Genomic DNA, 144,179 nt, shown 5'->3' with positions numbered 1-144,179 from the left:
ATTAAGGTAAAAATAAAAGTTTAATAAATAGTTGTGATGTATAAGAAAGAGAGATATCTCACATGAGAGGGGGATGAATCTAAGATGACACATAAGATACTTGTAAGAGGGAGCTATACTTGTTAACGAATTTACAATGCATGTTATGGAAAATCATAGAGCATCTTTAAAAGAAAATAAAGAGTATGACAAGTGGAAGGAACATGTTGTTTTGTAGACTCGTATTCAAATTTGGGTGTCAATTTTTTAATGAAGGATTCAAGCACTGAAATTTGGTAGTTTTGGCTCATGTTATCCTTGTATCTCACTCTATCTTGTATCTCACTCTCTCTTATTCCCCCCTCTTTATATTTCTATTTTTTCCATATCTATGTAGCCATCTATCCTCTTCATCTCCCCCTCACTAATGTAGAGATGTTGATCAAGAAGTGAGGTTTAAGCACTTTCTTCTTCCTAATCTACCAAACTAAACTTATGGCCTTCCTAATATCTTACTCCTTTAGGATATCATTTTTGTGGCCTATCCAAAGTGATAGGTTCATTTGTGAACTCCTCCAAGGTGAGTACTTCTCCAATCAAGATCTTGCACCTTTTTGTTTTAGGGATACTAGCCCTATTCCAAGCCAATAACTGTAACTCTTCACCAATGGCTTCACCAACATACAGTACAAAATGTTGACTATCATAGAATTCCTTGTAGGTCTTCTACTTTTATTTTTTGGACTTAAATTCCTCTTAGGTTGAAATAAAACTATTCTATGGGTATATTTAGACACCCTTTTGAAATTTATTTAAGACTCCAAAGCCTAGATTCCCAATTCCATTCCTGTAGCACCTAACCCATGTAAAGTACATAGACCTAATAAGGTCACACTAGGTTTGGTTTTCAAAGTAATTACTAGATAATGGGTGCATGAATTGGTGCATGGCCTAAAACCTCCTCTACTCACCAATAATTATCATCTTCAAATTATGATGAAACACAATAATGTTTCCATTTTTTTCTATTATATATTCCCCCTTATGAAAATACTCATAAAACTAATAAACCCTTAATCTTCTTCTTGCAACACTTCTCTACTTCATGTCTCTGCTTGACTCATATCTTAACTATAACACTTCTCTCCCTAAGTAGCATTCACCAATAGCTCTTTTCTCCCCCTTTGACTCATATCTTCTATTTTTGCATCACTACCTTTGATATAAGTCCATTCATTATTTTATCTTCATTAACAATTTATCAATGTTTTAAACTAAATTTCCCCTTTTTCTTAACATCTTTAGAGTTAGTCAATATTGATTATCCATTGTCACATAGGAATATATTTATATTTTGTAGAAAATATTTTATATCTACTCATACTCTTATCATCCCTAGTCATGAAAAGCAACACAAAACAATGAGTTGCCTCTAGCAATTTGATGTTTTTAGTGGAGGATAGAGAGTTATAGAGTTGGTGACAATTTGGATGTGTAATGAATATAAAAATAATGAGTAAAAAAGAAGCCATTAGACACATGACCTACAATGTGGTATTTTCATGCATTCATTGGGTTTCAATATTATGGCTTTTGTGAGAGCAATGTTATCATTACAAAGAGATTCACACCTTGAAGGTGAGTGCAATGTACCCTTCTCAAACATAATCAATTTGAGAATGATTAGGCTTTTTTGAGTTTTTTTGTAGACTAATTTGGTAGACAAGGGAGAAATCCAAATTGGAGAGGACAAGGTTGATTGAGCAATGATTTGGTCATGGACAATGTCAATCTTGAATTTGCATAAGGTTACTATTTAAATTAAGTTTACATTTCAGCACAAATTATTCCTAGATCCTTCTTGAAACTTTGGATGGGTTTAAATAAGAATGATAATAACTCTTTGTTGAAAGATGATGCCTAGATTTAATGTAATAAAATTTCTTGTTTTTGAAGTTGGCATAAAAAGTTACAAGTCAATTTTGAAGGTCTTAAAGACTCCTAAACAACTCGAAAGTGTTTGTAATTAGTGTAGTGGAGAATGTTCAAGAATGCCTGAGAATGTTTGAGCACTGAAGGGGATAGGACAAGGTTGGGGATAGGGTTTACTTGACCACCCAGAGCTAATGGAGCAGACAGTTTGATCCCATGATGAAAGGTGAGAGAGATTTGGCAGTTGGTAACTTTGTACTAGCCAATACTGCAAGTTTCAGTATCACCCGAGATGGCGTCATAAAATGAAAATAGAGTGTGATCTCCAAAAAGTGAGAGAGGTTATTTTAGGTCTCCAAAAAACCATCCTATAGGAACTAGAATTGCATCCATACCTTGCATGAGCTCCAAGATATGCCCTGTCAAAGATTGCAGCCCTATGGCATTTAGTGACCCTTAGGGACATTCTGGTTCGATGTGCTCGAGAATGTTTGAGCACTGAAGGGGATAGGACAAGGTTAGGGATAGGGTTTACCTAGCCACCTAAAGCTAACAGAGTATACAATTTGATCCCATGACATAAGGTGAGAGAGATTTGGTAGTTGGCAACTTTGTACTGGCCAATATTGCAAGTTTCAACATCACTTGAGATGACATTGTAAAATAAAAATGGACTGTGATCTCCAAAAAGTGAGAGAGGTTATTGTAGGTCTTTGCAACATGGTCTTGTAGGAACTATAATTTTATCCATACCTTGCACTAGCTCCAGGATATGCCCTGTCAAAGATCGCAACCTTATGGCATTTAGTGACCCTTAGGCACATTCTGGTTTAGCATACTCGAGAATGTTCAATTGCTAAAGGGGATAGGAAGAGGTTGAGGATAAGGTTTACCTAGCCATCCAGAGCTAATGGAGTAGACAGTTTGATCCCATGATGAAAGGTGATAGAGATTTGGCAGTTGGCAACTTTGTACTGGCTAATACTGCAAGTTTTAGCATCACCCGAGATGGTGTCATAAAATGGAAATAGAGTGTGATCTCCAAAAAGTGAGAGAGTTTATTGTAGGTCTCCACAACATGGTCTTGTAGGAACTATAATCGAATTCATACCTCACACGAGCTCCGAGATATGCCCCATCAAAGATCACAACCCTATGGCATTTAGTGACAACCCTTAGGGACATTTTGGTTCGGCGTGCCTAAGAATGTTTGTTCACTGAAGGGGACACGACAAGGTTGGGGGTAGGGCTTACCTAGCCACTTAGAGCTAATGGAGTAGATAGTTTGATCCCATGATGAAAGGTGAGAGAGATTTGGCAATTACCAACTTTGTATTGGCCAATACTGCAAGTTTTAGCATCACCCGAGATGGCATTGTAAAAAAAAAAAAAAAGTGATCTCCAAAAAGTGAGAGAGGTTATTTTAGGTCTCTACAACATGGTCTTGTAGGAACTAGAATTGCATCCATACCTTACACAAGCTCCGAGATATGCCTTGTCAAAGATCACAACCCTATGGCATTTAGTGACCCTTAAGGACATTTTGGTTCGGCATGCCCGAGAACATTTGAGTGATAAAGGAGATAGGGTGTGGTTGAGGATAGGGTTTACCTAGCCACCCAGAGCTAATGGAGTAGAAAATTCAATCCCACGATGAAAGGTGAGAGAGATTTGGCAGTTGGCAACTTTGTACTGGCCAATACTGCAAGTTTCAGCATCACCTGAGATGGCATCATAAAATAAAAATAGAGTGTGATCTCCAAAAAGTGAGAGAAGTTATTGTAGGTCTCCACAACATGGTCCTATAAGAACTTGAATCACATCCATACCTCACATGAGCTCCGAGATATGCCCCGTCAAAGATCATAGCCCTATGGCATTTAGTTACCCTTAGGGACATTTTGATTTGGCGTGCCTGAGAATGTCTGATTACTGAAGGGAATAGGAAAAGGTTGGGGATAGGGTTTACCCAACCACCTAGAGCTAATGGAGTAGATAGTTTGATCCCACGATGAAAGGTGAGAGAGATTTGGCAGTTGGCAACTTTGTACTAGCCAATACTGCAAGTTTTAGCATCACCCAAAATGGCATTGTAAAATGAAAATAGAGTGTGATCTCCAAAAAGTGAGAGAGGTTATTTTAGGTCTTTGCAACACTATCCTGTAGGAACTAGAATTGCATCCATACCTCATATGAGCTCTAAGATATGCCCCATCAAAGATCGTAGCCATATGGCATTTAGTGACCCTTAGGGACATTCTGGTTCGGCATGCCCGAGAACTTTCCAGCACTGAAGGGGATAGAACAAGGTTAGGGATAGGGTTTACTCAGCTACTCAAAGCTAACAGAGCACATAGTTTGATCCCACGATGAAAGGTGAGAGATATTTGGTAGTTGGTAACTTTGTACTAGCCAATACTGCAAGTTTTAGCATCACCCGAGATGGCATTGTAAAATAAAAATAGAGTGTGATCTCCAAAAAGTGAGAGAGGTTATTGTGGGTCTCTGCAACATGGTCATATAGGACCTTTAATTGCATCCATACCTCATGTGAGCTTTGAGATATGCCCTATCAAAGATTGCAGCCCTATGGCATTTAGTGACCCTTAGGGATATTCTGGTTTAGCATGCTTGAGAATGTTCTAGCACTGAAGGGGATAGAATGAGGTTACGGATAGAGTTTACCCAGCCACCCAAAGCTAATGGAGTAGATAGTTTGATCCCACGACAAAAGGTGAGAGAGATTTGGTAGTTGGCAACTTTGTACTAGCCAATACTGCAAGTTTTAGCATCACCTGAGATGGCATTGTAAAATAAAAATGGAGTGTGATCTCCAAAAAGTGAGAGACTTTATTGTAGTTCTCCACAACATAGTCTTATAGGAACTAGAATTGCATCCATACCTCACATGAGCTCCGAGATATGCCCCATCAAAGATCGCAGCCCTATGGCATTTAGTAACCCTTAGGGACATTTCGATTTGATGTACTCAAGAATGTTCGAGTGCTGAAGGGGAAAAGAAGAGGTTAGGGATAGGGTTTGCCCAGCCACCTAGAGCTAATGGAGTAGATAGTTTGATCCCACAACCCCATTTCCACTAAGTTGCAAATTTGAGCAACTTTTACAACTTTCAACAATGCAACTTTGCACAAAAAGTGCAATTTTACATTTTTCACTTGATTCCAATTCTATGACTTAGAAAAGTTTTGGCAACAATAAAACCTCAAAGGAATATAGGAATATAGATAGTTTTATGGTTATTTCTTAAAAGTTGCTAAATTGTTGCAAAAGTTGCTAATGCAACTTTGCAATTTTTGTACTTTTTGTAATTTCAACTAACCACCAACCTAAATGAATCCTAATCATTCCAAATGATTATTATAGACTCAAAACCACTAAACCAACCTATAAAAGTGCAAAAAATTGCAAAAAAGTGCAAAAAATTGCAAAATGCAAAAAGTTGCTAAGAGCAATTTTTGCAAATAATAGTTGTCAAACTGAACATGAGGTTGTATGGTGTTCCAACCATCCAAATGGAAGTTATAACTACTCAAAGGCATGTAATTAAGATCTCTGCACATGGAAAATTTCATTATACAGATGGTGGAAAATATTGGTCAATAAAAAACTTAGATTTTATGCATTTTTTACTTTTGTTTCAATTGGATCCTAAGTGTTGATCCAAGTTGTTTAAGTACCCTAAGTTTGAGGGTTGGGCTCGTGAAGTGGAGTCCACTTTTAGGGTAGAGTCTCCCTATATTAGAAGTCCATTGGATCCTTAGTCCTTGGTGTCTTCAATGAATTTATCTTCAAGAATGACCTTGGTGCCCCTACACCATTAAGCGATGATGATGAACATGAGTAAAATTATGAGATTTGTGCCTAGATGTTACAATGAAAAAGTCATATCTATTTTGAAATTAAGAACTATAAAAAAAGTTTCAAGAGAAGCTTAGGCTATGATGCAAGAGCATCATATGCTTATCAGAGGCACATAGGAGGTCCAAGTCATCACAAAGGTCTTGGAGAATCTCCTAGAGTCAATTGGGCAATCCTTCAACCAATCATGGCATTTGAAAGCTTAAAAAATTCATAATGTTGTATGATGTCTTGATGGATTTCAATGTTGGAAAAATTGTAATTGAGCCATTTAAAAGGATCTAGGGATTTCATAGGGTAGGAGAGTCCTTTGATAGGGTCCTATAGGTTATCATAACCTTAGCATGTCATTTGATAAGTTAAAAGATTCAAAAAGGTCTTAAAAAACATAGTTTAATAGTTAAAAAAATTAAACCTTGAATGTAATGGCTACATGGGCATTTTGGAGGGAAACTCCATAGTTTAAATTTTATGAAGGAATAAGAAGTGAAACTGGTTGGAGTTGGTTAAGGGGGTTAGTTTCTATCTCCCAAGTCTATAAATATTTGTTTGTATGGACTGTAAACACAGATTGTACGGAGTGTCTCAGAAGAATAGAAGGAAAGTGCTTGGTTTCAAGAGTAATTTGAAGATCTCTTTGCTTTGTGAGTGCTTCCATGTGTTTGAATGATTGGTAACATCTTAGCAAACATGTTTTAAGATTCTTTACTGTTAGAAGTTGTAATCTTTCCTTGGTGTATTTATAAACCAAGGTTAGACCTTCTTCCTTTATTGTTGTAATATATTAAGATATAAGCCAAGGTATCCTAATATATTTCTTTTTTGTCCTTTTTCCACTACATCTTATTTTGTCCTCTAGTGGAATATGTGAGGAAAAATATATATTGTAATTTCTAATTTTAGATTATTCCTCCTTAAGAGGAATCTCACACTTGGCCTCACACACTTATGAATGGTGGAATTCATAGACATGGGAGTTACATTCTAACTCCTCTCTATCATCTCTATTTAAGAGATGACCCTCCTCTCTCATTTCTTAACAATGAGGTTTCTTCCTCTCCTCAATTATTGTATGAGCAATTGCTCTCTTTCTCTCTCTCTCTCTCTCTCTTCCTTCTTAGGCTTTTCATACCTCATTCATAATGTCACAAGGGGTTTTCTTTGCTTTCCCCTTTCCAAATATCTTGTCTCATGGTGTTGGAGCTTGAAGCTTTCTCTCTCCTATTTTATGGTAATATCTTTTCATGCATTTACTCACTTAGATTCTTTCCTGGTATTGCTTATTTACATATTTCTTTTTCCATTTCTAACATGGTATCAGAGCAGTTTAATCTTTCTTTTGAGTGTTTGCATGAAGGTACGATTCGAAGGAGACTCTTGAGAGAGATTTCACTAATTTCTTTTTTAATCTTCTTAAGATGGAAGAAATTGAATTTTTTTTGGATTTGGCTGGTTTACCGCCAAACCTGATTAACTTCTGTTTGCTCTAATTTGTGTAGGTTACCTCTTATTTTCTATTAGTTTTCATCTAACCCTCTTTCGAAGGCTTGTTCTGTGTTTTTTTTTGCAGTATCATTTTGTTACATTAATTTTTGTTTGAAATGTTACATAACTAAACCATGTTCAGATTTTTTTTTGCATTTTGCTGCTGCCCAGAACTAAACAAACAGGCATTTATTTGTTTGCTTTGAAGATTTGAATTGCTGGTAATATGCCAACACCATCCAATGATAAATTTTGTGAGATTCAGGTTTACCGTAGTGTTTGTGAGTTCCAAATTCGTGGAACCTCTAAGTGTCGGGACGCTAGTCCCAAAATCTCCAAAAGTAGCTGGAGTGCTGGGAGTCATACAAGTAATTCTCTCTCGGTCGCCCCTTCCATGAGCTCTAATTTATTATGCGCCCCTCACCATTTTTGACCAGTCTGTTGGTGGCTTCTCTCGAGAAGAGTAACGCTCCTTTGTAGTTGTCATTGTAGGTTGACTCCCATGATTCTTCGGGGGTTTCCACAGTTTATGGGTAGTTTTCAAACAAAATGAATTCGCTACAAAAACATGTAAATGAAAGTGTAAGCTAAGTGTCTATCATTAAATTAGGATAGTTTCTAATTCATAAGAGCTTCATCTACCGTAAAAGACAGACAAATCCTGTAAAAATATCACGAAAGTCTTTCATTCCAGTACTTTTGCCTTCTATTCCTCATGCTCATCTATTCCCACTTAGTCTAGCCATTCAGGATGTTTAGTCACTCTTATGTTTCACAGTTTATGGTAGGGGAAGCGGGCACCGGCTACGATTTATTTGCACCCTCTTTTTGCACCGGCTACATATCTATCTTCAATTAATCATCAAAAACAGAGCTCATCAGAGTATTCCCTTTTCGAAATGGACGGTGGTAGGTTTTGAGCCCCCGACCCTCTGCCGCTAAATCTGGGCATGTAAGCCAAATCATTCAGCTTACCGTCAACTACATCCATGGCCTCCCGCAGGAAGCTCTCCTTTGATCTCCTGCATTACGTAGACGTTCCCGCTCTCAACGAGGACTGTCTTGCCATTAAATCGCAGATTCCTCCAGTCTAAGGAAATGTGCCACTGTTGACATCGGGTGCTTGGCAGATCTCTCTATGGGTGAAGATCAACAATTGGGCATTTTAGATGCCTTTGAAACGGCTATTTGCCACTCTATTTTGGGTTCACAATGAAACCCTTGTCTTTCCTTCTCCTCAACTTAAGATGCATTTCTCTGTTTCTTTTCAGGTTTCTTTTTTTTAGATGATTGCTTGTTATGGTGAAAATTTTAAAAATAGAATCAGACTGATTGCTGCTCTCTCACCCTTTGTCAGTCTGCTATAACATATTTCTACTATTCCTAGTAACATTTTCTTGTCTTTTCATGCAAGATTCTTTTTCTTTTTTTAGCTCTTGACAGAAGCATCATTTATTTTTATTATTTCCTCTTGTCAACCTATTTTTGGCATGAAATCATTCATTGTCAAACAAGTGCAATATTTTATTTTAAATCTCTCTTACTCCTTTACGTGATTTTAAGTAAAAAGGAGAAGTTATGGATTTTTTTTAGAATTTTTCTTAGAATTAAAAATTAAAACTCATCAAAGTTTTTTTTTTAAATCGTCATTTATAATTCCTTTTTTGAGGATTCTTGTCTTTGATGGTGGGCCCATGCTTTATACCTTCACAAATGAATTGAATACCCATGTTTACCCTTAATGGAGTTTTATACCTGATATCTATATTTAGTTGATCTTCCTTAAATCATTTTACTTAATTGGATTATGAGTAATCTTACACATTTGCCTTCATTGTGATATTTTGATGTGCCCATAGTTGCACTTTTATGCTTTTACAACATTGTTCTATGCCCATGTTTTCACTTTATGGTTTTATACCATTGATCTACATGATTTAAATGATATTTTTTTTGAGTTGCATAGGGAGCTTAATATTTTTTTCAAGGTTAACTATGTAGGTCCCCTCAGTATAATTGATACATAGTTTCCTTATCTGGCCCATGGAGTATCCCTCCATCCTATATTGGTATGCACTCATTTTATATGGAGTTTTCCTCCATTTGATCCTATCTGTTCCATTTTGATAGGATAATATTTTTATGGAGTTTCCCTCCATGTTGTTCCATTTTTTTTGTTCCTCAATGCAGAGGAAGTTATTATTGGAGTTTTCACCTCCAAATTTAGATAATTTGATCCAATTTGAAGGCAATATGTTGTTATATCCTCATAATCCATTCTTTTGATTATCCTAACAAAAATCATGATAATTCTACTTTGATCAGCATGTCTCTCTTTTTACTTTATTTTCATATATTAATGTGATAATGATCTGCATACTTTATTGCTTAGATCATGAGTCATGCATGTTATGGATTGATCACCCATTAACTTGCAGTGGGATGATTCATTAAGTGGACTGTCTATATCCACATGATTGATGCAATGTTGATGCACGTATCATTAGTTGGCCTTGTCTGTGGTCATTTGTGCATTAGTATAATATTCTTTTCATGAGAGCATTGATCAAGCTTTTTACTCAATTTGTCCTTGTTGACAATTTTTTGAGCATATAATTTATCTTGATATCAAGTTATCTCCATTGTTTTGTGGTAACATGTTTTACTCATTGTTTCTCTATGAGAGTTTTATTATTTGCATATATGATGGCATTCTACTTGTGGATATTTGTCTTGTTGTTCTCTTTTTTTCAGGTGATCCATCAAGGAACCTTCTCAATTTTTCACATATGAAGATGTGTCTATGCTCCCACATTCAAAGGACTCATGTACTTCTCTTGGATCTGCAAATGTACCATATGGCTTGAAGACAATCAAATTACTTCATATTGAAGATTAAGTTGCAGATTTTTGTAAAAATTATGGGTTTAATACCCTTTGATGTAATTACCCCAAGTAAATATTAAAGGGAGGTGTTAGAAGTTGTAATATTTCCTTGGTGTATTTATAAACCAAGGTTAGATCTTCTTCCTTTATTGTTGTAATATATTAGTATATAAGCCAAGGTATCCTAATATATTTCTTTTTTGTCCTTTTTCCACTACATCTTATTTTGTCCTCTAGTGGAATATGTGAGGACAAATATATATTGTAATTTCTAATTTTAGATTATTCCTCCTTAAGAGAAATCTCACACTTGGCCTCACACACTTATGAATGGTGGCATTCATAGACATGGGAGTTACATTCTAACTACTCTCTATCATCTCTATTTAAGAGATGACCCTCCTCTCTCATTTCTTAACAATGAGGTTTCTTCCTCTCCTCAATTATTGTATGAGCGATTGCTCTCTCTCTCTCTCTCTCTCTCTCTCTCTCTCTCTCTTCCTTCTTAGGCTTTTCATGCCTCATTCATAATGTCACAAGAGGTTTTCTTTGCTTTCCCCTTTCCAAATATCTTGTCTCATGGTGTTGGAGCTTGAAGCTTTCTCTCTCCTATTTTATGGTAATATCTTTTCATGCATTTAATCACTTAGATTCTTTCCTGGTATTCCTTATTTACATATTTCTTTTTCCATTTCTAACATTTACTCAGTTTAGTATTCAAACTTGAAGTTTTGTTCATCAAATTTCTATACTAATGGCTGAAGTAGTCTTATTTCTAAGCATTTTGATAGTTTTTTTGCATCTAATCATGGTTGTTCCATGAAATGCTCATTTTTTCTTCATGGAATGCCATTTACTATTTCTAACCTTTAAATGAAGATCTAACTTGAGATTGGTGGCCACCAAATCAAATGAAGTTTTGAAAACAAGGGTTATTTGGAGGGGGCAGTCAATTAGGAAGAGATTTTCCTTAAGGAGGGTAGTGTTTGTGAGTTGATTCATGTTTATGGTGATAAAACATAGATGTATGAATTTTGAATTAGTCCAAGAAGGCTTGGCATGTGTGAGATTGGTGATGCCCTAGGAACAAGGGTTTTGAGAAGGTGAACTAGCGCTTTTGGGGTTAGGGAACTCATAGATTGAAATTGAGAGTGGATTTGTCTAATTGAAATAATTTGAATTCCATACATTGAGTATTTCTATATGTTGCTTTGTAAATGCACTATTGCTTCATTGATGAAAATAGGGGCAGTGTGTAGAATCTCAGATATTTTCTAAAGGAGATGCATCTAAGTCTTACATATGTTTTAGACAAGGATAAAGGGTATCTGGAAAGGTCATTTATTCAAGGATTCATTTGAAAAAATCAAAAGTTATCCATCATTTTGTCTTGCTACTATCACAGACTTGTGAAAATGCATTGACAACATTTGGGTGAATTATGCATTTTGGCTTGCACGGTATGGAAACTGAAAGTTGTTGATGGGAACATGCTAGATAGGCTAGAATAAACCTATTAAAGCTTAAAAACATCCTAGAGTTGACTGTTTGTGGGATTTTTCAATCAGGACCTAGAAGGGTCACTTGGCACATTGTTACAAATTTTCTCATTTTGGGTTGTTACTTGGGTCCATCACCCTATCCTCTGCATTAGGCTGGAAGAATTTTTTATTTCTGACATGACTACTCTTGGTAATCAGCTACCAAATATTGAAACTACACTCAAATCCAATATTTGTAAGGATAAGGAAGAACTTTTGAAAGATAGTAGCTATGCTAAGTGTATGAATTTTCTCAAGGAAAAAAGTAAAAATGACAAGATCTAGTAGCTTAATCGATAACACAAATTTTCCAATTGTTGGCCAACACTGGTGTAGGAGCACCAAGGTCACAAGAAGGAGGCAAGATGAGCAATCCTTAGGTGGATTGGAAGAAAAATGGCCTTCTAAGGTCATTAAAACTTGTAATGATTTTAATCATGGACATGTGATCTTTTTTTGATCATAGATTGATCATATTATAATCAAAGCATTAATGTAAGCCTTAATGGCATTATTGAGCCTACAAGGTACCTAGGGGTCACTAGGAATGGATTTGGATTGATCCTAGGTTAGGGGTGGATAGAAAAGACCTATAAAGGTATTGAATAATGTAATAAGGCTATCAAAGCCTCTAAAAGATGTAAAAGGCACTAAAAGTGCAATATTTTGTAAAATTGCCAACATTGGGAATATAAGCCAAAATGGGCTTAATTGAGTCATGTAAGGGGTCCAAAGGGAGGTTTCATTTGGTTTTGAGAGTATAAATAAGTTTAAAACCTCATTCCCACATGTGGGATACAAGTTTGGATGGTTGAAATTGATTGATAATGTAAGAGTTTTGAAATTTGAGCAATGAATGTATAGTTTTCCCTACAATTTGAGTGCATAAAAAGGGGTATGTGATTGCTCCAAAGGTGGATTTAGTGTTTTCTCAAAACAAGAGTTTCATTTTATGTTGGAATTAATCTAATATAACCAAAGTGAAGGTGTTTGAACCATTTTGGGTTTCTAGAGACATTGCAAAGTAAGATTTCTAGAAAGCCCTAGAGTAAAGGGGCTAGATAGGAGGGTTTTGTAAAAACCATTGTAAAGTTGATCAAGAGACCAAAAATAGAAGAATCCTTGCATTTGAGTTGTCTCTTAAGAATTTTTTGGGTCATGGGAGTTCCAAAAGTTAAGGGATTGTGATTTTCTTTGTAAATGGCCTTAAGTTAGGCCTAGTTGGTAGATTGAAATAGCTAGTTTTGAGTGATATTTTACAAAACAAGTGTAGTTGGTTTTTGGATTATATTTTAGAGTGAGGAAAAGGGTATTTTAACCACCCAATATTTTATGAATTTTTGTGGGAAATTTTGGAGAAAACAACAAATTAGTGACTGGCAAGGGCTAGTTGGAACAAGCCTAGAAGAGGCAAAATTGAGAAAGTGTAAGAGATGAGTTGTTGAGAGTGTGCAAGGAGTTGGAACATGTTAGATGGGATGTTTTGAGATGATCTAAGGTGTTGGGGTCATGGTATGAAGCAAAGGATGAGTTTTGGTATGTTGGAGGCACCAGGGTACACTAGGTGCATGGTGAACAATGTGAGTGTTTAGAAGACAAACAGAAGATTTGGGTTATAACCTCTTAGACATGGTTGTAGGAAGATGTTACCAAGTCAGAGACCTCCTCTTGAACCACAGTAGAGTCTAATTCCTTGGGTAGATTCCAAGAATACAAGAGAATCCTAGAGTTGAGTTGTGGTTCCTAGGGGAATATAGGAGGGCTTTGCATCAAACACACACAGTTGTTGTATAGTCATAGATATTGTGATCATTCATGAACTTGAACAAAACCATGTTATAAATAGTGTTGTGAAAAGGGAATACAAAATAGAGTGAAATGGCCATAAAATATGCATGATTTAAATAGCTACATTAAATAGCCCTTTACTTCATAAATCACTTCAACTCAATCATTACGTTGTACAGACAACCTCATCATATGTCACTTGAACAAATTGATCATGTACAAAATGAGGAAAAAATTCACAAAATTAAATCTTAAAATGTTACAATCGTATTAACCTCATGGAACACACATGGGATGAATATACATAATCAAGTATTAACCCTTTCCAACATTCCAACTTTATGATAATAATGAGTCAAAGTCCAACAAATTGGAATGCAATGATTGCAAATATTATTGGGTATCTATTACAAGCAACCATGGTTTGGAAGAAAATTAAGAGTAAATTAGTCTTGTAGCTAGGAAAATGAGTTCAATAAACACTTTTGTGATGGTCATCTCATGATGATCATGGATAAATCATTCAAAGCATGCGCTGAACCTACCCAATATATACCCGCATCACTTAAATCACATTAAATGCTAGAACAAAATCAATAGATACAGTAAAAGTTGTTAATATAAGAACCATTTTATGGAAGACTAAATTGATTGTCTTTAGGATTTTAATTCTTGTCAAATCCATCAATATACATTTTGTATCCTAAAATATCAAAAGTTTGATTTCTTTTCAGTAGACCTAAATAGTCTTTTTGGTTCTCTCAACCTATACATCAGTTGATCAACATTATCCTTAGAGAGAACTATATCTGTCACTGCCCCATTATCATTAGATCGAGACCTATTTTCCTTCTTACTCTGATGATTGTGATCCTTTACAATTCTAGGCATAAGATGATTAAAATACAATGGTACTTGAACAAAGAACACCAATAAATATTGAGGATGTGAATTGATAATACCATTTCCCAAATGATTTTGGCATCTCACACTTTATCACTTGTGCGTCAACTTTATTAGCCCTCTTCTTTGGTGACCTACAAAACATAAGATTAATCCACTAAAATTAGGGAATGAAAAAAATTGAATTTTTCTTGTCATTAAGAATTATCCATTTGTAAAAATCCTTTCTTTTTTAGTTATATGATAACCCTTGTTTGATGAGTATTGAAAACTTCTCTCATTGTATTGTTTCTTTTGCCAGTTTGAAGTTTCTAGTTACATGCACACAATCATGACTTTACATCACAAAGCATTCACATTCTAACAATATTTATGTTCTTTCATTACATTTTGATCTAAAAAAAAAATTCTAAACTTTAACTTATTCAAATGACTAATCTAAAAATGGGTCCTATTAAAGAATCTAATATAAATTCAAATAATGTATCTAGATTCTAAACAAATCAAAACTAAAACTCATCACTTACACATCATAACAATACGATCCACCTTAGTCATGTGGATAGTCTTGGGGAAGAGGTTGTAACATTGTATTTGGATCCAACTGATCATTCTTCCTCTCTCTTCTTCTCTCCCTATTCAATCTAATGAGCCAACTGGATCTGCTCGACATTTTAATGTCTCAAGTATTGCCTCATGGTCTAACTTGCAAACTTTCAAAGAATCTTATTATGTGGTTTTCCACCATATTTTATAAAGTGGACATTTGATGTGACAACAAGGTTTGAATAATGAATAATCTTCCTCTTTGTTTTCCAATCCTCGAATAACCACAAGCTAGGGTTCTTCATAGAATATCGTCTAAGCCATGTGCCTGTTACAACCACCACACCGACATGGTACTCTAAACCTTCACCATCTATAACTGAGTGATCCAATTTTTTTTTGGCTTCAACACAATGACAAAAATAATAATTTGTCCCTTCTTCATTGTCTTCAAGTGTAACAATAGAAAAAACATGGCTTGTAGTGATAAATGTACAAAATGCAATCATTAATTCAAAATATACTTAGCTAAAAGTTATAAAGTTACATATTGAAATTACAAAGATATATAAATATATATATTACCAGGTTGCACTAGATCTGACAAGTGGCCAAAGTCAATAGACGAATCCATCTCTACCATTTCCAGTGCTTGTGGGGGATGATAGGTGTCAATTGGGTCCAAAACTTGTATATCCCATTTGTCCACCCATTCAGTTGACTCATAGTCATCCTAATTTTCCTCTACACATGATGGACAATAGCATGCCATTTTTTGTGTGTGGATACTCCATGAACCTGCATCAAAGCTTCTAAAAGAGTGTAACTCACTAGATCCTATCAGTGTGCAACAATCCTGATATGGTGCAATGTTAGTATTATCGATCAACCAAAAAAATCTACCAACTGTAGGCTCACCTTCCTTACCTAGACCCATTGTAGCGTTACACCATTAGATGATGGATTTTACATCTATCAATATTGCTCCATCTTTGTACTTTAGTTCTTCATGAGCCAACACTCTTTTAATGCATGTGCCTGCACCATCGTGCTCTCCCTTACCATGACCAGCCTCTGTGAAATTCCACATATATTAAATTCTACACAAATTGTGCATCCTACTCAACCAATAGAACATCCATGCATTCTTGAATTGAGATGCACAATTGTCTGACCAAATAATGTGTTGATGATATGTTATGCCCCTATTAGCCAAATCTCCATAAAATAGTTGAAAACAACCATGTACAAACTCTGTAGAATGTGATCAATCATTGCTGATGTAAAAATGGTACTCCCTCAAAATCTTCCTGTCATCTTTTGTACTTGTAGGTGAATGAATGAATATTATGTGAACAAATATGGAAACCTGTTGAGAAGTATAATACTTTTCTTGCACCTCATTTTGTGGTTGTAGTGTGTAGTTCTCTATGAAATCTACAACCAAAACAATGGTATCCAGTGGAAGTGGATCCTTGCACAACTTGAATTGCAAATCTAGCTATCGAGCTCTATGGGTATGCTTTGCATACTTGTAAATAATCTTTTCACAAAAAATCTTCATAAACTCATACACTGAAACCTTTTCAATGACTAAATCACATGTTTTACCATATTTTCCATCTTTTAGAGCATATGTCACTATCTTAAATTTTTTGTTATCTATTATTTCATTTTCAATTGCATGTGTACTATCTATATGTTGACAAGTTGATAAAAGTAGCAAAGAACCACAAAATAAGCACGTACCATCCAAGCATGATGTCTTGTAAAATTTTTGGCCATCCCCTATTTCACATAAAATTTTGGATATGAATTCCCTTGAAGACCTTGGTGGGTGATTTATGTCACAATCCTGCAAAACAAACTAAGAATGCAAAACTACACATATATGCCTAAAAACATCAAAATGGTTAGAAAATTCAATATGTGTCCTACAATAAAAAGTTGTGCATGTGTGATTTATCTTCACATAAAAAGGTTTACCCATCTCAAAAAATCTTTGACTTATTCAAATTTGAGGATACATACCAATAAATTTTGCAAAAAATTGTGTCTGAGTTGAGACCAAAAAATGTTTCACATGTGGGTCGCAATTTTGGCTACCAATCCTCCTTCTTACAACATCTCTTTGATTAGGAGAAACATGTGTGTTATTTTTCAAAAAAATTTGATCAATGATTTCAAGGCTTCAATAATTTGTTTATCCTTTTGTGGAAGTCTACTGCTAAATGTCCATAACTCATTTTTTGTTGGATCTTCCAATCTCTCATGCCTTAGCATGGCTCTCCTTAGAGTACCTCTACCAATTTTTAATATTTTTATTGTCTTTCTCATGAGTCGAGCTTTCTTAATTTGGCTACTTACTATTGTTGATGTAAGTACTCATCTTGTGATATTACTATCTTTGCTGCATGATTTAGAACCCACTTTGTCATAAGCACTCATTAGATTCTTTACAATATTTTTTTCATTTGAATCATCCATCGTTCTTAGCTCAAGAATCTTCATGATAGGCCTAAATTTAAAATTTATCATCATTTCAACAAATAATTGGCATTGAACTATAATATTTAATTCTTCAAAAAATAATCTCCACATACGATTAACTTTTCTTGGACAAGTACACTTGCTAATCTTGTTAGGCATTGATTTCAAAATATTAGTATCAATATCAATCAAATATTTTGGTCTTCTAAAATGAATTCTAGAAGGTGTTATAATCTTTTCCATTCCCTCAATATTTGTAACATCAACATAAGGTTGAGTGTATTGTGTACCTTGAACCAAAGATGATGTGCCTTGACAATAAGATGCAAAAGATGGAATATCACCTACTTGATGTGTTGATGTTGTGCCTTCAACATGACATGATGGAGTGCATATATCGTCAGATCTACAAATTAGCGTCTCTTCAACATGAGAGGATGATATGACTTCAACATTGGAAGATGGTGTAGCAAACAATATGACTCCAACATGGAAGATGGTGTAGCAGACAATATGACTCCAACAGTGGAAGATGGTGTAACGGGCGATATGAATCCAACATTGGAAGATGGTGTAGCTTCACAATTCAATTATCTTCTTGAGCGTAACAATCTCATTCATTCTCTTTGTCTTTTCAATTCTTTCGCTTTGTTTCTTTGTACTGGTGGTTCTTGATCCTCTTTGAAAGTCAATTCTTCATTATTGCTTTGCAATTTTCTTTGCTCACATAGTAATTTCATTTTATCTCTTTTAATTGCCAAATCTCTCTCCCTATCTTCATTTGTTTGATTTTTTAGTTTCTTCCTTGACATGATGATGATTTCTACATGTCAAATTATTCAAACATATGAATTACTTAAAATGTGTAAATTACAAATTATTCAAATATATATAAAAATTATAATTATTTTAATGAATACACAATATATATCAAAAAACTTGTCAAATTTCTAACCATTTTGAAATAACATTTCATTCAAACATACAAATTTCAATGAATTCACTATATATTAAACAATATGTCAAATTATAATCAAATTTGTATCTATATATCAACAAACAATATTTAAAATAGATTTCACTAACCTTTTCTATACAAGGAATATTCAAAAAGTCTTCAAATCACATCTCCAATGATTGAATTTGGTGTTTGCTAGCTTCCAAAAGTGTTGAAATAGTGTTTTCTATGTTGGAACCTGTGATTTCTATTAGAATAACAGAGTGCATAACAAACCAAAAGCAAAAAATGGATGAAATGAGCCCCAAAGTTTCCTTTTGCCCATTTTTAGGTGATTTCACATAGTGCGTACACACTATGTGAAAATGCATCACTCTCCATCCTCCCTACTCTCTCTCCTCCCTACTCTCTCCCATCCCCTACCCTCTCTCTCTTCCTACTCTCTCTCTCTCCTCTCCCATCCCTTACACACTATCTCTCTCCTCTCCCATCCTTTACTCTCTCTCTCACTCTCCCTCTCCCACTGCCTACTCTCTCTACCTCTCTCACCCTCTCTCCTCTCCCATCCCCTACTCTTTAGATCTCTCACACACAGTCTTATCCCCCCACTCTCTTCTCTCCCATCCCCTACTCTCTACATCTATCACACACACTCCCATCCCCACTATCTCTCTCCCTCTCCCTCTCCTATTGCCTATTATCTCTCTCTCTCTCAAGCTCTCTCTCTCCCATCCTATACGAGCTCTCTCTATCACCACCTACTCACTCTCACACTCTCTCCCATCCCCTACTCTATCTCTCTTACACACACACTCCTATCCACCCTCTCTCTCTCCCTCTCCCACTCCCTACTTTCTCTCCCCCATCCCCTACTCTCTCTCTCTCCTCTCTCATCCCCTACTCTCACACTCACACTCTATCCCATCCCCTACTCTATCTCTCTTACACAAACACACACACACACACACTCCCATCCCCCTCCCTCTTTCCCTCTCCCACCACCAACTTTCTCTCCCCCATCGTCATACTATCTCTCTGCCACCCCCTACTCTCACAATCTGACACTCTCTCCTACCGCCTACTATCTCTTTCTCTCCCCCCCCCCATCCCTTACTCTCACTCTCTCTCCCATCCCCTACTCTCTCTCACACTCTCCTATCCCCTAATCTCACTCTCTCTCTCTCCCATCCCATACAAGCTCTCTCTGCTACCACTTAATCACTCTCACACTCTCTCCCATCCCCTACTCTGTCTCTCTTACACACACACTCCCATTCCCCCTCTCTCTCCCTCTCCCACTCCCTCCCACTGCCTACTTTCTCTCCCCCATCCCCTACTCTTTCTCTCCTCTCCCATCCCCTACTCTCTCCCATCCCCTACTTTGTCTCTCTTACACACATTCCCATTCCCACTCTCTCTCTCCCTCTCCCACTCCCTCTCCCACCACCTACTTTCTCTCCCATCACCGTACTCTCTCTCTATACCACCCCCTACTCTCTCTCACACTCTCACACTCTCTCCCATCCCCTACTCTCTCTCTCTTTCATAGACACACACACTCTTATCCCCCCACTCTCTTCTCTCCCATCCCCTACTATCTACATCTATCACACACACTCCTATCCCCCTATCTCTCTCCCTCTCCCTCTCCCACTCCCTCTCCTACTGCCTACTATCTCTCTCTCTCTCTACTCTCTCTCTACTCTCACACTCTCTCCCATCCCCTACTCTGTCTCTCTTACACACACACACACACACACTCCCATCCCCCCCTTCTCTCTCCCTCTCCCACTCCCTCTCCCACTGCCTACTTTCTCTCCCCCATCCCCTACTCTCTCACACTCTCACACTCTCTCCCATCCCCTACTTTGTCTCTCTTACACACAAAATCCCATCCCCCCTCTCTATTTCCCTCTCCCACCACCTACTTTCTCTCCCCCATCATCATAATCTCTCTCTGCCACCCCCTACTCTCAAACTCTCTCCCATCCCCTACTCTCTCTCTCTCTTTCATAGACACACACTGTTATCCCCCCACTCTTCTTCTCTCCCATCCCTTACTCTCTACATCTATCACACACACTCCCACCCCCCCCATCTCTCTCCCTCTCCCTCTCCCTCTCCCACTCCCTCTCCTACCACCTACTATCTCTCTCTCTCAAGTTCTCTCTCTTCCTCTCTACTCTCTCTCTCTCTCATCCCTTACTCTCACTCTCTCTCCCCCATCCCTTACTCTCTCTCATGCTCTCCCATCTCATAATCTCACTCTCCCATCCCATACGAGCTCTCTCTTCCACCACCTACTTTCTTTCTCTCTCACTCACACTCTCTCCCATCCCCTACTCTCTAGATTTGTCACACACACTCCCATCCCCCCTCTCTCTCCCTCTCCCACTCCCTCTTGCACCACCTACTATCTCTCTCTCTCAAGTACTCTCTCTCCCTCTCTATTTTCTCTCTCCCATCCCCTACTCTCACTCTCTCTCTTCCATCCCCTACTCTCTCACACACTCACCCATCCCCTACTCTCTCTCTCTCTCTCTCGCCCCCATCCTATACGAGATCTCTCTACCACCTCCTACTCTCTCTCAAACTCTCACACTCTCTCCCATCCCCTACTCTATCTCTCTTATAAATAAATACACATTCCCATTCCCCCCTCTCTCTCATAGTCCCTCTCCCACTACCTACTCTCTCCCATCCCCTACTCTATCTCTCTTACACACTTCCATTCCACCTCTCTCTCCCTCCCACTTCCTCTCCCACTGCCTACTATCTCTCTCTCTCTCTCTCTCTCTCTCTCTCTCTCTCTCTCTCCCTCTCTCTCCCATCCCTCTCCCATTGCCTACTCTCTCTATCTCTCTCTCCCCTCTCTCATTCCCTTCTCTTTCTCTTTCACACACACACACCCATCCCCCCTCTCTCCTCTCCCATCCCCTACTTTTTCTCTCACTTGCTCTCCCTCTCCCACTCTCTCTCCCACTTCCTACTCACTCTCACTCTCTCTCTTCCCCTCTCTACTCTCTTTCTCTCTCTTTTTCTCTCGTACACACATTTCTGTCCCCCCCCTCTCTCTCCCTCTCCCACTCCCTCTCCCATCACCTACTCTCTCTTCCATCCCCTACTCTCTCTCGAGCTACTCTATCTTCCCCCTCCCCCATTCCATAATCTCTCTCTTTCATACACATGCACTCCCCTCCTCCTCTCTCTCGCTCTTCATCTCCCACTCTTTCTACCACTGCTTACTCTCTCTCTCCCCCATCCCCTACTCTTAATCTCTCTCTCCCAACCTATACTCTCTCTCACACTTCCTCTCTCTCCCATCCCCTACTGTTAATCTCTCTCCCCCATCCTGCACTCTCTCTTTGCCACCTCTACTCTCTCGCATCCTATACTCTCTCTACCACCCCTACTCTCTCACACTTCCTCTCTCTCCCATCCTATACTCTCTTTGCCACCTCTACTCTTTCTCACTTTTTCTCTCCCATCTTGTACTCTCTCCCCTCTATCATCCCCTACTTTCTCTCTATCTCTCTCACGCACACACATAGCCATTCCATTGCCCCCCCACCTAGTTCTCTTTTTCAATTTAGGTATTGATAGTGTGTGCACACTATAGCATGCATGCACTACTGGGAATGAAAAGTTCAATAATGCATGTGCACTATAGTGTGTGTGCACTATAGGGTGCACGCGCTATTGAAAGCTTTGAATTAAACCCAAGCCTAAGGCTTGGTTTTTCCTTGGAGATCCAAACCAAAGGTTTGGAGTTTATAAATAGGTTTGAGACATGTTTTCTAGCAAACATACCAAAAATGATTTCTTTTTCTTGTGTGCTCCCCTTCAAGATTCCTCGTGGTTGGGTATCGATAAGATCAGGTTACATAGCACTATAGGTCTCTGTGTTAGCTATCTAACCATATAATTTATTTTTAATTTGAACTATTTCAAACCTTTCATCTATAATTTCTTTTGAATGTATGTTATTTTTTTGTCAAAAACCACCATGTACTAATTGGGCTATAGATTTTAGCTCATTCATCGAATTTTGCAACAACTTAGTTTTTTAGAAACTAGACTCCATTCTACACACTTTGAATTTTTTTTTTTTGATTTTAGATTAGTTTTTAATTATTTCTAGGGGGAGCACATAGATATTTCATGTTTTTGGGATGTGTCTAGTTAAAAAATTCATTAAAAAAAAATACACATTATTAAATTACCCAAAAAATTTGGGATAAACTACATAGTGTTAAGTAACTTTTGACGAGAGCAATTAAAGAATTTCAAAAAAAAAAGTTAAAATTTTAAGGGGGCCACACTTTGTACTATGTTATTTTTTTTGGAATAAATAGTACCACTTTTTGTGGCCCCCTTTTTTGAGGACCTAAAACTAAACCATTTTGAAAAAAATTTAGTAGTTTAGAAACTAGATTCAAAGGACTATGACTTTTGTTTTTGTCATATCTTAAAATTTTGAGTGTAACTATCTTCAAATTCTTGTTGAAGTTCAAAATTTGCAGATTTTAGGAAAAATGTGTCCACTTATACCCCCCTTTTGGCACCACAACTTGGTGCACTTACCTCTCAAGCAATGGTGTAGACTTACATGTTGACATTTTTTGGCATGCTTAGTGGGACAAGATATTGAAGTATTTTTTAAGTCTATTGGTTGACTAGTGCCAAAGAAAAGAACTTCAAATTAATGTTGAGGAGATAGTGCTACTCTTAGAATTTTAGCCTTTAGGAGGCTCTCATTCAATTACTTGGTGACTCCATCTCTATATCTTAGTTTTGGACCAAAATTGTTGTGATTCATGCCCTAGGTTCAAACAAGGGCATCTTCTAGAGGTATTTTTTAGTATACCAAAATTTCATTTTCAAATCCTGGAAGGAAAATAAATAGACTCTCTCGATCACTAGTTAGGAGTTCAGAAGTAACACATACACCTATTGGATCTCTTTCTACTCTTCTAGTTGATAGGTCATAGCCTAGGGTACCATCTATTCATTTAAATAAATCACTATTTCACATGGCCCTCCCTAGAAAATAGGTTTTTTCCACATTTAATGGTGGAAATCCTCCTATTTTAGCCTTAATACATGATATCCCAATAGCTTCTCTTAAGAGTCTACCATATTTTACTGGTGAAACTTCAATCTCCCCAATAGAACACATTCAAGAGGTTTCAAATATCTGTAATATAAATGGTATTAGAGAAGATGATATTGCTATTAGAATTTTAACTTCATCTCTAAATTGAAAAGCCTTATGATGGTATATGAGATTACCACATAATTTTATCACTAATTGGGATCAATTAGGAGAAGGGTTGTGCAAATATTTTAAAAATAAAGTTGATCACCTATCACTTTTAGAGCAACTAACTACCATGAAAAGGGAACTTCATGAGTTTATGACATATTTCAAGTATAGATTCCAAAAAACATGGGATAGAATCCCTACTATAGTGAAGCCTACTCCTGGTAATGCTTTCTTGCATTACCTCTAAGCCTTTAATAGTGATATTGCTACCACATTGAAAACCATGGGAGGGGACACTTTTCCAAATTCTTATGATATTTCTATAAAAGTAGAAAACACTCTGATTCAAGGAGGAAAGATAACTCCAAGGCCCCTGATGCCTCTGTTTCCTGACATGACTACACACTAACCTGCAATGTCCCCCATTCCAACTACAACTACATGTCAACCTCTTGTTGTTTTCCCTTCAACTTCCACATCTTCAAATTTGATGGATGAAATTAAGACTATGATGAAAAATATGGATAAAATCAAGGATCATAACTTTCATATAGATAAAATATTTTAGGATGCAAATGCAATAATGCAAAAAATGAACAAAAAATTGGTGACTCTAAAAAGACAAAAAGCTCAAGGTAGCAAGCCTTTTCAGACCAACTATCAAAATACTCCATTCAATGGGTAACCAAACTATGGTCAAGGCCCATTTGACCAAAATAGACATATGGTAATGCTACCCCTACAAATGCAAGTGCAAATCGAGTAAGGACGGTAGTTGCTCAAAATAACTTGGCAAAAGAACAAGAATATTGTTCAATTTGTAACTTTTCATATGAGCAATGTATCTTCCATAGAGTGGAACCTTCTCAAGCCTTGACTACCCAATAGCAAGAAACAAGGCATCAATATGATACTAATCAACCCACTATTAGTTTTTAATCCCTACACAAAGGGGACTGTACTTTTATGAATTACTAGCCTCAAGATTACTGCCATGTAAATTATGATGGTAATGATGGGATAGCTCATAATACTAGAAGAAAAAGGAGAGCTATAGAGGAAACTCTATCATCTTCATCAAGTTAGGCAAAAACTTTGAAGACTATTTCACAAACCACAAGTACAAATGTATAATTGAACATTGTTGCTCCCTTACAAAATCAGAACAACAAAAAGACCAAAGAGCCACATGTTGCTCCCATTCATATACCAAACCTTGTAGTCACCAAGGTTCCATCCAAGTCAACATATACTCCTCTTAACATTTTAGATCAAATGAAGAGGACCAATATCAATGTTCCCATGTGGGATGTTCTTAAAATGCCATCTCAATTGGAATTGTTCAAGATTTAAAGACTGCCAAAGTACAAGATAAACTAGCCACCATGGAAGGAGCAACAAGCTTTATGTAGCCTACAAGAGAGAAAGAAACAAGTAAGAAGAATAAAATATTCCCATCTTATCTTTCTTTTATTATAGGAGATAAGCTAGTTCACAATTGCATGATAGATTCTAGAGCTAGCAACTCAGTTATACCAAAGTGTGTGGATGATGGTCTTGGTATTTAGTATGAGCCAATGGCTAAAGTTCTCTAGTTGAATGCTATGAAGATGTAATTACATGTATGTCCTAGTTTTACTATCACACAAGACATATCAATTGCTAAGCTCCTTCCACATTTTTCTATTTGCCTATCTAGGGACTTTACTACACAAATTGGTGGTTATATTGCATCTGATTGGTCCTACATGTTCTTCAAGACAAGATATGAACAAAGGATTGCATAAAGTCTAAAATATTGGCTCTTAATCATATAGAGACTTATACCCCCAACCCCATAAATATGAATTGCACAATCTAGGAAGAGGATAAGGAATGTATAACCCATGAATATGCTAAACTCTTGACAAGGGTCCTTGACTATATTTTAGATGAATGGTGTAATGCATTTGAACTTGACCCAATACAAGAAGCTATGGAGATAGGTCTTGGGACTTTTATATTTGAAGAGGATGCTCCTATTCCCAATCTTATGAAAGCAAAATAAGATAAAAATGGATTGTGGAATATGTTCTTTGATGGTTCAAGGAACAAGAATGGTTCAAGTACTAGTGTAATTCTTATTTCCCCTAATTTGGAGAAGTATTAATTTTCATATAGACTTTAGTTTAGGTGCACTAATAATGTGGAAGAGTATGAAGCCCTGATACAAGGTCTCCAACTTGCACAAAGGAGAGACATTAAGATTTTGTAAGTATTTGGGGACAACAAGTTGGTAGCAAATAGAATAAAAAATTAGAATTTCATAAAGAACAAACTTCTCAAGTCATATAGACATAGAGTTTGGGATCCACTTGAGGGTTTCCAAGCTTTCAATATTTAGAGTGTTCTTAGGAATGAAAACAAGCATGTTGATAGGCATGCATCGATTGGTGCTCATTATGACATACTAGAACATGTTGATGAAAAGGAACAATAGGTTAGACTTTTTGTAAGGCTTATTGTCCTAAATAATTGCACAAATTGGAAAGTTTTTTTATTCTAATTCACAAATTGTTAATTTCCTACAAAATGAGGTAGAATTATTTGCTAAAAATTAGTCTAAGCTACAAATTCAATATGGGGATCATATTGTAAATCTTAATTCCAATAAATTTCCTAAAGGACTAGTCACTTTAGAAGGCATATTCAACTTTGATGATCAAGAAAAAGGAAAAGGTTCAAACCTGACTGCAAGGAAGGATGACTACATACTTGTCACCATTTCCAATGCAAAGACTCTTAACCTGGGAAAGGTATGCACCAAGACTAAACAAGAAGTTTTCATTAATTTATTGATGTTTTTTCTTGGATAGATGAATACTTAAAGGGTTTTGACCTAAGCCTATTCCAACATATTATAGATTTAGGCCATGATGCAAAGCTAGTTAGACAAAAATAAAGGCCAGTTAACCCTAAGATTGAACCATTAATGAGAAAAGAACTTTCTAAGCTCATAGAGGCTAATATAATTTTCCCTATCAAATACTCCTCATGGGTAGCTAATCTTATTCCCGTTAGGAAGGAGAATGGAGAAATTAGGTTATGTGTAGATTTTAGGGACCTTAATAAGGCTTCTCTTAAAGATCACCATCCCCTTCTTTCTGTGGAACAAATCCTATCCAAGGTTAGTGGTTCAAAGAGTTTTTCTTTCTTAGATGATTTTTTAGGCTATAACCAAGCGTTAGTCCAAGAGTCATATTGATACAAGAAAACCTTCACTACCAAATGGGGTACCTAATCTTATTGTAAAATGCCATTTGGACTAACCAATGTAGATGCTACATTTCAAAAGGCAATGGAGATGGCCTTCAAGGGTGTGTTGAATTTTTTTGTGCTAGTATATCTTGTTGATATAACTATCTTTTTAGAACATGTAGTAGACCACTTTCATCATTTGAGGTAGGTATTCATCAGATGCAGAGAGCATGGTGTATCTCTAAACCCAAAAAAGTGTGTGTTTGTCACTGATCAAGGAAAGCTCTTGGGACACATTATATCAAGAGGTGGGATAGCAATAGATCAAGAGTGGGTAGAAGCAATTCTCTCTCTCCCACTTCCTAGCCACAAGAAAGGATTATAGAGTTTTCTTGGTAGGATCAACTTCATGAGAAGGTTCATCCTTGATCTAGCTTCCATGGTGAAACCTCTCATAGCCATGTTGAAGAAGAATGGCATTTTAACTTGAACCAAGGAAGGGAATCCCATTTTTTAGGAGATCAAGAAATCAATTGCATCAGATCCCACTCTTTTCAATCCTAGGTTTGAAAGAAATTTCATCCTTTACTTTCTTGGAGGAGATTTGAGTATATCAGTTGTTCTAACATAGTTAAATGAGGAGAACTTGGAGCAGCACATTGCTTTCTTTAGTGAAGGGATTAAATAATATGAGGAAAGATATAGCTATGTAGAGAAGCAAGTCCTTACTATTGCAAGGGCCCTCAAAAAGGTCATACATCTTCTATCTCATAACAATCTCTAGCTCTTGGTCCCACATGTAAGTCAAAAGGAGTTTCTTTTGCACAAGGATATCAATGAAAATAGACCTAGATGGATTACCAAAGTCATGGAATATGACATTGATATTAAGATCACCAAGCTTGTGAGAGGCAAAGGATTGTGTGAGAAAATGGCCTCATATTTTGAGACACACAAAGAGGCTTCCCTCATAATACAAGAGGAGGAACCGGTAGAGAATGAAAAGAAGAATGATTAGTTTCACAATATGACTATCTTCTCGATAGAAGGAAGAAATTTCCAAGGCCTAGATAGAGCCAAGAGAAGACAATTTAGGTTATAGTCTATTCATTATGTCTTGGTGGATGGAATATTATTCAAGAAGGATTTCGATAGAGTCCTATTAAGGTGTATCCAAACTAATCAGATCACCAAATTATTAAAAGAGTTCCATGATGGCATACTAGTGGTCAATTCTCAGCTAGGATTACATCAATGAAGATAATGAGGGCTGGTTATTATTGGCTGACCTTGTTCAATGGTTCTCATAACTAGGTGAGAAAATATGAAAAATGTGCATTCTTCTTAGGAAAATAAAGATTTTCTGCCCTTCCTCTTCATCCTATTCAAGTAGATCAACCCTTTTCTTAGTAAGGTTTAGATTTTATTGGCCCAATAAATCTACCTTCTAGCTTTGGTCACAAGTGGATATTGACAACTATAGATTACTTCATAAGATGGATAGAAGTAGTAGCTCTAAGAGATGCAACATAAGATTTAGTAGTAGAATTCCTTGATGGAATTGTTACTTGCTTTAGTGTTCCTTCAACTATCATATCAGATGCCAAGTCTTTTGTTGGAACTCATATATGATTTTGGGATCTTGAATATGGAATATATTTAAGCACTTCCTCAAATTATTATCCCCAAGGGAATGGTTTGGATAAATATTCCAACAAGAACCTCATCAGAATAATAAAGAGAACAATTAAAGATAATTAGAGGTGTTGGCATGCTAAATTGAAGACTGCCCTTTGGGCTGATACAATTACATCCAAGAGAGAAATTGGGAACTCACCTTTTATGCTAGTATATGGACATGAAGCATGACCTTCTATTTCACTTGAGCCCCCATCTCTTGAATTGGCTCATCAATTGGAGGCAACTGAGAGTGATGCTATGATAGTCAAGTTGGCAAAACTAATTGAATTAGAAGAGAAGAAGCAAAAAACTATGCATACACTTGAGGCATGTCAACAATAGGTCAAAACAAGTTTTGACAAGAAGTCTACAACCAAAGTTTTCAACATTGTGAGTGGTCAATGCCAATGCATAGTCAAGGTGGTAAAGTAGTGAATTCTTTGAACACAAGGTTAGAAGATGGGTTAACATTTCAAGTGGCAAAGTTGTGAAAAGGTTTTGTTTGCACTATTGCACATAGTTTAGAATAAACCAGGGTTATAGGTGTGAAGTTGCATAGGCCTTTGTTTACAATATCACAAGGTTTATCACTGAGTTAATGATTTAAGTTGTGAAGGTATGATGGTAGTTAGTTTGAGGGCTAATTATAGAGTCACAATAGTTGGTGGAAAAGAAAAACATGTAGTCATGATGGAGAAATCGATGGTTTAGGGTTATTTTCATAGCTTTGCAAGTCAGCACAGTCATTAAAGGAACAAAGTCGTGAAGTTATGATCAAAGGGGATAGTTAGCTATAGAAGGTTATTGCAATGCCATTGTCTAAAGTTTATTAAGAGTTTTTCACATCATGAAGTTGCGAGCATCAAACATTCAAGTATGCAGTCTTCACATTGTCATGAGTGTCTGATTTGTAGTCAAGTTCCAAGTCATGAAGCTACAAACACATGATGGTGGTTATCCTAGCCATGTTCACAATGTCACAAGGATAAAACATGTTTAACATCTAGCAATCACAAAGGGGTGACAAGGGTAAAATGAATGGTTTTGCATCATCGCATAGTTAGATGATTGTTAAGTCCAAATTGTGGCAAGAGTGCAAAAGGGTCAATTTCATGTTTTTCACAAGGTCACTATAGTTAAGGGGTTAAAGTGATAAAGAGCTACGAAGAGCAATAAATCATAAAATAGGAAGATCAAAGATTTGTAGGGTCAAATAGTTAATAGAGAAGATAGGCTGTGAAGCTACAAATAGTTGTGCACACAGATCAACAAGATAGTTAGAACACTAGGTGAGGTGGTGGAATATTTCAAGGGTATAGAGCCACATGGAAAAAGGAATTGTTGAATGCAGTTAACTTGTTGATGTGGCTGATCTGACATGATGTGAATATAATCCATGCAATAGTTGGAAAGATTAAGGAGAAATGAATTGTTTTTCTGCAACAATGTTTGATGTCCTCAATGCCACTGCTCTCTATGCTTCTTGAATGCATATCATGATAGATTCTACTTTGATTTGATCTCTTGTGGCTGAGTGCACTCTTTCCCTTATTCTTTCTATCATTTCTTGTGGGCAATTGCACTTCATGATCATATTTTCTTCTAATGCTCAGTTATTTCTCTCACCTATAATCTAATCTTATGGTCGTTTGAGTTTAAACTCAAGGTTTTATCTAGGTTATGCCAACACCCTATAAAATAAAGTTTTGTTATTTTCTAAAAGATCTCTCTTTTTCTAGTCTTCTATAGATATTATTTTGTAAATGTTCTTGCCTCTTATTTAATAGAAATCACTGCTATCATATCCATTCTCAAATAGTTAAGTTTGTATAATCTGTTATGCCTCATTTTCTTGGATGTATTTTAGTAGTTACAACATCATATGATTATGTGCATATCAATTAACTAATTTTTCAAGTGAATTCATTGTATTGTTTGCATGGTTATGTTTTTTTTGTCTTGTCTGTGATGTTAAGACTGAAGGAATGAAGATACTAGTATATCTTGTGAAGTCTATTGGATTTTAGTGTAGTTATTAGAAATAAGTAGATCAAAATAATATTTAATGTATCACCTCCTCTAAGTTAGGATGGCTATTTTTATTTTCATGCATTTCCTTCTCCCTTTTCTTCTCAAGAAGTAGTTAGGTGCATCCTAATAGTAAGGAATCCAACATTCTTTGGAGACTCAATCTTTGATTGAAAAGTCCCACACTTTTGAGATTGTTTCCATGTTACAAAAAGTTGCTTGAGTGTAATACCCGAAGAAAGGGTGAAAACTTATGTCTTAGTAGGAATGTATGTCTAAAATGTAATCCATCATGTTGGTAGGTAATTTCATGTATATTATTAATTATCTATTATTGAAAATATAAGACTTGGTATGTTCCCTATTGTAAGAATTTGGCTTAGGACGGAATTCACCCAAGAACTAAAGAACTCAACACAAGCACACAATAGACCAAAATAGATAGAGTATGATCAGAATGATGATATTCATTCAATAACTAATTAAGAGTACACTAGGAGTACCTAAATATAAAGGCCTTAGGAGAGCTTCTAGAATGCATAGAAGTTAGCATCATGATATGTCATACAACCAAACACATCCACCAGATATGGGTTATCCTCCATTAAGCACGAGATTAAGTGCAATGATGTGAGGATAAGTCTACAATGGTGTAGCATGAAAATCAGTGGTGTAGACAACATGTGCTAAATTAGGAGTGCAGATAATTGTGTTGTCATCATGACAACTCAATGAATGATGCATACTCCTATGTTGTAGACACCATGTACATAATTAGAGTTGCATAACTCAATGAGAGTACACAAACTCCTAAGTGTCTCACCTAAAATAATAATTAAATAAATCATTAACCTAAGTAAACTTAAGTAAGTGTAATAAGTAAATACTTATTTACACCAACACCCCCCCTTAAGTGCAACTTAGGGGAATGCCCTTAATCTTATGAAATCTAGGATGAAATGCAGAATGGGTCTCGGCTACTAGGCCATGTTAGGTACCCATGTACATAATGATATGCAATCTCCCATAAAGCGGGGAAAGAGGGAAAACCTCATGGAAAAAAACCTCCCCCAAAAAGAGAGATAAAGGGGATGCATGGATGGATGGAGTAATTAGGACCCCCCCATTATTACATACATCTAGTATATACATAAGTGAATGGTGAGAAGAGGAAGAAAGACAAGATGGGCTCCCCCCCCTAAGGAAGAATGCCAACCAGTGACTGCTCCGATGAAGAAGCTGATCCAAGACAAAAGAATGGTGTTCCTCTCCTTAGGAAGAAACAATGCCAAGGGTACAAATGAGATGATTCCATTGTGTGTGGAAAGAATCCCATAGATAAGTGATGTCTCTAAAACCTTCTCAACTAGCTAAAAAACTTGTCCCAAAGAACTATCTGTCTCTACAACTGATGAAGAACCCTGCTACAACTGCTGATCATAAGTATCCACAATCACTTCAACCTGTGACAATTGATCATGTAGAGAATGAACAAGAGAATCTGGAACCCTCGTGACAACTGAAGAAGGTAATTTTGCATCAAGAAGAAGAGGCAGATCATGAATACTATCCCTCAAATCTATCACTGAACCTGTATCTAGAAGACTAAATGTACCAAGTTGTTCTAGACCTATCACTATGGCAATGTATGCATGTGGACTAAATTGATGTAGTGACCTCTCACTGTAACTATTGATAGAACTCCATGTGTTTGAATCTATTGAAGCACTATCATTGGAATCACTATCAGTTTCCACACTATATGAGGTGCGAAGAGGAGTAGAGGACAAGCTTGGAGAACTTTCCTCAAAGCATACATCCTTCTCAAAAAATATCTGACGTGTCTCAGGATCTAGAAGTATATATGACTTCACACTATCTTCATAACCAATGAAGGTACAAGGCCTTGATGTCTATGCCTTGCATCCCCTGGAAGATCTTTTTACCCATGTAGGACAATCAAAGACTCTGAAGTGTGTCACAATAGGTTTTCTACTACACCATGCCTCAAAAGAAGTTTTTCCATCTAAGGCTGGATGAGGAGAATGATTAAGAATGTGAGTGGCATTGGAGATTGCTTCAACTTCTAATGATGGATTGAGAGACTTGGCATGAATCACGCAACTTGCCATAGACTTAACAGTTTGGATCCTCAAAGCTACAACATCTATCTTATGTGGACTGAATTCTAGTGGAGTCTGAAGATCAATGCCTTCATGTCTACAAAAGTCCTTAAGTCTTCTATTCACATCCATGTTTCCATTATCCATTCGAAGTATTTTGATGGCCTTCTTGGATTTCCATTCTACATGAGCCTTGAAGTCTAGAAACTTGTCCAACACTTCATTCTTACTATGCAGAAAGTAGACCCAAGTGAACCTTGAAAAGTCATCAACTAAGGTGAGTATGTAGTGACCCTGTCTAAATGCAAAAGGACCTGTTAATACCATGTGAACCATCTGTAGAACACTTGTTGCTCTAGAAGACTTCCCTCTCTATAACTTCCCTTCTAGATGCATATCCACTGAATTTGTTGAACATTCACCTTTGGAAAAGTTTATTTGAGGTAGACCTTTAACCATGTGGTATGTGCAAAGTTGCTGAAGATAGCGGAAGTCAAGATGACCATACCACTCATGCCATAATTGCATGTTTGAATTGGATTGAGATAACAAGGCCTTTGAAGGAGACTTGGGCACAAAATGAGAGAAATCTCGTACAACCATTTTTTGTGATTCACTTTCCCTACTGCAACCAAGGAATTATCTTTAAGACTGTGCAATTTTATTGTGTTGGGAAGGAACTCAACTCTATGTCCATCTCCAAGGTGAGTGATTTGATAGATTGATAGGAGATTTGAACTTAGGTTTGGAACATAGAGAACCTCTTGAAACTCTCCATTTTCCATCTCCACATTTCCTTTCCCTTCAACTCCCATTTGCTATCATTCCCCATGAAGATGTGTGGTAGCTTGGACTGCTTCATTGAAGAAAAAACCTCCTTTGAAGAACCCATATGATATGAGACACTTGAGTCAAATATCCATTCCTTTGAAGAGTTTGAATTAGCCATGAGTGCTTGCCCTTTTCCCTTTGAATCTAAAGATGATCCTTTCTCCTTGTAAGCATTAGGCAATGGAACATTATGTTTCTTCATGATGTTGGTCAATTCACCAATCTTCTTGAGATAACACTCATGCTCTTCATGACCCATTTTCTTGCAATAAGTACACTTCTTCTTCTCCTTATTGTTGTTTTCCCCTTTCTTTTTCTTATTTGAAGACTTGACTTGTTGATTGGATTGAGGTTTTGTCTTTTCTGCATCCTCAGATTTATCCTTCTTCCATTTTTTCTTACCCTTTCCTTTATTTGAAGACTATCTAGCTGAATGTTGAGAAACCTCATTGTTGGCCACCAATGCTATAGATTGAGGTAATTTGAGAATCCTCATTAATTTCAACTTCTTTTCTTCATCATCCAAAAATTTTGCATATTCATCAAAAGTGACTTTCTTTTAGGCAGACCCTAAGGTTGTCTTTGAGGTGTTAAAAGAAGATACAAATGTGGAATATTCTAATGGTAGCTTGTTATGTATGAGATAGATCAGTCTGTCATCTTTGATAGAACTCCCACAATCAGTAAGCTTTGCCCTTAATTCATTCACCTTGATGATGAAGTCATGTATTCAATCATATGACTTAGGATCTAATGATACAAGCTCATCTTCAATTTTGAACACATCCTCTTCAGACACTTTACCATAAAGGCTTTCGAGGGCATCCCAAGCTTCCTTGGATGTAGTACATATCTCGATTTGATACATGATTTTATCATCTACCCCCAAACATATATCACCTAGGGCTTTCCTATCCATTGCTACCCAATTTGAAATATCACTTGCAAAAACATTATCACCTGTTGGTTTAGGAAGAGTACCATCTACATATTGTGAAACTTCATTATGCATTAAGTGATACAACATTTTGATTGACCATGAAGCATAGTTATGAGGAGTTAATTAGGAAACTTAAAGTTTTCCATAATGCAAAAAATGAAAGAAAAGTGCAGAAAAGAGAGAACACAACACCAAGAACACTGCCCCTTTTCACTAAATCAAGAAACCCCCCCAAAATAGATGCTTTGGGCACTTTATCAGTAGTGCAATTATAATGGGCCACTTGCCAATTTTGGCCTTCATGGACTTCTAATTTTTATTGTTAAAATCTCTTAATGGAGTGCAAATTTGAAACTTTACAATGTGCTACAATGCTGAAGCATTACAAAGCAAAGAAAGGCCCTATTGCTAAAAATGACACTTTTGTCCACACAACACTACAATTTGATACCAGATCTAAAAAGTAGACAAAAAAATGCACTTTCAAAAAAAATGGAACTTATTTTTGACTCCAAATGTGCCCGTATAGAGCATTTGAAGTTGCAAAATGTAGGATTATGCAGGTACAATTGCCAAAAAATGAAAATTTTGAACAATCCGTGCACCAAAACCAAAAAATAGATGCACCACTAAAAAATTTAGAAAATTTTACCCAATTTCAAAAGAAATTGCACTTGATTTGGAGTTTGAATTTCCAAGTTATGGCCTCTTGAAGTCAGACTACAAAATCAAAAATGAATCTGGAGAGGGGTTGCATCAGCGAATGATGGGGTTAAATTTGATGGTCATACGAACATCGCAGCAGTTGTAATTTGGCCTTGAATGATGTCCAAATGAGCATCAATTTTAAGACAACAAAAATGATAACATGAGCAAAAACTTTATCCTGAGATGACGTTTGATGCCTACATGGCAATGTTGTACCATACAAAATGTATAGAATTGTATGGGCTATGACATGTCTGGTACATCCACTAAGATGGCATGTGGTCTATTGATGTGTGGATGATTATACTACACATTTGGTTTGCTGAGTCAACTGTCGGGACAGATGGCAGTTATGCCATGTGGAGAGGGTTGGGCAATCATTGGGTGTCAAGTGTCCTAATGGAAATTTAGTGGCACAGGATATCTCTGTTGGATTCTACAAACATCACTGGGATGTTTAGCATTTGCTAGAATCCATTTTTCAAGTACCAGAATAGTGGGAATTGTCCCACATTCAGTGGGAGTGCATGTTAAGTGCGCTTGAAATACAGAGTGCAGTGAATTACAATCAAATAGCAATAGAATAATGGCTTGGCGATTGGATTGTGGGCTTTTTGGTTGGTGGGTTCTGGTCACTAGAGTTATTAAAAGCTGATGCTGATGCCAGAATTTGCAGAGTTACGACCCCCTCAAATTGGCTGGATTTAATATGAAGCCCGCAAATTGTTAAATAATTAGCTCCTATGAAATAATTAATTCTACCAAAAATACAAAGCCGAGCGAGGGTGTCACTGCCCAATTTGGCTAATTTTTGTCTCTGATACTAAATTTTGAAAATAAAAGATCTAAAAATTATAGAGAATTGCAAAGATAATTAAATTTAGATCCAAAAAATAAATTATTCAGATCAATAAAACGATCATACCCAATTGCAAATTAGGGCCTCCAGGTTCCGATTTGCAAAAAAGTTTTGCCTCACAATCAACTTTCACCCAATATAGACAAATTTATAGTCAATCTTCACTGAATTAACACTTTGGATGCAACAGTGAGGTTAGATCTAGCTCTAGATGCTCCCAATTTTTGTGGATCCTCCGAATTCATGTCAAGGTACTGAAGCATGAATGGTCTCAAATGACTACGTGTAGAGAATCTCCCTCAACTCTAATACCATGTGAGAATTTGGGTTAGACTAGAATTCACCCAAGAACTAAATAACTCAACACAAGCCCATAGTAGACCAAAATAGATAGAGTATGATCAGAATGATGATATTCATTCAATAACTGATTGAGAGTACACTAGGAGTGCCTGAATATAAAGGCCTCGAAAGAGCTTCTAGAATGCATTGAAGTCAGCATCATGATATGTCATACAACCAGGCACATGTCCACTAGATATGGATTATCCTCCATTAAGCATGAGATTAAGTGTGATGATGTGAGGATAAGCCTACAATGGTGTAGCACACAAATAAGTGGTGTAGACAACATGTGCTAAATGAGGAGTATGGATAACTGTGTTGTCATCATGACAACTCAATGAATGATGCATACTCCTGTGTTGTAAACACCATGTACATAATTAGAGTTGTGTAACTCAATGAGAGTACACAAAATCCTAAGTGTCTCACCTAAAATAATAATTAAATAATGCATTAACCTAAGCAAACTTAAGTAAGTGTAATAAGTAAATACTTATTTACACCAACACCTATTTATTGTGGTTCTATGTGTTGGTTGTTTATTCAGTATGAATTAGGGTACACATTTGGAACCATCTCCTTTGGGGAACCTCCTACCATGCCATTAGTAGATGATATCAGAGTATGGTTGATGTTCTTGTGTTATCAAATATTTATTCATGGAAAACCTTTTCTCACCTGGGGTGTCTAATGCAGGAGGATCCTCGATTCTATGAAATCTTACATCAACCAAAAATATTTCCTTTAAATCTTCTTATTAGTAAATTTCTATATTTTAGTGGCATTCCTTCATGTTTTCTTGTTGACTCATATAAATATTATGGCATGATCTAGATATCATGGTGAATCTATTTCTTGGTTTAGATTGTGATCTTTATTTGTGTGGTTGAGATCCATTAGATTCTTTCTCAGACCTATTTTTTATTCACATGTTTAGCCAATTGGAATTTTCTATACTTGTAATCCTTATCCTAGATATGCAAACCCATGTGCCTCATCATGTGATGCAGAAGCATCCCTAGTTGGCTTGCAATCCTACATGTTGGAGGAATTTTAGCTTGAAGATATGGACTTGGTCACCAAAGAAGTGGTGCTCAATCATTATTGGGCATGGTTTTTGCCTGGGAACTTGGCATACTCTTTGGAGCTCGACAGACACTAGGAGCTTGACATACTCTATAGAGCTTAGCAGATACTGGGAGCTCAACATACTCTTTAGAGCTCAACATGCTTTGGGAGCTCAACATGCTCTAGGAGCTCAATATTGCTTATGGTTTGGATGATGCTAGGCTTGTTTTTTTCTTTGGAACTCAGCTTGGTCTTGGTTTATGTTGGTGTTGAGTTGTCTGTGAGTTGAATTTTGGCATTTAATTTATGTATGTATATTTAATTTTTGTTTTAGTTGACATGTGGCTCAACATATATTTAATGTAATGGATTTTATTTAATTTGTATTGAACTAGGCTGACTTGTGGCTTAGTTGGTTATAAGAAGGGAGTCTTGTAGAGTCTTGAAGCATTAGGAGGATTCGTCTTGGAGAAGAGGATGCAAGCTTTGAAGGGCTACTAGTTGCAACTTGAGAACTAGAGGATTGTTTGGTGGACCTAAGGGTACACGTGTGGATTCTTCTTGGTGTTCTTATCCAGTTGTGGATTTGGACTAGCTGAGATTGGGATTGTAAGTTGGATCTTGTTGGACATTGTTGAACTGATATAGTAATTTTTGTTTGCATTTGGCCCTAACTTGGAAAGCCTTGTAGTTGGATATATTGCATGTAATTAGTTATCTTATGAATAAAGAGTTATTGTTTGGTGTTTGATCTTGCATTATTGTTGCATTGTTGTTGTATTTCCATTGTGTGGTTATTTGTTGGGGGCTAGGACATCTCCTATGGGGATTCTCCTACCTTGTACTACATCATCATGATATGTTCTTGAGCTCATGTATGAACTACCAATGGGAGTACTCTTAATTTTATTCCTTTATAATGAAGTTATTTTAGATTTGGGTCTTGAACTATTTTATCTAACACAGTTTATTCATTGTAGAATGTGATATTTCTTGGCTAACATGTTTCTTGTGAATGATCTATATATATTTTCTTAGAAAATATGTCCTTAGTATCTCTGGCAATAATACCTCTTGAAGTTTAGGAATGTAGGATTCATTAGATTAGGATCTAATAATTGGTATGTGTTCCTCTAGTGCAAGTCTACATGTTGTTCTCTAAATTCACATAAATTCTTGATTATATATTAAGAACATTAGTTTTGGTATGATCCTTTTTATTGTGGCTCTATCAATTTATTATATTTACTGTGTGACTTAGGATTCATTATTAGGACCATCTCTTTTGGGGATCCTCCTATCATGATTGCATCATAATGTTAGCTTAATTTTTTTAACAAAGCTTATCTACCATCTTAAATTGCAAGCACCTATAAATAGAAACTTATCTAGACATGAGTTTAGTGTTCTTTTAATTGAATATTCATTATGATTGATTCAAACCTGATCCCACTTTTCATTTTGGCATCCTATTTATATTCCCAAGTCCCAAAACAAATTTCTTAACTTTTGGAGGGAATAGATAAACCATGTTGGTCTATTCCTTATGTTCCCCCCCAAATTAAATTGGAGATCCAAAATGTAATTCCCTGCTTGGAGATCCTTGGAACAATGATTCAATACAAGCTAAGATTTTTTTTTTTACAAGTATGAATGCAAATGACAATATCATATAGGATCAAAAATATTACAATAGAAGACTTGACTACAATCTTGACCACCAATGAATTTGCAAACATAACTACCAAAGTTGACACACTCAAACAGATAAAAGAAGACCAAAGATGATAATGAAACAAAGAATCTTAGATTTTTCAAAGTGTGGAAAATTAAGAAAACCCAAGGGGTACTTAAAACACCAAATTATGTTCTCTAAAAACTAGTGGGTATGCCCCCTATTTTTTGTGAAAGGACACCCAACTGAAAAAATCTAGCATCAAGAAGTACAACATGCCACCTAAGATTTTCCTTTTTCATGAGGAAATGTACCAAATGATGTGAGGAAATGCTTGTCCCAATAGCCAAAACACCCATAACTAGTGTGGAGTTTCATGTGAGGGAGCACTATAAACTATGCAAGGAAACTCAACACACCAAATGAAATTTTACACTCTCGCACGAGAAAGCACAATTTTGCATGAGAAAACAAATTAGCAAGCTAGAAAACATTAAGGTAAAAAGATAGGAAATGAATTTCCTCCACACTAAGGAGTACCAAATCCACAAATCAAGGCTTAGACACTTGAATACCATAAGTGCAAGATGGAAACTACACCCTACCATCTAAAACATAGTAGTAAAAGAATATACTAAAAGCAACATCACATTAAACGTAAATAACAACTCTCATGCATAGTTCCTCCCAACCATAATAGCATCATGAGACCTCAAAGTTCCTAGCCATCCCCCATGCATAACATCCCAAACTAATGATTAGACTATTGGAGCTATCTTATGAGGACATTACTACTAAAATGTACTACAACATAAGAATAAGGAAATCTAACATGCTAAAAAGTAAAGTATTAGATATTTCAACTAATCAACTCATCATCTAACCATATGTTAAACATCATAATAAGGGAATGCGTCAATAAAACTAACATCATCTAAAAATGATATCCAACCATTCCAATGAAAGCATAAATCACAAGAAATTAGACTCCGTAACCAAAAGTACCAAGTGAAACATCCAATAATGGTCACACTAGGACAATAGATCATCTTTTTACATTAGTCTCTAGTAGTGATATAGGTAGCTATGCCTCCCAACCATGTGAAACCTTTAGGTCCACTCCTACTATGCTGATGGAGATAATGATCCAACCACAAATACACATAAAGAAAACATCCATCGCTAACACTCACTTAAGACAATAATGATGACTGAAACCAAGATCATGAGGCAATGCAAGTAAAATAGGTCCTAGTCAGACACTCAATGGAATACTATGTAGGGGATGACATCATGGAGAGTTTCTTGGCATTAGAAAGCCCATGCTAGACTGCTCTCCCCAATAGAAGGGGCACGATCTAGGCAACAACTCACCCCAATGGAAGGTGCACAATCTACTTTAATTATCTTAAATTTATTGCCACCTAGTATTTTATTTAGTTGTCACTTGATTAATGCTTCTACACGTAAATGAACTGGGCATGGACATCAAGCAATGGAGATAAAAGTTGCCTCCATATGCTACCCTACCCTACCCATTCTCATCCAACAATGAGTGCCCATAGGTATGCATATTCCCAACCCAACCCCAAATGATCATAACTTTTGACAAGTCCATGGAAGATTGGGCCTTGCAAGTCACCCAATAAATGCATGTGTATGTGCTTATGTGTGGTGCACCACCATCACAAAGATCATAACATAAGGACTAGATGAGTACACAAGTAAAATATCACTCAACCAAAAATAGCTCAAGAGGACAGATTCTACATGAATCCCAAGAACAATAAAACCATACATCATGAACTCACTCAATCAGCCTCAATCTAGGAGGATAGATTCTACAAAAATCCCAATTATGCAACAAGACCCAACATCATGGACTCACTCAACCGACCTCAACCCAAGAGTATAGATTCTTTATAAATCCTAGTGCCTACAAAATGATAACAAGGGTCCAAAAGAAACAATAACACTAAATATACAATCACTCAACCAAACACAAAGTTGGGAGTATGAATGTGAAACACATACCAATGCAACATAAAAGTGCAAAAATGGTTTGACTATCATCCTACAAATAATCCAAGTCCACAGAAAACATCATGCCAAGAAAATCTTAGAAAATTGGGCAACACACAAATTGAGATAAAAACCCCAAAACTTAAAAACTTTAAAAATAAAACCCATTTGGTCTTAGGGTAAAAAATTCATGAAAATCCAATAAAATTTGGGTTTGGAGTTTGTATGCAAAAATGACTAGCATAAAAATGTAAAACCCCGAACCCTCATCCCAAAAAATAGAGAAATGATCATACTCACCCAACTAGGTAGAGCTAGCATATAGAAATGGAGAGGAACACTAGTTCTCAGCCTCCTAACAAATGAATACCAAAAAAAGAAGTAGAAATGAAGCCAAAAGAATAAAATGAGAGAGCCCTACCTCACTACCAAAAGGGAAAAACAAGAATTTGAACCACAAAAAAAAAATCCTATAGAAGTAGCCAAAAATCGTGTCAACTCAACGTCTCTCAAAGCCAAATCCAACAAGACCAATCTCATGACAATCCCATGCCTATAGCTCCCACAACGAACAAAATAGTAATTCCTCATGAAGAGGATTTTGGGTTTTACTCTCAAACTGTCTAATTCAAAAGTGAGAAGTGAGGAATTAAATTCCTTTCTAGATACTTATTCACTTTTTGAGTGAATAATCAATTAGGGTAAATAACTAGCCAACCTATTTAAACCTTGAATCAACCCAAAAAAAAATAGGCTATTTTAGGTAACTAGAATTTATCTATGGAAAAGCTCCCAAAAATTAAAATTGATTAAAATAAAGCCCAAAAACCCTAAAAGTCGTAGAATTTCCTTAACAACCTTTGCGACAATGTAAACCTCTAAATGCACAGACACGATCATAAGTCTAGTCACATAATGAAAATTAGTTCAAATTTATCAAATAACTAGAAGGTTTAATTTAAACATTTAAATAAGATATTTCGACCATATAGGGATGACATTGGTAAATTTGAATAGCGAAATCACTAGTCTCCATGTGCCACTACCAGGGATATAAATCCTACACACTAAAATACATGATCATGTACAATTGCATATAATAACTTAGCTAGAGCAATAAATGCATTAAATCACCTAATTTAACCATTTATTCAATTATACTAAAATAATCTATTTGCATCAATCATTCTTCCATATAGCATAATGAAACAAGAATGAACTAAATAACCATAGCATAAAATCCATCTCATAACATAATCAAAGATATGTCCAAATACTGAATAACCAGATCATCATAAAACATATTGTCATCTCAAAATGGCATCATCATGAAAATATGATCAAATAAACAACATAGTAGTCTAACATCTATGATGTTGAAATCAAAGTATAACATCTAACCCTTAGGTCATCTCAAATATAATACATAACATGAGTAACAAGTATCTCTCAGATCAAAATATAACAAGGTAAACATTTGCAACACATAACCAATGAATCCAACATGGACAATCCATTTTTAATTATTTAAGAATTTAATAATGGTTGTATAAAAAAATATTAAAAAGACACTTAAAATACATAAGAGAACACAATCGTATACATGACTAAGCACTGCTACAGGAACCTAGCATAGTGTAGTAGGATAATAATACATAGTGCAATATCTGTACACCTCTCAGGGTAATCATGAAACAACATCATGATACCAAATAGATCCTAGTAACCACTAGCACAAACCTTAGTGAACCATATAACACATCATAATCTAAATATCATCCATAAGTAAATCAAAGCAACTGTATAGTAACCTAAATCCAATCACCTCAAGGGTGTAGACCACTCATGGTCCCTATCATGATCTCTTCAAAATGAAAGATAAAAAAGGTTGCATCCTTTGGGATGACTTATAGAATTCAAATGGGAGAGGCACTACATCATCCCCCCAAAGACTAGGCTTACTCTTGGAAGCCTACAATCCAAGAATAGAAACCAAACATACCAAGAAAAATCAAAATTGAACAATAGGAATGACTCATTGACTTCTTCACAATTCCAACCAAATCACTCCAACATTCTCAAACCATCTTGTCAAACCACAGATAGGTTAACCATAAGAGAATAGATGTCACACTAACACAAGGCCCTCTAAAAAGGAACTTCCTATGTGCTAGGAAAACCCATCTAGCCATAAATTCAACACTAAAAGGTAAGGAAAAAGCCACTCTACCTTGTTAACAAGTGTTCAACTACAATAGGCACCAATCAAGTGACCACAAAAAAAGCTCAAAATACTAAGCATTTCCAACAAGGGTTGGAATTATAGGGAATAACCATCCCAAGATCCCAAGAATACTATCATGTCACAACTAAACATCCCTAAATCCATGTAAACTCACCTTTAGAACATAGAGGATGATAACTTAGAACAAATTCACACACTCTAAAAAGTATACTCACCACTACTAACCACCAAGCATAGGAGTACTTAGTCTTTAGGATACAAAAAGTTCAACTATCACCAAGAACTCAAGTTACATAACCCAACCCAACATGATATCACCTTTCCACAAGATTGCAAATATTTTCATTAATGGATAGAATCATGTAATATCTTCATACCAACTCATAAGATGGTAACATGTGTCCAATGATAGCATGTCTCTCCAAAACCATGTTGGGAAAACCACACCCAACCTATTTCTAAGCTCAATCTCCAACCACAAGTCAACTATCAATGAGCAACTTGACTGAGATAATCCTCTTGAAGATATAAGATTAGAGAGAAAGCAACTAAAAAGTAATAGGACTAGGAGGGAGCCTCACTCAACCTCTACACTAAATCATCCCAAGACATGTTAGGGAAACTCATAATTCCACCAACCATCAAACTACTCATCCAACACTAACTAAGCTAGTGGCATAACCATGCTAGCCTACTTCCTCAAGAAAGGAAAGGATATGGTGATGCACCATAGTCAACATCCAAAGGGAGGATCTAGACTCATCAAAAGACTAAGTCACTCTAAAACAAAAAGGCAGCATCAAACTCAAGTAAGGAATTCTCACAGTACACACTTCTTCTCACAAAGTTGGGACAGTGTTATAGGGAACACACAAACCCAAGCATGAATACTCACAAGTACCTAGTAGATTATGAAGGCTTGTTAACTCCTCCCTTAAGAATAAAATGAAGGGTTAAACTTCTCCCACAACTATAAATTTAATATGTCATGATTGAATTGGCCTCTACTCAATAAAGGGTACTCAGAACATTGATCTGCACCTTCTAAAGTGTAAAAGAGTGCTCCTAGTTCCCCTAGTGACATTCTGAATTAACAAACTCTCATGTGAGGTCACTAAACTAGGCCAGATAATGCAAGGAACCAAGTAAGAAAAGGCATGACCACTTGTTTCTCATGTGAAATTTCAAAATAACACAAAATTGCCTTCACTCTAGAGGCCATAACTCTTACGTATAGACTCTAATTGACTCTATTTGAAAAGATATCAAAAAGATCCAAAACATGATGGAGCTTAGAGAGTCCTAATACCTAATATTTTTAATCACCACTCAAGATAAAATATCATAGGCAACCCAAATCATCTTCATTACGAAGACAAGCAACAAAAAAAATGTCCAAAACAACCCAACAACACACATGCCAAAAATGCCATAAGACATAAAATGGAAGGTAATTCACACACTAAAACCATCATTACTTCTCTTTCATAGTTTCATCCATTAATCATAATAGCAACATTAATGCACAATGAAACTGAAAGGTTCTCAAGCAAGGGTTCAAGAGTCACCATAAAACAAGTACATATCTTTTCAAATTTTCTTTCAAGAGTAACATTACATTTAATCATCATTTAAAACTATCCAATTATATTAATAACTTTACATCTATCCCAAACACACTATTATGTTCTCTATGGTATTATCCCTTATACATACTACTAGAGGTTCAAGATGAACATGGTGGAGTCACAACACACAACTGGGTAGTAGTTAAAACATATAGAATAGTCACCATGAAACATAATCAAAAGGCCCAAATGGGGGAATTGTTAGCTCCAACAATAAGTATTAAAAAGTGTACATTTCAACAATAAGTCAAATGTGACAACTATCACAAAGAGAGAGATAGAGAAATTTGATGACTATTCCAAGAAAGGAAAATATTGAAAACCAATGCTAGCCCAACAACATAAGGAAAGTACCTCCATCCAAATAAAATAAGGAACCAATCAAATCATGTTACATGTGATGACTAAGAATAGTCACACAAGAGGGATAAACCATCACACAATGCAAATGAATGCATCATCCTAGCAGTGTTAGAGAACACATTCACACACATCAAGCAGTATACCATCAATAACCTCATGCATATGCAGACTACAATAATTTCCTTATTTATTTTTCCACACAATGAAACATTTAGATATCCATCAATTTAATACAATTTCCATAAGCTTATGAAGCAATCACATAGGGGACTTAAGTTAATAACCCAAAGGATCTAATTCAAAAATATTCCTTTGTAGTGATTCATAATAAACACTCATTTCTCAATGAAAGGAACCATTTAATTACTATATTGACATAACATGAAATCACAAATAAGATTCATTTATTTACTTAAAAATAGGAGACAATAGGGAAACAATGCACCTTACTGCACAAGGAGAAATGAAAGGAGGCACTCAAAGCCAACACATGGACACCAATCAGTGGCTCCATCCAATAGGGTCACACATGCAACCAACCAAATAAGGAACATTGATTCTGTCTAAAAAATAAAGAAAGACTCACTTCCTTCTCCTCACACTGGTCTAATTGCATCTACTAGAAAAGCAAGTCCATCACAATAGATACCAAAGCAAAAAAACTCATGAGCTCTCACCAAGACACTTGCACTCACACAATACAAAATCAACCATATGGGTAACATATACATAGAGATCCCAATGTTTGAACATGGGCTTTGATACTAGATGTAATGCCCTGGCCAAAGATCCTTGGAATACGGATTCAATACAAGCCATGATAAGTTATTTTTTTATAAGTATGAATGCACATGACAACATCATATAGGGATCACTAAGATCACAATGGAAGACTTAACCACAATCCTAGCCACCAATGAATATCCAAATGCCACTACCAAAATAACACACTCAAATAGAGAAAAGAAGACCAAAGATGAAAAAAAAACAAAGAATCTCAGATCTATTGAAGCATGGAGAATTAAGAAAACCCAAAGGGTACTTAAAAACACAAAACTGTGTTCCCTAAAAACTAGTAGAGATGCCCCCTTTTTTTGTGCAAGGATACACAATTGACAAAATCTCGCATGAGGAAGTATAATATTCCATGCAAGGATCTAACTTTCACACAAGGAAATGCACCAAATGACATGAGGAAATTCTTAGCCTAGTAGCTAAAACACCCATAACTGGTGTGGAGTTTCATGCAAGGAAGAACTCTGAACCATACACGGAAACACAACACATCACTCAAACTTTTACAATCTCATGTGAGGAAACAAATCAACAAGCCATAAAACATTAAGGTAAAAAGAAAGGAAATGAATTTCCTCCATACTATATCCACAAATCAAAGCTTAAACACTTGAATAGCATAACTACAAGATGAAAACTACATCCTACCATCTGGAATACAGCAATAAAAGAATGTATTGAAAAAATCATCAAAATTTACATAAAAAACATCACAATAAATATAAATAACAACTATCATGCGTAGTTCCTCTCAACCATAATAACATCATGAGACCTTGAAGGTCCTAGCCATACCCTATGTATAACGTCCCAAACTACTGAATAGATCATCAGAGCTGCTAAATATCATAATAAGGGAATGTGTCAATAAAACTAACATCATCTAAATATGATATCCAACCATTCCAATGAAAGCATAAATCATAACAAAGCATACTCCAAAACCCCAAGTACCAAGTGAAAACATCTAGCAATAGTTGCACTAGGATAATAGACCATCTCTATACACTAGTGCCCAATAGTGGTATAGGTAGCTATGCCTCCCAACTATGTGAAACCTATAGGTTCACTCTCATCATGCTTATGGAGATAATGATCTAACCAAAAATACACATAACATCGATAGCTAACACTCACACCAGACAGTAATGATGACAAAAACCAAGATCATGAGATAATGCAAGTACAATAGGTCCTGGTCAGACACTCAATGGGATACTATGTAGGGGCTAACATCATGGAGAGTCACTTGGCATTAGAAAACCCAAGCTAGTATTGGAAGGTGCTCTCCCCAATGAAAGGTGCACAATCTAGGCAGCAACTCTCCCTAATGGAAGATGCACAATCCACTTTAATTATCTTAAATTTATTACCACCTAGTATTTTATTTAGTTATCACTTGATTAAAGCTTTTTCATGAAAACACACTAGGAAAGGACACCAGGATATAGAGATAGAATCTCCCTCCATATGATATGCTACCCTACCCATGCTCATCCAATGATAAGTGCCCCTAGGCATGAATATTCCCAACCCAACCCCAAATGATCATAAGTTCTGACAAGTCCATGGAAGATCAATCCTCACAAGTCACCTAACAAATGCATGTGTGCATGCTCATATGTCACATACCACCATCACGTAGATCATAACACAAGGACTAGGTGAGAACACAAGTAAAATATCACTCAACCAAAAACAACTTGAGAGGAGAGATTTTGCATGAATCCCAAGAACAATAAAACCATACATCATGAACTCAGTCAACCAGCCTCAATCTAGGAGGATGGATTCTACAAAAATTGTAATGCCCCACCTGGAGATCCTTGGAAACAAGGATGAAAAACAAGCCAGAACAATTTTTTTTTTAAACAAGTGTAAGTGTACATGATACAACCTACACAAACCAAAAGATCGCAATGGAAGATTGAAAGACAACCAAGCACCAACAGATCTCCAAACGCCACTACCAACCAGAACACAACCAAAAAAACCAAAAAGACCTACCAAGATGAAAGACATAAGCTGAATCTTGGAAACTGGCTAAGTCTGAAATCCTAAAGCCCTGAAATTTGGCTAAGTCTGAATTTCTGAAGCCCTAATTTTTCCTAGAATCTACACCTTAGCTCACAGAGGTCTGAAACCCATCTCAAATGAATCGTTGCATATATTAAAATATATCTTAAGTAAGTATAAGAAATTAAATATACGTCAACTTATACTTAAACGATATATTTTAAGCCCCTAACAACATCTGAGAAGCACTAGGAAGGTAACAAAACCAAATGGGTATCTAAAACCAACTTCCAAACTTTATTTCGACAAGCCTAACTAGCCCCTATTTTTTGTGCGAAGACAAAGCACCAAGCACAAAGATTCTCAACGGCTCACGTGAGGACTTTTCATCCTCACGTGAAGACTTGAATTCTCGCACAAAGAAATCCATGACTTGCGCAAAGATTCTCATCCTCGCACGAAAGAGAAGCACCCTCCCGCGAAGATTTGAATCAGCACGCACCCAAAAAACACAAAAACAAGGCTACAAAAAAATGAAACAAAGTTCCTCCACACTGGGGAGTACCGGATCTAATTTTTGAGGCAAGGACACTCGAATCTAAGCTAAAAGATGGACAACTAGAAGCAAAGTCTAACCATCTAAAACAATAGCAAGGGAAGAATAGAAGGAAACATTGCAATAAACTAAAGTAACATCGCAGTGAACATAAAAATAACCTCTTACATTTAAGCATAAATATCAAAGCAATAAACCAAATAACCAAACTAGGTACGCGGTTCCTCCCAACTGTCAATGGCATCATAAGACCATCGTGGGCCCTAGCCATCCCCTACGCATAACATCCCAAGCAACTGATCAAATCATTGGTGCTGTCGTAATAGGGATGTCACTACTAAACATGCTACAATGTAAGTAAATAAAATCTAACATGCTAGTAGTAAGCATAAGATAAAACTATAATTAGATTACATCATCTACTACATGCTAATCATCATAATGAGGAATGCATTAAAACTAACATCATCTAAACATGATAACATCATAATGAGAGCATAAATCACAAAAAGCATACTCCGTATACCAAAGTACCAAGTGACACATCCAGCTACAGTCGTACTAGGACAATAGATCATCTCTGTACACTGGTCCCTAGCAGCAGTGAAGGTAGCTATGCCTCCCAACCACGTGGCACCCATAGATCCACACCCACCGTGCTGATGGAGATAATGATCCAACCACACACACACAAAACAACAACCATGGCTAACACACATGCCAAGCAGTATGATGACTGAATCCAAGACAAAGATAATGCATAAACTATAGGTCCTAGTCAGACACCTCAATGGGCTACTACGTAGGGATTGACATCATGGAGAGTCGCTTGGCATCGACAAGCCCAAGCTCGGATCATGTGTTTCAACTCCTCACCGGAGGGCCCCGCATATACTTTTTATTATCTTAAATTTTATTACCACCAAATGTTTTATTTAATTATCACTTACTTAAAACTTCCTCTGCCAACCCTATGGGACTAAGGCCACCAGGCTGCGAGATAGAAACCCCCTGCATATGCTGCCCTACCCTACCCATGCTCATCCAATGATGAGTTCTTGTAGGCATGCAAACTCCCAACCTAATCCCAGTGATCATAACTTTTGGAAGTACCACAAAAGATCAGGCCCCGCAGGTCACCCGACAATATACATGTGTGTGGTGCACCACCATCACAGAGATCATACACAAGGATAGGATGAGAATGCAAACAAAAGTCAATCGACTATAAACATAATCGGGATGGTGGATGCTACATGCATCCCAATGCAACAAAAGATGCAAAAGTGTTCTGACTGGTATCCAAATGGATCATCCAAGTCCACGAACCACAATGTGCCGAGAAAACTTGATAAAATAGGGTGACACACAAAACAAGGTAAAAATCTCAAATTTTGGAAAAATTCCAAAATTAAAACCCATTTGGCCTTTGGGTTCAAAAACCCCCCAAAAATACAAAAATAATTGAGAATGGACACCGTATGCAAAAATGGCCAACATAACGGCCCAAAAACCCAAAACCCCCATTTCAAAAATAGGTTATACGTTCATACCTGACCAATCGGGCAAAACTAGCACATAGAAACGGAGGGGAACACTAGTTCGCAGCCTCTTAACATAATGCTACAAGAAACAGAAGTAAAAAAAGAGCAAAAACATTAAAACGGGAAGGCCCTACCTGACAGAAAAAAGGGCCAAAATTGAAACCCATAGAATAAAATAAATACTTTGCTAAAATTGCTAAAACTGACGGCAAAGAAAGAACTCCTCGAGCTAAATCCAACGAGACCAACCTCACAAAGATCCCACATTCACAACTCCCACAACAAGAAAAACAATAATCCTTTAGAAGAGGATTTCCAAATTTTCTCTCCAAATTCAATTTTCCAAAAGTGAGAAGTGAATAATGAATTCACTTTTCTAATATTTATTCATTTTGAGTGAAAAGTTGATTATGGAAAATAGCTAGCTGGAGTAGTTAAACTCCGAATTGAACCAAACGAAGACAGGTTATTATCCGCAATGGGATTTCACCTAAGGCAAAGCTGCCAAAAATTAAATCTGAAAAGATTAAAAACTCGAAAACCCAAAATAACAGAAAATCACTTAACACTTTCGCGAAGAATGTGAACTTCTAAAATGCACAGACATGCTCACCGATCTAATCACATAATGCAATGAGTTTGGATTTACTAATCACTGAAAGGTTTTTAATATAAAACAACTAAATAAGGATACGTTGACCATATAGGAGTGACATTGGCAAAATATGAACAACTGGATCACTAACTCCATAGGCCACTGCCAGGGATATAATTCCTGCACACTAAAACACATGATCAAGTGAAATGGAAAATAATATCATAGCCAAAGCAACATGTATTAAAATAACTATTTAATCCATTTACATCACTCACATTCATAGAAAGTGTAAAGATACAAGAATGAAGTAAATAACCATAGCATAGAGTCCATCTCATAACATAGTCAACAAATAGGTCCAATACATCACATAACTAGATAATCAGTTATCATAGATCTACTGCCATCTCAAAATAGCATCAACATGCAAATATGATAAACTGAACAACATAGCAACAAAGCATCTATGGTACGGAAATCAAAATATAACATTCGACCCTCAGGTCGTCTCAAAGTACAAATATCAAAAAGAGTAACAAATATCTCTCGAATAAAAAATAGACAAGGTACAGACTACAAACACGAGAGGCACTACACAAATCCTAATGATGCAACATGATCCAACATCATGAACTTTCTCAACTAGACTCACTCCAATATTATGGATTCTACATGAATCCCAATGTCCACGAAATGATAACAAGGGTCCAAAATAAATAATAACACTAGGTATACAATAACTCAACCAAACACGAATTTGGGAGTATGGATGTGACACACATCCCAATGCAACATAAAAGTGAAACAATGGTCTGATTATCATCCCATGGATAATCCAAGTCCATGACCAACATGATGCCAAGAAAAATTGAGAAAACTAGGTGACACACAAATCGAAGTAAAAACCCCAAAACTCAAAAGCATAAAAAATAAAACCCATTTGGTCTTAGGGTAAAAAAGCCATGAAAGTCCAATAAAAATTGTGTTTTGATTCTATATGTAAAAATGGCTAGCATAATGGTGTAAAACCCCAAACGCTCATCCTAAAAAATATGGAAATACTCATACCTGCCCAACCAGGTAGAGCTAGCATATAGAAATAGAGGGAAACACTAGTTCTTAGCCTCCTAACAAATGGATACTAAAAAATATATATGTAGAAATGGAGCTGGAACAATAAAATGAGAGAGCCCTACCTCACTACCAAAAGGGAAAAATAGAAATTTGAATCATAAAATAAAAATCCCACAGAAGTAACTGAAAATCATGGCAATCAAAGGTCTCCCTGAGCTAGATCCAATGCCTCCCTAAGCTAGATCCATTGAGACCAATCTCATGACGATCCCATGCTCATAGCTCCCACAATGAACAAAAAAGTAATTCCTTATGAAGAGGATTTTGGGTTTTACTCTCAAACTTTCTAATTCAAAAGTGAGAAGTGATGAATTAAATTCCTTTTTGGATACTTATTCACTTTTTGAGTGAATAATCAATTAGGGTAAATAACTAGGTAGCCTAGTTAAACCTCAAATCAACCCAAAAAAAAAAGAGGCTATTCCAGGTAACTAGAATTCATCTATGACAAAGCTGCTAGAAATTAAAATTAATTAAAATAAAGCCCAAAAACCTCAAAAATCATAGAATTTCCTTCACAACCTTCACAATAATGTGTACCTCTAAATGCACAAACATGATCATAGGTATAGTTACATAATGTAAATGAGTCCAAATTTATCAAATCACTAGAAGGTTTAATTTAAATATTTAAATAATATACGTTGACCACACATAGACAAAATTGGTAAATATGAACAATTGAATCACTAATCTCCATGTGCCACTGCTAGCGATATAAATCGTACACACTAAAATACATGATCAAGTGCAATTGCATATAATAACATAGCTAAAGAAATAAATGCATTAAATCACCTAATTTAACCATTTATTCAATTATACTAAAATAATATATTTACATCACACATGCTCACATATAACATAATGAAGCAAGAATAAAGTAAATAACCATAGCATTAAATCCATCTCATAACATAATTAGAGATATATCTAAATATTGGATAACTAGATATCACCATAAAAAATATTGTCATCTTAAAATGGCATCATCATGCAAATATGATCAAATGAATAACATAGTATTCTAACATCTATGATGCTAACATCAAAGTATAACATCTAACCCTCAGGTCATCTCAAATGGAAAACATAACATGAGTAATAAGTGTCTCTCAAATCAAAATATAACTAGGTAAATATCTGCAACACATAACCAATGAATCCAACATGGTCAATCCATTTCTAATTATTTAAGAATTTAATAATGGTTGTATAATAAACATTAAAAAGACACTTAAAACACATAAGAAAACATAGTCATATACATGACTAACCCCTACTACAGGAACCTAGTCCAATGTACTAGGATAATAATACACAATGCAATCTCTAGAAATCTCTTAGGGTAATCATGGAACGCCATCATGATACCACATCAATCCTGGTAACTACTACCACAAACTTTAGTGAACCATCTAACACATCATAATCTCAATATTAGCCATAAGTAAAATCAAAGAAATTGATACAATAACCTTAATCCAATCACCTCAAGGGTGTAGACCACTCATGGTCCCAATCACGATTTCTTCACAATGAAAGATCAACAAGGTTGCATCCTTCAAGATGACTTACTAAAATCAAATGGGAGAGTCACTAAAAAAAAGGTTGTAAGGGGTATATAAATAGTGTATCTCTCCTCATTTTGGTAATCATTCTCAAGAATTCATGTCCACATTCAAGATTTTAAGAGCTATATGGGTAAGAATTCTCATGTATATTACAAGCATCGAAGATATTCTTTGAAGGAAATATTCTCTATTTTAGAAAGCTTCTCCCACCCCATGAAGTTTTAGTAGAGGAGATATTAATCAAGAAAGAAGATCATTTTTCTAAATACACAAATATCAACATAAAATTTCTTACTTCCCAAAAAAAATATCAATCAAGTATATGAAGATTAGAGACTTGGAATGTATTTTCATATGTATGCATTTTTAAAGTATTCTATTATTATCATCTATATTTTAAGGTCCAACAACAAAAATAAAGAAATTTTTTTTTTTTGAAATGCATTCTCTTTTGTGTGTTAGGGTTTTCGTTGTAGGTGCATTGTATTCTATGAGCGATGGTGGTATTTTTACTATGTTTTCGATGGCCTATCTAGATGATTCTTGCTTAAAGTCATCTATTTTGGTTGGTGTGATGAAAAAGAATGGTTCTATTCGTGTGCCCTCTATGATCAGGGGTGGTAATGCCTACTCTTTTGTAGATTTTTATTTTGCAACATTTACTAGGATGAGGAAAGTGATGTAGGAGCATCTTAGGTATAAGAGTAATCTTGCATCACCTAAAAATATTTCCTTTTGTTTCTTGAATAAGGTTTTCTTAGTGTAGATTTGATCTTTCTTGAAGATTTGTACTTAGTAATTTGATTATACGGGCTCATAATATCCTAATTTTAGAGGCTGATGTTCTTCATAGATATATCATCTTGATAGTTGAGGCTTAGTGCTATATCATGAGTATTCATGAAGTTATTACAATTTTTTGGTGTGTAATTTTGGTAGAAAAACTCTAGGCTCATTTTTGAAGGCTTAAGAGGCCCCAGATGGGCTCTAAAATGGGGTCAATTAAGGCTTGCATGAGTTAGGCCCTATAGATCAAAAGATGAGGATTTTGGAATGGGGTTATAATAGCCAATCAGAGCAACAATTCACATGATATGGTCTTCCAAAGTTGGACCAACCAAAATTTACAAAATAAATGTCAAAAGTGTATTCGAATGACTCTATATGTATTTCTAGGGTTGGTTAGCCTCAAGAGTTAAGGTTTGATATCTAGAAACTTCCTAAGTGATATAAAATTTAATATATAAGAAAGACCCATAGATTTTCTAGGATAACTTTGGGTGATAGTTTATAGCTCTATATTGCAAATAATTGTAATGAAGGCACCCATGTCAATTTTCATATTGTATTTTAAAATTCTATTATTTCTCATTTGTGGCAATACCATATTTTGTTCTCACAAATTTCTTTTAGTTCTTTGTTTCTATTATGTGTTTGTGTTATTAAGGGGAGCACTCTTGATTAAGTGGTATCAGAGTAGGATTTTCTAAGTGTTTACAAACAAATCACCAATTATGAGGTAATTGCACCAAGACCATGGTTTGGGTTGAGCGTATAGACATATCTCTAATTGTGAGGCAATTTATACTAGAGTTTAGATGGAAGCATCAAATTGCCTCCACAAAGAAAGTATGGTGGAAGAGTCACAAGTGTTACATTTGAGGGTTTTAGATCCCTCTAGAGACAAATGCATAGAGGGATTAATATTTTTGTAAGAAATGAAGGTGAGGATGAAGGAAAAGAAGAAGAAAATGCCTAAATTCATTCCTATTGATAATGAGCTTGATTTGTTGAATAAAATGCAAGGGTTGAAGTAAGTGAGAAGATTTTTTCAAGAGTATACATAAGAGTTCTACTGATTTCTCATTAGAACCAACCATGTAGAAGTTTCTAAGGAGGAATTTTCTCATTATCTTAATGGGTTAAGGCCAAGCATTTAGGAGGAATTGAGTCCAATCCAATTGAATCATATTGAATAGGCATACCAATTTTCCCTAAGAGTTGAAGAAAAGATTAACAAATATTTTGACTACAAGAATAGTGGTAGAGTTCATGGTGTAAGATTTGGAGGATAGTCTTATGGAGGCCAAAATAATGATAAGAAGAAGAAGGATGAGGCTAGAAATAGTAGTAAAAATTAGAGAGGAAACAATTCTAATCATTTTTATGATTAGAATAATAGAGATCATAGAGGAAGAGGAAGAGGGAAAGGATATGGTAGAGGAGGTTTTTGTGGAACTTGTTTTCACTATGGAGAACAAGGGCATAGAGTATTAAGTGTCCTCAACACCAAGGAAAGACAACATAGAACCGAAGGTGAAGCCAAAATTATGCATGTTCATGAAGATGCCAAATCATCGCATTCTAGAGATGCTAAAAGAGGAGAAGCCCTAGTTAATAGAAGAGTCCTACTGAGTGGTGAGAATGAACCTAATCAAAGGAGGAACCTATTTTGCACAAGGTGAAAATGTGAAGATAAGTGTTGTGATGTGATAATTGATGATGGAAGTACTGGCAATCTGGTGCTAGAAAACATGATAAAAAGGTTAAAGCTGAAGAGGAATAAATACTTGTGTCTATACTAGATTGCTTGGGTGCATGATAACCACATGGTCATGTTCAATGAGCAGTGCCTAGTGAATTCAAGATTAGAAGCTGCTAGGATATGGTGATTTTTGATATCATACCTATGGACATATGTCATAATTTTTTGGGTAGGTCATGTCAGTTTGATAGACATGTTGTACATGATGGTGTGCAAATACTTACACTCTAACAAAGGATGGAGTGAAACATAAGATGAAATCACTAAAAAATATAGATAAAAAGTTATGTATTTTTTCTAGAGTATGATTTTTTGATGAAATAAGTTCCTAGAGGGTATGGGTCATGAGCATAAGTGTTGTTCTATAATTCCAAAAGATGGTAAAGAAGAAGTAGAAGAGGTACTTGTAGAAGTTGTAGATTTGTTGGAAGCATTTCAAAATATTATTTCTAATAATATACTTGATGGATTACCACCAGTAAGGAATATCAATCACCAAATGGAATTGATTCTAGGAGCTAGTTTTCCAAACAAGAAATTACATAGAATGACACTAGTAGAAAGTGAAGAGTTGAACATACAAGTGCATGAGTTGTTGCATAAAGTGTTGATTTGAGAGAGTTTGATTCCATGTGTTGTATTGGTAATATTAGAACCAAATAAGAATGGAGAATGGAGGATATGTACATATTCTTGAGCTATCAAAAATATCACAATCAAGTACATATTTCCATTTCCACAAATGGATGATATTATGGACTATTTAAACATAGTTGTGTATTTCACAAAGATAAATATGAAGAGTGGGTACCATTAGATTTACATCAAAGAAGGATATGAATGGAAGAATTCCTTTAAGACAAGGGGAGGATTGTACAAGTGGTTAGTAATGCCTTTTGGTCTAACCAATGTACTAAGCACTTCATACGACTCATGAATGAGGTACTAAAGGATTTTTTGGGTAAATTTGTCATTATTTACCTAGATGGTATATTGATCCTTAGTAATAAATTGGAGGAACATTTGATGCACATTCATAAGGTGTTTGATAAGTTGAGGGAAGAAAAGTTGTTGATAAATTTAAAGAAGTGTAGTTTTGTGATGGAGTTGGTGTACCTAGATTTTTTAGTTTCAACAAATGGTCTAAAAATGGACCTTGAGAAAGTGAATTCTATTCTTAAATGTCCTACTCCAAGGAGTGGTTGAGGTAAAATATTTTCATGGACTAGATAGTTTCTACACAAATTTTATCAAAGGTTTTAACAGTATTTATAGACCCTTGACTAAAACAATGAGAGGGGATATGAAATAATTTAAGTGGACTGTAGGAGAAAATAAGAGTTTTAATCTATTAAATAAGAAAGTTATAGAACAAATTATTTTACCACTTTCAAATTTTAATAAAGTGTTACTAGTAGACTATGATACTAGTGGTACTACAATAGGAGCCATCTTGATCCAAGAAGATATAACTATTTCTTGTTTTAATGTGAAAATGAATGATGCCAAAAGAAAATATTCTATTTATGATCAATAATTTTATGCTATAGTTCAAGCATTGAAGAAGTGGATACACTATCTTCTTCCTAAGGAGTTTGTTTTGTATACTGGTCATCAAGATTTGCAATAATTGAATAGTCAAGAAAAGTTGAACCAAATGCATTTGAAAAGGGTTTAGTTTTTGTAGAGTTATACACTTGCTTTGAAACATAGGAGTGTGAAGTCTAATAGAGTTGCAAATGATCTTAGTACAATACAAATTTTTCTGACATAGATATAGATTAAGGTGGTTGGGTTCAAGGAACTCAAGAATTTGTATCTAGAGGATCCTAATTTTAGAGAAGCTTGGAAATCTTGTACAAAAACTATTACACTTGATAGGAAAAAGTAATTTGATTTCATAATCTAAGATGGTATAATATTCAAAGGAATCCAATTGTGCATTATGATAAGTTCTATAATAGAGAACCTCATCAAGGAGAAGCACAATGGAGGATTGGTTGGACATTTTGGTGGAGATAAAGCAATTACTTTAGTTGTTGAGAATCATTTTTGGCCACAGTTACAACAAGATGTTAAGAAGTTTGTACAAAGTTGGAGATTATGTTAGATGGAACAAGGAGTGAAGAAAAATATGGGGTTGTATGATCCATTACCTATACCAAAGAAGCTATGAGAGGATGTCACCATGGATTTTTTCCTTTTTTTATGAAGAACTCTACAAGGACATGATTCAATATTTGTGATGGATGATAGGTTTTTAAAAATGGCATATATCGTTTCCTATAAGAAGACTAGTGATGTTGTTCATGTCAAAGAGCACACTTTCAAATCAAGATACCAAGTTTGTTGGGTATTTCTAGTTTACATGATGGAAGAAGTTGAAGACAAAATTAAAGTTCAATTCATCACATCATCTACAAACTAATGGGAAAACATAATTTGTGAATTAGAGTTTTGGGAACTTACTGAGGTGTTTGGTTGGAGATAAGCCAAAAAGATGGGATTTAATTTTACCACAAGCATAATTTGCAAATAATAATTCTATCAATTAGAGTATTGATAAATCACTATTCCAGATTGCATATGGAAATAGTCTTAGAAATTCTTTTGAATTAAGGCAGTTGGATAATAGAGAGATAAGTAGTGCTAAAGTGGAGGATTTTTTTGAATAGTTGAAGAACATCCATGGGGAGGTGAGGCAACACATTATAAAGATGAATACACAATACAAGGCTAAGGAATATATGAAAAGGATGTATAAGGAATTTATGGTTGGGGATGAAGTCATGATTTATTTGAGGAAGGAGCATTCTCTAGTGGATACATATAATAAGTTAAAAATGAAGAAGTTTGTGTTGACATTACAGTCATGTTTGTTATTAGTGATACACACTAATTCATATTATAATTATCTACCAAGCTTATTGTATAGTTAACAGAGTTAACCAAGCATTTTAGACTCTAATGAGTTCTATAGTTGCTACCAAATTCAAGGGACAATATTCAATTTGTGCCAAGTAGTTTCTACCGTGATGATGATTAGTAGTGTAAACTGAGCATCTCAGTGTATCCTAAGTTTCTCAATGCAAACCAAGTTGTGCAGTGCTTACCAATTTTGTAGTTGCAGTAATGTGAATCAAGTATTAACTAAGCCACTCAATGTTAACCAAGTGATTCTATTTATACCGAGATCATGATGATAGCATTGATCAAGCTATGTAGTTTGAATCCAATCATTTAGCTTATATGTCGAGTTTCATAGTATTCATTGAGTCACCAATGTAGAATGAGTTCAAAACTACTTAGAAGTGATCAGTATGGATTGAGCTTCTATGTCTATCAAGTGCATGACAATGTTGAGCATTGATAGTGAATGTCAAGTATTAGAACCTCACTAAGCTAGTATTTAGAACCCAAGTTTCTATAGTTTGGCTGACTTTGTGCATTTTGTGTAAACTTGTATTGTATCCAACTTTGTTGATTTGTAAATTAGATTGGTATATATGTAATTTACTGTATCACATCCAATACATATAAGAATAAAATTTAATTTAGTAGAGAAGAGCATAAGAGTGAATCACAAAGGCTAAGATAGTATAAGGAGCAGCAAAGATTCATCTATCATAGCAAGGTGATAATTACACTCAAAGGAATCTCACTTAGCAAACCAAGTTGTAGATCAGAGATCAACTAATGTTTCATCCTAATAGGTGGATTAGTTAAATCCTTTCACAAGGTAGACTTAACAATCTTTTGTAAATCTCTTTACTGAGTGCATACTTCATTGTATGTTTGTAAATCCTTTTGCAAGGTGGACCTAGCAAGTCATTATTGCTCCTAACATGGCAGATTATCAAAAGTGATAATTCTAAGCCTTAACATACCAAATTTATACTACAATACTAAAGCTTGTGGGCATCATCCCCACCCTAGTTCTACTTTCTATTTAGAAGGTTTCTAGGTCACCAAATTGTGTGTCAAAAGTGTTATGAATAATTTAATAATTTTAGTTTTTCATGCATGCAATTAGATCAAAATGAACATGAAGGGTTAATTGCTAATAAAGGATTAAAGTTTTATTGGTTATTGATTCATCCCTTCCCTCTAAATGACTTAGCCTATCACATATATTTCCAACCATTTATATTAGATCTTTGTGGTTCTTAGAAAAGAATTTTAACAGCTTGAGCAAAGATCAGAGGCTATTGACAATGACAATCTAGATTTGGAATTGGCTATTGGACAACTCAAGAAAGAAAAGGAGAAACTCTCTCAATCCATGAAAAGAAGAAAAGATCTTACAATCCAAATGAATGACCAACTCTACATTAAAGAAATAATTTAAGACATCCATTCAAGAAATTCAGATGAAGCTAATGAGACAATCCAAGAACTATTGAAAAATAATGGTACACTTCAAGAAGGAGTAAGAAAACTGAGAAGAGAACAAGAAATTCAATCAGTAAGATTGTGTGAAGTTGTGGAAGATAAAAACAAGATAAAAGAAGAGATAGAAGGAAAGAAAAATGAAATTCAACATCTATCCCTTCAATAGATAGACTTCATTGATCAACTCACCTATGCAAATGAAGAAATCTTGAATCTAAGATTAGAGAATGAAAGATTGCAGAATGATCTAAATAGTGAAAAACAAACCAATGAAATAATGATGAAATATCAAGAAAACATGAATCAACAAAATGAGAAAATCCAAAATAGACAAAAAGGAAAAGAAAGAATTGGATATACAAAAGAAGGTGAATCATCTAAGTAAGGAGGTCAAAAGAATCAAAGATCTACTTGCAGTCATTGTGGTAAGATAGGTCATACATCAAACAAATGTTGGAGCAATAGAAAAGCTAAATTCAATAGAAAATGCTACAATTGCAATAAACATGGTCATAGGGAAAATAAATGCAAAGATAAACCTAAATTTGAAAGAAAATGTCATGGGCACAAATCTTTAAAATGCAAAACTAAGATATTGAACCCAACAGAATAGATTGTAAAAGTTATATTTGGTTGGGACTATAACACTTGGTGCAAATGTCATTACTATGGAGAATTTGGACACACTAGAATGAATTGTGTAAAATATCACATGAGGACAAGAGACACTACTAGAAGATGTTTCATTTGTAAAAAACTTGGTCATCTTTCCAAGAACTGTATGAATACTAGAAGAATTGAAGATGAAAATAATGCCAAGGCTAATAACATTTGAAATTAGATGAAATAGCTATGGATTCTAAAGTATTTTGAGAATGCAAGTTTGAGCATTAATGAACATGTCACTCAAGAATTGGGCCACTCAAGTATTTCTACTTGATCTCTCACAAGAAGTAATAGAACTAGGATTCTAAAGAAGACATCTCACATCTATTTTAGTTATTAGAATGAAAGATCCATATCAACATTCAAGATACAAAGGGATCATTGAGTATTCAAAAGATGATAATCATTACCAAATGAGGTTAGGTTACAATCCTTATTGAGTGAGGTTGGGTTGTAAGTCCCTGCAAAGCAAGGTCAAGAGTAACTAAGTTTTATGAGGATACCGAGTCATGGATGACTCTATCAAGCACTTAATGCAAGCAAAGTGGATGACAGTCTGTCATTTGAGAAAACAATCATACCAAGTATTTATGACAATTGAAAAGTGAATTTTGATGAAAAATAAAAAATCAAAGTCATTTCTCAACATGAATTTTTGAGAGCTATTTGTATAGAGTGATTTTTAGGGCATTCAAGCAAATCAAGCGAATTACTATTGGAGATTTTTTTCTCTCAAACCCTACTAAGTAAAAATGGCATCCAATAGCATCAAATCAAAGAAAGGATCTGATGTTTTAGTTTGAGTTATGGAATGGAAGGCATCATACTTTAAGTTGAGTGCTGCTATCATGGAAACCCTAGATCCAAGCAGACCTCAATCACAAATTCCATCAAAGGTACTGTTAATAAAAAATATTCATTTGCATTTTAAGTGTGATATTAAAAAGATTGGAACTTTTTAAGTGGATGAATTATTGAAAGAATTGTGTGTGAATGGTGTGTTGAAATTGGAGCATTAACATCTTGAAGCAAAGGTTTTGACTCACATTCTACACATGTCATGGGATTTTCAGATCAAATGGGTAAGATATATTCTTAGTCATGTGCATAATCATCAATTGTGGTTGGAACAACCTATTTTGATAAAAAAGAAGATGATCCATAAGATCACTAGTCTTCCTATGTTGGCAAAAGAAAAAATGATGAAAACCCTAAGTCAGGTTAAGCTTGAAAAGAAAACCCTTGCTGAGTGGGATGGAAGGGGAATGAAGATCAGTTGTGTCAAAAATATGGCATTAGAGCTTGGGATACATGTCATTGTGCAAAAAATATATAGCTTGGGCAAAATTAATAATGTATCATGAGAAGTAGTGGATCTCGCATTCAAAGTGGTCAAAAATAACTTAACACTAGACCTTGTTGAGTTAATGTTGAACTAGTTCAACAAGAATATGGAGAGTATAAAAACTTCAAAGAATAATCCTTGTAAGTTTGGTTCACTCCTAACTTTTCTATTTTTCTATATGAAAAAAAATATAATTCATCTAAAGGTATAGTCATATGGAGGAAGGATGTACCTATTCTTTATTAGATTAATGAATACATAGCTGAAATGGGAGAAAATTATGTGAGTATTATGGATAATTATTTTGATGCATTTAAGGACAAGATGAATAAAAGATTCATGATACCTATAAAACTTATTGATGATTACAAATATGATATTTTTTTCATGGTTGGTAGTGATAAAGTATATATTCAAGCAATTAGACCAAGAATTGTATGGCTTAAGCCTCTAGGTTATGAGGTTAACATTGATGAAACTAAGGACATTATTGAAGCAATAATTAATGAGCCTATTGACCCAAAAACTACACACTTTGGCACCTATGATGAAGCAAAAGAAAGAATTAAACTTGAAATAAAACTCACCCAGGTAGTCAACAAAGGGAAGAAGAGAATTGAAAAATTGAAAACCATCTCCACTCTTCTATTAACCAAAGGAAAAGGTGATGACATGGAGGATGATGAAGTAGAAGGTGAAGAGAAATTAGAGGAAGAAGAGCCAGTAAAGAAGAAAGGTAAGGTTATTATAACCAAGCCTGCCAAACCATCTACTACTATGTTCACAAGGAGATTATCTAGGAAGAAACTAGACAAAGAAGGAGGAGATGTGATCTTTAAAAAGCCTCCACCCACCTTTCTGGAAAGGCTAAAAGAAATAGAGTCAGGATTAGGCATACCAAACATTAGATCACTAAAGTATTAAACTAGGACTGTAGAGGAGCAGAACCAAATAGAAGATGTGATAATGTCTAAAATGGCTAAGTGGAAATATTCCCTAGACCAGCTTGCTTAGTAGATTCTGAGTGATTTAATGGAGAAGGTCAATCCAAGATGGGAGAATAGCATGAAAATGATTAAAGACATATATGAGTAGACCCTAAGGCAACTCATGCCAAGCTTAAGTGACAAGGAAGTAATAGAATCCTTAAAGAAGAATGAAGAAAAACTTACCTTAAGATTCAACACTTGTCTTATATTGATAAATGACATTGAACATGTGGTAAGGAATGCCACCAACACATGGAAGAAAATTTATGTCCTTCACAAGCAGAGTGATTTTTTGGTTCATGTTAGTGAGAAGGATGAAGATTGTATTGCATAAAAATGTAATAATGGAATAAACACTAAGAAAATAATGCATACTCCTACATGATCATGCAAACCTCAAAATATGCAAGATAAACGTGTAAATAAACATAACATGAAACCAAAAGAGTATAAACTAATCAAAATAGCACCAATGAAAACCTCATGAAATCATCAAGTGTAGATTATTTCATTTTTGTGGGATGTGGTTGCTCACAAATCCAACAACATAACGATGAGGTAGATAGTGCTTCTAAAAATGAGGAGAGGGCTCTCCTTTTATAGGAAGTAAGATGAAATGGACGGTTGAGATTCAATGCAAGATGAAGGGCAAGGATCTCTCAAGATCAATGAGGTGTCCATGAGGTGGAGGCCAAGTAGACTCCAAGTGGATTAGGGTTTTTGACCATTCAAAGGAGGCAATATGCTCACACATGTGTGAGAAACCTTTGATGTGACATGTCTATGATAGGTGTAAGAGGGTTGGAGGCTCAAGGTTTCTCACACATGTGTGAGACACCTTTGAAAGTGATGGATCAATGACATGGGTAAGAGGTGTGGACGATCATGTTTCCTCACACATGTGTGAGACACATTTGGTTCACATGTGAAGGGGGACAAGGTGTACGAGATGTAAGAGTCACATGTCACATGTGACTAGGGTTTGCTAATCCTTTTATTAGGATTGTGCAATGATTAAGGATGTGATGAGATGAGGAACTAGGATTAATTAGTGGGTAAGTAGATTGACCTAGGTTAGAAGGATGGGTTAGGTTAGGAAAGTGAGGTTAGGTGAGGGTTAAAGTTAGGAGCCATGTACTCAAATAGGATTAAATGTAATATTTAATTCCAAGTGGGATTAGGAAAGCGATTAATTAAGTAGACAAAGTACTTAATTAAAGTGAATGGGTTAGCATGCAAGGGGAATAGGGTAGGATTTAATTAAACCTTAGTTTATTTAAATCAAGAAAGGGCGAATATAATTAAACAAATGCAAATTTATTTAATTAAAGGTAGAGGAATTAAATAAATAATAAATATTTATTTAATTGGTCAAGATAAGGGATTTGGACAATTTTAGGTGTCTATAAAGATAATGATGAAGATGAAAAAGATGAGGAAATTGATGATGAAGAGGTAACACATTATGATAAAATTGATGATGAGGAACAAGAACGGGCAAAGGAAGCTATCGAGGAAGACTTATCTGAAGTTTAGAACACTAAGGAGACTAACCCAGAGAAAATTACTATAGCAATCATAGCCTCACTTCCTCATTCTCCAAGCAAAGCATTGAAAACATCAAGCCTAGAGAAAGCTACTGCAAGATTAATTGTGTCAAACATCATAAGAATAAACACTCAATCAATTTTTACACCTGTCTAGCTTGGTACTTCATTGATAGAAATTACAAGCACTTCACCTATCGATCATAAAACACTTCCTCCTACATTAGTTTTGGTTACACTAGGTATTTCAATAATAAGTGCAGTATCTATTTTTTTAGGTAGTCCTACTATTTCTACATTGTTTCCATTCCTAGCATGCAAATAATAAGTGAAAGGATAGTTGAGACCAAGCCTCAACTGAGTACAAAATTTTTGAGCAAAGGCAAAGAGAAGGAAGAAGACATTGATCTTGATGAGAAGATTGTTATTCCAAATTGGGATATCTCCAATCTTAATCTTGATCAAATGCATATATTTGGAGAACTTCTTTAGAAGAAAGCTAACTAGCAGAGGCTTAGAGAAGAAAGAAATAAGGAATTTCAAGTAATTGAATATGCAAAGAATATCCTAGTAGAGGCACTAAAGATAGAGGTTGACACTTCTCAACCAATTTTGATTCAATTAGTAGAGGTAGTCCAAAAATTCAATGAAGATTTGAATAGATAGAAGAAATTATTATAGAGAGCTGATAAGAAGTTTGAGAATAAATTTTTGGAACTAGTAGCTCAATAGATTGCTATTCATAAAGTAGATCTATCTACTATTCTAGGCTCATTGGAGACCTCTTTCAACAATGTGTCTACATTATTTGGTAAACTCTATGATAATTCAATTTTCACCAAAGAAATTAAAGTAAAAATTTCTAAAATTGATGAGGATCTAAAGGAAAGTGTACAATAGTTACAAATTGACTCGAGTTATAGCTATATCCACTACATAAAGATTTGATTCTTAATTGATATGTAGGAAAAATTTCTAAGAGAAGAAGCTAGAATAAGAGCTACACTGATAAATATACAGGGCATGATTCTCCAAAACATGGATGCATTGTAGAAACACATTGCACATGCTAAAATTTTCATCCATGATATCAACTTCTCAGTTGCAGATCACATGATAGTGTTGGAAATATAAGAAGAGTAATTGAGAGGGGAGGGGTGAATCAGTTACTACAAAATTAAATCCCATATCCCTTAGATGTCAGCACAAAATGCAAATAGATAATTGAATACTGCTAGAACTTGGTAAACACAGAAAATGTTGTAACTTAGTAATAATTGGATTAGCTTGATAAAAGATTAACATATAAACCATTAGATGTTATCTATGATTAGCATTACTTTAACTTAGTTGCAAACACATAAATAAAATAGCATGAACACATTTGACACTAGGATTTAACGTGGAAACCCAATTTGGGAAAAAGCAACTAGTTACTGATTTTCACTCTTCTGAAGTGAGCCCTGTTAAGAGCCAACCTTATAAAAGGTTAAAAAGTACACAGTTAGGTGTGACCCTATTAAAGGATTTAATCACCCTGTTAGCAGTGGCCTAGTCAAAGTTCTTGAGAATAATTCAATGTAATTGTCACCTTGTTAGAGGATTTACAAATAGTTGTTAAGCTAGCTCTGTTAGGAGATTTAGATCACTGCTACAATGGTTAGAGAGAAACAATGAGATGACCTAACTTGACTACAATGAATTTGTTGATTTTAGATCTCTATTTTGGCTTGTACTTGATCCTTCCTGATTGAATATGACTTTGCTGCACCACAATGATATTTTGCTTATCCTTCCAATTCGCTTCCTCTACTCATCAATAGATCTTCAATCATATCACCATTAGTGCAGACCAAGTTCAAGACTACTTGGAAGTGATTAGTATGGACTAAGCTTCTACATCTACCAAGTGCATGACAATGTCGAGCATTGATAGTGGATGTTGAGTATTAGATCCTCATCGAGCTAGTCTTAAGAAATCGAGTTTCTATAGTTTGGCCAACTTTGTGCATTTTGTGTAAACTTGTATGGTAGCTGACTTTATTAATTTATATATTGGATTGGTATATATGTAATGTATTGTATCACATCCAATATATATAAGAATAAAATGTAATTTAGTAGAGAAGAGTAGAAGAGCGAATTACAAAAGCTACAACAGTATAAGGAGCAACAAAGATTCATCTATCACAACAAAGTGATAATTATACTCAAAGGAATCTCACTCAGCAGACCAAGTTGTAGATCAGAGATCAACTACTAATTCATTCTAATAGGTGGATCAGTTAAATTCTTTCACAAGGTAAACTTAATAGTCTTTTGTAAATCTCTTTATCGAGTGCATACTTCATCATACATTTGTAAATCCTTTTGCAAGTTGGACTTAGCAAGTCCTTGTTGCTCCTAAAAGGGAAGATCATCAAAAGTTATCATTGTAAGCCTTAATAGGACAACTTTATACTATAGAACTAAAGCTTGTGGGTGTCATCCCCACTCCAATTTTACTTTCTATTTGGAAGGATTCTGGGTCACCAAATTATTTGTCAAAAGTGTTATGAATACTTTAATGATTTTAGTTTTTCATGCATGCAATTAGATTAGAATTGTATATGTGAAATTGGGGGCCTCTGATCCTCACATACACTTCAACATAGTCCTTACCTGTAAGATCATCCTAGAATAAACATTGGATTGTTTATCTAAAAGATCCAACAGAACGACCTGTTGCCTTCTAACTAGAAGGATTTTTCCTATTTGCTCTCAGACTGAGAAGTGGGAAACCAAACCTTTTAGTACGAAGGATTTTATAAATTTTTATGATAATGAAATTAATCTAGAATAAAGATGCAGGTATTAATCTAGAAATAAGAAAAAGCATGTAATTTATATGTATGCATTGTATTAAACTAAATGATACTGATGCTAAGCAATGAAAAGCTATGATAACATAAAACAAGTGAGTATGCGATTCGACAAAAATTTGATGCAATTCAAATTCCAACCTCTGTAATGAGGGATTAGAAGCCTCTTAAATAGAATTCCCAAATTCCATCAATGGTCAAGATTAATTGGAATGAACGATCAAGATTAGAAATGAGATTTAGTTAGAATGGAAAGTTTCCTTATGAAAAGGAAGTTAACTTATTTCTTTTGAATGGAATAAGGAATTAACTAATTTAATTCCATTTTTTATTTTAGTCAACTAACAATTTCCATTTTTGTATTGAAGAGAGAATATTGGAGAAGTTATTTGATTTAAGGAAATTAAATATGACCTCATAATTGAGTATTCTAAATTGAATAATTAAATTCAACAATTAGAATGAGAATATTTCATTAAATCAAATTTATTTAATTCATTTGTACATTAGCTAAAGAAGTAATTTAATTTAATTAAAGTATAAACACTTGTAATTAAATTAAATTTAATCAATAGGTCTAATGTAGCTAATCTAAGTGAATACTTTAGGAATTAAATGAGTAATATGACTAATGCGGATTAGAGTTTCCTGCATTTGACAATTAAGTCAAGTAGCAAAAATCAAAATAAGAATTGCCTATTAAATTACGACTTTAGGGTTGATCAAAATAAGCCAAAATTGGTTGTCATGGCAATGAGAGAATTTTGGGGTATTACATTTTTCTCTTCTTTGAATGAATGTGCAAGTTACACATTCAATTCAAAGAAAATTAGAAAGCATGATGCACAGATCAAGAAATGAGATTGATTCTACAATTTGATGATGTAGAAACCCATCAATAAGCTTTTAAATATTATATCTAGAATCTAGCTTAACCTTAAAGGATCTAGATAGAACACCTAGATACCTAGAGTTAATAAGATTGGTTCTGAAATTGATGACACAAAGACCAATTGATAAGCTTTTAAAGATTATCTCTAGAACACAGCTTAACCTTAAGGGATCTAGATAGAAGATCTAGATAACTAAATTGATAAGCTTTTAAAGATTATCTCTAGAATGGAGCTTTATCTTAAGGAATCTAGATAGAACACCTAGATACCTATATTGATAAGCTTTTAAAGATTATCTCCAAAATGAAGCTTAATCTTAAGGAATCCAAATAGAACACCTAGATACCTAGATTGATAAGCTTTTAAGATTATCTCCAGAATGGAGCTTAACCTTAAGGGATATAGATAGAAGACCTAGATACCTAAACATAAAAGATAACAAGATCCAATGATGAGCCATAGAACCATCTGTAGAGCGAGGCTTGATCCTCAAGAGTCAAGGTTTAGACTATCCTGATACCAATCCATCAAACTCTGGTAAAGAATGTTATAAGGAGTGATCGACAGATGAAAAGATAGGATAGATGACAAAGATGCTAGATAAAAGGGAACAAGATGCCTCGAGCGATGAAGATTTAGATCAAGTTGAAATTCAAATTGAATGATGTAATCATCCTGTCCCCTCAGGAGTGAAATTGAAAGATGACACACCAAAAATATGATATAAAGTATTGTAGCCAGAGATACAAAAGAACTTTGTAAGTGAAAAGATCATAGAAGAGATCAGAACAAGCTTTCACCAATAGTGGCATGTTCTTATGGTAAAGTTGTTGCATTGTTATCCTTGCCATCAAGGTTCAAATCTCATGGGGATGAGGTCCCCTGTTTGTGGCCTCACTGTTTCATAGCTCCAGGTCAAAGTGTTTACCACTTTTTTTTTTTAAAAGAGAGATCAAAACAATCAGAAGAAAATTTGGATTCAATTTGAAGTGATTTCAAGGTCTAGAAGACCAAGTTTGACCAAAGGTTTGATCAAATTTGACCATAGTTGACTTTTCCCAAGAAAATTTAAGATTTTTGAGGAAAATGTGATGTGAAAAGATGCCAAAATTCAGAAAGTATCAAAATAATTGGACTGCACAAGTGCTCGATTGCATCGGTCCGAAATTTGTAAAATGCAATTTTGAGCTATTTAAGTGTGTTAGATTTCAAATTCAATCCCAATAATGGATTCAAAGTGGTCAAATTAGCCAAGGGTGATTTTTACGTAAATCAAAGAACTTTAAAAAATTAGGTCAAAACCTATATAAGGGCTCAAAGGGTCATTTTCAAATCATTTGCACTTTTGTCTTTAGTGAATAGGAGAACTCTATGGCAAAAATGGTGGTCCCCATATCTTCTTATTGTTTTGAGCACTCCCATCAACACAACTGGCTAGAAGACTATGGACCTCTAGTGAGTAGTCGATAACCTTGCCTCACATTTAATTTTCATGCATTTCGAGGTGTTTTAGTACATTTTTAGGGTTTTTGAAGTTTTGCTCCATCAATTCTTGTGCGAGGATCTCATTTTTCACATGAAGCCAGTCTTTCCTCATGTAAAGATTCAGCATGATATTCATTTCTTCACACAAGGTAATGAAGTTTCTCACGAGAGAAACACCCACCTTTTGCATGGAAAGTGTTAATTTTTGGGTGCATTTGGCTGAATGGCTAATTATTCCTTGTGCAACAATTTTCTTTCTCACGTAAAGATGTGAAATCTCACATGAGAAAGTGCATTTTTGCACAAAAATATGGTGTCATTTCCAAAATTTAAAGTTAAATTTTTTATGTTTCATTGCAAATTTGCATTTTTTCATGTTTACTTTTTGAGTGGATACTGACGGATTGCATGTTGTTTTTTCTCATGTGTGCAAGTTAGCTTTGATGATATTAGATTCCAATCTCGTTACCTGCCATATGGAGCTCTATTGTAGAGCCTTGATGCCACCGATATGATGCATATAGACAAACTAGGGTTATCACATTTGTGTTGGATCCCAACATTGTTGGTGAATCACAAATTATTGACTACATTGGTGGAGCATTTCCATTCAGAGATGAACACATTTCACCTACCACAAGGAGAGATGACAATGACTCCCAAGGATATATACAGGATACTGTGGATCCCATTTCATGGGCTGATGGTAGTCTATGAAATAGTATCAAGAGTAGGTATAGAGGCACTTCAAGCCATCTTCTAGTAGGATTTGATTATAGGACATGCTATCACATTGGATGAGCTTGTTCATACTTACGGTCTCACCCATAGGTTGGCCTTAGTTTTGGCAATTTTCATTAGTTGTTTCTTGGTGCTTGATAGAGGGTACCAAAAATTAGAGTGTGGTTGGGGTTAGATGCTTCAGAGGATGTTGGATGCCCCATAGAGATTTGGATGGGGTCAGTGCATGCTTGCGCATATGTTTCATGTGATGCACAAGATTGTTTATCGTGAGAGGAAGAGCACAACTGTTGTGGTATATGTTCTATAGATCTAGGCATGGGAGCATCTACTAGTGATGTGGCCCATTTTTGAGGATGAGAGGTAGCTTTTAGATCCATATATTTGTAGGTACAAAGGCCAGCTTACCTAGAAAACTCTAGGGAAGATTGAGAAGTGGAGGGCTCATCTTGATGACCTAGTATCTATCATATGGAAGCCCTAGAAGGAGACCAAGAATTGGGATGATGCACCCGAAGAGTTGAGCTACATGTTTGTATCATGGCCACTAATGGGCCAATTGACATAGATTGTAGAGAGATTCCCTCTTACTCAGGTGTGGCATCAATATGGATGGCCACAAGATATCTCCCAAGAGTACTGCTACTATGTGCAACTTGTGAGAGATATGAGCTACAGATGGTCTTAGAGATTAGATCTAGGGAGGTATATGATTGATGTGTGAAACTTGGTTGTGAAAAAGTGGGATTACCTATTGGCTATAGTAGATGCAGGGATAAAACCAACCTACCAGGCATATTTTTTAAGTCATCCCTTCCCTCATTTTATAGATCCAATGGGGATGGGAGTTCTTGGGCCATAGGGACCACCATAGCAGGTACCACCATAGGTACCCCAACAAGCACCTCAATAGGTGAGGTGCAACATCTAGTAGGTATAGATACTAGCTCAATAGATGGGATCTAATCCAAGTTCTAGAGGTAGTGGGATTGGTGAGAGATGATGACAGAGACCTCACACAGAGGAGGAGGAGTTAGTGAAGCAGGCTGATGAGGATGTGTTGGACCAGCTTTCTGTGGGAGCTAATATCCTAATGTAGACAAAGAAGGTGTTGAGGAGGGTGAGAGAGAGGATACACATGGCACAACTATAGCTCAAAGAGCTACAAATCTAGGTAGATGTCAGGGATGCACTGTTAGCAAAGCAAGATCAAGAGATTCATGACTTGTAAGGATAGCTAGATCTAGTATACCAGAGGATGCAACAAAGAGCAAAGAAATAGTAGAATGAGATCCAATTGTAGATGGCAAGAGCTGCATATTACTTTGTTTCTTACTCAGTAGTTGTCCCAGATGAGGGAGAGCAGGTGCCTTGATTTTTACAGTATGCATGAGATTCAGGAGGTGCACAACCAACTATGAGACCAGATATGCCTCTATTGCCACCTCCTCCTCCTCCACCACCTCTAGGAGGTGAGGGAGCATGAGAGAGCTAGATTTATATTTCTCTAAGTTTTGACTTGGCTATGTATCCATTGGTGTGCTAGCACCATTTTCTATCATTTTTTATCAAAAACACTCGAGTAGTGTCTATTTTTGCACTGATGTATTCTTTTGATACTATTACACACACACACACACACACACACACACACACACACACACACACACACACACCCCCGCGCATGAGATTTTGAGTTGAGTATCATGTGTATGTGTCATTGACTATCTTGTAAGTTGATGTACATGAGATGTTTATGCTATGATTATGAAATGCAAATATGATATGATGTATAGATGCATATTTGATTTTATGTATGAATGTAGTGTAGATGAGATGGATTATGAAATTATATATGAAATGCAAATGTGAATAGACTGACATCTCATGTAGTGATCCATGTTTTTTTTTTGACAATGATAGGTATTTCATTGAGGAGTGAGAGGTCAAACCAAAGAACCAAACAATTATGCAGTTGTGAAGAATCATGGTATGTTGAAGATACTAAAAATTCCTCATCACGAAGGATAGAAGTATATTTGGCATTGAACCATGTACTTATGTAGTTCAAACCTATGCTAGATGCAACCCTATGTCTGGTTACCAAGCTTCTTCAATTTTCATCACTGGGCATATAGTTAATCCCAAACATCATTCAATCTCCACTAACATTGCAATCATAGAAATATGAATAGAACATCTATTCTAGTTTTGTTGGGATTACATGTAAGGATTCAAGGCACAAGAAGCTAGAATGACCAGAACATTTGTCCCTTTTAATTTACCAAGTTAACATAAGCATCAAAGCATAAATGCTAGGATGACCATAATGTTTCTTGTGTGCAGACACACCAAACACACAAGAGATCCTTCTTATTCTAAGTAATTAGTAAGTATTCTATCCACAATGACCCTTGCATTCATAACTTGAGATAGAAGTGTACTATATATCCTCACAGTGACCTATACATTCACTTAGCAGGACAAGTATCAGTATTTACTGTAGCATAAAGAATTCACTCCAAAAAGCAAGGAAAAGAACCAACCTTACTAATTTATCCATATAAAAGGAGTTGAGGTGCACACAGCCATCCAATACAAGATGGAGGCTTTTTTAGTAGACCCCCCTCTTAAATGGGTGCTTCAAATTATTTGGAAATAAACCACAAATAGAAAGAAATTACTTCTCTAGTTGAAAAGTGACATCATTGAGTTACTCGAAGAGACATAAGAAAGAAAAAAAAGAAAAGAAAGCAAAGAAAAGCTCAATACATCCAAACAAATTCATCATTTTTAGTGCAATTTAGTTTCGATGGATTGATGTCAAGAACATGTTTGAAAGAAATCTCTTCAGGAGGGGGACAATAGTAGGTAGACACAGTCAAAACAACTGGTGACTGAAGCCAAAGAGAAATCTTTAGTAAGAAGAACTTGAGTAGGACTAAGTGATAGTAGATAGACATAGCCAGGATGACTGGTGACTAATGCAAGGGAGATCTTCCATGAGGGGAATCTCAACCATGATGTGAGTGACAATAGGCATACATAGTTAGAAAAACTAGTGACTGTCACAAAAGAGATTTTATAAGGAGAATCTAGAAAAATAGTGACACTAGCAATAGTAGGAAGATACAATTAGAACAACTAATGATTTTCTTGAAAGAGATTCCATGAGGAGAATCTCAAAAAAGAGTGACACTAGAAACAGTAGCCAGATGTAGTTAGAACAAGATTCAATCCATGGATACATGAGCAAAGTAGGAAAGTAATTGTATGTGAGCTACAAGATGCACCGCAAGATGTAGTATTGGGAACAAGATGTGCCTATTTACCAGGTTTTCATCTTCTTGGTAGAAATTTTATTTTTCCTACACAATGCATGTTTGCTAGGTTTTCATCAATGACACTTTTTCCTTTTTTAATTTTTTTCTATTTTTCTCTATTTTTCTCTTTTTGAGTTTTTTCAAATGTTTTTGGTATTAACAAGGCACCTATTTCTAGGTTTTCACTAAGATAATGATTTTTTTAGGACTCTTTTGCAATTTTTAGATTTTCTCAAGACATATAAGCATATATAGAGAGCCTCTAAGATCAAATCAGCTATAGAATTGCTCTAGGTGGAGAGTGTTGATGGGCTCCTTGAGCACCTCTCCCTCAGCTGTAGAAAGTTGGTAAGCATTAGATCCATACACTGCAGTGACTATGTAAGGACTAAGCTAGTTGGGTTCAAACTTCCCTTGTTAGACACTTTGTTGCTTATTCTTAGGGTTTTCTCTTAGAATGAGATCACCTAGCTGGAAGCCACATGGCTTAAATTTCTTATTGTAGTTTCTAAATATACATTATTGATAAGCTCGAAGATGATCACACACCACTTGCTAATGTTCATCTAATAATACTAGCTCTTGAAGCTGAGATATTCTACAATATTCATTAGTAATGAGGCCCTTCATGGAGATTCTTAGAGTGTGGATCTCAACCTCAATTGGAAGCACAACACCTACTCCAGAGACCAAAGCAAAGGGTGTTGTACTTATCAGAGTTCTGATACTTGTTCTATATGCCCATAAAGTAGGATTGATCTGAAGGTCCCAATCGCTTCCAAATTTACTAACTACACGATGCAAGATTTTAAGGATTGCCTTATTGGATGCCTTTTCTTGACCATTATCCTAGGGGTAATAAATAGAAGACCAAAGCTACATGATTTTGAACTTTTTGCATAATTCCTTAAGGTCCTTGTTTTAAAATTGTTCTCCATTGTCAGTAATAATGGAGGAAGGTACACCATACTTGCATATGATATAATTCATGATGAAAAGAGCTATAGTTTTTCTATTTTCTATTGAGAGAGGGATCACCTCGACCCACTTTGTGAAGTAGTCTATAGCTGTAATAATGAACTTATGTCCATTAAAAGAAGATGGGTGAATCTATCCCACAAGATCAAAGGCCCATTGTTGGAATGGCCATAGTGTAGTAGATGGAATGAGCTCCCTAGCTAGAGCATGGATCAGATTCCCATGGAGCTGAAATTATTTGTAGGACTTGGCATATTTGATTACCTCTTACTCCATATTCAGCCAATAGTAACCAGCTCTAATAAGTTTACGAGCTAGTGTTAGGTCATTTGAGTGAGATCTAAAAATACCCTCATGGATGTTGATTAATGTGTGTTTGGACTCTTTGGATTCTAGAGACCTAAGGAGTGTTCCATCAAGACCTCTCCTAAACAAGTCATCAGTAATAATGACATACTGTGAAACATTACAAATAAGGTGATGTTTTCATTTTGGGTTAGACCATATAGAATGGTGTGGTCATGTAGATAGGAGTATATGTGGTGGTAGTGAGATTCATCTTGTCCTACACTAGAATAGATCATCTAAGATTCAGGGGTATTATAGGTACAGTAGAGTAGCAATTCCACTAGGAACTTGTGTCAAATATCATTTTTTGGCATCCGTAGCAAAGAGGCTAGAGTAGCCATGGCATCAACTACTTTGTTGTCTGCTCAATGAATTTTCTAAAAAGTGATATGAACAAAGTATTTCTTCATGTCATCAACCATACATTTGTAAGGGATAAATTTATCATCCTTTGTTTGATATATATTTTTAACTTAGTTGATTATGAGTTGAGATTCCCCAAAGATATTTAGTTGATCTACTCTTCATTCAGCTACAATTTTCATGTCATTAATCAAAGCCTCATATTTTGCAATGTTGTTAGTACAAGGAAACAAAATCTTGTATGCCTTAGGTAGAAAATATATTTGTGGTGTAATAAATAGTAATCTGGTAGTGGATTCCTACTATGTGAAGGAACCTTCAAAGAACATCACCCAAGTTTTGTGTGTGAGTGTCAAAATTGATTAATCAAGAAAATCAATATTTAGTGGGAGAAGACTCTACATCAGTGTATCCACTAGCTGATTGCAATCGCTTATCCCTTGATAACCTTTCATTCAACATACTGGATTTCAAACTCACTTAGTATCATGACCCACTTAGCCAATCTTGCTTTTAGAGCTACCTTACTGAGTAAGTACTTTAGTGGATCAATCTTAGCTACCAGTCGTGTAGTGTGAGCAAGCATGTAGTGTCTCAACTTTTGGGAAGCAAAGACAACTGCTAAGCAATATTTCTCAAAGATACTATAATTCATCTCATAAGAGATCAACATACAACATAGATAGTAAATAGCCCTTTCCTTGTTATTGTGATCTTCTTAAGCTAATAAAATACCCATAGATGTCTCTATTGTTGAGATGTACAAAATCAAAGGCTCCCATAGATAGGAGGTATCAACATCAGTGGATTAGCAAGATATTGTTTTATTTGTGTCAAGCTTTGTACGTAATCCTAACTCTAGTTATATTTCACACCTTTATGTAGAGTCTTGGTAAAAGGTTGTGATCTATCTACCAGCTATGAGATGAATCTGCAAATAGATTGGAGACTTCCTTCTAAGCCTCTCATCTAACTGATATTATGGGGTGGTAGCATATCCATAATTTCTTGGACTTTCTTTAGATCCACCTCGATTCCTTTTGCAGACACAATGTATCCCAATAGTTTCCTTGATGTGATGCTAAATGCGCATTTCTAAGGATTAAGCCTTAGGATGAATTTTTCCATGTGATCTAGGATAGGTCCCAAATCTTGAAGATGAGTATTATGTTTTGTGTTGTTGACCAAGGTATCATCCATGTAGTCCTCCATGGTCTTATGCATCATATCTTGGAAAATTGTAGTGAGTGCTCTCTGATATGTAGCACTGACATTTTTCAAGCCAAATGGCATCACGTTCCAACAGAAGGTTCCCCATGCACAAGTAAAAGTAATCTTTTCCCAATCTTCTTGTACAATTTTGATCTAATTATAACTCAAAAATCCATCCATGAGTGAGTACATCTCATATCTTACTATCATGTCCACTATTATATCAATATTGTTAAGTGGAAAATCATCCATAGGACATGCTAAGTGGAGATCACAAAAGTTAGTACAAACTTTGATAGATTTCTCATGTCTGGATACTAGAACAATGTTTGATATCCATTCAACATAATCAATAGTGTAGATGAAACCAACTTTTAGAAGTTTCTCCAATTCAACTTTGACAAGAATGCAACATGAGGATGTATTTACCTAAGTTTTTGTTTAACTGATTAAACACCTAGTGTGATGGATAAGTGATGCATAATGAGGTTAGGATCTAACCCTGGCATGTCTGAATATGTCTATGCAAAGTTTATCTTCTTCTCTTGGAAGAAAGTAATGAAATCCTCTTTTTCCTCTAGTTACAGTGATTATGCAAGATGTATCATGTGAGGATGTTCTTCTATCCCCAAGTTAATCACATATGTTGGCTCTATCAATACTAATGATCTTTCCTAAAAATGATTGGGAAGCACATCAAATATCTCATCTATAGGTGCCTCAGAGAGGTTTTCACCCTTGGATATGTCTTTTATTTTTACTTTTTAAGGTTCTGACACTACCATGATGTGGTTTTCACCATTGAACCTTCTATTTTTTCTTTTTTATTGTATGATTGAGATAATTGATGTTAGCTTCAGTCATATTGACACTTTTTTTGCTAGTGGAAGATGTTACTAGTTTGACAACATTTAAGTAGTAGGCAAGAGCATAATCATTTTAGAATATAGGGACTTCACTAAATAAATTGGAATTCTAGTCTATAAGCTTGGGATATGTGAGTGAAGGAGTAGTGGAAGGTTCAATTGCATTCACAGTATAATCATTAAATGCTTGGACAAGAAATTTGAGACCTAGAGTAGCTTCACCCATAGGTGTGTTCGAATGCCTTTGAATACTAACATCATCAACCAAAGACATGAGGACACAAGTTGGATCGGACTCATTCAACCTAACCCTAGATGTTACACCTACTTTGAGTTGGTTTTCATAGACATGAATTTGATTGATGTCTTTATCTATAGTTTCTTCTAAAAGGGAGTCAAATTCATAGTCCTTAGAATCAATGCTACATGGTGATAGATTGTAGAATTCCCCAATAGTGATAGGGACATGCTCTTCTTCATCATTTGGATTTTTTCATAGGTACTTAATGCATAATGCCTAACTAGACTCTCCCTATTCTAAATGAACATGATGCAAATTAGTAGTATCCTCAAAAGAATCACTAGTACGATCCATAGTGCTGACATGTGGCACATAGTCATCAAGTTTAGTAAATAATTTAGCAAGATCATGAGGAATAGGATAAGGATAGGGATCCTCATCATCAACATTATCTTCTTGATCATCAAACTTAGCTTGTGACTCATTTTCGAATGAACTCTCAAGTTTTGGTATGAATTTATTAATCCCTAAATGAAAGGGAACCTTCTTAAAGCCTAGACCAAATGTATCTCAATTTCTTTGAGCTATTTCTTTAACAAGATTGATTAGACTATTGTTATTGCATCCAATAGGACCAGTTCCCTTATAGCCAAAGCATTTCATGAGTCTAAGACAAGGGCAATATTTATCAAGAGTGATCTCACAAGTTTGTTCTGTGAGGTCAACCAGAGTCTCCTCTTTGTAAATCCACACAATAATGGCTCTATTTTCACTTTCATCCTCTAGGGGAATTGTAGCCTTGAAAATAGTACCATTGTACTTGGCTTGAGGTGTCAACATAAATGGCTTCTTCACTTAAGATGGTCTCTCATAATGATGGGGAGACTTGGGAAGAGATGTCAATGATAGCACTGGTGCTATGTGATATTCACCCATTCTATTTTCTTTCAGTTGGAGTGACTATTTGATTTGCTTTAGCTTGTCATCATGATAGCTAGAAGATTCCCTATTAGTAAGTACAAATTTTTCAGTAGCTTTCAACATGTTATAGGTATAGCTAGTACTTGCAGAGATAGTAACTTTGGAGCTGTGAAATGGGAATTTGACATGTGATGATAAGTGGATGGTAAATCATGCATCTCATGTATCCACAGTCTTCCTAGAAGAATATTATAAGCCAAGGGAATATCAAGGACCTAACAAGTGACATCCCTTTCTATAGGACCAACACAGAGAGGCAACACCACAAGACCTAAAGACTTTTTCTCAACTTTTTCATATAGTTTGATAGTGATCTTGTGACGAGGATCAATAGACTCCTACTAATAGTCTAATTGCCTAAGTAGAGTAGTAAAAATAATGTACAACCCAGCTCCATTATCGATGAGTACTCAATGGGCATGTTTCTAACATGTATCATGACCTTAATGTGTAGAGGTTGATTGTGTGGTGACTCAATGAATTATCATTCTCCTCAAAGAATGAAATATGGTAAGGCAGGGTCAGATGACCTACCATAGATTAGAATTGCTCAAGATCAAGATCTTGAGGGACATTTGCCTTGGTGAGGGCTTTGTCAAAAATATGCCTATGAGTAGGCGAGATTTTAAGCAGCTCAAAGCTCGTGATTTGAGCATTAGTTCATTTTAACTGATCAAGAACATTGTATCTGGTGGCTACTAAATTTTTTGCAAGTTTTGCATCCTTTCTAGATGGACTAGCAAGGGTTTTATCTTTGTGTTGTTTAAGATTAGGAGTAGAAGGTTCAAAGCCTTTGAGTATCAACTTGGCATGAGAACATGTGATAGCATTGGCACAATATTGCAAAGATTCATTATCAAATGTGTGGGAAGTAGGACCCTTCAAGATGAATGGTGTCCTAGGTTTATTTTTATCTTGCTTGCCCTTGATGGTAATAACATCATAGTACTCAAAATCCATAGGTTCAACCATGTTTATCACATTTTCATTATTAGAGTACATATAGTTGACCTTATTATTAGGTTTTGGTTTTGAGCTCTCTCCTTTTTCATAAGATAGGAAGCACTTCTTTAAAGCCTTGTGATCTGAGTTCTTGTTATGTTCATCCACCACAATGTCACCATCATCAATCAAGTCCTGGATTTTGTGATGTAAGTTTATGTAGTTGCTAGTTTTGTGACCCTTGTTTTGGTGGTATTTGTAGAATGTGGTTTTGATCCACCATGATGGCCATGGTTATAGATCATAAGGACAAGAGTTGTCCAATGTTGAAATGAGCTTTTTTTGTAGCAAGGTCTTATAGACCACGTCCAAAGGTTCACCAAAAGGTGTATACTCTCATTTAGGGCATGTAGCCCATGCATTCCTCGATTTATTTTTGGATGTCTTGTTGTTAGGGGGAGGTTTCTCAACATTCTTGGCTACATTGAGATTAAAGGTTGCCTTAGTAGGTTTAGGAGTGATGTTGTCAACAACCCCATCATTGTTGACGTACATGGGTTTGTCCTTGTTAGAGGTGGATCCTTGCTTTGTGTCCTTTTGAAGGGTAAGTTCACCCTTCTTGACAATGAATTCCTCTATGTGGATAGCTTGTGTGACCATGTCCTCAAAGGTGCGTGGACCTTGGAGTTCAACTCTATACCTAAAATTAGGTAGGAGATTATTAGTGAAGATGTTAATTTTCTCCATTTTATGAATCTTGCATGAATATTTAGTATAAAGTTATCTCCATCTCTAAAGGAATGTAAGTAAAGGTTCCTCAACCCTTTGTTTAAGATTACACAAATCTCAAATGTTAACAAGGTGTTGAATGTTGTGAGAATACTACTAGAAAAACAAGTTGGCAATTTCATCAAACCTTTTGATACCAAGAGGCAAGTGTGGAAACTACTCCATAGCCTAACCACCTAGACTTCTTGGGAATAGATGCATGAGATATGTTTGATTATGCATAAATTCCATAGACAAGGCCCCAAATTCCTGCAAATGATCTTGGGGATCAATAGTTCCAAATTATTTTTCATACTTAGGTAGCTCTACTCCTCTTGGAAAAGGAGGCATGTCTATACTCTTATCAAATGGGAATGGAAAAAGAGCCTCTAAGGTGTATGTTTTTCCAGGTGTGTATTTATCATGCATCATATAAGCTAGTTGATCTTACAAGATATTCAATTATTTTTGGAGTTTGGAAGTTTTAGTTTCCTCTTCAGGCATGATGATAGTTTCCACATTAAAATGATTAGGTAGCTTAGCTCCCTCTTGGGCCAGTTTGAGAAAGTATTTTTCTTTCTCTTCGTTAAGTAGGATTTCCATGACCTTTTGGAATTTTTTTGTCTTTACAACACTTTTCTCTGTGTTCAGGAAGTATTTCCATCTCTTCCTCATTTTCATCAGTGTAAGGGTCTTTCTATTTCTCATTCCTAGGTTGGTCTTGGTTTCTATTGTGTTCATCATGTTTAGGTTCATGACCAGCCATTGTAGGAATGTGTTCAATTTCATTATGTTGTGATTGGAAAGGTCCTTCAAAAAAGAATTTAGATGTATTGTTTGGAGATGTGGGACCTTTTCTAGTTTCAAGATCCTCTTGGTACAAGGGGTTTCTAGTTTCTTGTAAGATTATAGAGAACATTCTTTGGACTCGAGGTGATTTGATAGGTGAAGGAAATTGTAAAGATTCCTCACTAGACAAATTGGACACAGACTATGTACCAATTTAAAGGTAACCTCTGCTATGATTACGAACCCTAGCTCAACCTTGTCTAAGTCTAAGGGGATAAAACACCTTTCCACTTCTTTTTGCCATAGTCATAGGCAAGGACAAGAAGCAAAGACCTAAACAAGAATCACACTAGAATGTAGTCTCAAAAAAGCCAAAAAAGAATGTTGTATACTAAGGTCCAAGTACTCTGAGTAAGAGCTAGAATAGTCAAAGATTATGACTATCATGACATATACTATAACAAGTAGTAAAGGACAACAACAAGATAACTAAAGAATGAGACTAGTTTAAGTGTAGATCACAAGTCATCAGCCAAGTAGGATGCCACTATTTGGGACTATTTGCAGACAAAAAAGAGGTAACAATTTGTAGGAACAAACAATAATTAGAGTGCAAACAGTTTTGACAGACCATATTATTAGTTTTAACTCAAGATAAAATAACCATTAGAATGACACCTAGTTAAAGGATTTACATATAATTATTAGGTCAACCTTAATCTGAAGGATTTTATCCACACTGGTATAGTTATTAGAAAGTAATAGTAGGACTTGATCTAATAAAAACTTACAACTCACTTGCAGATTATAGATATCTATTTTAGTCCTCCATTCTTCTTGGCATTCATACACTTTAGCTCTGATATCTTGTTCACCCTTCAAGCATTCATTCCCTATAGCCTTCTTGATTTATATGCCAACTGTAGTCTTTTTTGTTTGACCACTAGATGAAGCAATACATTAGAATCCTTGCCTTCCTTAGGTTCCCACACATGATAACCTTTTCTTTTGACTAGCCATCTCTATAAATAAATAATTTAGATCTTTTACCACTTAACCACAATCGTCCATTTTAGGGTTAGGTAGGATTCAATGTATCTACCCACTTTTCCATTTGGTTCCTATAGAAAATTCCTCTTCAATCTTCCTTGAATTTTCCTCAAAATAGTTTACCTTGAATTTTTTGCCACTAGCTCATCATAGTTATCTTTTGCACACTTCACATAATTCAAGAAATCAAATTAGTCAGCTCAAATTTGTCAAATCTTTGATTTAAGATTGTTTTTTGTCACTGAGCATATATACTATTTTGTCACTCAGCCAACACTAGTTCACTCGACAAAAACTAAATTTTACTAATTCTTGACACCAACTAAAATTTTCTTGGAATATAATAACATTCATTTGGCTTGCACTATTTATCTTCTTTTTGTGGCACCTATTGATTTTTACTCAACTTCTATTGATTTATGCTTGGCTTGCACAGACTGCTTGGTAAGGCTTGGCATACACTTTTCTTACTTGATCTTCTTCTATTCTTTGATTAAGTAATCTTTCATTTTAGACTTTAAGTTGATAAAAAAAAAATATTATAGTATCAATGTCTTACTTGGTCTTAGTGCTCCTTTTATACACCAAATAACTCAACCTTTCTCTAGGTTCTCTTGTTATCTCCTCTTTTCAAATCCTCTTCATCAATCAAACACATGATAGAATTTAGACCAAAAAGAAATTTTCTCACCAACAAGTAGTAGGTTTGACATCATTGATAAAATAATTATTGTTACACTACAGGTTCTTCACTTGAAAAGAATCTCTTTTCAACACCAAGTAGTATTGAAAACTCCCGATGTTATCCAACAGGTAAGGAATAAGAACCCAATAAACAAGAAGACCCTAAAAGGGCCTTTGTAAGGGAACAAAAAGCAATTTGATATCATTTCAAGGGTAATTATCAATGAGAATGACATGGATAGAGGTTAGAAATTAAGTCACCACCTAATGGCATATGTAATAGGAAGGTCTTGTGCACACATAGTATTAAAAGAGAGGAGAGCTATATTGCTAGAAAAGACCAAAATTATATATCATGATTGATCAAGTAAGAGGTGAGGACATGGAAAAGAATTAATGTCAATGAAGTTTGATTACCATGCATCATGATAAAAATAAATCCGTTAAGCATCTTTCCTAATGATATGTTGTGAGGAAGACAAAAGTATGGATAGATCAATGCCTGCATGAAGGAAAGCATAGCCGATACTTGAGTAAGGAAATTTGAACTAAGTAACATCAAATTTATAATAAGTATTAAGGCATTGAGCATTTTTGAGATAATATGAGGTACACACCTCTTACTTTTACCAAGCAATAAATTAGAATATGTTATCATATATTCTATATATCAAAGAGTTATGTGATTGAAACATGTTAGAGGGTAATAATATTTTCTTGCATATATGACATGAATAAATTATATTTTATATATAATTAGAGCATTATGAATTCTCATTTTATAAATATGAAATCACTTTCTCACAATTTTATATTATTGAATATAAATATATATAAAGTATAAATATACGAATTTATACAATTGAGGATCATAATGTAGAGCATGGTAATATTAATGAGAAATATATTTATGTTGTTATTATTAAGCATGATTTAAAACTACTAACATTCTTATTTGTATTATAAGTATTTTTTACCTTGATCTTTTCCTTTAAGATATTTATTACAAGAAAAGGGAGACTAATATCATGTTCAGAGGGAGTCTGACACTTCTTCAAAAGCATAGGGGTCAAGAATATTTATTTTTAGAAGAAGTCTGGCACATCTGTTTGAAGGAACAAATAGAAGATATGATTCAGATGATCTTTGAAGATCTTGATGATATTAGAATCAGAGAGAATTTTGAATTCATGTAAATTCTTGGTATCATGCATATGATTGCATGATTTAATGGGCCTAACCCCTGTTTATATCATGAGGAAGTGGTGACCTCCAAATGATCATTACTTGTTTCATAAGTTATTAAAAGCTAATGATTTTACAATAAGTTAATTTTTGGTTATAATGGATATCTTATGATGTCTATGTAGATCATGATAGATTATAATTTGCATGATGGATTTTTATATGGTAAGCATTATGATAATGCATGTACTTGGTGAATATCATGCAACTTGATGTTCTAGAAGACCATTCCTCGCAATACTAGGTGAATATCTTGCATCTCAACATTTTGGAAGGTCGTTACTCATAGTATTTGGTGAATATCAAATGTAAATATTTTGGGAGATCAATACTCATGATATCATATGTGATATCAAAACCTTTTTCTAGTACTTGGTGAATATGAAATGTCGATATTCTGGGAGACCAATACTAATGGTATCTAATGTGATATCAAAACCTTTTTTGAGTACTTAGTAGATATCAAATGTCAATATTCGAGGAGACCAATACTCATGATATTAGATGTGATATGAAAACTATTTGGCTACTAGGTGATATCATGTGTTGATATTTGGAAGATCAAATAGTCATGATATTAAATATGATTTCAAAATGGTGGATATCTTTTGATCAAAGATATCCTTAAAAATTTTCATTCCTTATATTACCAATGGTGTAATATCTATCTTGTGTTTTCCTCCCTAGCTAAGAGGGCATCTTAAATTTTGATAGCTTCAATTGGATAAACTAATGAGATTGAATTGAAGTTATATATGTGATGTGTGTATGTGTGTAGTTAAATAATATAATGTAAATTAAGATATTATTTGTTAATATCTAATTATTGAATAGACATGTCTCATGAAGGGACATGTCTCTTCATAGAATATTCTCATTATAAGTTAAAGGTTTCTTCCATTTGGAATACAAATACCAATTTGGTGGTGCTTGATACATTTGCAGTGATCCATAAAAATCAACATGGTGAAATATTTTGGCCCACTGAAACAATCCATAATGTCATCCATCCTAGGCAATGAATATATATATTGTATAGTGATTTTGTTTATAGATTTGGAATTAGTACACATTCTCCATTCTCCATTCTTCTTTGATGCAAACTCTACAAGGACTCAAATTTTCTCCAATCAAACCTTTTTGTAATAACTCTTGGACTTATCTATTCAAGTTTCCATTCTATAGCTATCATCTACATGGTACTTGTTATAATGATTTAGAATTTGTGGCGGGGGTAGGGGTGGTGTGTGAATCAGTTATGCTCAAGTCTAGATGTACCAATTCAACTTTTAAACACTTCAAATAGCTTAATCAAACTTAGATACCCACTTGGTCTCTATAGAACATTATCAATAATTTAACATTTCATGCAATATCTTAACTCTTTTTCTCTATATGTGTTGACTACTAGTAAATAAACTATTATAAATATAGCATGCAAAATGATAACATCCGCACTTGAAAATAACACTTTTAACACCAAAATTTAATGTGGAACCCCAATTTGGGAAAAACCACAAAGTAAAATGCTACCAATTTTTCACTCTTCTGAAGTGAGCTCAGTTTGTTGGTGTAAATAAGTATTCACTATTTACACTTTACTTAAGTTTACTTAGCTCAATGCATTATTTTATTATTTCTTAGGTGAGACACTTAGGAGTTTGTGTTGACAACACAAAAGTAAGGAACTAGAATTCAACACAAGGTGTCTATAACACAGGAGTTTCCATAATTAACTAATTTGTCATATAGACAACATAGTTATTCACACTCCTATTTTAGCACATAGTGTCTACAACATTATTTTTCATGGTACACATTTGTAGGCTTATCCTCTCATCATCACACTTACTCCTGTGCTTAATGGAGGATAATCCACTCCTAGTGGACATGTGCCTTGTTGTAAGACTTATTAGTATGTTGATTTCTAGGCATTCTAAAAGCATTCCGAAGGCCTTTATATACAAGAACTCCTAGTGTAATTTCACATGAATTGAATACTATATTGTTATTCTGATCATACTCTTTTGGTCTATTCTTGTGCTTGTGCTTGAGTTCCTTGATCTTGGGTGAATTTCACCCTAAGACAAATTCTTACATGGTATTAAAGCTGAGGGAAATTCTCTTCACATAGCTATTCAAGACCATTTTTTGGCTTCACCTCTAAGGACACCTCGACCCAAATCTAGAGTATTACAGTCATTAGAAGAATCTAGAGCCAAAATGGACCTCACCATTACATCCAGAATATTGATTTAGTGAAAATTGACTATAAATTTGCATACCCTAGGCCATAGTTGAATTTGAGGCAATTTATTTTGCAAACTGACACCTGAAGGCCCGATTTGCAAGTATGGTATGATCATTTATTAGATCTGCAATTTTATTTTTAGATCAAATTTATTTCTTCTTTGCAATTTCTGTTTGCTTTTTCATGGAAATTTTTAGAAAATTTTTTTGCCCGTCAGGCCTATAGAGAATTTTTTTTTGTAGGAACTGGGCACTTTAACCCTAGCTTCCATAGGGAATATTCTCTAAGAATATTCCTTTTTTGGTAGGTTATCTCAATTTAATTAGTGAGTAGATTGCACCAAATTCTGGCTAGCACATTCAAAAATTGATGACTAGCCCATAATCTGGCAAGCAACAATCACCCACGACTTTCCAAACAACCAAGGTAACTTTGTTATTTTCCCTCTGTGACTTTCACTTTTTATTCATTACCTAAGTCCCTTATTCTATGCATGTGGGATAGATCTATAATCACAACACTAGTCATGTTTTGTGTCTGGCACTGCAAAATCCCATTTTCTGGCTCAACTTCACAATGACCTTTAAAATTTTTGATAGTAGACAATCCTTCTCCAAAGTTCTATCTTCCTCTAACCCATGACTGTCACTAGTAGTGAAAACTTTTATTTCTAGCAAACCTTATCTCTGACAACTTTTCACCAAAATTTGGCACTGTGTTTTGATTCCACTTGTGGTTGTTTGAAACCCACAATTTTTTATAACCTACCACATGTCATAAGAAGCACCCACTACGTGACACTCTGGCCACCCACACAATAGGACATATGGCATCTACCAAAAGTGTCCACATGTTAGCAATAGATAACAAGGACCATCCCAGTCACCTCCATGTAGGTGCCAACTCGACATCCTCTAGCTAAATACATGGCTCAATCAATCATTTATACTTATACATCAGCAACATGTCAAGTGCCACATTGGATAGCCATATTATCCATGTGTGTAGGATATACCATTTGATGTTAATGCTACTTTGGAGCCCTGTCGTACATCTGTACATAATGACATCATCTTGATGTACATACAATCAATAATCTTTACTGCCATGTCAACAAAGGGGACTTTTTCTGTTGATGTCATCATTTAATGGTCAACATTAAATTTGATAGACATTTGACCATTATTTCTAGGAAAATTTGAACTATTGTGATAGTCATTTGATCATCAAATTTAACCTCATAGTTTTTTGCCCAGACCCCTCTCCAGATTTAGTTTTGATTTGACAATCTAACTTTGGGATGTCATAACTCAGTCATCCAAACTTTAAATCAGGTGTGGTTTTTTTGATTTTGGGTAAAATTTCCTAAACTTTTTAGTGGTGTAGTTCTTTACTATTTTTGGTGCACGGATTTGTTATAAATTGCATTTTTTGGTGATTGTACCTATCCAATCCTACATTTTGCAAATTGAAATGCTTCATCTAGACAGATTTTTAGGTTCCATTTTTTTTTTAAAGTGCTTAATTTTTTGTCTAATCTCTAGATCTACAATCAGATTATGGGGTTATATGGATAGAAATATCACTTTCAAACTTAGGGCCTTTTCTACATTGTATTGCTTTGATTACTTTTCAAAATTGTTATACATCTAAGCTACAGTGCTTAGTGACAGATTTGAGTCTCACAAGGTAGTTGTAAATAGCAAAATTAGAAGTCCACTTTGTACATTTTGACAAGTGTCCTATTGTACGTGCACTACATATAAAGTGCCAAAAGCATCTTTTTTGGGGGATCTTTTGATTGAGTGAATAGGGGGGATGTCTCTCTTTTGTGCTCTTTTACTTTTCTACATCATGGGTTCACCTAAAAATCCACTTCTAACTTCACATAATTACACTACATGGAAAGATATTGTATGGAGTAGATTAATGCAAAAAGGTTTAAATATGTATGTTGATGGTATAATTACCAAACCCACTAATGCTACAACACTAGTTGATTGGAAAATTAAAGACAACTAGGCTTTAGGAATTATTAGGAGTTGTGTTCATAGAGATCTCTTCTTCCACATTTCTATCTTTAAGAAAGCCAAGCTTGCTTGGGACAAACTTGAAGGGTTGTATGGTAAGGTGGATGAGGAAAATGGATACCAAATTGAGGATGACCTACTTCTCTTAGATCCAAAGAATTTTGACACAATTCAAGATTATATCAACAAAGCCAATGAATTAAGAGCACTACTTAAAGATTATGGTAATCCCATTAAGGATGATTGATTGATTCATCACATCTTGAAGAGGCTACCTTCAAAGTATGCTTCCTTTCTTTCAAGTTACAACACTCACATGTTGACCATGGGAAGTGCCTTCACTAAGCCTACATTTGATGCATTTGTAGAAATGTTGATGATGGAACAATCCAAGTTGATAGATATGGGACTTCTTACATCATCAAAGACCAAAGCATTGGTGGCTAGCAATGAGAATCAATCAAATCAACAAGGAAAAAGTTATAGCATTAACAAGAAGAAGTAGTGGAAGCAAAAATCACAATATGAGACATAATAAACTTCCTATTCATAGCAAGGATATTCTTCTTCCAACAAAAAAAGAAATAATGACAAGAAGGACAAATTGTTTTGTGCATAGTGCAAGAAACCGAATCATGATGAGCATCATTGCAAGACTAAGAGCATCAATGAGTTGGTAAACTTACTTAGAAAGAACAAAATCAATGTGCCAAATGCTTCTAAGGATTCAATTCCACCCACTTCAAAGGGAAAAGGGCAAGTAGTTATGGCTAGTTCGAATTCTTCAACAGAATGAATTCTTTACTCAGGTGCCTCGTATCATATGGGTTCTTCAAAAGGAGACTTTTCTTCATTGAAGTAGTCTACAGTACTGCACATCTTTGTAGGAGATGATAAAAAAATGGAAGTTAAAGGGAAATGACTAGTTGAGATGGAAAATGGGGAGTTCAAAGAAGTTATCTATGTTCCCAACCTTAGCTTGAATCTCCTCTCAATCTACCAAATCAATCAATATGGAGATGGTGACAAATTTGAGTTCCTTCCTGATTCAATAATGGTGTGAATCTTAAAGATGATTCAGTGGTTGTAGTGGGTAAATTCAATCATCACAAAAGGCTTTATTATTTCTTCCACTTTGTGCCTAAGTCTCCTTCACATGCCTTTTTGACTCAATCTCATTCACAAAGTACATTATGGCATGAGTGGTATGGTCATCTTGCCTTCCGCTATCTTCATCAACTTTTCTCAAACAACATGGTCAAAGGTCTACCTAAAATAAAATTTTCTAAAGGTGAATGTTCAACATGTTTAATGGATATGCATCTAGAAGAGAGTTTTGGAGAGCATCAGTCGCTCTTGACTTAGTTCACATAGTTCTAACAGGTCCTTTTGTAGTAACATCAGTTAGCAAGGGTCACTACATCCTCACTTTCATTGATGACTTTTCACACTACACATGGGTCTACTTTCTTGATCACAAGAATGAAGTGTTTGACAAGTTTTTAGCCTTCAAGAGTCATGTTGAAAAGCAATCAAGGAAAGAAATCAAGGTTCTTTGTATGGACAATGAAAGTAGATATGTGAACTCAAGACTTACTTTTGTAAGCTTGAGGATATTGATCTTTAGAATCTAGTAGCATTTATTCCACAAAATACAAGTGTTGTAGCAATGAGGATTCAAAATCTTAAGTCAATTGCAAGTTGCATGATTTAGTCCAAGTCTCTTGATCCATCACTTGAAGTCAAAGCTATAACTAGTGCCAATCACATACCTAATAGGTCTCCTTATAATTCCTTAGATGGAAAGACTCCTTTTGAGGAATGGTGTGATAGAAAACTAGTTGTGAAACACTTCAAAGTCTTTGGTTGTCCAGCATGGGAAAACATATCTTCCAAGGAATGCAAGGCACCACCACCTAGGCCTTGTACTTTCATGGGATATGAAGAGAGTGTTAAGGCATACAAACTTATGGATCCTTAGTCTCATGAGATTTTTATAGAGAGGAATGTTCACTTTGAGGAAAGTTCACCTAGCTTATCCTCTAACCCTCTCCACATTTCATACATAGTGGAAACTAATAGTGACAATAGTGATAGTGATTAAACATATTTAGATCTATGGGATTCTATTGACAGTTGCAATACAAGGTAACAAAATCAACACATTCCACATGCATATATTTCCATAGTGATAGGTCTAGTATAGTAGGGTACACCTTGTCTTCCAGCTCCAACGATAGGGGATGACTACATAATAGATATTTCAAGTTTGTTTGTGGAGTCATACATAGCAGATTTGGGGGACATCATTGATGATATACATCTTCTCTTTGATGAAGAAGATCCTTCTTCAGTTGTTGTGAGGGCTCACTTTGACCCTCCTATCCATTCTCTACATGATCAATCTTTACAGGTTGATATGATTGTGGATCCTTATGTACAATAGTTGCAAGAGGTCTCTTTATCATTTGAGGAGATAGTTGATTCTTTGGGACATGTTATACATCCAACCTTGCTAGATCTGATATTGTTCTTTTCAGTAGCATTGGAAGGGGCGATAGTCAGTATCAAAAAAAAGATAATTGAGCAAGTTTTAGAGGCATCATGAATCTTTAGGATTCTTTCTATACATTGGGGAAGCATCTCATATGTACCTATGATATTGTTTCTTCCAAAGGGGAGGAACATTATTCAGCAGTTGTGGATTAACTTCTACATTGGAGTAGCTATCACTAATGGACATTCTTCATTTTGGGGGGGGGACTACCTTGTCTCCTTTCTTCTTCTCTCTTGTGGGGGGACCTTTTCCTCTATTGGGATTATGTTCTTCACATACTTCTCTATTGTATATAGTTAATGTATGTCGTAATGGGGGGGGTCTTGAATACTCCATCCATCCATGCATCTTGATTGTTCATCTCTCCTTTTGGGGTAGGGTTTTTCCCATGAGATTTTCCCTCTTTCTTCACTTTATGAGAGATTTCATTACATTATGTACATGGGTACCTAACATGGACTAGTAGCTAGGACCCATCCTGCATTTTCATCCTAGTTTTCATAAGCTTAAGTGCATTCCCCTAAGTTGTTGGTGTAAATAAGTATTCACTATTTACACTTGAGTTTACTTAGGTCAATGCATTATTTTATTATTTCTTAGGTGATATACTTTGGATTTTGTGTACTTCTATGAATTGTCATGTTGACAACACAGAAGTAAGCAACTCTAATTCAGCACATGGTGTCAACAACATAGGAGTTTCCATAATTAACTGAGTTGTCATGTAGACAACATAGTTATTCACACCCCAATTTTAGCACATGGTGTCTACAATATTATTTTTCTTGCTACACCTTTGTAGGCTTATCTTCTCATCATCACACTTACTCCTGTGCTTAATGGGAGATAATCCACTCCTGGTGGACATGTACCTTGCTATAAAACTTATTAATATGTTGATTCCTACGCATTCTATAAGTATTCTAGAGGCCTTTATATATAGGAACTCCTAGTGTACTTTCACATGAATTGAATACTATATTGTTATTCTGATCATACTCTTTTGGTCTATTCTTGTGCTTGTGCTTGAGTTCCTTGATCTTGGGTGAATTTTTCCCTAAGAAAAATCCTTACATAGTGTAGGTGCCCAATACAGGCACAGTTTTAAAACTTCAAGTACAAATTTTTTGAACCACTTCGAACTAAAGTTCAAAGTAGTTCACAGTGGTTCAAAATAGTTCAATTTTCTCATGCAATTTTAATGAGAGGTTCACATGTACAATTCAGTGGCTTGGTTTAAATGGTTCAAAGGTTTAGTAGTTTGACATGTAGACTCAAAATCAAGATTTAGGCTCAATGTCTTCAAGTTTTATGATCCAATGCATGGGTATAGAGACCATTGAGTTTAGATTTAGATTTATCAAGTTCTTTCTAGGTATATCAATTCAATTTTTCAATATTCAAAGATACAAACACATAGCTCAAGATTTTAGTCATAGATGATTCAAAATGGTTTAGTTTGCATTAATAGATTCATGGGTTCAAATTTTTTAGAGATTTGGAATTTAGGTTCAAGGCATATGGTTTTTAGAGGTTCAATACACAAGTTTGAATATATATACATAAATCAATGCTCAAAAGTTAATGTCCAAAGGATCAAATACACAAGTTTTCTTAGTTCCATGTGTGATGTTGCTGGAGGAGACTCGAGATAAATCTTAAAGAGAAGAAAGACACTAAATTTTTACATATAAAAAAAGAAATAGATTATGTGTAATCTATTTTACAAATTGCCTGAACACAATGATGACAGTTTTGAATTACACATATGAGATTTTAAAAGATGGGAGATTGAGAACAAATGAAGTCCCCGTAAATGGATCTACCTAGATCAAAATGCCAAGGATTAAGATGAATTGAAATCTATGAAGCCTAATAGAATAGATATCACTCCCCCTGAAATCAAGCTTTGTATAATTATGTACTCATCTCATCACCAAACACAAAGATGACAAGTTGAAGGCATCCCTACTTTGGGAGTTATGGGATGTCCAAATTAGGTTGTTGAAAGCACATATATTGTACAAAATTTAGCTAAAGAAATAAAAAATAAAGATGAGTTAGAATGCTGACATCGAAGCTAGTCACGAACAAAAATGATGATATGAGGAGAATATATTGACAGTAACATAAGCAATATAAAAGAAAGGATTAATGCATATGGTTTCCACCATCAAATATAGAGGTAACAATCGAGCTATCTTTATCATCAAAATGCTCCAACATGAAGTTGTGTATAAGAAGGGGGAGGCTTGATTCTTATTCTATCTCCACACATCAGATGGTATGTGTCAAACAACTCTATACACTAGCCCAAAACAAAAACAATAAGGTGTAGGTAGGGAAACATTTAATAAAAGGTCATAATTTTATTAGAATATCCCCATGTCACATTTCGAAGGTATAAAATTTGGGGATGTCTTATTAAGACAAAGTCATATTCACGAGACTATTTCTTTTTTAATAGAAGTTAATAAAGATGAAATAATCCTTCATATTGAAAAAGGGAAGGGAAGAGAAAGGGTTTTCAAGATTCAGTTACAAAACTGAATAACTCTGATTTCATGATTATTTATGGGAGCTTCAGAGGGGTTCATGGGGGGTTTCACTTTTTCTTTACTGGGCTAGAGACTTTGGGCTACACAACAGAGGAATTTATCTCAAGTTCTATTTTTTATTTGCAGAGGGGAAAGGCATCTTGTTTCTTTAGCTTGTAATTTGTGAGAATAGATACAATTGGATCTTTGCCATCTTTTTGATATTCAAAGAAAAAGAATGTTTGTATGCTAAATCTTTGAGTTTGGATACCTATTTTCTGATTGAAATCAATCTGTGAATTGATCCCATTTCTTATGAGTATACTTATGTCTCACATAATTACATGCATGATAATTTTGGTCTTTGAGCCTCAGTTATTAGAAAAATAATGATATGACTTTCTTCCTGTATTTTACTATAATGTAGAGAGGTCTGAAAACAATGGACTTAGTGCCATTTTTCTTTCCTATTTTATTGTCAGATTAGCTTCTCAATATCTTTTTTGTGTTTACAAATAGATATTTGCATACCTTTTGTGCTTTCTGGTTAAAAGCATCCATAATCTATTCATCGTATATCTTACACGGGGAGCTATACCTAATAAGATTCAAAGGAAGATTATCAATCCAATCATAACCTATCCAACTATTGGTCTCGATTAGTCCTCTCACTTGGGCATTCAAGGTTATATTTGCACATATTTTCTTGGAGGACAATCTGTTCACTAACACACAATTAAGAGCCAAACCTATTAAAAATTATATAACACACTATTAAATATGGACATATTAAAGGATTTAATTACCATATTAGGAGTGGCCTAGTTAGAGGACTTTAGAACATTCCATTAGAATTTCACCTTGGTTAAAGGATTTTGGACTGATACAATGCTTAGAATGTAACAATAGGTTTGATCAATAAAGTACAACTAACTTTCCAAAGTTAGATATTCATTCACTAATTAGTTGGTTCATTGACTTAACTTCATTCACATCTCCATTATTGATCTTCTTGGTACCTCCTCAAGCAATCACACTTCACAAACTCTTCACTATTCACCTATGTTATTATCCTCTTCACATTTTCTTCTTAAGATCACCAATAAACCATGAACCAACCTTACAAATCATTCCTTATGTCTCCTTAAATATGTAATTTCCATATTTTTCTACTTAAACATCACTGTTGATCTTAGGGTTAGGTCAAATTCATCAAATCCTTCCATCTTTTTATTCTCCTTCTAGAAACTTTTGATCAAATCCTTTCCTTTGATTGTGTAACAAACTCTCCTCGTGCATCAAATATGCCAACTCATAAATCCTTTTCTTCTATTAGCTTTGATTAATTCAAAATTCTAACTGTGTTAACCTCAAAATAAAATCTTTCTCAAACTTTAACTTTTGTTGTCACTAGACAATTGTTGTATTCTTCAACTTAGTCATCACTATGTAGCTTGACAATCACTATACTTTCTCACTTGACATCAATGTTCTCTCATGATCATTACTACACTCGATCATAACTACACTTCTTCATACATTTTCTTGTAAATAACTAAAACTCAACTTGAACTGTTTTTTTGGCTTCTACCTAAGCTCCTTAATCTTCTACTTCAATCCATTCATTGACTGTGAAATACTAATATTTGGTCCAGCTCATCCTTTTGGATTTTTTCAACTCTAAGCTTCATCCAACTATCTTCTTCACTTCATGTATTGATTGAACAACACCTTTTCTTTTCAAGGACTAACTTATTAAGTGCCTATTGCATTTCTATGATATTTAACACATCTCAACTCAATCTTTCACTAGGTCATCTCATGATCTCTTCTTTTCAAATCTTCTCCATTAATCAAATGATATGGAACTCTACATTGTTAGTAAATGTCTCTCTAGTATGTTTGACACTTTATCTTACCAATAGGTTTGGCATCAATAAAAACATCACAATTACTCCAATTTTAATTTCCAATGATACTTTGGTAGGAAAAATAGCTCTAGGTATAAGATCAATCTAATGATTGATACTCCTAACTAGTGATAATCCATCAAGTACATTATCTATAATAATATCTTGGAAATATGAAAACAATTCTTGGATTGCAGGTGTTGTTCAATTTTATCTTCCTTTTCTAACTATCTTGGAATCAAGGTAAATCATACTCTCCTTCAAACCCTTAATGAACTGATTTCCTTCAACTAAACATACTCTAATAGTAGTACATTGATCATCCTTAGATTTCTCTATCAAGGAAATGAAATTTTTCTTTTCCCATCAACCCAAATAGTATAAAAATGAATTCTACCATCATGCAAAGCTTGTTTATCATACTACCAAGGCCTACCCAACAAGATGTGAAAATAATCCATAGGCATAATATCACACAAGGCTTCATCATACTATGTTCCAATCGTGAATTTCACAAGACATTTTTTACTCACCAGTAATTTATGCCCATCCTTGACCCAAGAAATGTGATAAGGTTTGAAATGCTTCAATATTTGCAACTATAATGATGTGACCAAGTCTTTTGATGCCAAATTATCTAAACTTCCACTATTAATGATTAATTTGAAATATTTACCTATGACCTTAAATCTAGTCTTGAAAACACTTTTCCTCAATACAAGGTCTTCAATATTTTCTTCATTCCATAACGTTCTCCTAATCATCATATGCTCTCTCTCTTCAATCCCATTATATGCATTTAATGTGTCCTCATGTACCAAAGTGTTTCTTCTATTGTTATCTATATTCTTATTAAAATTAGGACATTCAAGTTCTCTATGACCTTCTTCTCCATATTCAAAACAAGTACATTTAAACCAAATTCCATCTTCCCTCTTATTTTATTGTTCCTATAGTAACCAATATTGATGCAAAGAGGCTTGTTTACATAGAAAAATAGACATATCATTGAGAATGTTCTCTGCTAGCATTTGTATGGCTTTTATTTAAGCCCTCATTGGTTTTTTTCCTATCATACCACATTTACTACAGGAATAATTTTCATTTATAATGGCCTCGGCCTTCTCTGGCTTAGCAGTTAATGTTGGAGCTGGAGTTCTTGCTATTAGAGAGAATGGCACCACTGAAAAAATGACTATGTAAGTTCATCTCCAAGTTGTTTCATGAGGTAATTCCTCTCCTTATATTGTTTTGAATGTTAAGGAGTTTAATAGTGCATGCACTTGGTTAGAAAACAAACCCTCATTGGATATTTTGTGGGTCTCACTCCTTCTGAAAGAATGCTGCAAGAATGGGTTTCCAAGGTTTGGACACCTTAGGGTGTTCACCTTGAAGGCATTCAGAGCCTTACCAAAGGCTTTTTCCTTTTTTTCTTTGGCAACTCAAGCCAAGCTAAACATGTGTTTGTTCAATATCCTTGGATTGTTAGGTCCTCCTCTTGGTTTTTCAACACTAGTCACTTGATTTTTTTGTTTCTAGTGATAGAAAGCTTAAGGTCTCTATTTGGGTAGAGTTCCCTAGACTACCTATCCCCTACTAGTCATTTTTGTTAGCTATTATGCAAATTGTTAGCAAGGTTGTTTGCCTTGAACTAGATAAGTTTTTCAACTCTCAGCCCCAACATAGGGTTTGTGTTGAGATCAACCTATCTATGGACCTCAAAGACTCAATGGATATCTAGATTAGTGGTACCACCTTCACTCAGAAGGAACTTTACCTAAACCTTTTGAATACTTGCTATTGGTTCCAATCTACTAAGCACAATATTAGGGATTGTCCTTTGTTGGACCACAACTATCCACCCCTTTTAGAAGCCAAGCAGGCTATGGTCACTAAGAAAGCTAAATGGACTACAATGGTGAAAAAAGAAAAGGGTTTGACTACAGCTGAGGTGAGCTCTTTGCCTGTGGATAATTGTAAACCTAGCTCAAGCCTAGTTTAACCAGAGCCTTTCATTCCTTTTCTTCCTCTACCTCCTATTTCAAACTCTAGAGTACAGGGGATAGTGAGTGTTTATACTCTTGATCCTCATCCTTTATGGATTCAAGTTTCACAAGTGGCATCAATGATTGCTTAGCAAACCCTACATCAGTCTCACAACCTAGATGGCCACAATGAGTATCTTGATAATGGGGAGAAGATTTAGAGGGTCCAACCTATGCATGAGGTTGTTCAAGGTGGAGTTATTACTCTTCTTTCCCCTCATTTACTTTCTTTTGTTATTTTGCATGGATCTGACCCCTTGCACAGGGTGGTTTAGATTTTGTTGTGTTTCCAAAATCATTCTTTTGGTATTGTTAACACTTATTCCCCTAATGATGATGTTGAGTGTTCACATCTGTGGTGTTGGTTGGAAAATCATTTGCCAATTGTGACCTGGGTTTTTTGTGGGGATTTCAACATGGTTGAGTTGGCCACTGACAAGGAAGGAATTTTTCCTTTTCGATGGGCAGTTGGTGAAAGAGAGGCATGATTTTACATGCAGAACAAGCTAGGTATTTTTTATCCCAATGCTAACTACCACCTAGATGAGGTTTGGCATACCTGGTCCAATTTTCAAGCTAGGTTTGACAAAGTCTTAAAGAGACTTGACAAGGCTATGATTTCTATGTAGTCCTTTTTTTCATTTTTTTCACAAGTATTCCCTACCTATCACACCTCTACCAGATGTGATGTTTTCAGATCATTACCCTATTATTTTTTCTATCACTTGACAAATAGATTAGCCTCATCCTTATAAAAATAAATTTATCTCAATACTTTTTTGTTGTCCCATCCACTAACTATTGCCCATATTCTTTGATTCTAGAATCTTGAGCCTCAGCCCCACACCCAGGTTGGATGGATGTAATGGTGGAATGGTTTTATCCTATGTACTATTATGTTTCTTCACATTTATGATACATAGTTGGCTAAGTACCACAAAAGATATTATGAAGCCACAACTAAAGATCTGCGTACGACCTCAGAAGCCCTCTCCATGAATCTATTTGATATGGATCTCCAGGTTCATCTTGCCAATCTTTGGCACCATAAGCAAGTTGTAGACAATTATGCTTCTTGAGGAGCTCAAATCAAGGCCCATCTCCATTGGTTTGAGGTTAGTGATCGAGCTTATAAACAATTCTTTAATGTTGTGTGGGCTTGTCAGTTTGTAGTTGGCATCAAATGCATCTGGGAAGAATAATAGGTTCTTACTGACTTGCCAAATATTCTCCAAGATTTTATGTGCCACTATGAGTAAGTTTTCATGGCTTAGGGACCATCTATTACATATCACCAAGCTTTACAAGATTTCCTTACTAACACTCCTAATAGGCTTGCTCCTAAGTAATATGCCTTTTGTGCAAAAAAGTTAATGCTTGTAGACTTGAAGGAAGTTATCATTTCAATGGTTGATGACAAGGCCCCTAGTTTTCATGGTTTTCCTTGTGAGTTTTACAAAATCCTATGGGATGATATTGGCCCTAATTTTCTTTAGGTGTATTGTGAAGCTTACAATTCTAATTCCCTAGGCAACATTATAAACAAGGGTAATATTAAGTTCATACCTAAAGTTGGTGACCCTGAGGAAATTTGCAACTGGATGCCCATCACTTTCTTGAATATCTCCTACAATATCATTGCCAAAGCCCTCTCTCTTAAAATTTGGCATTTTCTCCCTCAGATTGTTTGCCCTGAACAAACTAGTTTCATCAAATCCTGATATATTTTGGATAACATCATTTATGTTTGGGAAGGTATGGAATGGGCATGACAGTCCAAGTAGCAAGCTTTATTTCTCAAGATTGATTTTTCCAAAGCTTATGACCAAATTGAGTGGCCTTTTATCCTAGCCATGCTTCAAGCTCTGAGATTTGGTCCAGTTTTTCTATAGTCTATGCAAATGCTTTTTGGTGATGCCTCTTCTTGCATCACCATTAATGGGAGGCAATCTAAAGTTTTTGGGCTCTTCAAATCTATTTGGCAAGGTTTCGTTCTTGTACCTTTGCTCTATGTATTGGTGGCTAAAGGTTTTGTCTATCTTCTTTCCAATGCCATCTCTCAAGGTTTGGTGCATGGCATCCCTCTTCTAGAGTCCTCCACATAGCTTGTTAATGGCCATTTTTTTGATGATTCCTTCCTTACTTTGGTGGAAGATGAAGACAATATTTCCAATGCCTTGCAATGCTTGGATGCTTTTTGTCTTGCCTCTAGGTATGCCATTCAATAGCATAAAACCTTTTTTTAAATAGACAATCTTTCTTGGTAGGCCCTTCATGGTTGTAGCGGTATGGGTGGAAATAAGTTCAACATAGAGAAATTTTTTAATTTTTGGGCATTCCCTTTTCTTTTCAAGCCTCCCTCATGGAGTTGTAGAATGTTTTTCTCACATGGATTGAGAAGAAGCTGGAATATTGGATCACCAAGTCACTCTCCCTTGCAAGAAAGTTTCAAATCTATTCTAAAGTGCCTGTTGCTATGTATTTATGCTACTCTTCCTATTAGGCCCCTTCCAAAGCTTCATACCTCAAGCTCAAGCATCTCCTCTAAGAATTTCTTTGGGCCTCTAATGTAGTGTATCATGAATTTCATAGAGTAGCCTAGGATTATTGTTGTTTTCCCAAAGATTTGATGGGCTTGGGCTAGTTTCCACTCGTAAATAGGAGATTTTCCTTTGTGTAAAGTGGGTCATTCAGGCCCTCACTAGAGATGAGACTTGGAAAATTTTATTATGGCACTGTATTTCTTCCATCTTTTTGGTTAACCAATCTTCCTAGAAGGGGATTGTCTTTTAGACCCTTCTTGTGACTCCTGAACCTATTCATATTCAGGGAACTTTTTTTGTTAAGAGAATTTGGAAATCTTGGGAATCCCTCAAACCTTGTCTTCATTGGGTAGGTAATGAGTTCAAAGATGGCCTCTCCATGAACAAACAAAACCTTTGGTGGTCTCCCTTATTTTTGGCTCAATGTGTTCCTTTACCTAAGATACAAGGAGAAAGTACTTTGCACTTGTTTTGAGGGGTTATCAAAACTCCCAAGGATTTTTTTTTTTTTGGTTACTATGAGCCTTTGCTCATGGGAGGACCTACAAGTGCAATTCAAGTTGATCTGTATAGATCTATAGACAGTTGATCTTTTAGTTTTTGTAGTGCCTTCTAATTTGTTACAAAATTTTGGAATTTATTCATCTCACCCATGGTGGAAATATTGGAAGTGGTATCCTACCACTCCTATGACTAGTTACAAGTCCAAGATGGGGTATTGGTGGCTAGTACCCTATCTTCTGATGGTTGATAATCTCAATCAGCACTAACATTTTCATTCTTCCTATAAGACTTGGAGTAACTGATTTACCAATGCCTAGCATTCTATTATGAATCCAAAGGTTGCTCACTTTTCCTTGTGCCTCCTCTTCCAAGGCTTACCTTTGAGCCCTTAGCTCTGACATCTGGGAGTCCTGGATTCTAGATGCCCTTTTTGTGGCTAGCCCAAGAGCTTCTTGCACATCTTATACTTCTATATAAGAGCCCAAAAGTATTGGCTCTAGAGCTATGACTTTTTGAAACCTTTTCATCTAGAAGATTTCACTTGGCATATGGTTGTTCTATGAGATTCGCCCAGGATTCCTTTTTGATATGCCCAAATTTGGCATGCTTTCAAAATGGAGATTTTGTATACTATTTGGAAGGATGACAATGTTGTTTTATTCTTTCACAAATTTCTTGATATTCATATTTGTATGTACTTTAAAGCACATATCTGTAATAATGTCATGATGTAGATTCAAGTACAAACTAACAAAGTTGCACTAGAGGTGGCTCACCTATAGGAGTTATTAGCTGATTGGGGAAATGTTCCTTGTATAGTTACCTATGTACCTCTAGAAGCTTTATTTAGTGACTTCCCTCCTCCTCATGGTCACTAGTGAGGCTAGAGAAGATCTACACATTGCTCACATACTCCCCAATCTTAGCCTCATCACCACTCTCCTAGTGGCTTTGGCGATCATCATCGCTCAACCTCACCTCCATGGAGGTTGGGATTGGGTTGGTCCCTAGTAGCTTCTCCTACTATCCCTTATGTGGGTTCATCATTTGCATAATGTGACCCCAAGTGGGCTTTCCCTCAGTTGGACCCAGCCATTTCTCTACCCAAATAGGAGGGAGATAAAGATGTTGATGTTGTTGCTGATGATGGTCGGGCTCCCCCTGAGCCAACCACTAACCTCAAGGACTTCTAGGGTTATGATTATAGGGACCCACCCTCGACTGGCACTACTCTTATAGCCTAAGGGCTTTGTGCTTTCTTCTTATATATATATTTTTTATGAATAGTTGTTAATCTAGCCTTGTGCAATTTGAACTCGCGAGGTGATCTTGTATCCCCCAGGCCTTTTTTTGTGAACATGTATCTTTAAATTTTAAATAATGGAAAAGGTGTATTCATCAAAATATTGTTTCAAGAGCATCCTTGAGTTGTTGGCAATCTTGCATTGTCTAAAAAGGTATTTGCTTATTTTCTATTTTCTATGTCCTCTATGATAGTTTGATTTGGCAATCACTTGATTTTGTGTTCCAATTTTGCGAGCTTGGTTTCTTTGTGTGGACCTATCCTAGATCGCTATCTTATGGTCACAAAATTTAATGTTAATTTTTTTTGGAATTATGTTTCATCTTCTAGAGTGTTGATTTCCTATGTGGTTCTTCATATGATGCATGGTGTTTTTCTTATGTAAGGTGCATACCTTTTTGTGAGGTTGCATGGATATTTATATAGTTTCTTAGATCATGTGAGGACCTATATCTTAGGCCATAAATCTTCTTATGATGTATTATGTAATTTGTCATTAATTCATTAAGGGTCATACCTATAGTGTACAACACATTTCATATCATTGGATAATGAGAACTCAAATCCTACCTATGTGTCTAGATGCCTATATATGAGAAATCATCAATATAATGGTTAGTAGAGCAAGGTGATAGCTTTAGAAATAACAATTCGGTCTATAATTTAGAATTTATTGGCCATAAATGGGAAGGCCTTACAACTCAACATAAATGATATTTCTTTGATGTAATTAAGGATCTATTGCTAATAAATTGGCTTTTGCTCAATTGTGTCTTCTTGTATTTCCATTGTGTAATATTTATTGGGGTTTTTGGTCATTTCCTTTGGGGATACACTAGCTTATACTACATCAGATGGTATCAGTGCATGGTTGATCTTATTAGTTACTTTTCAAGCCCTAGAATTCTTTTTTGTGAGATGGTAGATTATTGTTTTGTCTTACAATTGAAGAGGAATTGCACAATTTAGGGGTAACTATTGATAATTTTGTCACCATTTATCCCATTGTAGATAGTTGATAAATGACATCTCCCATTGGATAAGTTATGTGATTTTCAGACACTCAATGATACATTTTTTGTAGTTTTGGCCAAAAATTAGTTGTGTAGTTTTGGGAATCTTTAAGTGCATGAAAAAAAAAATACAGTTTAAATCCTACTCAAGCTCACTAGGAAATTTTATAGAATGAGTGAGAGATTTCCCTATCTCTATAGGCAATAGCAATCCTAGTTATTGCTACGTGCAAAAGGTAGAAAGTGGATATAGCAATGGGAGATGTCAAGGCTTATCACTATAGGGTACAGAAATCTTTGCATGTATTCATGCTAATGGCTTTCACATCCTTGCACATGATTAAAAGTAACTTGAGATTAAGGCTACAAAGTTGTGAGACCCATTGTTTGTATTTTCACAGGGTTAATTGCTAAACTCCAGTTTTAGGTTATGAGTTAGTGACAAGTTGACATGTGTCTTGGTGGGACCAATTCTTATGTAACATCATCATAAGGCTATGAGGTAGTTAATTTGATCAACTCAGAGGAATTTCCTTTTGATAAATATAGCTCAGCTTCAATTAATATCACTCCATCGATGAGCTTCAATGTTTCAAGTTGTGATGATGCGATAGTCAAATCCAATTTTTGCATCTCCACACATAGTTAAGGCTAACCCAAAGTTATGGTTGCAATGATGCAATCTCCTTTGTCATGGCTTCACAAGGTTAAAATATGGGTTAAGGGTTAGGGTTTTGGCAGAGTGATCAATAGTTAGGTTGTCTTTGTAGCTTCATAGGTTAGCATGGTCAATGAAGACATCTAAATTGTGAGGTTGTGATGGCATGAAGCAGTCAAGTTTAGAATTTTTTTCAATGTCACATGAAGTTAATGCTAATGTGAGATTTAGGCTATAACATTGTGAAATACATTATATCACATGGTTGCAGGAGGTTTTGAGAAAACTAGAGTTAAGGCTATGAAGCTATGCAAGCCTTTGTTTGCACTATCACAAGGTTAATCACTAAGTTAATTTTTTAAGTCATGATGGTGTGATAGAAATTATTTTGAAGGCTAGTTATAGAGTTATAGTGGTTAGTGGAAAGACACAATAGGAAATTGTGATGGAGTAATCAACAATCTAGGGTTGGTTCCACAACTTCACAAGGTCTGATCAAAGGTTAAGATAGATGGTTGCAAAGTTACAAGGGGTATCAAACACTTAGATTCCAATGCTTCATATTGTCCAGTTGTCTAATCTATAGTCAATTTTTTAGCTATGATGGTATGAATAGTGATGCTGAGCAGTCAATTTCATGGTCATCGCAAGGTTGCAATAGTCAGTGGGTTAAGGTGATTTCAGGTTGTGAAGCAATGATAAAGTGAAAATGGAGAGGTCATAGTTTTGTAGGGCTAAACATTTAATGAGGAAGATGAGTTTTGAAGCTACAAACAAAGGCATGCATAGGTCAACCTAATAGAAAGAAAGTTGGGAAGGGTGGCAAAATTCTTAAACATTACAGGGCAGCCACATGGCGAATTTGACTATTGTTTTCTATTGACTATTGACACAACTAATCTAGCATGGTTTTGAATACAAAATTAAGTAGCTCTTTAATGGTGAATAGGTCCTTGATCACTTGCAACTACTTTTTTGAGTGTTCTCCATGCTCGATGAATGTAGTTTTTATCCTTCTACCACCTTTTTTATCCATCTACCCAATCAAAATAGTTGTGGTTGCCATTTTTGTCTCTTCAAAGCTAGATTTGTATGCAAAGATCAGATTTTCTATATGGGAACATGAATTTGATCATATCTTCTCTAAGTAGTAATTATTACTCTCCTCTATAATCCAACTCCATCTAGTTGGAATTTAAACTCAATGTAGCATTAGATTTATGTATGAACTATTAGAAATAGGCATTACTTGGGGGGTGAATATGTAATCTACAAACTTTACTCACCAACTAGATATTATTACTTACTTTAAACCATGTATAACAAAGCAATAAATTAATGTTGAATAGTAACAATAGCAATGCACAAAGATAACTCATAACACCATATTTTGTTAACTAGGGAAACCCTAGCCAAGGTAAACCCTTGGTGGGGATGATACCCACTAGATAATATATAGATATATATGTTCCTTGTTAGAGGATGGACCCTATTAGGAGTCAATGAGAAAATTTAGTATAAGTAGTCCTTGTTAGGAGATTACAACCCTATTTGGAGTTGTAGTATAATGTATGCAAGAAGAGCCCACTGCCCAAACATGCAATTTCAACTACAAGAGGAGCTCACTGCTCCAACATGTAATTGTTGGAAATATAAGAGGAGTAACTAAGAGGGGAGGGGTGAATTAGTTACTATTAAAATAAATCCTAGATCCCTTGGATGTCAAATAAAATTTAGACTAATAAAATTGATTACTATTGATATTCAGTAAACATAGAGAAATTGTTGTAACTCGGTAAATGTAGAGTGTGATTATCTTTAGCAGATTTTAAGATGTTATCAGTAATTACATGTAAGCATGAAAGAAATAAAATGAACACATGAGACACTAGGATTTAATGTGGAAACCCAATTTGGGAAAAACCACCAAATGTAACTAGTTACTATTTTTCACTCTTCTAAAGTGAGCCCTGTTAGGAGCCAACCATATTAAAAGTTACAAAACACACTATTAGGTGTGGACCTGTTAAAGGATTTAATCACCATGTTAGGAGTGGCCTTTTAAAAGGTCTTGAAGTAATTCAATGGAATTGCCACCTTGTTAGAGGATTTATAAATGGCTATTAAACCAACTATGTTAAGAGATTTTAGATCACTGCTACAATGGTTAGAGAGTAACAATGAAATGACCTAATTGTGATGCAACTGAATTGCTAATTACAAATTTCTATTCTAGTTCATACTTAATCTTTTCTAATCAAATAACACTTTTCTACTCCACAAGGATAGCTTCTTATCCTTCAAGTTCATTTCCTCTCTTCTTATCTCTTTTAACTCATTCAACTCACTTGTCACACTTTGAAATCACAACTTGGCCTTATACTTATACCTTTCAGATTGTCAAGTTAGCTCAAAAATAAATTATAATAACCAATATTTATCACCATAGTCAGCTAGAATCAATAGATAAAATAATTAGGCTTTATATGCCAAAATAAGAAAATTCTTTAGTAGCCAGCCTAGCTTGGTAGAAACTAATTTTGAAGTGATTTCTTGTGTTAACTAATAGAAGCTTGCTTAACACTACAAACTTGCAAAATTCTTTTGGCAACTGAGTGAACTTGGTTGATAGTAACTCAGTTCAATTTTCCCTTCATTAACCAAGTGAACTTAGTTAACACTCTTTTCTACATTACTTCCTTTGTCGCTTGAGTGACCTCGGTAGATACTACCTTCTATACAGAGTAAACTCGGGAACACTTGATAGACTAGGAAAACTATCTTCACTAACCAAGTGAGCTTGGCATGCACTAACTATCAACTAATATGACATTTGTGTAATATCAAGCACAACACACAATTAAGCAATTGTATCCAACAATCTTCCTCTTTGGCATTGATGGCAATACAACATTTCATAGAAAAATGAAATATTGAGAACAAGACTCCCTTTGTCAGAAAGTTTCTCCCTCTTTGATTTTATATAGAAAACTTCTCCTTCTACAAAATTTTAGAAAAATATGATAGTAAAATTCTCCCTCTTTGACAACACATGCCAAAGTCAATTCTGGTTAGTGCCAATGTACCTTGAGTATAGATTCATTTGCAATATGTCCTTGTCAATACTGCATCAACTAATTAATCTTCAACTTAGTTCTTGTTGATGCATCACTAAAATTTATTTAGTGAGCTTCAGATAGGGGAATGATCACTAGCTTACCTCTTAGATACAAAAATGTATCCTTAAGTAAAGGCTTTGTGAATATATCTGCAATTTGTTCTTTTGTATGTACATATTCCAATCTGATTTCTTTTTTCTATTCTAATTCTCTTACAAAGTGATATTTTATAGCAATGTGCTTTGTTTTGGAATGCATCACTAGATTCTTTGATATGTCGACTGCAGTGGTGTTATCACAATACATGATTATTGGCTCTTAACAATGTTAAAGCAATTCACTACTATTACTACATATTTTGCTTTTGCTATGGATTGAGATGTGTAGTTTTTCTTCTTGCTTGTCCAAGATACTACCCTTTTACCAAGAAATAATACTCCACTATTGGTGCTTTTTCTATCATCAAGATTTTTTGCCTAATCAACATTAGAAAATAATTTTAGGTCAAGGTTGCCTCCAAGTTTGTACCATAAGCCATAGTCTTCAGTACCTTTCAAATATCTCAAGATTCCTTTTGTTGCCATCATGTGGTTTTCTCTAGGTTTAACTGAGAATATTTCCACTATCCCAACTGCTAAGGCAATATCAAGCCTTGTATGTACCACATACTGTAATTTCCCAATCATCAATTTGTATAAGGTCTGGTCTACTTCTTTGGAATCATCATCCTTGGTAAGCTTAACTCCAGTACACATGGGGGTTCTAACTTGTTTTGAAGCGTCCATTCCAAATTTCTTAAGTATCTCTTTGATATACTTAGATTGAGTGATATAGATACCATTTTTGTTTTTTTGTATCTGCAATCCAACAAAGAATTTTATTTCACCAATCATGGACATTTCAAATTCTTTATTCATTTTTTATGAAAATGCTTTTCATAATTCATCATTTCCTATGAATAGAGTATCATCCACAAATATTTATGCCAACACAATCTTCTTATTTGGTCCTTCCTTGATGTACAGATTACTATTATCATTTGTTCTTTGAAAACTAACCTGTATCAAATAGTTATGTAGTCTTTCATACTAGGCCTTAGGAGCTTATTTTAGACCATGTCCCTTTTGTTTGGATAAACAAAACCTTGTGGTTGTTCAATGTAGAATTCCTCATCAAGAATTCCATTCAAGAATGCAGATTTAACATCCATCAAATATACTTTGAATCCTTTGTGGGCTGCATAAGCCAATAAATTCCTAATACCTTCAAATCTTTCAATAGGGGCAAAATTTTTACCCTAATCAATACCTTCTTCTTAAGAATATCCCTCACATGCCAATCTTTCTTTATTTCTTAACACTTTTCAATTTTCATTTAGCTTATTTCTAAATACCCATTTTGTACCAATCACATTTCTATCTTTGGGCCTAGGTACAAGAGTTCAAGTTTCATTCTTTTCCATCTATTCTATTTCTTCATTCATAGCCTCAATCCAACTTTCATTTTCCAATGCATCATTGACACTTCTAGGTTCAAATTTAGCAAGTAAACATGTACTGTTAAGTTTGCTTCTTGTCATTATTCCATCTAATTTGTCTCCAATGATCTGATTAGGTGTGTGATGCCTTCTAACATATTTAGCCAATATAGGTTCTTTGACTTTTGAATGAATTGCACTATCTTCATTTTGAATCTTAACTTCAGACTTGGGTCCTTCTATCTATGACTTGGGTTCTTTAGCCTTGATATGCACTAAATCGGTAGCCTCTAAATGTGACTCGGGTCCTTGTGACTCAGTTTTCACTTCCTGCAACTCAGTAACTAATGGAGATTTAGAGAGATCAAGAGATGAAGTCTCTTTTTTGTCAAATGTGTTTGGAAATGTATCAGTTTCATAGTAGACAAATATTTTGGTTCCTTTTTTCTTTCTTCTTCAGTCTTTTCTGCAAACTCATCAATTCTTACATGTGCACTTTCTATGATTTTGTAAGTGGACAAGTGCAGACATTTTTATGGTTTACTTCTATAGGAATATCCTAGAAATATACCTTCATCACCTTTTACATCAAATTTACCTTTTCTATATTCTTTCAAGATATAACATTTGCTTCCAAATACTTTCAAGTAAGTTACATTGGGTTTGTAGCCATACCATGGTTCATAGGGAGTTTTGTTTGAGTCCTTCAACTAAACTTGGTTCAGAGTATGAACTATAGTGCTGATAGCTTCCTTTCGATATTTGATAGCAACATTCTTTTCAATCATTAGTGTCCTTGCAAAATCCATGATGGATCTATTTCTTCTTTTAGCTATTCCATTTTTCTCAGGAGTACCAGGAGTTGATACTTGTCTTTTGATTCCTCTTTCAATGTAGATATCGTTGAATTCATTTGAGATGAATTCACCACCTCTATCTGATCTTAAGAATTTTAATCTTTTTCCAGTTTCTTTTTCTACTCTAGCCAGATACCATTTGAATTTCTTAAAAGCTTCTAATTTTTCTTTTCGATACATAATAGTCATCATTCCAGAATAATCATCAATAAAAAGAATGAAAAACTTTTCTTCACTATAATTTTCTATTTCAATGGGTCCATATAAATTAATATGCACAATATCCAAGGCATTTTCTGACTGATAGTTTTTTCTTTTAAAACTAGTCTTTCCCATTTTACCAATTTGGCAATTTTTACATAATTCAACATTAGACTTCTTCAAACTAGGAAGACCTCTTACTATTCTGAGTTTTCTTATCTTGACCATATTATCAAAGTTTACATGACATAGTCTTCTATGCCATAGCCAACTTTCTTCTACTTGAGTAATAAAACATGAACAATCACAAGATCAAGATAAATAGGTTACATTTTGTTTGCCTGCCTGATCCAATTAGATATCCTTGTTTATCTAGTAGTCTTGCCTTGCCTTTCATGAATTCTACCTTGAATCCAATGTTGTTCAACTATGCCACACTTAGTAAATTATGTTTTAGTCCTTCAAACCAATAGGCATTGTCACATACAAGTACATTGGTTAATGAGATATGACCTTTTCCTTTTATGCAACAAGGTTCATTGTTTCTAAACCTTACACTTCCTCCATCATAGTATTTAAAATGTTCAAACTTAGTTTTGTCTCCATTCATATGGTGAGAACATCTACTATCTATGATCCATGTGTCATTTTTGCTAACATGAGAGACAAGTTCCATCTTATCTCCTTCATCATCAAATTCATCTTTTACAGCACTATACACTATTTCATCTTCACCATTATCAAAAATTTTAGCCATAAAACAAGTTTTCTTACCTTCATATTTGTAGGATTTATGACCTTTGAATTCCTTTTTGCCTTTATACTTGTGGCTTTTCTTCTCTTCCTTGGTTTCTTTGTTCTGAGCATTTTACTTACAATAGTTTCTTCTTTGATTTCTCCTCCAAATGCTCTAATTGCGCTAACACTAGCCTTAATTATTTCCACATATTTTGAAACATTTTCATCTTCTTTCATTCTCATTTGATCAAATTTTCCTCTAAGGCTTTCTGGTTTGGCTCTTCTTACATTGTCATCTCCTCCATAGATTTCTTTCAGTTTGTTCCACATATCAAAAGTAGTTTTACAATCTTTGACCTCATCAAATTCAGCATAACTGAGAGTAGATGCAATGTCACTCATCATGATGTTATGGTTCTTTTTCTCAGCAATATCTTCAAGTAATAGTGTTCCAGTGGGAGTTTTTTATTCTTCATCAAGATATTTGCATGCTAAATCACTAATGGCAGCTAGGTGAAGACTCATAAGTCCTTGCCATGCTGCAAAGTTAGCTCTATTCAGCTTTGGGATCTCTCTCTTGTAAGATATCCTAATCTTTAGCTTAGGTCCTTGAAACCTTCTCTACAAGCACCAAAAGCTCTTATACCAATTGTTGGAAATATAAGAGGAGTAATTGAGAGGGGAAGGGTGAAGAAGTTACTACTAAAATAAATCCCAAATCCCTTGGATGTCAAATAAAATTTAGACTGAGAAAACTAATTACTATTGATACTCAGTAAGCATAGAGAAATTGTTGTAACTCAGTAAATGTAGAGTGTGATTATCTTTAGTTGATCTTAAGATGCTATCCATAATTACTTGTAAGCATGAAATAAATAACATGAACACAGAGACACTAGGATTTAACGTGGAAACCCAATTTGGGAAAAACCACCAAATGTAACTAGTTACTATTTTTCACTCTTTTGAAGTCAGCCCTATTAGGAGCCAACCCTGTTAAAGGTTACAAAACACACTATTAGGTGTGACCCTATTAAAGGATTTAATCACCCTATTAGGAGTGGCCTTCTAAAAGGTCTTTAAATAATTCAATAGAATTGCTACCTTGTTAGAGGATTTACAAATGCTTGTTAAACCAACTTTGTTGAGAGATTTTACATCACTACTACAATGGTTAGAGAGTAACAATGAAATGACCTGATTGTGATGCAACTGAATTTCTGATTATAGATCTCTATTCTAGTTCATACTTGATCCTTCTTGATTGAATAACACTTTTCTGCTCCATAAGGATACCTACTCATCCTTCAAGTCTGCTTCCTCTCTTCTTATCTCTTTCAACTCAATCAACTCATTGTCACACTTTGAAATCACAACTTGACCTTTTACTTATACCTTTTAGATTATCAAGTTGGCTCAAATACAAATTAGAATAACCAATATTTATCACCATAGTTGGCTAGAATCAATAGGTAAAATAATTAGGCTTAACATGCCAAAATAAGAAAATCCTTTCGCAGCTGACCTAGCTCGATAGACATTGATTTTGAAGTGATTTCTTGTGTTAACCAATAGACGCTCAGTTAACATTGTGAACTTAGAAAATTCTTTTGGCAACCAAGTGAACTTGGTTAATAATAACTCAGTTCAAATTTCCCTTCATTAACCAAGAGAGCTTGATTAAGACTCTTTTCTACATAACTTCCTTCGTCACCTGAGTGAGCTTAGTAGATACTACCTTTTTTATAGAGTAAACTCAAGAATGCTAAGTAGACTAGGAAAATTGTCTTTATTGACCAAATGAGCTTAGCATGCAGTGAGTGTCAACTAATATGACATTTTTGTAACATCAAGGACAACACACAATTAAGAAATTGTATCCAATAGTAATTTACTATTATCTTTCTTCCTTTACTAATATTTGATCTTTAGCTTGATCTTGGATCACTAGATAGCTCATATAAAACTTTGCATATATTTTTTTCAAAAAAAGTTCACTTTGTAATCTTACAAGATAACACTTATAGGCACAACTTACACTTGCACTTTCACACTTCTTATCGCAAGAATTCCTTTGGATAAATACCATGCCTTTACATAAAATACTACTAGGTTAGCTAAGATCATAATTCAATTTTTCAAGTTAAAGTAAACATCTAAGATCTTGGCCCTAATTGGTCAAGTAATTGTTTTGTAAACAAAACAATCCTTTCCTTCAATTTTGTTGTCCTGCTTCATCAAAACATGATTATCTCAATTTTGTACAATCCATACAAAATTGAAAGGTTATACACATCATCATCAATATGTATACTATCTCCATATAAATTTACTAGTCATAATATGATGTATGCAACATGTTATAAACAAAACAATACATTGTTGTAAACCAACTTCTATACTTAGACAATTTTTTGATTACCAAACACTAAGTATCTTTATTTTTGAGGTTTCTTTTCAATGTGTACATCATGTGTTGCCATAAATGACAACAATTACATATCACAATTAGCCAATTGTCAAAAATCTCCCCCTTTGGCATTGATGGCAACAAAATAGGGAAAATTGGCTAAGTGACAAAGACTTAAACAATGTATAAACATTACATCTATTACAACTTGTTCAACTTTACATATATGCTTGCCCTTAAAATATACTTTATAAATTCACATGTATTTCTCCCCATTGTATCTCTCCTTTTTTCATGTATACAATTTTAACATCTCTCCCCATTGACATCAATGACAAAGGTCAAAATGTAAACATTTTATCCAAAACTATTGAAATTGTTGTCTTTCCTTATGCTGATATTATCTTCATACAATCATCAAAAATGGTTTTCAGATTGTCCATACCTTTGTTCCATGTCTTCTTGGTAGACTTAGTTGATGTGAGAATTGCACATAAAGCATATGATGCAATCTCAACTGCATTAATATCTGAATACAAAAACTTTGTATATGTGCCATTGGCCTTGACACATTCCTATAGTTGTTTCTCAACAAAGGATAGTTTTAGAGCAATTGATTCTCTAGAATTAGATGTTCTCTTCAAGATTTTCTCTTTCCAAAGTTTTAGTTTCTTGATGTCACTATGAACACTAGAAATTTGACTCTCAAAATCATCTACTTTGCTAGATGGATGTTGGATCTAGCTGGATAGAGCCTCTAGCTCACTCATCTTTGACTCTACCAAACTATCCAAGTCTTTAGTCAACTTTTATGATAAGGTACACTTAACATATAGAGTTTTCCCTGCTTGTTGACATTTCCAAAGTTCTTTTATACATGTATCAAGATTGACTAAGTCATTCTTGATGTTTTGGCAGATGGTGCTAAAAAGGTTAGCATCATGGGAAATTAGAGTATTTACCTTTGCAACATTCAACAAATTAGTAAATTATTCATCAAAGGATTTTAGCATTGCTTGCACTCTTTGTTCACGATTTGACTCAGTATGTTGAACTATCAAAGTGTTGTGCAATCTATCAATCACTTCCATTAATGATCTCTATAGACTCTTCACCATTTTATTCTTCTATAAAAGTTTAGATAAAGATGAGATTAGATCAGTTTGATCATCATCATCAATAGCCAAACTTGCAAGAGAGAGCATAGTAGGTGAGCTAGATGGTTTAGTCTGATCCTCCCTCTACTTCTTAATTGCATCTTTAGTTCTTCTCACTTCCTCTTCTTTCCTTTCCTTTTCCTCTCTTTCTCTCTTCTCTTTTGATCTTTTCCTTTCTTCTTCCTTAGTTTCTCTTATCTTCTTCTACAATCCCTCTCTTATCTTTATCTTCCTTTCTTTTCCTTTCTTTCTCAAGCAATTTCTATTTGGATTCTTCTATTTTCTTCTTTTCAACTTCCAATAGTCTCTTCTCTTCCTCAATTTGTTTCAACTTTTCTTCAACATCCTCGGTGTCTAGTTTATTTATCTCAGAACTACTAAATGGATTGGTATAATCAATGTTAATGGATTGGTATCATCAATGTTAATTGTAACATTGGTTTGATCAATATACATAGTGTCACCACTTACTGACACTTCCAAGGTTATAGGAGCTAGAGTAGATGTTGTCTATGACTCTATCAACATCTTACTAATAGTTGTTGTAGTCTCCTTTCTTGACTTATCCTTTTCTCCAATGATGAATAGAAATGGTCTCAACTTATTTCTTAATTATGGAGTGAGGTTATTCAACAGTCCTTTTATTTCACCTCCATCATCAGTCTTGTAGATAGTCCTTAGCATAGACTTATGAAGTTCAAGGTCTTCTTCTCTTGCAAGAGTTTTCTTATTGTTAATTCTCTCATAGACTTTCTAGTTGACTACTCCTTCAATATCCTTCAAACTTAGATCATTTTCTATGATATATCTCATAGTAGATATATCAATCTTATCCTTCTCAAAGTTATTATATAAATCATCAAACTTTTTCATCTAAACAAAGTTTCCCTTATTATCAATTATTGTGTTAATCTTCTCACTCTTTGGCTTTCATTGTTGCCAAGCTTTTCCTATTGCTTGTTTAGGTGGAGTCACCTTTCCTACTTGCTTGGTTTCCTATTCCTCCTCTTCTTCATCACTAGATTCAACTGTCAACAATGTTTTCTACCTCTTACCTAGTCATGTGGCTAGTTGTTTGACTCTCTTAGTCTTTGAAGATAATTCTTCCACTAATCTCTTTGATTTTAGTTTTTGTTCACTGGGCTGAACATTGGACACTTTTTCATATGGAATGCTCTATTTTGAAGTTGTCTTAGCAACTGATACTAACAAGGGTTTTATGTTTAGTACACCTTGTTTCATTGTCTATCTCATAGCCTTATATTCACTCTCTGTCATTCTAGCCTCTGATAGTACCTTCTTCATTATTGATTCAACCTTCTTGTGGGATGCCTTCTCCAAGGTTACTTGATGAGCATAGTGAGTGATCTCATCATATGTGCCAAATCTATAGTCATCTTTATTTTTTTTGAATTTAACAACAAATCAATGTAACCAACTACAACATCATCATTCAACTCATAGCTCAAGGGATCTAAAAATGTCTCCTGAGGTTCCATTGCCTGAATATAAGTATGATCTGTATCAACTAGAATACATATATCCTCCTTGAATCTATCCATAAATTTTTGGTGAAATCCTATATTTTTGATTCATCTAGTTCTAAAAAGTCCTCATAATTAGGTTTTCACAATCCAATATTTTATCTGCAAGGTGTCTTCAGCATACCTTTGAAACCTTCTCCATAGGGCATCTGTCACTACTCATTATATATGTTACTAATAAGTATCGAAATCTCTTCAGTGCATGGAAGAATATGTGATTTATCAATGATTGGAATCTAAACACACCATTCTTGGTTCTCTTAATCTTTTCAAGGTTTTCCAAGAGTTGCATCCTCGATATTTTACTTAGATTCACTTTCTCTTTCTCAACACATGTCTTATAAGCTACATATATGATTTTTGTTGAAAGTTTATCTATCTTATAACTTGCACAAACTGAATAAGAAATAATTCTACTAAGAAATCTCACATCATCTTTCTTGATGGCACTCATTATCATAGCCTTTCCATTATATACTACCTTTGTATAGCTTTCGACTTTCTTCTTAACCATCTTCTCACCTATGGGTGCACTACCTTGTTTGCTAAGACCAATTACCTCATGTATAAGGTCAATAGAAATGTCTACTAAATGATCTTTCATCCATAGTTTTCCATCATGTATCCTACTTAGTATAATTTGAGTCCATTCATCTGTATCTAACTCACAGTAGAAATGATACCTAAACAAGTATAATTCCCTTAACTGTTCAAATCTAGGCTTCACTATCATGTCATGGTTAAAGACTAATTCCATATCTTGGTTCATATATTCACTACCAATCTATTCAAACTTGAAATTCAAATAACTTTCTATATCTTCAAGTTAAACTACATTGTTTAGAGTGATAAATAGCGTAGAGTTAAGGTTTCCTTCATTAGGTTTTATGGAAACTATCTTAAACTTAGGTCTATCTTCATTATCAACACTATGTACTACTAGCATATCCATGATCTTTATCATACAATATCTTTTACTGAACAAATTTGCAAAAAAATGATAAAATACCTCTTTCTAAAAATAGGGTTTTCTATGAAATCACTCTAACAAGTCACTTCTGAATTCCCTTCACTTCAAATGTGTTCACAATGAACTAAAACTCAATTTTGTACTCCATTTATTCATCAACTTGAGATTTCATTAATTGTGTACTTGACAAATATGAAAAAGTTGTCAATTACATTCTGTAATCTGATAACTACACAAACTCATCTATCAAATCTTTAGATGTCACTCGAGGTTTACTATAGCCTCCTTCTATCATGAAAAACATCCTCAAGACTTCACATCATGAAATTCTCTACAAAAACTTACTTTTCATCTTCTATTACAAAATCAATCTTTACTATAATACCAGTAACTTTTAATTTCATCATAACTTGTTTAGATGAGCTCCAAATCACAAGAGAGCTTAGGTACCATCTAAACATAACTAAATACACCTTTTCCCAACTTCTCTACCTCTAATTCAGTCTCTAACTAAAGATCTCAAATTTTGATGTCGTGAACAAGCTTAATTCAACTTAATTGAACCAAACTTAGCAACTGACTTTGATCTTCCTATCTCATCACTATCTAACTTTTCTCTTGAGATATTTGTTCCTGTGATGTGAATATCAGGATTTAACTGTGTGATTTTTGAGTCAAACTCGATGACCCATGTTTCATGAGTAGTGATTCAACATGAATCCATCTCTCATGAGAATAAATGAAACACTTAGCACTCATTGGATCTAGGTGATGCTCACAGGGGTGAAGCACCGGGACTTCCCGGGAGGTCACCCATCCCAGTACTACTCCAGCCTGAGCGCGCTTAACTACGGAGTTTCCTCCACAATTAAACCCAAAGCTTGCAACCCCATTTGCAAAACCTTCACCAAGTGTTGTGCCTTATGAACCATTCATTAGAAAGCCCCTTAAGCTCATCAATTGATAAGTAGGAGATGATTTCCACAGCTAGTCAAATTGTGATGTGAATATCAGGATTTAACTGTGTGATTTTTGAGTCAAACTCGATGACCCATGTTTCATGAGTAGTGATTCAACATGAATCCATCTCTCATGAGAATAAATGAAACACTTAGCACTCATTGGATCTAGGTGATGCTCACAGGGGTGAAGCACCGGGACTTCCCGGGAGGTCACCCATCCCAATACTACTCCAGCCTGAGCGCGCTTAACTACGGAGTTTCCTCCACAATTAAACCCAAAGCTTGCAACCCCATTTGCAAAACTTTCACCAAGTGTTGTGCCTTATGAACCATTCATTAGAAAGCCCCTTAAGCTCATCAATTGATAAGTAGGAGATGATTTCCACAGCTAGTCAAATTGTGATGTGAATATCAGGATTTAACTGTGTGATTTTTGAGTCAAACTCGATGACCCATGTTTCATGAGTAGTGATTCAACATGAATCCATCTCTCATGAGAATAAATGAAACACTTAGCACTCATTGGATCTAGGTGATGCTCACAGGGGTGAAGCACCGGGACTTCCCGGGAGGTCACCCATCCCAGTACTACTCCAGCCTGAGCGCGCTTAACTACGGAGTTTCCTCCACAATTAAACCCAAAGCTTGCAACCCCATTTGCAAAACCTTCACCAAGTGTTGTGCCTTATGAACCATTCATTAGAAAGCCCCTTAAGCTCATCAATTGATAAGTAGGAGATGATTTCCACAGCTAGTCAAATTGTGATGTGAATATCAGGATTTAACTGTGTGATTTTTGAGTCAAACTCGATGACCCATGTTTCATGAGTAGTGATTCAACATGAATCCATCTCTCATGAGAATAAATGAAACACTTAGCACTCATTGGATCTAGGTGATGCTCACAGGGGTGAAGCACCGGGACTTCCCGGGAGGTCACCCATCCCAGTACTACTCCAGCCTGAGCGCGCTTAACTACGGAGTTTCCTCCACAATTAAACCCAAAGCTTGCAACCCCATTTGCAAAACCTTCACCAAGTGTTGTGCCTTATGAACCATTCATTAGAAAGCCCCTTAAGCTCATCAATTGATAAGTAGGAGATGATTTCCACAGCTAGTCAAATTGTGATGTGAATATCAGGATTTAACTGTGTGATTTTTGAGTCAAACTCGATGACCCATGTTTCATGAGTAGTGATTCAACATGAATCCATCTCTCATGAGAATAAATGAAACACTTAGCACTCATTGGATCTAGGTGATGCTCACAGGGGTGAAGCACCGGGACTTCCCGGGAGGTCACCCATCCCAGTACTACTCCAGCCTGAGCGCGCTTAACTACGGAGTTTCCTCCACAATTAAACCCAAAGCTTGCAACCCCATTTGCAAAACCTTCACCAAGTGTTGTGCCTTATGAACCATTCATTAGAAAGCCCCTTAAGCTCATCAATTGATAAGTAGGAGATGATTTCCACAGCTAGTCAAATTGTGATGTGAATATCAGGATTTAACTGTGTGATTTTTGAGTCAAACTCGATGACCCATGTTTCATGAGTAGTGATTCAACATGAATCCATCTCTCATGAGAATAAATGAAACACTTAGCACTCATTGGATCTAGGTGATGCTCACAGGGGTGAAGCACCGGGACTTCCCGGGAGGTCACCCATCCCAGTACTACTCCAGCCTGAGCGCGCTTAACTACGGAGTTTCCTCCACAATTAAACCCAAAGCTTGCAACCCCATTTGCAAAACCTTCACCAAGTGTTGTGCCTTATGAACCATTCATTAGAAAGCCCCTTAAGCTCATCAATTGATAAGTAGGAGATGATTTCCACAGCTAGTCAAATTGTGATGTGAATATCAGGATTTAACTGTGTGATTTTTGAGTCAAACTCGATGACCCATGTTTCATGAGTAGTGATTCAACATGAATCCATCTCTCATGAGAATAAATGAAACACTTAGCACTCATTGGATCTAGGTGATGCTCACAGGGGTGAAGCACCGGGACTTCCCGGGAGGTCACCCATCCCAGTACTACTCCAGCCTGAGCGCGCTTAACTACGGAGTTTCCTCCACAATTAAACCCAAAGCTTGCAACCCCATTTGCAAAACCTTCACCAAGTGTTGTGCCTTATGAACCATTCATTAGAAAGCCCCTTAAGCTCATCAATTGATAAGTAGGAGATGATTTCCACAGCTAGTCAAATTGTGATGTGAATATCAGGATTTAACTGTGTGATTTTTGAGTCAAACTCGATGACCCATGTTTCATGAGTAGTGATTCAACATGAATCCATCTCTCATGAGAATAAATGAGTGACCTCCCGGGAAGTCCCGGTGCTTCACCCCTGTGAGCATCACCTAGATCCAATGAGTGCTAAGTGTTTCATTTATTCTCATGAGAGATGGATTCATGTTGAATCACTACTCATGAAACATGGGTCAGCGAGTTTGACTCAAAAATCACACAGTTAAATCCTGATATTCACATCACAATTTGACTAGCTGTGGAAATCATCTCCTACTTATATTTGTTCCTTTCACAAATTTTTCATTAAGTTCTTCTCAAAGTTCACTCACAATGTTTATGTGTTCTTCATTGTCTCTACTAGTTTTGGACTTCCTTTCATGGTTCCTTCTATCATTCCTGTCATTTATTCTATTTATTAAGTTTATTCCATTGTTCCTTCTATCTCCAAAGCTTCTATACATTCTATAGTACTTCACTATGTGTCCAAAGTTGTTGCATAACTGACATATAGGTGCTCTACTTCTAGGATTCTTTTGATCATCAAGTCTATGACACTTTCGAGCAATGTGTCCTAAGTTGTTACACTTATAACACATGATATGTCTTCTATGTTCATAAGATCTTCTTTCTCTTGATGTTATTGGTAAACAAATTTGTTCTTCTTCTTTTCCTCTTTTTATGTGCCCAAACTTATAACGAAGAACAACTTTACACAATAGTTGGGAAACTATTTCTAAGAATATCTAGTTTCCCTCTAAATTGAGGTACAGCTCCCTATGTGAATGATGTTCAAGGAATTATGTTTAATTCCTAGACTAATGTGGGGTATGCTCTCAACCTGAGAGCAGAAGAGGCAAACCGAATTAAGCCTAACTAGAACTTAATTAAGGCAAGAAATACTTCTAAATACTGAAATAGATTCACGTATTCACACCTCTTATGAATCCATAAATCTATTCACAAAAGACTACAACAAATTGAATTTCAAATCTAGACTATGACTGATGAATCAAAAAAAAAATACAAAATCCTTTATTCAAATGAATTTTAACAATACTTATTACATTCATTGATATTCCAAAAAACAAGGGAAATGAAACTTTGTTCTTTCTTAGTTCTTTGTAACGCAGAGAGGAAATACTCACTAATCATAGTACCTACTAGAATGAAAAATGATTGAAACAAAGTGCCATTCAATTGTCTCTGCAACAGATAGTACTTCACATCAAAATTTTGCTGACCTTTGATTAATCATTGAATTTCATACATATAGGATTTGAGAAATCATCATTACAATGGGAATATTAATCGGTTCATCTTTTCTTGATGACAAATGGCAAGATGCCAATTTACCATATCAAAATATTAACAAAGATTTCAAAATATACAATAGAAAATGAAAAAGGGGGTAATCTAAATCACTTAGACTTCTTCTCCTTTTCAGTTTTCATCCTATATGTTCTGGCAACCACTATAATTGGGATCATCTCCTTGTGACTAGGCACTTGCACGTTGGTGAATCTCAATAGCCACCTTGAATGCTCTAGAGCTAGTTCTTTTACTTCATTTAGCTGACTTGCCACTTCTTCAGTAGCCACGTGCATGCATCCACCAAGTGTTTGCAGTTCTGTTACCCTATTTTGACTGCTTGAAGCTATCTTGGACGAGTTACTTAAATATATAGAAAATTATTCTTCATCACTTCTATATTGATAACGGATTTCCCTTGTCCACTGGTTTGTGACTCAACGTGCAATCCTCACATAAGCTCAAATGCTCTATCCTGGGTCTTCTTCACCTTGTCCCCTATTTCTCTGAGTCCTTTCTTAGCCTCTTGAATCATTTCCATCTTGAACTGCATATTTTGGAGCCATTCATTCAGAGGTTCATTTCCCTTCTTAAGAATCTTTGCTTCAATTGCATCCTTTGCCTTCATCTGAATAACCATCATGAGGAGAGAAATACATTCTATGCATCTCGCTCTTTCTCCAGCCAAGGTATTATTGTTAGATGTAATATTATCCTTTTCAATTTCTAGTCGGAGGATAATATTCCCAATTCGATCGATTAGGGAAACTCCATCTACATTAAGTTTCTTGATCCATTCCTTTCCAATCTGACCAAAATGCCTATCTTTCTAGAGCTGTGATATGAAGGCTTGTACCTCTTCTACTAAAGGATTTTTAGTGGTAGGCACACCAGTAATAGTTTCCAATGGAACAACTAATTGTCAGATGAACCTTCTTAACTCCTCTATTTCTCCTTTCATTCTAACCTTCGATGACTTGAGATCCTCCAGTTGCTCTTCTATCACCTCATTACTCAATTTCCATAGGCCTACTTTTGTATCATGTCTAGCCTCTCCAAGATCAATTGAGTGTAGAGTGAAGTCCTCTGGCATCATATCTTCAATTCTCCCTGCCTTGTTTGGTTTTTCTACCTCCATAGTTAAGTGCCCTATTTATGGATCTTGTCCCAATATTGATAAGGTCTTCTAATTTTTAGCTTTTACTAAGGTAGATCCTAAGAGAACCACTTGAGATACAACATCCTTTGAAGGAAAATTTTCATCTTTTCTTTTTCTCTTCTTCTCCAAAGTATCCTTAAGCAAAGATTCTGTACTAATCACTTTGGAGGCTATTTTGAGTGATTCAATGTTGAACATTTTCTTCTCCACTGGAGTTGTTGTTGTTGTAGCTGCAGAAAAGGGGGTCTTTGGATCTTGAGAAAGGAGCTGAGATGAACCTGGAGCTTTCTCTTCTTCTTGAGCTTTCTTTGCAACTTCATCGGACTCAGTGGATTCGCTACTACTACTTTTATCATCTCCAATCTCTACTATCTAAATAGGAGAACCAGTGGGCTTTGGAAAAGGAGCACTTATAGCTAGTGTAGGGCTATGATGAGGAGATAAGATAGGGATGACATGAGGAGATGGAGTTGGAGAAGGCTAAGGAGATGGGGGTAGAGTGGCATGCGGAGGTGAGACTAGAGCAAGAGACCCATATTTCTTCTCTTTCTCTCCTTTTTTAGCTTTAGCTTGAGCTCCAATGACTAGTAGTGATCCACCTTGATAGGTTGGGGCTATTGGAAAATTCTTCTTCGAGGGCTGGTCACCTCCTCCCAAAGATTGGGTTGGTCCTTGAGCAACTATGGCAATAGCACTGGGTGTGGTGCTTTGAGATGAAGTTGTAGTAGCTGCAAGTGGAGAAGCTTGAGTAGTTTTTCTCCTACTCCAGCTTTTCTTAGCTGTCCATTCAACCCACTTTCCAGTCCTTTTGATAATTCTTGCCATCATGACATCGAAGTCTTCTTCTATGTCAACATACGGTTCGAAACTAATGGGAGTATTCCTCAATTTAGTCAAATATGTATTATTGTACATATTTTGACCATCATCTTCCAATCCCTCCATGTCTAAATTTATACCATATTTCTTTACCTGATCAATTGTAAATTTGGCAAAGGCACGATCTCGACTCTTCAGTTCATTCATACAATCTGCCCAATAATTCTCCATGGTTGTCACATGTTTGATTATGCTTCCAATTTGGAGCACATCTCTGGCATATCCATTAGGATCAAATAGGGGCCTTACTGCGTCATACTCTTCCAATTTTTATTTACTCTCAAATGCTTTGAGTATATTCTTTGCATCTAATCTAGTTTCACAACTGTATGCTCCAACTTTTATAGGGAATTCATACCCTTTCTTCCTTAGGCTAGCACTCAACACGTTCACTTGTATTGCTTGCCTCACGATCTCCACGAGCACGATCATATCATCTAGATACCTGGGCAGCTTCAGTGGGAATCCATCAAACGTCGCAAGATGCAAATAAGAAAATGATGAAAACTGAATGAAATAACTGGCAAATTGGCTGATGATCGCCATCACTTCTGGACTAAATCTCTACATGGTGAATGCATCATTTACCCGAATGTATTCTACATAACTATTCTATAATTGCAAGCATGGATAAAACTCATAAATTTTTACATGATCAAGAAAATTATTAATTCTAGGGAGTCCCAGCCAGAATTGAAGAGAAGCCAACATGTATATCAAGAAAGAGGACATATAAAACAAATTATAAAACTTAGCTGCACTGAGATCCCTAGAAAGATGCTCACTGACCTCATGTGCCCAGTCAATATACTATGTGTCTGAGCAAATAACTTGCACCAAAAAGAAGTACTGCTCTACAAAATTAAAAGCTTCTACCTGACCTTTGAGTCGATGCAATAGAACCAAATGTCAACAATTTATGGTTTGAGGTCCATGTCGAAAAGAGTTTTAGGGACTTTACTCTTAGCTCCCCTTGGCTTTTGAAACCAAGACTACATGATCTCCCTCCTCCAAACCATCTTCTTCAAACAGTACTCAAACATGGCTCCACTCATCATTAAATCTAAGAAATCCTCCCATTCTAGAATTTGAAAGCAATTCACTACTGCTTGACGATCAATTGAAATCAACACTATTTGGTCAGGTAATAGAATCTGCTTTGTATTCGGGTTGTAATGACTGATGCATTCCAAAATTAACTCTGGGACTTGTACTGCTACAGGAAACCCAACTACTTCTACTAATCCACTTCCTCGAAGTTTCTCCATTATTGGATGAACTGACTCTGCTCTTAATCTCCTTTGAAAATCTTGCATATCATAAAAATGGAGTGAAGTATCTGTGATAGTCGACCACGCTGACTTAACTCCACCCAATCCATCAAAAATCATGAATCTTGTTGCCATTTTATTTGATGTATGATAGAAAAAATTCAAACAATTGTAGATGATACAAGAAGCAAACTCTGTAACTTTGAAAATTACTTGAAAGCACTATCCAGTATAACAGTATAACAATGAAACATAGTTTGAAAATCTGTTACTTCCCTCTTTATAAAAAAACCCCTAGATTTACCCATTGAATTTCATAAATTGTGCCACACGAGAAAAATTAAGGGTAAATCCATTGGATTGGTGGATGTAAAGGTTCTAACAGATTTTTCTTTTTCTTTTCACTATTTCTGTTGGGTCAACGGTAGCTCTCATTAATTATTGGTTTACTTTTTGTTTGGTCCATCTTTCAAAAAAACAAGGATGCAAAACTCCTTAGGGAAAAATCTTCTTAACTCAACTCTGCTTGCAAAAGCCTTATCAATTCATTGATTTGCTTCTATTTACTTACCCAAAATAATCTACAATCAAATCACATACCTACTATGCTTGTAGGAATGACTTTCTTTGAAATGTAGAAAATGGCCTTCGAGGGTAGAAAACTAGGAACGGAGAAGCAGATTTCTGATTTTCCTCTTAATCTTTCGCTTTTACCTTTCTACCCTAAGCACTTTACTAAAAACCTTCGAGAAACATAAAAGAGGCTTCACGAGTAAAAATGGGGCCCGCTTAGTAACTTTACCTTTCTATTTGGGCCTTTACAGAAAATTTACCTCTTGGTTTGAAGTCCGCCAGAGGAGAAGCTACTTCTGAGTTTTTCGACAATGCTTATCTTGATCATCTTATTAAGTTCTGAATAATTTCCATTATGAAAACATGATGCTATTTGAATGATTTAACCATAATGTGGCTTACATATCCTTGTGTTAGCCTACAAATAACAGCTATGGATCCCTACGAAGTATTACCTTCTAGGTGCGAAAACTCACAATGGAGAAGAAGAAACTTGTTTTTCTGCCAATGCTCATTATTTTACTTCCTTTTCCCTATTCACTTTATTTTAAGCCTCCAAAAAACACAAAACTGACTTCGCAAGTGAGAGGTGGGGCCCATTGGTGTCCTCAATTCCTTTACATACACCTCTTTGGAAAATTGATTTCTGACTTCAAAATCTACAACAAAGAAGCTCTTTTTTGGTTTTTCATCGATCACTATTCTGATCATTTTCTAGACTTTAAAATGATTCTCATTGTGAGATCATGACATCACTTGAACGATCTTTTTATAACATGATTCACTTTACTTCAATAAAGCTTACAAATATCATTGGCCAGCCTTTGTGGAAATTCACCTTTGGGGTGCAAAAACCCTATTACGGAGAAGTCAAAACCTAATTTTCTTCTGATTCAATTTTCTCTAACTCCAGATCAAATGAGCTGCAGGAAAATCAAATGATGTAGCACAAATCGAGAATCTCCATCGAGGATGGCTCTAAACTACCCCTAAGACTCATGACAATCAAGAAATACCCACCCGGGCTATATGTGACACGGGAGAAGGAAAAAGATGAAAAATCGATGGAGAAACTCAACACCTAAAGAGGAAAGACCTATTGACCAGACTTTGACAAAACATGACATTAGTTCACTTTCCACTTTGCAAAAATTGTATATGGTGAAAAGTGGGGCAGCAAATGTCCTTTCATTAGATCTTCTTCTATCTACAAGGTTAATATATCTAGACATTCTACTATTTCTTCTATCATTATCATACTTAGGTTTGACCCATATCATGAAAATTATGACAATAAAAGTCCTTAACATAATTAAATGACTTATTAGTACAATCTCTTTTCATATGACCTATTTCATTGCATAAAAAGTGCTTACCTCTAAATTCATACCTAGTTTCCTTAGGAGTCTCCACTTGCTTTAGTTCATCCAAGATTTCAACTTCCTTGTTTTGCTCAACTTCTTTAGGTTTCTCAAAAGATTGATTGGATTCAATCTTATCATCAGATTTGTCTTTTTCTTTCTAATATGATCTAATCACAAGTTTCTTTGCAGACGTGTTAATTGGATAAGCAAGACTAGTCTTATCATGAGGTCTTTATATAGACATTGAATCATCAAGTTTTTCTCTACTAGAATAAAGCTTCTCAAGCTATTGTTTGCACTATGTCAATTCACCTTTCACAATAGTATTGTACTTAAGGATTTCTTCATGGTCTTCTATCAATGTTTCAAACTCAAATGTTTTCTTAGCTAGACTTTCTTTTAGATCTACATTTTTAGTCTTCAAATCATATTCAACTTTGCTAGGATCATTTCTCAAAGTCAACTTCAGATTTGTAATCTTCAACCCATGCTTTGAGATCTTGTACTTTGTCTTCAATTTTGAATAGTCATTATTAGTAGCTCCTAATTTAGTATATTCAGGCTTGGATTTTAGATGTTCAATCTTTTCCTTCAACTAACTAATGTATACTTTGGAGTCTTCATATCTATCCTTCCACTTATCTCTTTCTTCAGTAAGGAGATCAATTTGTCCAAGAGCTTCTTCAAGGTTCTTCATCAACTATTCCATATCCATAGCAATCTTACTTAAGTTGTTAAGCCTCTTCAAAGTGACTATGCTTTGATACCAATTTTTAGATAAAGGGATTACTAAGAAGGGGGTGAATCAGTAATCTACAAACTTGTGTCACTAACTAGATATTTTTACTTACTTTAAACCATGCATAAAAAAGAAATAAATTAATGCTAAATAGTAACAATATCAATGCACAAAGATAACTCATAACACCATATTTTTTTAACTAGAGAAACCTTGGCCAGGTAAAAACCCTAGTGGGGATGATACCCACTAGATAATATACTGATATATAAGTTCCTTGTTAGAGGATGCACCCTGTTAGGAGTCTATGAGAAAATTTAGTATAAGTAGTTCCTATTAGGAGACTTTGAATCCCTATTAGGAGATTCCAACCCTGTTAGAAGTTGTAGTATAATGTATGCAAGAAGAGCCCACTACCCAAACATACAATTTCAACTCCAAGAGGAGCTCACTACTCCAACATGTAATTTATTGTTATCTTTCTTCATTCATTGATCTTTGATCTTAAGCTCAATCTCGAATCACTAGATAGCTCATATAAAATTTCACATATATTTCTTTCACAAAAGTTTGCTTACTTCGCAATCTTACAAGATAGCACTTACAAGCACAACTTACACTTGCACTTTCACACTTCTTATCACAAGAAGTCCTTTGCATATATACCATGCCTTTACATAAACTATTGTTGGTTCAGCTAAGACCATAATTAACTTTCCAAGTTAGAGTAAACATCTAGGATGTCAGCCCTAATTGGATAAGTAATTTTTTTGTAAACAAAACAATTCTTTCCTTTAATTTTGTTGTCTTGCTTCATCAAAACATGATTATATTTGTTTTGTACAGTCTGTACAAACCTCCAAGGCTATACATGGGTAAGTACACCAAGTTGTGGTGCCAAAAGGTGGGTGTAAGTGGACACCTTTTTTCTAAGATCAGCAATTTCTAAACTTCAACAAGAATTTGAAGAGAGTTACACTCAAAAATTTAAGATATGAAAAAAATAGAAGTAGTAGTCCTTTGAATCTAGTTTCTAAACTACTATTTTTTTTCAAAATGGCTTAGTTTTAGGTCCTCACAAAAGGGGGCCACAAAAGTGGTACTATATATTCAAAAAAAAACATAACACAGTACAAAGTGTGGCCCCCCTAAAATTTTAACATTTTTTTGAAATTCTTTAATCACTCTAGTCAAAAGTTACTTAACACTATGCAGTTTATCCCAGATTTTTTGGGTAATTTTATAATGCGTATTTTTTTTAATGAATTTTTTAACTAGACACATCCCAAAAATGTGAAATATCTATGTGCTCCCCCTAGAAATGATTGAAAACTAATCTAATATCAAAACTTCTTTTTTTCAAAGTATGTAGAATGGAGTCTAGTTTCTAAAAAACTAAGTTGTTGCAAAATTTAATGAATGAGCTAAAATATATAGCCCAATTAGTACATGTTGGTTTTTGACAAAAAATGGACATACATTCAACAGAAATTATAGATGAAAGGCTTAAAATAGTTAAAATAAAAAATAAATTATATGGTTATATAGCTAACACAGAGACCTACAATGTCATGTAACTTGATCTTATCGATTCTCAACCATGAGGAATCTTGAAGGAGAGTACACAAGAAAAATCAATCACTTTTTGTATGTTTGTAACAAAACACATCTCAAACTAGTTTACAAACTCCAAACCTTTGTGTTGGATCACCAAGGCAAAACCAAGCAAACATTTGGTAGAATGCAAATGTTTGAATAGTGAGTGTACACTATAGCACACATTCACTATAGAGCTTTTTAAATTTGAGTATCAATAGTGTGTGTGCACTTTAGTGTGCAAGCACTATTGAGACCTAAATAGTGCATAAAGAGGGGAAAAGAGAGGCAGAACAAGAGCAAAAGAGAGAGGGGGGGGAATGGGTGTGTGTGTGTGTAAGAGAGAGAGAGAGTAGGGTATGGGAGATAGAGGAAGTGAGAGAGAGTAGGGATGGTAGAGAGAGAGTATGAGATGGGAGAGAGAGGAAGTGTGAGAGAGAGTACAGAATGGAAGAGAGAGATTGAGAGTAGGGGATGGGAGAGAGAGAGTAGGGGTGGAAAAGAGAGAGTACAAGATGGGAGAGAGAGATTGAGAGTAGGGGATATTAGAGAGAGGGTAGGCAGTGGGAGAGGGAGCGAGAGAGGAGGATGGATGTATGAGAGAGAGAGAGAAAGTAGGACATGGGAGAGAGTATGAGAGTGTGAGAGAGAGTAGGGGTGGTAGAGAGAGAAAGTAGGGGATGGGAGAGGGAAGAGAGACTAGGGGATGGGAGAGAGAGGAAGTATGAGAGAGAGAGTAGGGGTGGCAAAGAGAGAGAGTGGGATGGGAGAGAGAGATGGAGAGTATGGGATGGGGGAGAGAGAGAGTAGGCATGGGAGACAGAGTGAGAGAGGGAGAAAAAGAAAGAGAGGATGATGGGAGTGCATGTGTGTGAGAGAGAGTAGGGTATGGGAGCAGGGAGAGAGAGGGGGGGATGAGTGTGTGTGTGTGTGTGTGTGTGTGTGTGTTTGTGAAAGAGAGAGTAGCTTGGGAGATAGAGAGTAGGTAGTGGAAAAGGGAGTAGGAGAGGGAGTGAGAGAGAGGTGGGATGGGAGTGTGTGTAAGAGAGAGAGTAGGGAATGAGAGAGAGTGTGAGAGAGAATAGGGGTGGCACAGAGAGAGTAGGGGATGGGAGAGAGAGAGTAGAGAGGGAGAGAGAGTAGGTGGTGGGAGAGGGAGTGGGAGAGGGAGAGAGGGGGCGATGGGACTGTGTGTGAGAGATATAGAGAGAGAGGGGGGATGGGACTGTGTGTCTATGAAAGAGAGAGAGTGTGAGATGGGAGAGGGGAGAGAGAGAGTAGGGGATGGGAGAGAGATAGTGAGAGAGAGTAGGTGGTAGGAGAGGGAGTGGGAGAGAGAGAGAGGAGGGATGGGAATTTGTGTAAGAGAGAGAGTATGGGATAGGAGAGAGAGTAGGGGGTGGCAGAGAGAGTATAGGATGGGAGAGAGAGAGTAGGGGATGAGAGAGAGTGTGAGAGTGAGAGAGAGTAGGGGATGGCAGAGAGAGTAGGGGATGGGAGAGAGAGAGAGAGAGTAGGTAGTGGGAGAGGGAGTGGGAGAGAGAGAGTGAGAGAGAGAGAGAGAGAGGAGGATGAGAGTGTGTGAGTGAGAGAGAGAGAGTATGGGATGGGAGAGGGAAGAGAGAGTAGGAGATGAAAGAGGAGAGAGAGGGGGGATGGGAGTGTGTGTGTGTGTGTAAAAGAGAGAGAGTAAGGGAATGGGAGAGGGGGGAGAGAGAGAGTAGCTTGAGAGAGATAGAGTAGGGGATGGGAGAGAGAGTAGGTGGTAGGAGAGGGAGTGAGAGAGGGAGAGAGAGGGAGGATGGAAATGTGTATAAGAGAGAAAGAGTAGGGGATGGGAGAGAGTGTGAAAATGTGAGAGAGAGTAGGGGGTGGAAGAGAGAGAGTAGAGAGGGAGAGAGTGAGAGAGAGAGAGTGTGTGTGTATTTGAGGGAGAGTGTGAGAGAGAGTAGGCAGTGGAAGAGGGAGAATGAGTGAGAGATAGAGTAGGGGATGAGAAAGGAGAGAGAGGGGGGATGGGTGTGTGTGTGTATGTGAAAGAGAGAGAGTAGGGGATGGGAGATGGGAGAGAGAGATAAAGAGTAGGGGATAGAAGAGAGAGTAGGCGATGGGAGAGGGAGTGGGAGAGGGAGAGAGAGAGGGGGATGGGAGTGTGTGTAAGAGAGAGAGTAGGGAATGGGAGAGAGTGTGAGAGTTTGAGAGAGAGTAGGGGTGGTAGAGAGAGAGTAGGGGATGGGAGAGAGAGTAGAGAGGGAGAGAGTGAGAGAGAGATAGTAGGCAGTGGGAGAGGGAGTGGGAGAGGGAGAGAGAGGGGGGATGGGAGTGTGTGTGAGAGATCTAGAGAGTAGGGGATGGGAGAGGAGAGAGGGGGGGATGAGAGTGTGTAGGTTTGTGAAAGAGAGAGAGTAGGGGATGGAAGAGGGGAGAGAGAGAGAGAGAGTAGGGATGGGAGAGAGAGTAGGTGGTGGGAGAGGGACTAGGAGAGGGAGAGAGAGAGGTGGAATGGGAATGCATGTAAGAGAGAGAGAGAGTAGGGGATGGGAGAGAGATTGGGAGAGGGGGGAGAGCGGGTGGTAGAAAGAGCACGAGATGGGAGAGAGAGAGTGAGAGTAGGGGATGGGAGAGAGTGTGTGAGAGAGTAGGGGATGGGAGAGAGAGTGAGAGTGTGAGAGAGAGTAGGGGTGGTAGAGAGAGAGTAGGGGATGGGAGAGAGAGTAGAGAGGGAGAGAGTGAGAGAGAGATAGTAGGTGGTGGGAGAGGGAGTGGGAGAGGGAGAGAGAGGGGGGATGGGAGTGTGTGTGAGAGATCTAGAGAGTAGGGGATGGGAGAGGAGAGAGAGGGGGGATGAGAGTGTGTAGGTTTGTGAAAGAGAGAGAGTAGGGATGGAAGAGGGGAGAGGGAGAGTAGGGATGGGAGAGAGAGTAGGTGGTGGGAGAGGGACTAGGAGAGGGAGAGAGAGAGGGGGAATGGGAATGCATGTAAGAGAGAGAGAGTAGGGGATGGGAGAGAGATTGGGAGAGGGGGAGAGAGGGGGTGGTAGAGAGAGCACAAGATGGGAGAGAGAGAATGAGAGTAGGGGATGGGAGAGAGTGTGAGAGAGAGTAGGGGATGGGAGAGAGAGTGAGAGTAGGGGATGGGAGAGAGAGAGTAGAGAGGGAGAGAGAGAGAGAGAGAGAGAGAGATAATAGGCAGTAGTAGAGGGAGTGGTAGAGGGAGAGAGAGGGGCGATGGGAGTGTGTGTGAGAGATCTAGAGAGTGGGGGATGGGAGACGATAGAGAGAGGGGGGATGGGAGTGTGTTTTTGTGAAAGAGAGAGAGTAGGGGATGGGAGAGGGGAGAGAGAGTAGCAGATGGGAGAGAGAGACTAGGTGGTGGGAGAGGGAGTGGGAGAGGGAGAGGGAGAGAGAGGGCAGATGGGAGTGAGAGAGAGAGAGAGAGTATGGGATGGGAGAGAGTGTTAGTGTGAGTGTGAGTGTGAGTGTGAGTGTGAGTGTGAGTGTGAGTGTGAGTGTGAGTGTGAGTGTGAGTGTGAGTGTGAGTGTGAGTGTGAGTGTGAGTGTGAGTGTGAGTGTGAGTGTGAGTGTGAGTAGGGGGTGGTAGAGAGAGAGAATAGGATGGGAGAGAGAGAGAGAGAGAGTGAGAGAGTGAGAGTAGGGGATGGGAGAGAGTTTGAGAGAGAGTAGGGGATGGGAGAGAGAGTGAGAGTAGGAGATGGCAAAGAGAGAGTGAGTGAGAGATAGTAGGAAGTGGGAGAGGGAGTGGGAGAGGCTTAGAGAGAGAGAGAGGAGATTGGAGTGTGTGTGAGAGATCTAGAGAATATAGGATGGGAGAGGAGAGAGATGGGGGATGGAAGTGTATTTCTATGAAAGAGAGAGAGTAGGGGATGGGAGAGGGGAGAGAGAGAGAGAGAGTAGCCTGAGAGAGAGAGAGTAGTGGATGGGAGAGAGAGTAGGTGGTGGGAGAGGGAGTGGGAGAGGGAGAGAGAGAGAGGGGGGATGGGAGTGTATATAGGAAAGAGAGTAGGGGATGGGAGAGAGTGTGAGAGTGTGAGAGAGGAGGGGGTGGCAGAGAGAGAACAGGATGGGAGAGAGAGTGAGAGTAGGGGACGGGAGAGAGAGAGTAGGCATTGGAAGAAGGAGTGGGAGAGGGAGAGGGAGAGAGATAGAGGAGGATGAGAGTTTGTGAGTGAGAGAGATATTAGGGGATGGAGAGGGGGAGAGAGAGAGAAGCCTGAGAGAGAGAAAGTAGGGGATGGGAGAGATAGTATGTGGTGGGAGAGGGAGTAGGAGAGGGAGAGCAAGAGAGAGAGTAGGGGATGGGAGAGAGAGTAGGGGATGGGAGAGAGAGTAGGGGATGGGAGAGAGAGTGAGGGGGGATGGGAGTGTGTAAGAGAGATAGAGTAGGGGATGGGAGAGGAGAGAGCATGAGAGAGAGTAGGGGATGGGAGAGAGGGGGTAGGCAGTGGGAGAGGGAGAACGAGAGAGAGAGAGAGAGTAGGGGATGGGAGAGGGGAGAGAGAGAGTAGGAAATGGGAGAGAGAGAGAGAGGGGGGGGATGGGAGTGTGTCAAACAAAGAGAGTAGGGGATGGGAGAGGAGAGAGGGTGAGAGAGAGTAGGAAATGGGAGAGGGAGAGTGAGAGAGAGAGTAGAGGATGGGAGAGGAGAGAGAGAAAGAGAAAGAGAGAGTAGGGGATGGGAGAGGTGAGAGAAAGAGAGAGTAGGGGATGGGATAGAGAGAGTGAGAGCAAGTAGGTGATGGGAGAGGGAGTAGGAGAGGGAGAGAGAGAGAGAGAAAGAGATAGAGTAGGGGATGAGAGAGGAGAGAGAGTAGGGGATGGGGGATGGTGGGATAGGGAGAGATTTATTTTCAAATAGTGCATATGCACTATGTGAAATCACCAAAAAATGGTCATAAAGCAAGTTTGGGTCTATAAGAATTTTCCTAAGGGCAAAATTCACCCAAGAACTAAGAACTCAAACACAAGCACATAGTAGACCAAAGAAAGAGAGAGAGTATGATCAAAATGACAATGTATTCAATATGCTATGATTAAGAGTACACTAGGAGAGCCTATATATAAAGGCCTCTCAAGAAGCACCTAGAATGTCTCTAGAAATAACCAAAAGATAAGACAACTAAGCACCTTATCCAACATTCTAGATGAATGGATAAGAATGACAAAGTCTCATATGTGTGTAGAATATTCTTGTGTTGTAGACAACATGTGCTTAAAAGAGGTGCAGAACCCTATGATGTCATCATGACAACTCACAAGAGTGCACAAAATCCTAAGTGTCTCACTAATAAAATAATGAAAATTACATAAATAATGCATTAACCTAAGTAAACTTAAGTAAGTGTAATAAGTAAATACTTATTTACACCAACACCCCCCCTTAAGAGCAACTTAAGGGAATGCCCTTAAGCTTACAAACTAGGATGAAGATGCATAATGGGTCCTGACCACTAGGCCATGTTAGGTACCCATGTACTTAATGAAGATGCAAATCTCTCATAAAGCAGGGAAAGAGGGAAAACCTCATGGGAAAAACCCTCCTCCAAAAAGAGAGATAAGTAGGGATGCAGCGATGGATGGAGTAATCAAGACCCCCCCATTATGACATACATCTATAATATACATAAGAGAATGAGAGAAGGAAGATAGACAAAATAGGCTCCCCCCCCCCCCAACAGAAGAATGTCGACAAGTGAAAGCCACTCCGATGAAGAAGCTGGTCCAAGAATGTAGAAAGGTGTTCCTCCCCTTAGGAAGAAACAAAGGAAAAGGTACACTCCTGAAGATGTATGGTGGCCTTGAAACTTGCTCAAGTATCCCTTTGTTGATGTTGATGTTCACCCCTTTCAACTATGCTGAAAAGAATGAATGTAGATCTGTCAAGGATGTCTGTTGAAACTGTTCCACTGAACCATCTATCTCCTCTACTGACAAAGAGACCTCCACTAATTTCTATTCATTAGGATCCATAATCATGCTAACCTGAGTAGATTAATCATGTAGAGAATGGAGATGAGGGTCAGAGTGAGCCCTTACAACAACTATAGAAAAATCTCCTTCATCAATGAGAAGATGTAAGTCCTCAAGTCTATCTCCCAAGTCAACTGAAGTTGAAGGTGGAAGAAGAGATGTACCATGTTGTGTTGGACCTTTCACTGTGGCAATATAAGCATGTGGACTGGATTGATATAACCTCTCATTGTAACTGTCGATAGAACCTCATGTGTCTGAACCTATTGAAGCACTATCGCTACTGTCACTATCAATTTCCATTGTGTATGATGTGTGGAGAGGATTAGAGGACAAGCTGGGAGAACTTTCCTCAAAGTGAACATCCTTCTCCACAAAAATCTCATGAGTCTCAAGATCCATCAGTCTATAAGCTTTAGCATTTTCTTCATACCTAATGAAGGTACAAGGCCTAGGTGCCAGTGCCTTGCAACTCCTGGAAGATAGGTTTGCCCATGCTAGACAACTGAAGACTCTAAGGTGACTCACAACTGGTTTTCTTCTGCACCATGCCTCAAAAGGAGTCTTGCCATCTAAGGCTAGATGAGGAGACCTATTAAGTATGTGAGTAGCACTACTAATGGCTTCAACTTCAAGTGCAAGATCTAGAGACTTGGCCTTTATCATGCAACTTGCCATGGTCTTGAGATTCCTAATCCTCATAGCAGAAACATCGGTCGTGTGTGGACTAAATGTTGGTGAGTTCTAAAGATCAATCCCCTCATTTCTACAAAAGTTCTTAAGTATTCTATCAACATATATGTTCTCATTGTCCACCCTTAGTACCTTGATGGCTTTCCTTGACTTGCGTTCAACATGAGTCTTGAATTCTTGAAGCTTATGAACCACTTCATTTTTATGATGAATGAAGAAGACCCAAGTGAATCTCAAAAAGTCATCAACAAATGTCAAGATGTAGCAGCCTTGGTTGACTGAAGTTACTGCAATGGGTCTTGCTAATACCATGTGAACAAGCTGAAGAACAACAGGAGTGCAAGAAGACTTACCTTTATCATACTTCTCCTTGAGATTCATATCCACTGAACAAGATGAACATTCTCCCTTAGAAAATCTGATATTAGGTAGACCTTTGACCATGTGTTTTGAGCAAACTTGCTGAAGAGAGTGGAAGTCAAGGTGACCAAACTACTCATGCCATAAGTTGATGTTTGAAGTAGAGTGAGTTAACAAGGCTTGGGAAGGACTCTTAGGCACAAATTGGGAGAAGGAGTAAAGCCTCTTGTCATCATTGACTTTCCCCACTGCAACTAGTGAATCATCTTTGAGACTTTGCACCATCACTAAATCGAGAAGGAACTCAACCTTATGACCATCTCCAAGGTGAGTGATTTGGTAAACTAATAGGAGATTGAAGCTTAGATTTGGAACATAGAGAACATCCTTGAATTCCCCATTTTCCATTTTTGCATGTCCTTTCCTTTCAACTTCCATCTTAGCATCATCTCCCACGAAGATGTGTGGTACCTTTGACTACTTCAATGAAGAAAAGTCTTCTTTTGAAGAACCCATGTGGTAAGAGGCACCTGAGTCAAGTATCCATTCCAAAGAAGAACTAGTGTTTGTCATAAGTGCTTGACCTTTACCTTTTGAAGAGGTTGGAGTTGAATCCTTGGAAGTACCTAGCACTTGAATCTTGTTCTTCTTGAGTAGGTTTTCTAACTCATCGATTCTTTTTATCTTGCAATGATGCTCATCATGATTTGGCTTTTTCCAATATGCACAAAAAAGTTTTTCCTTCTTGTCATTAATTCCCTTTTTGTTTGAAGAAGATTTTCCTTGTTGAGAGGAGGATTGATGTGTCTCAGATTGTGTTTTCTACTTCCACTACTTCTTCTTATTGTTTCTTTTCCCCCCTTGACTAGATTTATGATCATCACTAGCCACCAAGGCTTTGGTCTTTGATGACTTGAGAAGTACAAAATCCACCAAGTGATATTGTTCAACAATCAACATGTCTGAAAATGCATCAAAGGAAGGCTTGAGGTAAGTAGATCCCATGGTTAACCTATGAGTATTAAAACTCCAAACAAAGTTGGCATACTCAGAAGGTAGCCTCTTAAGGATGTGATGAATCAACTTGTCATCCTTCATGGGACTTTGAAAATCTTTAAGAAGTGCCCTATACTCATTGAATTTGATGATATAATCCTAAATTGTGTCATAATTCTTAAGATCCAAGAGAAGTAGATCATCCTCAATCTAAAATCCCTTTTCTTCATCCACTTTACCATACAACTACTCAAGTTTATCCCAAGCTTCTTTAGATTTTGAACAATTTTTAATATGGAAGAGGAGATCCCCTTGTACACAACTCCTGATAACACCTAAAGCCTATTAATCTTGATTTTTCCAATCAATGAGTTCTTTAGCATTAGTAGGTTTGGTAATTGTACCATCAACATACAGACTATATCCTTTTTCCATTAATCTACTCCATGCAATATCTTTCCATGTAGAATAGTTGCATGAAGTCAAAGGAGGACATTTAAAACCCATGATGCAAAAATGAAAAGAGCATAATAGAGACACAAAAACATAGTACACACACCCCCTTTTCACTCAATCAAAAGACCCCCCCAAAAAAGATGTTGTTGACACTTTATAAGTAGTGCGTTTACAATGGGCCACTTGTCAAAATGAACAGAGTAGACTTTTTGAGTTTTCTTTTACAACTGCCTTATGAGGCTGAAATCTATCACTTAAGCACTATAGCTTAGTTTTACAACAATTCTAAAAAAGAATCAAAGCTTTACAATGTCAAAAAAGGCCTAATTCTAAAAGTGAGAAATTTTTCCACACAACCCTAGAATCTAACTTCAAATCTGGAAAGTAGACAAAAAAATATTCACTTTCAAAAAAAATGGAACCTAAAAAAGTGACCAGATGTGCCTGTACGGAGCTTTTGAAGTTGCAAAATGCAAGATTATGTAGGTGCAATCACCAAAATATGCAATTTCTATAAAATCTGTGGACCAAAACTAGAAAACAACACCACCACTAGAAAATTTAGGAAATTCTACTCAATTTTTAAAAAAATTGCACCTAAATCCGAGTCTAGATGTCTGAGATAAGAGCTCATGCAGTCAGGCTACCAAACTGAAAAGCAATCTAAAGAGGGGTCTGGAGCAAAAAATGTGATGAAAAATTTGATGGTCAAATGGTCATCACTATAATTGTAAAATGTTTAGAAATGATGGTCAAATGGTCGTCAATTTTAAGATAGTGTTTTGCTAACGTCAACAAAAAATCAGTGCCTTGGGGTGACGTGGCAGCTGACTTGGCATCTGTACTGCACGACTTGGTGACAAGGCATGTACGGAATAGCTTGTGTGGATACTGACATGGTTGGATTCCATGTGGCATGTAGCAATTCTGGGATGCAAAAATGCCATAGTGCAAATGGTGGATCGTTTGGGTTGCTTATGTGTCACTGCACAGTTGGTAGGGGATGTGGGCAATGAGCTGTCTCCATAAAAAAGTTGCCAAAAATTCAAATAGTGGCTGAAAACTGAGATGGGCAATGTTGGATTTGCATAAAGGCGTGCTAGGATACTCAAAAGCCACTACTAGATATAGGCTGGAATGTTTTGCAACCGCCGAAGTTTGAACTCTGTTGCACAATTCCTACTGGAGTAGAGTTTGCCTACCGTCAGGAGGATACTGAGCATCAGTAAAGGGCTATGTCATCAAAAAAATAGTGATGCCACCGGTGGTTGAAGGGTTAATCCCACATTGGACGTTCTCAGTGCTTAGTGCTATTTAAAATGAATACCCCACATAACTCAAAAACAAATAAAGCCTGCCGGGGACTGGGGAGGGTTTGTCGAGGAGTAAATAGGAGGCTAGTTCAAATGGAAGTTTTTAGTGATTAAAGCCAAATTTAGTGAATAGTATGACCACCTACAACCAATAAAATACCTCCAAAAATGGCAGATCCGAGGTGTCACTGCCTAGGTCTGCTGAAAAAATTTCTCTACCGAATGCCCAAAAGGGTAAAAAAATTGACAAAAATACAGATCCAAAATAAAATTAAATCACAGATCTAAAAAATAATGACCATACCTAAACTACAAATCTAGGCCTCCAAGTTCTGATTTGCAAAAAAAATTTGCCTTATAGTCAACTTTGGGCCAAGGTAGGCGTGTTTATAGTTGATTTTCACCGGTTCAGTGTTTCGAACGCAATGGCAAGGTCAAATCTAGCTCTAGACACTCCCAATTTTTGCAATACTCCAAATTCAGGCTGAGTTGTTGAAGCAAGCATGGTCTCAAATGACTATGTGATGAAAAAATTTCCAAGTTGCGTCGATACCATGTAAGAATTTGCCTAAGGGAAAAATTCACCCAGGAACTAAGAACTCAAACACTAGCTCATAGTAGACCAAAGAGAGAGAGAGAGTATGATCAGAATGACAATGTATTGAATATACCATGATTAAGAGTACACTAGGAGAGCTTGTATATAAAGGCCTCTTAGTAAGCACCTAGAATATCTCTAGAAACAACTAGAAGATAAGACAATTGAGCACCTTATCCAACATTCTAGATGAATGGATAAGAATGAAAAAGTGTCATATGTGTGTAGAAGATTCATGTGTTGTAGACAACATGTGCTTAAAAGAGGTGTAGACCCCTGTGATTTCATCATGACAACTCACAAGAGTACACAAACTCCTAAGTGTCTCACTAATAAAATAATGAAAATTAAATAAATAATGCATTAACCTAAGTAAACTTAAGTAAGTGTAATAAATAAATACTTATTTACACCAACAGGGTCCCTTTTGATCCATATTCTACTTTTTGTCTATTGTGCATTCTGTTGCTCCAACAGAAAATATGGGTTTCAAGTTGTTACAAATTAGCAAACACTATTTGAAGAATTTTTGAAGCTAGCAAACACCAAATTCAATCATTAGATATGCTATTTGAAGGCTTTTTGAATATTATTTCTATAGAAAAGGTTAGTGCAATCCTTTTTAAATATTGTTTGTTGATATATAGAGACAAATTTGATTATAATTTGACATGTTTAATATATAATGAGTTCATTGAAATTTGTATAATTGTTATTTGGAAATGGTTAGAAATTTGGCAAGTTGTTTGATGTATATTGTGTATTCATTGAAATAATTATAATTTTTATATGTATTTGAATGATTTGTAATTTACAAATTGTAAGTAATTCATATATTTGAATAATTTGACATATAGAAATCATCATCATGCCAAGGAAGAAACCAAAAACTCAAACAAAGAAAGAGAGGGAGGCAGATTTGGCAATTGAATGAGATAAAATGAAACTACTATGTGAAAAAAGAAAATTTCAAAGCAATAATGAAGAATTGACTTTCAAAGAGGAACAAGAACCACTGATACAAAGAAAAAAAGAGGAAGAGTTGGAAAGACAAAGAGAACGAATGAGACTGTTATGCTCAAGAAGACAATTGAATTGTGAAGCTACACCATCTTCCAATGTTGGAGTCATATCATCCTCTCATGTTGAAAAGATACTAATTTTTAGATCCAATGATGTACACACTCCATCATGTCATGTTGAAGGCACAACATCAACATATCAAGTAGGTGATATTCCATCTTTTGCATCTTATTGCCAAGGCACATCATCTTCATTCAAGGTACGCAAAACACTCAACCTTATGTTGATGTTCAAAATGTTAAGGGAATGGAAGAGATTATAACACCTTCTAGAATTTATTTTAGAAAACCAAAATATTTGATTGATATTGATACTAACATTTTGAAATCAATGCCTAACAAGATTAGCAAGTGTACTTGTTAAAGAAAAGTTAATTGTATGTGGAGACTATTCTTTGAAGAATTAAATATTATAGGTCAATGCCAATTATTTGTTGAAACAATGAGGAATTTGAAATTTAGGCCTAACATGAAGATTCTTGAGCTAAGAATGATGGACAATTCAAATGGAAAAAGAATTGTAAAGAATCTAATGAGTGCTTATGACAAGTGGGTTCTAAATCACACACCAAAGATAGTAATATCACAAGACGAGTACTTACATTGACAATAGTAAGTACCCAAATAAAGAAAGTTTGACTCGTGAGAAAGACAAGAAAAATATTGAAAATTGGTAGAGGTACTCTAAGGAGAGCCATGCTAAGGCATGAGAGATTGGATGATCGAACAAAAAATGAGTTATGGACATTTAGCAGTAGACTATCACGAAAGGATAAAGAAATTAATGAAGCTTTGAAATCATTGATCAAATTTTTTTGGAAAAATAACACACATGTTTCCCCTAATCAAAGAGATGTTGGAAGAAGGAGGATTGGTAGCCAAAATCATGACCCACATGCAAAACATTTTTTGGACTTAACTCAGACAATTTTTTGCAAAATTTAGTGGTATGTATCTTCAAATTCAAATAAGTCAAAGATTTTTTGAGATGGGTAAACCTTTTTATGTGAAGATAAATCAAACACACATAACTTCTTGTTGTAGGATACATATTGAATTTTCTAACAATTTTAATGTTTTTAGGCATATATGTGTGTTTTTGCATTCTAAGTGTTTTGGAGGATTGTGACATGAATGAGCCACCAAGATCTTCAAGGAAATTCATATCCAACATTTTATGTGAAATAGAGGATGAGAAACAATTTTACAAGACATCATTCTTGGATGGTACATGCTTATTTTGTGGTTCTTTGCAACTTTTATCAACTTGTGAACATATGGATAGTTCACATGCAATTGGAAATGAAATAGTAGATTAAAAAAAATTTAATACAGTGATATATGCTCTAAAAGATGGGAAAAATGGTATTTAGTCATTGAAAAGATTCTGATGTATGAGTTCATGAAGATTTTTTGTGAAAAGATTATTTACAAGTATGCAAGCCATACACATAGAGCTCAATGGCTGAATTTGCAATTCAAGTTGTGCAAGGATACGTTTTCACTGGATACCATTGTTTTGGTTGTAAACTTTGTAGAGAACTACACACTACGACCACAGAATGAGGTGCAAGCAAAGTATTATACTTCTCAATAGGTTTCCATATTTGTTCACATAACATTCATGCATTCACCTACAAGTACAGAGGATGATAGGAAGATTTTGAAGGAGTACCATTTTTACATCAACGATGATCAATCACATTCTATAGAGTTTGTACATGGTTGTTTTCAACTATTTTATGGAGATTTGGCTAATAGGGGCATAACATATCATCAACAAATTATTTGGTCAGACAATTACACATCTCAATTCAAGAATGCACCGATGTTCTATTGGTTGAGTAGGATGCACAAGTTGTGTAGAATTCAATATATGTGAAATTTCACAGAGGTTGGTCATGAAAAGGGAGAACATGATGGTGCAAGTGAATGCATCAAAAGAGCTTTAGCTCATGAAAAATTAACGTACAAAGATGGAGCAATATTGATAGATGTAAAATTCATAGCCCAGTGGTCTAATGCTACAATGGATCCAGGTAAGGAAGTTGAGTCTATGGTTCGTAGATTTTTTTGGTTGATAGATAATATTAATATTGCACCATATGATGATTGTTGCACACTAATAGGATCAAGTGAGTTGCACTCTTTTAGAAGTAATGATGTAGGTTCATGGAGCATCCACACATGAAAAATTTCATGCTATTATCCATCATGTGCAAAGGAAAATTGGGATGAGTATGAGTCAATTAAATGGGTGGACAACTGGTATATATGGGTTTTGGACTCAATTGACACCTATCGTCCCCCACAAGCACTAGAAACAATAGAGATGGATTCATCTATTGAATTTGATCACTTGTCTGATCTAGTGCAACTTAGTAATATATATATTTATATCTCTTTGTAATTTCAATATGTAACTTTATAACTTTTACCTAAGTATTTTCTAAATTAATGACCACATTTTGTACATTTGTCACTGCAGGCCATGTTTTTGCTAATATTGAACCTAAAGACAATGAAGAAGGGATAGATTATTATTTGTGTCATTGTGTCCAAGCCAAATAAAAACTGGATCACTCAGTTATAGATGGTAAAATTTTAGAGTACCATATCGGTGTGGTGGTTATAATTGGCATCTATGAAGAACCCTAACTTGTGGTTATTCAAGGATTGGCAAATAGAGAGGAAGATTCTTCATTATTCAAACCTTGTTGTCACATCAAATTTCCACTTGATAAAATATGGTGGAAAAGCACATAATAAGATTCTTTAAAAAAATTGTGAGTCAAACCACAAGGCAATACTTTAGACATTAAAATGTAGAGCAGATCCAATTGGTTCATTAGATTGAATAGGGAGAGAGGGAGAGAGAGAAAGAGTGATCAAGAGTTTCCACATGATAAGATGGGTATTGTTATTATGTGTAAGTGATGAGATAAGTTTAAATCACATATTTTATGTTTTGATTTGTTTAGAATCTAGATACATTACTTGAATTTATATTAGATTCTTTAATAGGACACATCTTCAGATTAGTTATTTGAATAAGTGAAAATTTAGAATTTGTTGTTTAGATCAAAATGTAATGAAAGAACATGAAAATTGTTAGAATGTGAATGCTTTATGATGTAAATTCATGATTGTGTGCATGTAACTAGAAACTTGAAATAAGCAAAAGCAAGGATATAATGGCAGAAGTTTCCAAGACTCATCAAGCCATTTAGTAAGCAGCTTGATCATTGCTAGAAGCTCAAACAAATAATTCTTTGCATTTGGAACATTGTTACCAATAATGATATTATGACTAACATGCTTTTATCTTTTATTTGTTTTTTCGTCTATAATTATTTCAGATAAACTCCAAAACAAATTTATTTTCAAATCATAAACTTATAAAACCCATCTTATAATGCTATATTAAATTTTGATGTGTTATCATCTAGGATATATATAAATTTATGAGAAGTTTAAATTAGTTGAATATATTGAGATAAGTGGTATTGTAATGGATAGTTTTAAGATTCATTTGAAGAATATAAAGGGGCATGAGTGATGCAGGTCATTAGACAAAACAATATATTCACTGGAAATGGAATTAGGAGCAATAAGAGTTATGAGTGGAGTGAAGATAAATGTAAGTGGAGAAAGCAAATAAATCTTCTTCCAAAAAAACATTGGTTTTGGTGGGAATCAACACTACTTTTAGTAGTAGAAAATGACATGATTCTATCTAACACACTTGGATGCCACAAGGTCAACAACTATACTCAATTAAAATACTTGTAACAATTGTAAGTTTTTTAATTTGAATATTACTATGTCTTGTTTGAAGCCCACGAATAAAATGGGAAATGGGAAATGAGAATGGCAGGGGAAAAGC

The sequence above is a fragment of the Cupressus sempervirens genome, chromosome 1 (assembly GCF_028749045.1).
Source record: "Cupressus sempervirens isolate cs-2001-9-10 chromosome 1, ASM2874904v1, whole genome shotgun sequence".
NCBI lineage: Eukaryota > Viridiplantae > Streptophyta > Pinopsida > Cupressales > Cupressaceae > Cupressus > Cupressus sempervirens.
This window is presented reverse-complemented; position numbering follows the sequence as displayed.